General features: G+C 38.2%; 2 protein-coding genes across 7 annotated transcripts; one reads left to right on the plus strand and one right to left on the minus strand.

The window, feature by feature from the left end:
- Positions 1-16,281: 16,281 nt before the first annotated feature.
- TMEM243 (transmembrane protein 243) lies at positions 16,282-46,600 on the plus strand. Its single transcript, XM_012440420.3, has 4 exons — positions 16,282-16,576; positions 38,901-38,951; positions 39,981-40,085; positions 41,265-46,600. The coding sequence occupies exons 1-4, from the start codon at positions 16,499-16,501 to the stop codon at positions 41,385-41,387; spliced, it is 357 nt and encodes a 118-aa protein (XP_012295843.1). The 5' UTR covers positions 16,282-16,498; the 3' UTR covers positions 41,388-46,600.
- On the minus strand, positions 41,695-86,252 carry DMTF1 (cyclin D binding myb like transcription factor 1). Of its 6 annotated transcripts, none has more exons than XM_012440415.3 (19): positions 85,655-85,736; positions 84,100-84,236; positions 74,817-74,939; positions 73,388-73,504; positions 71,855-71,977; positions 67,438-67,532; positions 64,339-64,453; positions 63,329-63,405; positions 58,332-58,489; positions 56,644-56,676; positions 55,647-55,756; positions 53,410-53,638; positions 52,058-52,209; positions 49,740-49,949; positions 47,022-47,107; positions 44,673-44,828; positions 43,930-44,310; positions 43,187-43,331; positions 41,695-42,976 (listed from the first exon to the last, which is right to left on the minus strand). In XM_012440415.3, the coding sequence occupies exons 4-19, from the start codon at positions 73,494-73,496 to the stop codon at positions 42,867-42,869; spliced, it is 2,289 nt and encodes a 762-aa protein (XP_012295838.2). In that variant the 5' UTR covers positions 73,497-73,504; positions 74,817-74,939; positions 84,100-84,236; positions 85,655-85,736; the 3' UTR covers positions 41,695-42,866. The 6 variants fall into 6 exon arrangements, with proteins under 6 accessions (XP_012295838.2, XP_012295836.2, XP_012295835.2 ...); XM_012440413.2 differs by lacking the exon at positions 85,655-85,736 and adding an exon at positions 85,286-85,637; XM_012440412.2 differs by lacking the exons at positions 84,100-84,236; positions 85,655-85,736 and adding an exon at positions 86,138-86,252.
- Positions 86,253-144,179: the final 57,927 nt, after the last annotated feature.

Raw genomic sequence — 144,179 nt, forward strand, 5'->3', positions numbered from 1 at the left:
CTCCACATCCTCTTCAGCATCTCTTGTCTCCAGATTTTTTAATGATCGCCATTCTGACTGGCATGAGATGGTATCTCAGTGTGGTTTTGATTTGCATTCCTCTAATGACCAGTGATGATGAGCATTTTTTCCTATGTTTCTTTGTCACATAAATGTTGCCTTTTGAAAAGTGTCTGTTCATATCCTTTGCCCACTTTTTGATGTGGTTGTTTGTTTTTTTTCTTGGAAATTTCTTTTTGTTCTTTGTAGATTCTGGATCTTAGCCGTTTGTCAGATGGATAGCTTGTAAAGAGAGTTCCCATTCTGTTGGTTGCCAGTTCACTCTAATGCTTGTTTCTTTTGCTGTGCGGAAGCTCTTTAGTTTAATTACATCCCATTTGTCTATTTTGGCTTTTGTTGCCATTGCTTTTGGTGTTTTAGTCATGAAGTCCTTGCCTATGCCTATGTCCTGAATGGTTTTGCCTAGGCTTTCTTCTAGGGTTTTTATGGTGCTGGGTCTTATGCTTAAATCTTTAATCCATCTGGAGTTAATTTTTGTATAAGATGTAAGGAAGAGGTCCAGTTTCAGCTTTCTGCACATGGCTAGCCAGCTTTGCCAACACCATTTATTAAACAGGTAATCCTTTTTCTGTTGCTTCTTTTTGTCAGGCTTGTCAAAGATCAGGTGGTTATAGATGTGTGGCGTTACTTCTGAGGCCTCTGTTCTGTTCCATTGGTCTGTATCTCTGTTTTGGTACCAGAACCATGTTGTTTTGATTACTGTAGTATAGTTTGAAGTCAGGTAGCGTGATGCATTTGGCTTTGTTCTTTTTGCTTAGGATTGTATTGGCTATGTGGGCTGTTTTTCGGTTCCATATGAGGTTTAAGGTGGTTTTTTCCAGTCCTGTGAACAAGGTCGATGGTAGTTTGATGGGGATAGCATTGAATCTATAAATTACTTTGGGCAGTATAGCCATTTTCACAGTACTGATTCTTCCTAACAATGAGCATGGAATGTTTTTCCATCTGTTTTGTGTCCTGTCTTATTTCCTTGAGAAGTGGTTTGTAGTTCTCCTTGAAGAAGTCCTTCATATCCTTTGTTAGTTGTATTCCTAGGTATTTTATTCTCTTTGTGGCAATTGTGAATGGCAGTTTGTTCTTGATTTGGCTCTCTTTAAGTCTGTTATTGGTGTATAGAAATGCTTGTGATTTTTGCACATTGATTTTGTGTACTGAGACTTTGCCAAAGTTGCTTATCATCTTAAGGAGATTTTGGGCTGAGACGATGGGGTCTTCTAAATATACGATCATGTCATCTGCAAATAGAGACAATTTGATTTCCTCTTTTCCTAATTGAATATGCCTTATTTCTTTTTCTTGCCTGATTGCTCTGGCTAAAACTTCCAATACTATGTTGAATAGGAATGGTGAGAGAGGGCACCCTTGTCTAGTGCCAGTTTTCACAGGGAATGCTTCCAGTTTTTGCCCATTCAGTATGATATTGGCTGTGGGTTTGTCATAAATAGCTTTTATTATTTTGAGATACATTCCATTGATACCTAGTTTATTGAGAGGTTTTTTTTTTTTTTTTTTTTTTTTTTTTAGCATAAAAGGCTACTGAATTTTGTCAAAGGCCTTCTCTGCATTGATTGAAATAATCATGTGGTTTCTGTCTTTGGTTCTGTTTATGTGATGGATTATGTTTATAGACTTGCGAATGTTGAATCAGCCTTGCATCCCTGGGATGAAGCCTACTTGATTGTGATGGATAAGCTTTTTGATGTGCTGTTGCATTTGGTTTGCCAGTATTTTATTGAAGATTTTTGCATCGATGTTCATCATGGATATTGGCCTGAAGTTTTCTTTTTTGGTTGTTTCTCTGCCAGGTTTTGGTATCAGGATAATGTTGGTCTCATAAAATGAGTTAGGGAGGATTCCCTCTTTTTGTATTGTTTGGAATAGTTTTAGAAGGAATGGTACCAGCTCCTCTTTGTACATCTGGTAGAATTCAGCTATGAACCTGTCTGGCCCTAGATTTTTTTTGGTTGGTAGGCTATTAATTGCTGCCTCAACTGCAGACCTTGTTATTGGTCTACTCAGGTATTCAACTTCTTCCTGGTTTAGTCTTGGGAGGATGTAAGTGTTTATTTTAAAAGAAGTAATTTATATGTAAATTATGAAACATAATAAAACAATAAAAATACATCCATTGCCCAAGTTTAAAACATAGAACACAATTAATACTTTTGAGACCCTCCCTGAACCTATTATTCTCCCTCCCTTCCATAATTAACCACAATTCCAAATTTTGTGTTAACCTTTATGGTTTTATTGAAAATGTATGTGTCTTTAATGAAATTAACAATTAATGTTCTTTGAGTGCTTGCTTTTTGTTAGACACTATTCTAAGTCCTTTACCTATGCACATGATTTGGATGTTTGTCACCTCGAAATCTCATGTTGAAATGTGACTCCCAGTGTTGGAGGTGGGACCTGGTGGGAGGTGATTGCATCATGGGGGTGGATCCCTCACAAATGGTTTAGCACTATCTGCTTAGTGATGAGGCATTCTCACTCAGTTCACAGGAGATTTGGTTATTTAAAAGAGTCCAAGACCTCCCACTTTTCTCTCTCTTGCTCCCACTCTTGCCATGTGATACTCCAGCTCCCCTGTTGCTTTCCACCATGATTGGAAGCTTCCTGAGGCCTCACCAGAAGCAGATGCTGGCATCATGTTTTGTGTATAGCCTGCAGAACCATGAGCCAATTAAACCTCTTTTCTTTATAAAATTACCCAGTCTCTGCTATTCCTTTATAGAAATGCAAAAATAGACTAATACACCTGTGTTAACTCTAATCCTCACAACAACCATATGAGGTAAATACTGTTATTAGCACTCCCTATTCAGTACATAGGTAAACTGAGGCACGAGAAGTTAAGTGACTTGCTCAGAATCACATAGTTCATAAGTGGCAGACCCTGGTTTCAAACCCAGGCAGTCCAGCTTAAGCTTCTGTACTCTTAACCACTAGCTATCTACCTCCTCTAAACAATATTTGGGCATACTTCTTTGCACTTTACAGATGCATTTTTTACAAATTGAAGGTTTGTAGTCACTTTCCATCGAGAAAATCTATGCATACAATTTTTCCAACAGTGTGTGCTCACTTCATTTCTCTGTACCACATTTTGGTATTTCTCACAATATTTTAAATTTTTTCACTTTTATTGTATTTATTTTGGTGATCTGTGATCAGTGATTTTGGTGTTACTATTTTAATTGCTTTCAGGTGCCACAAACAGCACTCGTATAAGACAGTGAACTTAATCTATAAATGTTTGTGTTCTGACCATTCCATCGACCAGCACTTTGTCCATTTCTCTCCATCTCCTTAGAGTCCCTGAGACACAACAATGTTGAAATTAGGCCGGTTACTCCCCCTACAATGGCCTCTAAGTGTTCAAGTAGAAAGGAAGAGTCACCTGTCTCTTACTTTAGGGAAAAATCTAGAAATGTTTAAACTTAGTGTGGAAGGCATGTCAAAAGTTGAGACTGGCTGAATGCTGTACTTCTTGGATCAAGTATCCAAGTTGTGAATGCAAAGGAAGAGTTCTTGAAGGAGATTAAAAGAGCTACTCCAGTGAAGACATGAATGATAAGAAAGCAAGATAGACTTATTGCAGATATGGAGAAAGTTTTAGTGGTCTGGACAGAAGATCCAACCAGCCACAACATTCCCTTAAGCCACAGCCTCATGCAGAGCCAGCTCCAGTTCTCTTCAATACTATGAATGATGAGAGAGGTGAGGAAGCTGCAGAAGAAACGTTAGAAGCTATCAGAGGTTGAGTCATCAGACTGATGTTCTCTGTGCCATAAAAGTGCAAGGAAAAGGAGCAAGTGCTGATGTAGAAGTTGCAAGTTATCCAGAAGATCTAGCTAAGATCATTGGTAGCTACACTAAAAAGCAGATTTTCAGTGTAGATGAAACAATTTTCTATTTGAAGAAGATGTCATCTAGAACTTCCATAGCCAGAGAGGAGAAACAAATGCCTGGCTTTAAAGCTTAAGTCTGTAAAGGACAGGTTGACTCTCTTGATTTTGTAATAAGTTCACTTCTATGTTCATTTACCATTCTGAAAACTCCAGGGCCCTCAAGAAGTATGCAAAATCTACTTTGCCTATGCTTTATAAATGGAACAACAAAGCCTGGGTGACAGTACATCTGTTTACAGCATGGTTTCCTGAATATTTTAAGCCTACTGTTGAGACTTACTACATAGAAAAAAAGATACCTGTCCAAATATTACTGTTCATTGACAGTGTGCCTGCTAACACAACATCCATTCTGCAGCCCATGGATTAAGGGACATTTTTGACTTTCAAGTCATATTATTTAAGAAATACATTTTATAAGGCTACAGCTGCCATAAATAGTGATTCCTCTGGTGGATCTGGGCAAAGTCAATGAAACCCCTTCTGGAAAGGACTCATCATTTTATTATACTATATTATTTTTGCTCACACAGAAAGACAACATGGATTCGTCATTTTAAATGCCATTAAGAATATTTGTGATTCATTGGGAGGACATCCAAAAATTGACATTAGCATGAGTTTGGAAGAAGTTGATTCCAACCTTTACGAATGATTTGGAGGGGTTCAAGACTTTGGTGGAGGAAATAACTGCAGATATGATGGAAATACCAAGAGAACTAGAACTAGAAGGGCATCTGAAGATGTGACTGAATTGCTGCAGTATCATGATCAATAAATGAGGTTTCTTCTTATGGATGAGCAAAGTGATTTCTTGAGATAGAATCTACTTCTGGTGAAGATGCTATGAACATTGTTGAAATGATAATAAAGGATTTAAAATATTACACAAACTTAGTTGATAAAGTATTGGCAGAGTTTGAGAGGTTTGACTTCAGTTTAGAAAGTCATTCTACTGTGGGTAAAATGCTATCAGATAGCATTGCATGCTTCAGAGAAATCTTTTGTAAAAGGGAGGGTCAATTGATGTAGCAAACTTCATTATTGTTTTAGTTTTAGAAAGTGCTGCAGCCACCCCAACCTTTAGCACCACCACCCTGATCGGTCAGGAGCCATCAACACTGAAGCATGACAAGCAAAAAGATAACTGAAGATCACTACAGGCTTAAATGAGTGTTGGCGTATTTTAGCAACACAGTCATTTAAAATCAAAGCGTGGGCATTGTATCCATAGATATATTGCTATTGCACATTTAATAGACTACTGTAGAGTGTAACATAGTTTTTATATGCATTAGCAAAACCAAAACGTTTGTGTGACTCATTTTATTGCGATATTCATGAACTGAATCTTTAGTATCTCTGAAGTATGCCTTCAATGCCATTCTACTTATTTTCTAATCACATACAAATGGAATCATAGTGTCTGAATTTTGTTTGCCAGAACCACACCCTCCGGTATGGACTATAATGCAAGTGGTTGATTTGGAAATTGTGCCACAAAAACCCAGTAGGGGAGCTGGGAACTGAGATGGGGGCGGAAAGGAGGCCAGCTCAGGGTTGTTACTAAAGAGGTTACCACTGTGGGCAACTATATCCTACTCACACGGAGGAGCTCTGAGAGCCAGAGTAGAGTTGGTTGCCCAGGTTGGTTTCAAGCACTTAGGCTCAAGAAGGGAGTCTCCCTATGTTGTCCAGGCTGGTTTCAAGTGCTTGGGCTCAAGTAATCGTCCTGCCTTGGTCTTCCAAAGCACTGGGATTATAGGGATGTGCCACCACACCAGGCCTATCCTTTTATACTTGAAAGGTTAAATTGATATATTGCCCATTATTAGAAAAAGATGTCATAGATATATTAAGCAATATCATTAACTTCTTCAGATATTTATTTTTCACTGTGAAGCTGGATGTTTAAGCAATAAGATTGTATTCCTGTCTAGTCTTCCTTAAAAAATTAGAGTGGCATTATTCTAAGAAAAGAAGTGTTATTACCCTACTGTTGTGTCTTTTTAGAGAACTTAAATAGTATGGGAAAGTCACCTACAGCAAGACTGGCAGGTTTAAGCTTGAGTGTGTGCAGTGTTTGTGTCGTGCTGTGCTTAAAATTATCACAGAGAAAATACCTTTGTGAAAAAGACTTTAAACCACCACTCCCTCCAAAACAAAAAGGCCAATAATATCATTATGTGAAAAATGGCTATAACTTCCCTGCATCTGTGAACTGCATTTACATTTACTTTGTTTTTTCTTTCTTTCTCCCCTTTAATGTTAGGCCTCGCTCTTATGGTGAAACAGTCACATGATGTCAGTCTCAGGGAGGTTTGAAAAACTATTCCATTGCGCCCATTTTACAATGAAGTAATGGACACTCCTAAGACTAAACGAATAACTTTTTTAAAAAGCCTGGGTCTGGTACACACATCTCCTAAACGTATGGCTGAATTATAAATAATTTACTAAAAATTATTATCAGTAATATTCTAGATTTTGAATGAAATAACAAAATAACAACTGCTGTTAGTCCCATTACTTTTTCCCAAGCTTTCTTAAAAAATGTAGTTCAAAACCTGAAAAATTATTACCTGTTCTTAAATATTTTCAAATTCCTGACTCATGAAATTAATTAGTTAAAAACAATACATATATGAAGAATCCAAAAGTTATTGTAGGAACTTTAGGAAATTATCTGCTCAAAAATCTATTTGTTCATGTTTGAGTCAATATTTAAGTCAATGGAATATATTCATTGACTTAATGAATATATTTCTCTAATTTGTCTGTGTAAATTTTGCACTTCCAGATTGAGAACAGCAAATTTCAAATTGAGAAGAGCAAATTTCAGCAATGCATGACAGACCAGTGCTGCAGACTTTATCTGCTTCAGTAGCACTGCCAAGTGAATTATTAAAACATCTAAAAATTGCCTCTTATCCACTGTGGCTTATTCCAGTGAACAGAATTTAGAGTAAAAATCTATTTCACCTAGTACATCTCATTTAATTCCCATGACAACTCTGTGAGAGAAGAGATTTTGATTATTTATTAGTGGACATAAGAGACAGCCTCTGAGATTTGCTCAAAGACACAGGTCTCACTACACAGCAGCCTTATTTAAAAGTAGAGAACTCTCAATAATACCTGCAGTTTAGATTAAGTTTGTCCAACCTGTGGCCCATGGGCCACATGCGGTCCAGGATGGCTTTGAGTGCAAATTCATAAACTTTCTTAAAACATTATTAGATTTTTTTTGTGTGTGATTTTTTAAAGCTAATCAGCTATCATTAGTGTTAGTGTATTTTATGTGTGGCCAAAGATAATTCTCCTTCTTCCAATGTGGCCCATGGAAGCCAAAAGACTGGGCACCCCTGGTTAGATAATATTATTATACCAATGCTAATTTTCTTAGTTTTGTTAAATGTACCATGGTTTCATATTAATAGGATGTTGGTGTTAGGGAAGCTAACATTAACTAGGAAGGGTATACCCTGTACTATCTCTCTCTTCAACTTTTATATAAATCTAAAAATATTTCCTTCCTTCCTTCCTTCCTTCCTTCCTTTCGACAAGCTGCTGCTCTATCACCCAGGCTGGAGTGCAGTGGTGTGATCACAGTACACCAAAACCTTGAACTCCTGGTCTCAAGCAATCCTCCTGCCTCAGCCTCCCCAGTACTGTGACTACAAGCATGTGCAAATCCCGAGCTAGCTGTGTTGCCAGGGCTGGTCTTGAACTCCTGGCCTCAAGCAATCCTCCTGCCTCAGCCTCCCAAAGTGCTGGGATTACAGGCCGGACCCACTATGCCTGGTGCAAAAGTATAAAAATTTAAAAATAGATCTTCTAAGTATTTCACAGTGTATTAGCATTTTATTTTATTATGTTATTTTGGCGGGGGCAGGGTCTCACTCTGTCACCCAAGCTGGAGTGTATGGTGCAATCATGGCTCACTGTAGCCTTGATGTCCCAGGCTCAAGTGATCCCCTCACCTCAGGCTACCAAATAGCTGGGACTACATGCACGTGCCACCATGCCCAGCTGATGTATTAGCATTTTAGATCAGTCAGGGTAGAATATAATCTTTCCTCTTACAGATGGGGAAATTGGTACCAACACTGACTTTCCCCAGCTCAGTCCAGGCTCAAGTCTCCCAGTTATGGAGGTGGTTATTCCGTAGCACCTACCTGACATGTAAGGGATGTGTAGAAATCTCCTCCTTTTATTCAAAAAGTATATCAGTAGGCCCACAGATCCTACTTACACTTAGGAGCACACACAGATTGATGTGTGCAATTTGTTGCAATTCCTAAGTTCATCATATCTGTGAATCAATTTTCCCATTACATGGCTATTCAGACTATGTGCAACCCCAGCAATCGCTCCCATCTGGTTCCTGTGCTGCTGAAAGTCACTTTCTCCCTTACTCTACTTCTGCTACTTTTCTTTGCAACTGCAGCCTTCCTCCCATTTTAATTTGGTTTATCCCCTTGCCTTTTTTCTTGAAGTCCATTGAGTGAGGTTGTGAGGGTCACACTCAAAGCAGAAGTTTGAAGACGTGCGTTTCTCCCCACTTCCTGCCCTTTAAGAGACATCTCAGTTCAGCAAGATTCAAGCACAGCTTACCTGGTATACTCTCCTCTCATTCATGGGCCCTAGGAAGAGAGAGAAAGCACATGTCTTCCAACTTCTGCTTACCTGATACACTCTCCTCTCATTCGTAAGTGAAAGCACATGTCTTCCAACTTCTCCACTGACTGTGACCCTCCCTACATCCAGCTATTTGACATAATTCTGTACACCAGCAAGGAATGCATGTAGATAATTACATTGCTCCCATTTAGACCCTGACAGGAATTGGGTTCTGATTTTTTCCTTTAACTCAGTTGCTTCCTCCCTCACCTTCTCTTGACTTTCAGCTTCTGAATACTCCTGCACTTGGCTACTGGAAAAATCCTGCAATACCTGTTGTTACTTAGCATATTTTAAGGGGGAGAAAAGATAAAGGTGCACAAATGCATCATTACCAGTTTTCTTGTCTTTTCACAAAGTTATAGAACTTCAAAAGAGAAAGAATAGTAAAAGTAATACCCATTTTTGGATTTTTCATGCTCCCTTTCAGTTTTGTTTCATACAGTAAAAGAATAAACACACTATTTTTTTCCTACTCATTCTCATCTCAACTTTTGACACTAATTAAAGAGGAAAAACATTTTTTCTCTATTCAGTACTTTGCTTTTCACACTACCAGGGTTAGCACAGACCCCACAGGTTAAGGGCTCAGTCTCAAAAGACCGCCCTCACTTCAGGCACCAATTTCAAGTAGTGCATCCCCACTGACTCAAACTTCTGCCTGCCTTAGCTACAAATCAGGGATTCCTACAAGCCCTTCCTCAAGTTTGATGATTTGCTATGATGACTTACAGAACTCAGGGAAACACTTACTTACGTTTACTGGTTTATCATTGAGGATAAGAGATACAGGTGAATGCGCAGATGAAGTGGTACGTAGGGCAAAGTCTGAAAGGGTCCTGAGTACAGGAGCTTCTGTTTCTGGGATTGGGGTGTGCCACTCACCGGTATGTGGATGTGTTCACCAACCTGGAAACTCTCTGAACCCCATCTTTTAGGGATTTTTTAATGGAGGTTTCGTCACATAGGCATGATCAATTATTAATTCAATCTCTGGCCCCTCTTCCTCCCTGGAAGATATGGGAATGGGGCTGAAAGTTCTAAGCTTTGAATCATGGTTTGGTCTTTCTGGTGATCAATCCCCATCCTGAAGCTATTTAGGGACCCACCAAGAGCTGCCTCATTAAAACAAAAGGTGCTTCTATTGCCCAGGACATTCTAAGGAGTTTGGGAGCTCTATGCTATGATCTGGGGGTGGAGATCAAACACATATTTCTTGTTATGTCACAATATGCACAGGTATCTTACACAATTATACTATATAAATTCTACTTTATATTTACTTTTGTCCTTTAACATAATATCATATGCATTTTTCCATTTTGCTGCAACTGTTGTAATGCTCATTTTAGTAGATGCATAATGTGCACAATTTACACTGTTAACTTGTCAGATGTTTAAAATACATCATTTGATTTAATTCTCATAAAACCCTATAGGACAAGTATTGTTTTATTCATTTCACAGAAGTAAAAACTGAGGCTGATAGGAGTTAAGTAACTTGCTTAAATGTATGCATCTAGTGAGGGTTAGGACAGGATTCAAACTAAGGTCTGTTGACTCCAAAGTCTACATTATTCCTCGTCAGATAATAGAGTGAGGATCCACAGAAGAACTTCAGGCTCAACCAGAGGTTCAGTACCCCAGAGATTCTGGTGGCCTCACACCACAGCCATCTAGAGAATTGAAAAAAAGTACTTACACTGGAGTCTCATCTCCAGAGACTCTGATTTCATTGGTCTGGGTATAATCTGCGACTATTAAATAATCCCCAAGTATTTTAATGCCCAGCCAGAATTCAGAACCACTTCTCTCCACTGTGATACCTTTACTATGGAGATACTAAAAGCAGAGAAACACAGTTAAATTGCACCTGAAATGAATAGAGCTATTTAAGTTAACTTTAAAAGTGTTTTATAAGTTACACACCTCCTGCCAAATTGTGGAAGTCTATTCACATAGGTTTGAAAAGTTAGCATAGAGGTGTATTAATTGTTGCCATGGATGTAGATAATTAACTCTTGCAAAGCATGTCATGAGAAGAGAAAAAGGCCAAGAACAAGGCCCTGGGAGATAATATTTAAGAGATGTGGAGAGGAAGAGCAGAAGAGCTATAGTGAAGATTATTTCCAGGATTTTTCAACGCTAAATGCTGCAGAAAGGCCATGTGGGAGAAGGCCTGAAAAGTACCCGTTAGATTCGGCAATAAGTCCTCACTGGAACTTTCATAGGAGAATACTCATGGAGTAGTACAGGTGAACCAGACTTTCAGTGAGTTGAGGCAAATGTGGGAGGTAAGGAAGTGGATATGATCTGTATGGACTTTCCTACAGAAATTTGGACTTTAAAAATGTTATCAATATGTTTTCAGCTGTAAGCATGAGAATATCCAAATTAAAAGTGGCTTATACAATAGAGACCTTCACTCAACACACACACACACACACACACACACACACACACACACACAGCGTAATAAGAAGCTAGAGGTGGGTGGTTCATAGTTTTAGACTCCGGTTGGCTTCTTTGGGATACTTTTGGCTATCCTTAATGTCGTAAGTGTAGGGGATAGGTCAGAGTGGTAAAAGAAGCTATAGGGAAAGAAGCAGACCTTTTGAAAGGTCAGAAGGCTTTGCAAAGTGTCCAGGGAGAATAAGCTGAAGGCAGCTGTTCTCTTACGCTGAAGCAGAGGGCGAGAAGTAGGTGCAAGGAAATGTAGGGGAGTTTCTCTAAATAGGCTTGTTTATGTTGTCTGGAAACTGACCTTTGATCATCCACATGAGAGACTGCTCCCTGAAAGTGGGAACAACAAGGTTACTTACCCACAGATTGTGTTGGCTCCAGGCTTTCGGCATTATGTCTGTACTGAATAAAAGCGAGCAGTGCCAGCTTATCAAGATGGTTCACTTTGTGGGCAATGCCCTAGCGCTGTATCCCTGCATACCTGTCTGAGTTCTCCTTTCATTCATCGCTCGGCCAGAGTCTGCGGGACAGACTCAGCACATAAGATGTTGGAAACATCTCCAAATACCATGTCCTCAACATGAAAATGTCTAGGAAGGTAACTCTCCTCATAGGTCTCTCTCTTACCAGGGAGAAAACCTTCCTGAAAGCCTCCAGTGGACTTGCCCTAATGACTCATTGGCCTAAACACTCATATCCCTTCCCACAGCTGCAAGGGAGTCTCAGAAAGTGACTATACTGTGTGTTTTTCCTTTACATTTGGAGGGAGCCTCTGCTTTTGGGGAAGAGGGAGGAGAAGAATGACTGTATAGCCAACCAAGAGTTCTACAAAGGGTGTGATGAGGGTGTGGTAGCCAGAAAGAGACATGGGCTCAGTGCAAGTTTTTTTGTTTTGTTTTGTTTTTTGCTTGTTTGTTTTTAACATGGTTGGAACTGATCATGTTTAAATGCCTTTCAAAGAAAATATATAATCAGAATAGTGAGACTTCTGTGATCATGGAATGCAATGGGACATAAAATATGAGAGATGGGCAAGCATTTCTTCCATTCTAATGGAGAGGAGGAGTAATGGAATAGGTTGGATATAGGTGAATTTACGGGTTTGTTGGGGAGTTGAGGAAATTCCCATCTGATAGCTTCTCTTTCTTCCCTGTGAAGTAGGCAGCTGAGTTATCTGCTGAGAGTAAAGGAGGAGCAGAGAGAGGCCAGGAGTCTGAATAAAGTAGACAACAGAAGGAGAGTTGCCCAGTCAGCGCAGGATTTCCAGATGATTTTAAGGGCACAGTTGAGGTTTGCTGCTCTCAATTTAAGATTACTGCAATCAGGGGCATTTATGATTTTTCTTCCCTCCAGCCTCACTAGACCTAATTAGTTACAGGTGTTAAGAACACAGAAGGATTAACATATCAGGGGACTTCCTGCACAGGGGTGATAAAATAAATAAGGCAAAAGAAGATATTATCAAAAGAGCAATCAGAGTGATAAAACACAGAATCTACATGGGAAGAAAGTGAAAACAGAGGAGTAGGTATACCAGGAGAAAGTCAAAGGACCAAAGGGTCAGAGGCACTAAGGTGGCCAAATAAATGACATATTGACCATGAGTGAGAGAATTGGAAGATAAGGCTCACCAAACGGTCTGGATTTATTTCTGACTTGGCACAGTTCTGAATGTTAACAAAGTTCAGAATGTGAAATGGGAATGAGTGGCTGAGGCAGAATGAAGAAGAAGAATTGAAAAGTCATGGTATTAGAAGAGTAAACTATACAGCCTTGGTCCAATTTGTAAAAATAGAAGTGGATGAAATAAGGACTTTTCAAGTTTCAATGTGCATGTGAATCCCCTGGGTATTTATTAAAATGTAGATTGACATTCAGTAGCTTTGGGGTGAGCCTTGAAATTCTGCATTCCTGGCCGGGAAAGGTGGCTCATGTGTAATCCCAGCACTTTGGGAGGCTGAGGCAGGCAGATCATGAGGTCAGGAGATAGAGACCATCCTGGCTATCACAGTGAAATGCCGTCTCTAAAAAACACAACAATTAGCTGGGCATGGTGGCACACATCTGTAGTCCCAGCTACTTGGGAAAGTGAGGCAGGAGAATCGCTTGAACCCGGGAGGCGGAGGTTGCAGTGAACTGAGATCGTGCCACTGCACTCCAGCCTGGGCCAGAGCAAGGCTCTGTATCAAAAAAAAAAAAAAAAAAAAAAAAAGGAAGAAAGAAATTTTGCATTGCTAGCAAGGTGATGACCATGCTGTTGGTCTGGAGATCCACACTTTGAGCACAACTCACTGGAGAATCTTAACACTGACTTCTGCATATACTGTCATCTTTTAAATATTCTTCTATCCCACTTGGCTGAGGGAGACCTTCAGACCTTAGAGGCTAGGTGCTACTTGGTCCTTCCTACTGGCTGAGGGTGAAGAGCTTGATGCAACTATAAATCCATCCATAATCCAGACTGAGCCAATCAAAACTCCTTGTGAGAATCTGAACTGAGAAATAGAGACTGGGCCTGCCAAGAAGTGGTGGACACTGGAGCTGTAAGGTCCATTTTCCTTGAGTTTAGCACCAAAACAAACTAAAGGCATATGCAAGTTGAAGTTTTGGGAAAGTAGTGATCATAAGGAAGCAGAGGAAGCTGGTTTTTAGGAAAACAATTGGAGCTGAGGCATAGAATATTGATGAGACAAGAATAAGCAGCTCTAGAGTGCAAAGGTCATGATACCTTACTTAACCATCCACCTCCAACATACCTTCCACAGATATCTGGACTCTCTAGACTGGCTCTTTGCCTCTCCTTCTCGTCTTGGCTAACTCACACTCTCCTTTTGGGTCTTTATTTAGAAGACTTCCTGGGGAAAACTTTTCCTGCCACCTGAAACTACTGGGTATCCTCCCATGTATCCCCACAGCATCCCATCGTGTCCAGTTCACAGCCCTTGTCATCATTTGTGACAGCCACCATTTGGATACTATTTGTTGGTGTCTTATATATTCTTTATTAAATACATTTTTAAAATAACAGTCGAATATAGATACTATAGTTCCACTTATTATGATCTTCACTTTTTACATTTGAAGGAGCTCAAGAGGGGTTAGATAATTTGTCTAAGATCACATAGCTTGTAGCTGGTGGCATCAGGGTTTTAGGGCAGAAACGATTAACCTCAAAGCTTGTGCTCATAGCCACCATATCTCTTTTCTCTAGATTGTAATTATGCATCTCTGTTTTCCACTCTAGTTTCAAGACTATGACTATGCCTGTGTCTTCATCACTATATTATCATGTCTGGTAGTTGTCTGGTACATAGCAGATTCTCAAAAGTATTTTGTTGAACGTGGCTGAATGTGAGTGAATAAAGTTATTTGTACAACCAGTCAATCTTCTAAGATAACTGGGTGCAGGATTATGTAGCATTGCTGTTTAATCAGGATGTCCTGAACAAACAAACATGATTCGTAAAAAACGTAACTTGTAGATCAGATATGCACCATACTAATTCTACTCCGTGTTGCAAATTCCAGATCTATGTATCGACATGGTTTTTAGGCCATCCCTTGTCGTAAACTGCTGGGTGGTCGCCTGGAATCATGGCTTGGATTCTAAATGTTGTGTGGGTACAACTTCCAACCCAGACCCTCCCTGCACACAAACGTTTTCAGAGCTCTCTTCAATCTAGGTACTATATAGTGTCCTGAGAATCCACGGTAGCTGTATTTTTTTCCTAATATTTATACATGATTCGAAATGTAGAGTGACGTTGTTACTTTTCATGACCTGTTCACTTGCAGTTGTCTATGCCCTAAAGCCTGGAAGAGGAGATTGGTACGGGAAGCACTGGCTCCATTGCTGCAAACTTGCTTAGTCAGCACCATCACTGGCGGCATGAGTGGACAAGTCAAATAAGTATCTAGCACTACTGCCTCCTGACTGTTTCTGTAAACAACATAAGATCCCTGTCACACAACAAATCAAGGCAAACATGCAAACAACCCTAAATCTAAATTACCAGTGAGTGCCATTCTGTCCTCGTTAAGCGAAGACTGAGGGAGTTAAAGCAGGTCGATTGTTTTTAAAGTGCTTTCAGCCAGGTGTAAGGCTATCTGCAGAAATGTGCTTTGCCCACGTGGATCGCATGGACACTAATTACTAAGCAGCTGAGAAACGTGTAGCCGCGGAGATTGGCCGCCCCGCGGGGAATAAGCTGGCACCTCTAGAAATAAAGCTCCGCAGCCAGTGTGGCGCCTCGGCCCGCGGGATTGGTGGCTTCGGTTATGACGCGACCTGGGCTGGGCGGGCCGGGCCGGCTGTGGACGGAGGCCGCGGGTCCGGGTCGGGGGAGCTGAGAAGCAGCGGAGAAGGGATCTGCAGCGCTGCGCCGGGACCGCGCGCCCGCCCTCGGCCAGCGAGGAGGGTCTATTCCCACTCATCTGGCCCGCGTCCCCCGGCCGTGGCATCGGATCCCGGCGCGGGTGTGGACCCAGGGCGCGCGCTCCCTGGCGCGGCCAGGGCTCTCCGGTGTGCGGGCTCCAAGGGGTTGTCCAGGTTAGGCGGGCGCGGGGCCGATCTGGGCAGGGCCGAGGCGGGATTCTCCCTCTGGCTGTGCCCAGGCCATACTCCTGCCGCGGTTCCGGCAGAGAGCGCGGGGAGAGCGGCGGCGGGAGGCGCGGCGAGCACGCCGGCCCCGGGTAGCTGCAACACCGGAGACGGATCCAAGCTGCTCGGCTCGGCCCCGGCCGCGACCTGAACCCGCTGCGCCGCGGGAGGGTGTGCGGAGCGCGGGCTGTGCTCCGGCAGTTTCACTTCTCCCGCCGCTGGGGAGCGGAGCGGGGGTTGGCGCAGAGGGCTAGGGGAGGGATTCGCAACGCGTTCTTCCGAGAAAACTTTTTCTCCCTCGAACGTGGAGGAATACGTGCTCACTGTAGAAAACTGGGAAAACATGGGAAATTACTGTGTAAAAAATGGCGGGGGGGGCGAGACGTGGGAGTCACTCCGGGGCGGGGGGACGGCGATTGGCGGCGCTAACCTCGGCCCGGCGCGAGCGCAGGGGCCCGGGGGCGGGGAGCCGCGCGGCGCCCAAGGCTGAGAGTTGAGGAAGCGGGAGCCGCCCGGGCGGGGCGTCCCGCCGAGTCCGCCACGCAGCGTTTGTTTCCTTCCACTTCCTGCGGCAGCTGCTCTGGATGAGGAGGTGCGCGCGGCCGGGGTAGAGCCGCCGGGTTCTCCGGGCGTGAGCGCCCACCCGCCGCCGTCCTTGCCCACTCGGGTTCGGCTGTGCGGGAGCCGTGAGGAGGAGGCTTGCGGTGTGAACCTGAGAGCTCGCGACGTCATGCTGGCTGGCTTTTAAGTGGCTTGGGGAGAGTGAAGAAACCCCAAAATGGAGGACTTCGCTACCAGGACCTACGGCACCAGTGGCCTGGACAACAGACCGCTGTTCGGGGAGACGTCTGCCAAGGTGAGTGCGGACCGTGGCGCCGGGAGCGGACGGGGGTGTGTCTGCCGCCCGCCCTCCCGCCGAGTCCCGGCCGGGTCCTTCTGCGGCTCCTAAAAGCACTTTTAGGGAGGAAGCTGGTTCTGCAATCCCGCTTCCCTCTCGGGGTGTTTACCCGGCCACTTGTCGCCTGCTCTGGCACATGGCTGGCCAAGAGTCTTGAAGGCTGGAGAAGAGTTCAGAAAGTTCTGAGTGGTTGGAAGCCCTTCTGGGGAAGCCTCTCTGGAGGGGAGGTGGATTTAGTGGTTGCACAGCTGCACCTTCAGCAGGAGCACTGACTCTTGAAAGGCTTCAGGTGTGCGCCCACGGCTTCCTAAGAGAGCCGAAAAGGGGTGCTTCTTATTCCTGTTTACAGAGCTTCCTAAGAGAGCCGAAAAGGGGTGCTTCTGATTCCTGTTTACAGAGCTTCCTAAGAGAGCCGAAAAGGGGTGCTTCTGATTCCTGTTTACAGAGCTTTCTAAGAGAGCCGAAAAGGGGTGCTTCTGATTCCTGTTTACAGAGCTTCCTAAGAGAGCCGAAAAGGGTTGCTTCTGATTCCTGTTTACAGAGCTTTCTAAGAGAGCCGAAAAGGGGTGCTTCTGATTCCTGTTTACAGAGCTCTTAAGGGTTCGCTGCTGAGCAGTGAAGCAGCAAGCAGGGTGAGAGGGGAGAGACTTGAGGTGAGGGGTTCTAGAATGACAGCTTCCATTCCAGGAAGTGATCAAAGGGTCCCTGAACCCAAACAAGCTATCGTACATTATTCTAGACTTTAAAAAGCATAACATCTTTTAAAAAGGATTAATTATGTGATGTGCTGGGCCAACAATTGAGGAGAGATCTTTTTCTATCGTCAGCATTAACTTTCTGAGTACTTTGGGCAAGATACGCCTAATTCATTTTTTCACCTAGAAAGTGGCATTGGTTGGCTGTCAACTGATCACAGCCAGTTACAGATTTCTTTGTTCCTTCTCCAATCCCCCTGCTTCACTTGACTGGCCTAAAAGAAAAAAAAAGTGGCATTGGTGATCTTGGACTTCTGATAAACTGCTTTCAGCTCTCGAAAGGTAATGCACATGTAGAGTCCAGAGCTTCCGGGATTTCTTAGTTTTCGCAGGAGCCCTCCAGCAGACAGGATAGGGAACTGGTACACCTAGCAGTCTGGAGGATAGCCCTGAATTTGGAAGCTGTGAGGCTGCCACAGGACTACTTTATTTTTTAAACTCCACGTGGATTTTACTTTCTCTTTTCAATCAAAATGTTTTAATATGGAAAGCATTTTAAATTCTATCTCCAGGAAGATGCACCTTATTCATCTTGTGGCTTTGTGTAATCCCAGCCCACAGTGCTCCTGGTTTGAGACGCATACCTCCTCCAGTAGATTTTCCATCTTATGCAAACGTTATTGAGCATTATATATTTAGCCCTGGGGAGCCAATGAACCCTGTCAGGTGGGAAAAAAAATGTAGACAAATGTGATGTGGTTGGATCTGTGCTATGACAGGGACATGTTGGGGTAGAGAAGAGAACTGGTTGCTTTTGTATGGGAAATTTGTCCATCTGTCCCAAGAGCTAAGAGAGGGCCTCCTCACTGTATTTCAGCACATAGATTGGGGGTCTGGGTGATCCAGACCCCTGACCTCTTTTAACCCATTGCTCTTGTAATTATAGAGGTAGATAACTTTGGAAATGGACTCATCCATTTATGCAGACACTTAGAAATATTGATGTTTTTCTAATTAGCTTGGGACAAAACGTCCAATGACTTAAGTTTCCTATTGCCCATGATCTATTTGAAACCCATCCAAGAACTTTACTATTCCAAATGAATCTTTTGTTGCATATTTACTTACTATAAGAATGTGTCACACTGCGATTATTTAGGAAACTTTAGGGCATTGTAATCATAGCTTCAGCTATTCAGAGAAAAAAGTTAATATATAATAATTCCTGATGTCTCAATATTTCTCCCTTTAGCTCCCTCTATGAAGTGAACAGGGTGATTGGACATAGAGAAATTCCACGGAATGGAGAAGGGAGAGAGACCCGTAGTCTGAGGGTGGGAGAAGACATGTATACAAATGGAGATGCTACATTGGAGAGAAGAGAGGCATCCGTATGTGTTCACAGCAAATGAAGATTTGAGGGCCTGAGAGGGTGAGGCCCAGGAATGGCCTCAATAGTGAAAGGATAGGACATGTTACAGTGGAGCCATTTCTACAGAGGACAGCAACTGCTAGAGCAGGGTCCTGGGGACACTGAGAAACCTATCACTTGCCGTTGTGTGTGGATGTCTCCAGCTTGCTGTTTTACATGCCAGGAAACACCACAATAGCCACTTGACAGTGGAAACTTGCTGTTAGTGAACTACCAGTTCCGAGAAAATCGAGAAAGCGTAAAGCCCAGTTCCTGTCCTAGTCTGACAGGTGGTTTCCTGTGCATTTTGTAATCTTACTTGCTTTATGAGAACTGATATAAATAGCCTCTCAACTTTAGGTGCAAACTCTAACTTTAAGACGAAGAGAACTGAAGCTCAAAGAGCGGAGAAGAGTGCATTTGTGTTTCCCCGGTGCCAGGCAACATGGTGGGCATTCAGCTTTCCCTTGTTTGATCATCAACTTCCTTTGTGAGATGGGTGTTCTTATTTCTGTTATACAACAAAGGAAGTGGAAGAACCCTCAGAGAGGGTTCAGTCATAAAAGTAGTTTCCTCTGGTAATGTTTCACCAACTTCCTTTCATGAGTTGAATAGTGAGGTCAGTAGTAACTTAGACAGTTTTTACTTCTCAAAGCACTCCAGACATCTGCATAACCTGTTGCCTTTCACAGAACATAGGAGTTAAAGTGGTTTGCCTCAGGTTGTGAGGTGACTGAGAGATAATGAAATCTATTATAGAACAATAATATTAATATATAACCAAGTTGGCCTTGAGCAGCATCCTCTTGGGGAAATCCCTCAAGGAACGTTTGTCTTTATCTGTGCTGGGTGCACATAGTAATTTCAGTTACTGAAATCCCAGATTCAATCTTCAGCATGAAAATTGTTCATTCCAAGTGTATTCCTATCTAGGAATAGCTTTACAGGTGTAGTCATAGAAAGGCAAAGTGAAACAGTTTTCTATTGCTCCATAAATATCTAAAAGATTTTTTTTTTTTGAGACAGGGACTGACTTTGTCACTCAGATTGGAGTGCAGTGGCACGACCACCGCTAGCTGCAGTCTCCACCTCCTAGGCTCAAGTGATCCTCCCACTTCAGCCTCCTGAGTAGCTGAGACTATAGATGCTTTCTACCAAGCCCGGCTAACTTTTTAATTTGTTGTCGAGATGGGGCTTTCTATATTGCTCAGGCTGGTCTCAAACTCATGCTTTCAAGCTGGTCTCAAACCTCGGCCTCTCAGAGTGCTGGGATTATAGGCGTGAACCATTGTGCCCGTCCTAGGGATTATTGACAAAAAGGAAAGGTGTTCATTTTTGTAGGAAACATGGACCTCATTCCTTGAAACCTATGGAATTTTTATGTTGTTAGGTTGGCTGTCTTATGAATCCTAGTTTGAATGCCCAGATAATTTTTACATCTTTTTTAAACTATTCCCCAGTATTGTGCTATAGTACTTCTCTTTCAGGTTAGAAATACAGCACAGATACCAAGATGGTAAGAAATATCTGAAGTTTCCAAGTCTGTGTTGTGGCTCAGCATTTTCTGAAAGAGTGCTATCCAGTAGAAATATGATGTGAGCAGCCGTATATGTAATTTATATTCCTTAGTAGCCATATAAAAAAGTATAAAGAAACAAGTGAAGTACTAATTACTTTAACCCCATATTTCCAAACTATTAATACTATCATTTCAACATATAATCAATACTAAAAAAATTTTTAGCTGGGCACGGTGGCTCATGCCTGTAATCACAGCACTTTGAGAGGCTGAGGTGGGAGAATCACTTGAGCCCAGGATTTTGAAACCAACTTGGGCAACATAGAAGATCCTGTCAGTACGAGGGAAAAAAAAATAGCTGGGCATGGTGGAACCTACTTGTGGTCCCAGCTACAGACTCGCTCCACTGTGCTTCAGCCTGGGTGGCAGAACAAGACTGTCTCAAAAAACAAATGGAGATATTTCTACAATTGTTTTGTACTAAGCCTTTGGAATCCAATATGTATTTTACACTAACAGCCCATCTGAATTCTCAGCAACTACGTATGGCTAACACAGGCTGATGTCCCAAATCCAAAGTATGAAATGCTCTAAAATCCAAAACTTTTTGAGCACTGACTTGATGTTACAAGTGGGAATTGGCACGCAAAAATACTTAACACAAACTTTGTTTCATGCACAGAAATTTTTGAAATACTGTATAAAATTTGCCTTTCAGGCTGTGTACACAAGATACATGTGTCCCACCCCGAGGTCTCAAGTATATAGAAATATTCCAAAGCCCGAAGACAGCCTGAAATCAAACACTTCTGGGCCCAAGCATTTTAGATAAAGGATGCCCAGCCGTTTCAGACAGCTTATGTGTTAGTCATGGTGGTTCCATAGCCGCATTTATGAAACATTTTTCTTTACTGTGGGACTCCTGGAAGGTTTAATATGCCAGTTTTCATTGTGACTCTAGTTGGTGAGGGTGGGTAGGTAGCACTTTCTAAACTGTTTAGGTGGTGTGGCCTTTTTAGCCCTAGCACAGTGCCTCACCCAGTTCTTACCTCCGGCTCCCTAAGAGCATTCACTAAACAAGTTTCTACAGAAACTTTGGGAAACATGGTTCAATGAGTTTCCTTCCTCTGTTTTTCCCTCCCCTCGTGTGAAGTAAAACCTGGAGATAGCCTCCCCTCTTCTGCCCACAACTACCTTTAAAAGTTTGCTTTAGTATAACACACGGCTTGGGCAGTCTTTCCCACTGTCTATGTTAGAAGGGCACTAAATTACTCTCTGGGCTCCTGAGTCAGTCTTGATCTCGACTTGTTAGCTGGCTGTGGAATCATCTGAAATCAGCTTCAGTTCATCTAGACTGGTAAACCTAGAAGCGGAGGGAGAGAATGGTTTTCTCAGTGGAGAAAGCAAAGCAGCATCCCATAGCTAGGGCAAATGGTTTTGAAAAGGATGAATGAATTCTCCACGTGGTACGATGTAGTGCAAACCAGTTTCTAGATTAGCCTACTCTGTGGATGGTCACTGATCACAAAATAAGTGACTCATCCTTTGAGAAGGGTGGTGACCAAGTTCTTGCCCCTTTATTCTTTCTTGGATGTGATATATGAAGTCAGTGACTTGAAGAGAAGGCACATACACTGAATTCTCCAGTAGATACCATAGTGGGAGGGAGAACCTCTGTGAAGGAGGCAAGTTAGTGGCCTCTGAGACTCAGATCTTTAGTTCCTCAAAGACAAAAGTATCTTCGTTTATCCCCCTTCCTCCAATAAAAAAAGCAAACAAAGATGGTGAAAAGCAAGGGCTTTTTATGATTAATGTTAGGCAATTCAAACTTGAGGCATTTGGCTTCTGCAAATAATCATTTAAGATTAGAGTTGCTACTTCATGCCATTTTTGTTGTTGTTGCTTAAATACAAGGGTCAGTAGGGGTGGTGATAAAATAATGTCTAAAAATGCAAAGAAGAAAGTAAAAAAGAAAGCTATTGTAATATTGGGGTTCAGGGTGCCCTCAGCTCCCCTGAGAGGACGTTTCTCCAGGTTCTTGGTCTCCTGCCCTCTCAAGAATGAGGAGGGGACCACAGCTCAGTGTGCAGTAAATGCTGGACTCAAAAGTGTTTGTAGAAAAGTGATTTTATTTAAAGAGAGAGAAACAGGAGAAGGAGAGAGAAGGAAACAGCTAACTCTCACATTGAGTGAGAGAATCCAGAAAGATGGAATCCAGGAGAGAAAAAGAGCTTCCACACTGAGTGGAAGGGAATAGAGAGAGATGGAGTTTAGGAGGGAAGACGGGCTTCCACGAGAGAGAGTGGAAGGGGACCCCAGAGGGGAAATCCAGGAGAGAGAAAGACGGCGTCCATGAAGACATTGTTTGCGGAAGGGGACCCAAACATGCGGTCTGAAGAGGAGTAAAAGAAGGGGACTTTCAACCTGGGAGGAACCCCCACCTTCTCTAAGACCCCTGGCCGATGAAAGGAGTTCCTTAGAACTTCCGCTGAGTTTCTTCTCACGCCTGTGAAATTCAAACATAAACAGTTAAATTTCCTGGATGGAGAGAGATGGGAGGGGGACATGGCACTGGGAAGTTCTTGCCCTTCAAACTACTCCCCCCCTGTGGACCCAGAAAGAGAACACATTCCCTCACTGTGATTAAGATAGCTGGGTCTGTGCTGACAGCCCCTCTCACTCCTGTCTTAGAGCTACCAGTGTGCTTTTCTCTGAGGAGTGCAGGCTTTAGTGTATTTCCTCTAGACAGAGCTTCTAGGTGATCATCCAAGCACAGCTATATCTCTCAAAGGAGGGCTAGTCACCCAAAGGGGAAACAGTTATTTCCTACCCTCTCATTCAGCTTGCCAGAACAACTTTGCCTTTTTTTGTGCTGAAAAAGTAATTAGGAAAAATAAATATCATAACTTTTTTTTTTTAGTACTCTAAGTTTTCTCTCTCTCACCCCTAGACCAGTAGACTGGAATCTCTGGGGGTGAGTCCCAGGCACTGGTATTTCTGGAAGGTCCTCAGGGGATGCTGGTGCATAGGAAGGGTTGAGATGCACTGGCCTTAGTCTTGTTCTGTGTAAGCCCAGTCCAGGCTAATACCTCTCCAGGGACCCCTTTCCTTTAGCTGCCTCCTTGCTCTTCACAAATGCTGCTCTCCTTTCTGTTGTGTCCTCTCTTTTCTAAATATTTGAATTCTGCTCGGTCTGATTCTTCACTTTAGAACCTTCCTTGCAATCCAGCGTCTTCTCGCTTTCCTTCTGTGAGCTTGGCTGTCAAAGATGCCCCCTGGCACTTAGTCCTTGTGCTGTGAGGGACTCATGCAGATCTTGCCTCCTAACTAGAAAATAAGCTCTTCTTAAATGGCAGGTGCCAGTTTTCTCATTTTTGTAGCCTTTTTAGCCTAGGGACAATGGCTTACCAAGTTCTTGATTTCGTGTATATTAAGTTTAAAGCAAAGTGAGAATTTAGCGTTATCAAAAAGTAACCTGCATTCTTCGGACATTCTGAACCCACAGTAGAAGGCAGGGACTGTTGTTTAGATACCTGGATATGCTAGATCTCAAAACAGGAAGTGGTGCGTCAAGCTCTCATGCAATTACAGTCATTTTTCTCTCTCTCTTTTTCTTTCTGCTGAGCTATATATAGCAGAGGCCAGTAGTAAATATAATATTGTATTTAAGAAAAAAAAAAAACTTAAACTGAGGCCTGGCCTCAAGCTGATGGTCTACTGAATTTTCTTCTATATGTGATTTTTGCTGGTCTTTGCTTATATCCTGGACTTACTGAATTGAGTCACTTTTTTCTTATGGTTGGCTCATAGGCTACGTATGGGTATAGTGACCATATTTTCTGAGCTCCTGAAGGAATGTGTGGTTGGATAAACCTTCATGTCCCTGTGAGAACGGTGGGATGCATTTGAAATTGGGGCTGCTGTATAAATTGAGGCCAAGGTGTGGGGCCAGCTCAGCTCTCTGTCAGCTCTGAGGAGCTTGATCTCTCATTGGTGAGATTCCCCCTTAGACATGGCATAAACAGTGCAAATACCATATTACCTGCCATTTACTGACCCTCTACTGAATGTCAGGTACTCTGTTTTAGCGGCTTTATGTGTATTCTCTTCTAATCCTCGATCACAACCCCCCCATGTTAGACTGTTGTACAAATATGAAAACTAAGGCTTAAAAGTTGTAACTTGAATACAGGTCCACATATAGCAGTGGAAGTCATGTGTTTGGGAGAGAATTGAGTGTGAAAGTTGTAAAGGGTGGGTAGGCCTGAATTCTCATAAATGCTTTCTTGTGCACCACCTCTGCTCTTGGCACTGTTCAAAGTCCGGCATTGCTCTGGAAAGTCTCAGAACAGTAGTACCTGTGGGTCGTAATTTACTGTGTCCTAGAGTTAGCCAGTGAGACAAAAATGTCACCTTGCTTTCCACGCGTGTGGCTGCTATCCCTCTGGTTGTCTCTGGTGACGGTGCGAGGGGAAGCTCCTGTACAGGGAGAGCCATGCTGTTCTCAGGGACCCATATGAAATCCCTGGATACAGGGCCTGAGGTTTCTTGATTCGACTGGGCTCAAAATAAACCTTCTTCCACATTTTGCATCCTCTCAGTATGGTTTTTTTTTTTTTTGACCTCTTAGGCTTCTGGCTAGGCCACTTCCACAGGTTTTATGGTGAGAAGTTTTCCACTGTGATTTGGAAGAAGAGAAGCAAAGTCATTTCTAAGAATCAAACTTTATTTATGGTATTAGAACCCTTAAGTTTTCTCGAGAAATGCAGAACTTTGGAGGCAGAATTGCAGGATGTGGCTCAAGGGTCTGAATCACTAGTTCAGGTAAACAGTGGTAGGAAGTAGCGCCCTCTGGGCATTTCATTTAATAGATGCGGAATTTGCTGCCTTGCCCTCTGCCCCTCCCAGGAGAAGACAATCACTGTCTTCAGTGACCTGAAGAATGCGTGGGTAGGGAGGGTAAGTAGTGAGTATAAAATGGGAATGAGCTTTTTATAAAAGGAAGAACAAAGTGCCAGGAGGTTTTGTTCCCAGACCAAACCACGAGGGTTGGCCTGCTATTTCTCGTGACCCAGTAATGAGATGCAGATGAACTGGGGAGGAGGAGAGTTTTTATTTCTGCAACTGGTTATAGGGAGAAGGCCTGGAAATTATCACCAGACCAACTCAAAATTGAAAAGTTTTCCATAGCTTATATACCTTCTAAGCTATATGTCTACATGTAAGTGTGCGTTCATCTAAACACATAAGTGATTAACTTCTTTTAATCTATCACTAAGGTCTGAGTCCTGAAGACCTTCTTCTGGAGCCTTTGTAAGTTTACTTAATCTAAATGGGTCTAGGTGCTGGGGTGATTACCCTTATCGTATCTCCTGCTAAATCATAAAGATCTGGGGAGTTCCTTTTGACCCCAATAAACTTGGTTGTGGAGGCCTGGGGAGTTGCCTTAATCCTAAAAACATCCTGTTAAGAATTATTTCTTTATCTTGTCATGCTTCAAGGCCCGGGAAAAGCCTAGGCAAAACTCTTGGTGGGCTCTTTGTTACAATCCAGACTTTTGTATAAGGGCACTGGCTCAATCAGCTTTTAATGTTTGACCTAGCTACTCAGTCAGTGAGACAGTTGAAATGGAGGCCTGCATTAGTGAGACCTGGCTTGCCACAGTATGGAGGAAGGGGTAATGCTGTTGGGGCATCAATCTGGAGGGCTTCTGAGTCTTGGACCTGGAAGGAGGAGTAGGATTTTTTGGCAGTTGGAAGTGACAGGGAGTCCCACGCAGTGGGTTCTGCTTGAGTTCTAAGGGGTGGGAGCAGGAAATGGTGAGGGAACTCAGTGTTCCCTTGTGATTGGACACCCAGGACATGGAAGGAATGGTTAGAGAAGAGGCTGGGCTGGATAAGGAGCCTGTAGTGATGTGCTGAGGATTTGAATTTTCTTCTGGAAGCTTGTTGAGTGTGCATGTACATATTATTCTATTCAGTTTTTTTTTTTTAACACCAACTCTTTATTAACAAAATGAATTACGTTTTTTAATACCAAAAAAGAGTAGTTTTGCCACATGAATAAAAGGTAGAATATATAAATAATGGGTGAGGATATCTATATCCTTCTATATAAGGCCAGTAAGAAAATCCCAACAATTAATGAAGACTGATTTTTCAATGGTCCATTAATCACAGAACAATTAAACTACTACATAAAAATTAAGACTAACTGCAAATGTACTGCAAAGTACGTTTCAGTTCACCCATGCATTCAACACACTTTAAAGTGGATAGAAAAAAATTTTATTAACTGGCTGAGGGGAAAAAAAACCCTACATATTAAACTTGCATATTCTTACTTAAGGAGTACTTATATTCTTTCTTAAAGAGTACTCACCTCAGTGTTTCTTTGCAGAAGCAGTGGAAATCCTCGATTCAATTATTAACAAAGTGCATTCTGCATCCCGGAAAATGTGCTAGGTGCTGTATAACATGTCTTTTCTGGGTCATAGGCACTGCAGGGAAGGTAGAAAAGCATTCAACAAATGCTTGTTCCTCTGTGCCAGCTTTAGTCACGCTGGCCTCCTCTTCGTTCTTCCAACTCGTCTTAGTCTGTGCTGCTATAACAAAATACCACAGATTGGGTAATTTATAAAGAAGAGAAATTTATTTTCTCACAGCTTCGAAGGCTGGAAGTCCAAGATCAAGGCATCAGCAGGTTTGGCATCTGGTGAGGGCTGCTGTGCTTCCAAGATAGTGTCTTGTTGCTGTGTCCTCTGGAGGTGAGGAACGATGTGTCCTCACATGGTTGAAGGGGATGAAATGACAGGAGAGCACTCCCTTCACCCCCAAGCTCTTTTATAAGGGTGTTAATTCTATCTATGAGGGCAGAACCCTGATGACTTAATTCCCTCCCAAAGTCCACACTTTTAATACTTTGCTTTGGGGATTAAATTTCAACGTGAATTTTGGAGGGCCACCATTATTCAAAGCATAGCACGATTCGCTAAGGTCATTCCTGCTTCAGGGCATTTGCACTTGCTGCACTGACCTGTCGACAGTACCTTTCTCTCCCAGATCCGTGCATGTCTCATTCCTTTTTCTTACAAAGGCCCTTGCTCAGAAGTTACATTCTCAGGGGATTCCTTGACCTTGCTTTTTTAAAACAGCCTCTTCTACCCCCTATCTTCACCCTGGCCACTCTTAATCTACCCAGTTTTATTTTTTTCCTACCACTTAGCATGCAGAAAGAGTAGAGAATGAATGTTTATGCTGAAGTGTGACCAGGATGGGAGGAAGGCTTTTCTCATGTTGAAAGAATGAGAATCTCATGATTCCTTCATGAGGGAGAGATTCAACATAGGGGTAAGAATACAGATAATAAATGGAGCGAGGGCATGGGCACAGGATTGGCAGAGAATTAGGTCACTTTTTTGTCCTTTGCAGGCTGAAAGGGAGATTAGAGAAGAGGAACTTTCCTCTCCTTCTTAGAGTCTTGTTTTGTAAGGATATTGATAATGGTTTGGCTCTGTGTCCCTACACAAATCTCATGTTGAATTGTAATCCCCATGTATTGAAGGGGAGGGGCTTGGTGAGAGGTGATTGGATCATGGGGGCAGTTAGGACCATAGTTCTCATGGTCTCTGATGGGTTAAACATGTGGCAGCTCACCACTCGCTTGCTCTCTCCTGCCGCCATGTGCCTTGTGTCCCCTTCACCTTCCACCATGTTTTTAAGTTTCCTCAGGCCTCCCTAGACATGTGAAACTGAAAGTCAATTAAACCTCTTTTCTTTATAAATTATCCAGTCTCAGGTAGTTCTTTATAGCAGAGAGAGGACTAATATAGAAAATTGGTTCCAGGAGTAGGGTACTGCTTTAAGGATACCTGAAAATGTGGAAGCAGCTTTGGAACTGGGTAACAGGCAGAGGTTAGAACATTTTGGAGGGCTTAGAAGAAGACGGGAAGATGTGGGAAGATTTGGAACTTCTAGAGACTTGCTGAATGGTTTTGACCAAAATGCTGATAGTGATGTGGATAGTGAAGTCCAGGCTGAGGTGGTCTCAGATAGAGATAAGGAACTTATTGAGAACTGGAGTAAAGGTCACTCTTGCTATGCTTTAGCAAAGAGACTGGTGGCATTTTCCCCCTTCCCTAGAGATCTATGGAACTTTGAAATTGAGATAGATGATTTAGGGTATTGTGCGGAAGAAATTTCTAAGCAGCAAAACATTCAAGATGGGGCTTGGCTACTCCTTACAGTGTGCACTCATATGTGTTCATAGATAGGTGATCAGAAATTGGAACTTGTGTTTAAAAGGGAAGCAGAGCATAAATGTTTGGAAAATTTGCAGCCTGGCCATGCAATAGAAAAGAAAAACCCATTTTCTGGGGAGAAATTCCAGCCAGCTACAGAAATTTGCTTGAGAGGAGCTGAATGTTGATATCCAAGACAATGGGGAAAATGTCTCCAGGAGGAATATCGGAGATCTTCACAGCAGCCCCCACATTACAGGGCCAGAGGTCTACAAGGGAAAAATGGTTTTGTGGGTCAGGTCTTGGGCTGTGGTGCCCTGTGTCCCAGCCACTCCAGCTCCTGCTGTGGCTAAAAGGGCCAAGATATAGCTTGAGCTGTTGCTTCAGAGGGTGCAAGCCCCAAACCATAGTGGCTTCCACATGGTGTTGGGTCTGTGGGTGTGCAGAAGGCAAGAGTTTGGGAGCCTCTGCCAAGATTTCAGAGGATGTATGGAAATGCCTGGACGTCCAGGCAGAAGTCTGCTGCAAGGGAGAGCCCTCACGAATTGCATTGTATGCCTGGAAAAGCATCAGACACTCAACGCCAGCCTGTAAAAGCAGCTGTGGGGGCTGTACCCTGCAGAACCACAGGGGAAGAGCTGCTCAAGCCTTAGGAGCCCACTCCTTGCATTAGTGTGGCCTGGATGTGAGACACAGAGCCAAAGGAAATTATTTTGGACCTTTAAGATTTAATGACTGCCCTGCTGAGTTTCAAACTTGCATGGGGCCTACAGCCCCTTTGTTTTGGCTGATTTCTCCCTTTCGGAATGGGTCTGTTTACCCAATGGCTCTACCGCTGTTGTATCTTGCAAATAACTAGTTTTTGATTTTACAGGCTCATAGGCAGAAGGGACTTGCCTTGTCTCAGATGAGACTTTGGACTTGGACTTTTGAGTTACTGTTGGAATGAGTTTAAGACTTTGGGGAACTGTTTGGAAGGCATGATTGGTTTTGAAATGTGATAAGTACATGAGGTTTTGGAGGGGCTAGGGGCAGAATGATATGGTTTGGCTGTTTCCCTACTGAAATGTCATGTCAAATTGTAATCCCCACATGTTGAGGGTCCTGGAAGGAGATGATTGGGCCGTGGGGGCAGTTTGTAATGGTTTAGCACCAATCCCCCAGTGCTGTCTCATGAGCGAGTTCTCATGAGATCAGGTGATTTAAATGTGTGTGGCAGTTCTCACGCTCGTTCTCTCTCTCTCTCTCTCTCTCTCTGTCTCTTTCCTTCTCTCTTTTCCTCTGTCCCCTTTCTCTTTCCCTGTCTCTTCCACACTCTCCCACCTACTCCTGCTGCCATGTAATACCTGGTTTGCTTCCCCTTCAACTTCCACTGTGACTGTAAGTTTCCTGAGGCCTCCCCAGCCATGTGGAACTGTCATTCAATTAAACCTCTCTTCTTTAAAAATTACCTGGACTTAGATAATTCTTTCTCAGAGTGTGAGAATGGATTAATACAGATCTCTACTGATGTAAAAGTCTTCAAGAATGGGACTGGGAACCTGAGGAGAGCTGAAGCTTCAAACTGCTTTCCAGAGGGAAGTAGGGGCAGTCCACCTAAAGTAAGAGGTCATGGAAATACAATGAAGGCCCAGCTGAGCATAGAAAACATCAATTTGTATTAAGCCCAGTTATTGTGTTATTTCAACCAATATTGATCATCTCTTCTGCTAGGCATTGTGGTTGGCAGAGTGATATGGCCAGTGCCATCACCCACCCATACAGTGACACCTTTGTACAATCGGAAGGTTATTTACACCCTGTGTAGTGGTAGCCCTCACAAACATGTGGCTTGACTTTGTCTGAATTAGAAAAAAGTGCAGTTGCCTCTGGTTGGATGCAGGTTGATCAGGGTGCACAACTTGGACTGAAATTCAGCCATATAGCTGTACATGGTGAGCCAAAATTCAACAGTGAATGAGGAAGACATGGACCTTGCCTTCCCAGACCTTCCAAGGTAGAGGAAGAAACAGAGGAGTAAACTGACATTTGTAGTTAGGAAAGCTTAAAGACTTTAGAGCAAGGATTATTGCTGGTGTTTAGAAGTGGTTGGGGGTCTGGGGGTGACCTGGGGCTAGGTTTCCAAAGAAAGCATCAGAACAGATGAACACATCCACTAGGGAATCTTCCATGCATTGCTGGAACTGCTGACTTCATGGTCACGTATTGGTAGGGAGGCTCTTAAGTGGATGTGGGTAAAGACCATAGTTAGGGGCCATTGAGGATGGGGAGGGAGGAGGATAGGAGGAAAAGGGATTTGGCATGGCAGGTGCTGAAATACTTGCTGTAACTGAGAAAAGGAAGGGAAAATGTTGGCATGAGACTGCACAGGGACATACACTTTAAAAAGAAGATATTACTGAAATTGCCATCCCAGCGTGGTCTGAGGGGCAGGGAATACCCTGGCTTCCCACTCTTTCCCAGCCCAGTGAGACCCAGCCGAGTACACAGGGGCATGAGCTTTGTTAGGCTGCAGTTTGCTCATGTGAAACAGCTTCCAAAGGTAGCATGGCTGACAGAGGAGGACACTTGCAGGTGTAAAGTCTGACCTGGAAATAGGATTGAGCACCTGGTGAGGGATGTGGGTCTATAGGACTCCATGTGATGCTGTCTGAGGAGAAAGACTTTTGTGTAATCACATAGAAAATTTAGAAGTAACACCAAAAAGTCTTTTCCCACTTTTTGCCCTGCCTTCTCCCTAAGAATGTAGAAGGGAATGTTTTCATGGCATTGTCCATCCAGACTTTTGCTTTTCTGCAAAGAGCTTTCTCTGTTTTGCCTTGCCCCTCTCTGGGAATGTTGGGAGCATTGCCAAAGGATGAATTTGTCAGCTGGAGTTCAGAGCTGTGATGCCTTAGAAATCAGTCCTTGGTTCTGCTCTAGCAGAAAGTAACTGGGCTTGTGCTCAAGAAAACCTGGACCTCAGAGAGCCCCATGATTTACCATTGATACTTCTTTGGGAACAACAGAGCCTAGCCTGGGAGGCATCTGTTAGGGTGTTACTTACACCTTTGTGGCTGGAAAATAATGACCTCCTGGTCTGCAGGACCAGGCCACAGCTTCTGTGGTGCTGTTGCATGCCTGTCCTGCAGCAGTGAGGCACATTCTGTTCCAATAGGCCAGGCCCCAGATGAGTGGTGTGATGAGATGAATAGTCTCTACTGGTGAGAGACACGCTAAAGAAAAAGCTGTTGGCCACTTCTGCTGTGAGTCTTTCGTTTACTCAACATTCATTGAGTGCCTACAGCATGCCACACTGTAGGGAAGGAAAACAAGTGTAGTAGTTTCCACTAATCCACATTTTGACTTTTCTAGGTTTCTGTTGCCTGTAGTCAGCCATAGTCCAATAATACTAAATGGAAAATTTTGGAAACAATTTGTAAGTTTTAAATTGTATGCTGTTTTATGTAATATGATTAACCTTCACTCCATCCTGCTCCTGCTGGGGACATGTATCATCCCTTTATCTAGTGTATCCACATAGTAGATGCTACCTGCTCATTAGTCACTTAGTAGTCATCTTGGTTATCTGATTGACAAAACAGAATATGTATAGACTTTGGTACTATCTAGGGTTTCAGGCATCCACTGGTGGTCTTGTAATGTATCCTGCACAGGTAAGGGGGGGACTACTGTAGACTGTCTTTCTCACTGTTAACTAACTGCCAGTATTAGTGTGGAACACAAGCAATACATTTTATTTTGATGTAGTTAAGTGTAAAGACTGAGCAAAGTGATCTGGGTGCTCTGAGACAAGAACGGCTTGCCTCCTGAGGGGAGGTGCCCAGAGTGGTGCCCAGAAAGGATTTACAGTGAAGTTGATGTTTGTGTTGAGCTGTGAAGGATGATCATATAGTTTGGCTTTGTCCTCACCCAAATCTCATCTTGAATTATAGCTCCCATAATCACACATGTTATGGGAGGGACCCAGTGGGAGATAATTGAATCATGGGAGCAGTTTCCCCCATATTGTTCTTGTGGTAGTGAATAAGTCTCACGAGATCTGATGGTTTTATACAAGGTTTCCCCTTTCACTTGGCTCTCGTTTTCTCTCTTGCCTGCCACCATGTAAGATCTGCCTATCACCACATGCTGTGATTGTGAGGCTGCCCCAGCTATGTGGAACTGTGAGTCCATTAAACCCCTTTTTCTTTCCAAACTACCCAGTTTGGGGTATGTCTTTATCTGCAGCATGAAAACTAATACAGATGAGTAGTCAAAATTGGGAGCAGTATTTTAACCACCCAAGAGTTTTTTTTGGGACTGTGAGTTGATATTATGCCTTTGGGATTTTTATTTATTTTATTGCATTTTAGGTTTTGGGGTACATGTGAAGAACATGCAAGATTGTTGCATAGGTACACACATGGCAGTGTGATTTGCTGCCTTCCTCCCCTTCACCTATATCTGGCATTTCTCCCCATGCCCTCTCTCCCCAACTCCCCACCCCCAGCTGTCCCTCTCCTATTTCCCTGACAGACCCCAGTGTGTGATGCTCCCCTCCCTGTGTCCATGTGTTCTCATTGTTCAACACCTGCCTATGAGTGAAAACATGCGGTGTTTGATTTTCTGTTCTTGTGTCAGTTTGCTGAGAATGATGGTTTCCAGGTTCATCCATGCCCCTACAAAGGACATGAACTCATCGTTTTTGATGGCTGCATAATATTCCATGGTGTATATGTGCCACATTTTCCCTGTCTAGTATATCATTGATGGGCATTTGGGTTGGTTCCAAGTCTTTGCTATTTAAACAGTGCTGCAGTGAACATTTGTGTGCATGTGTCCTTATAGCAGAACGATTTATAATCCTTTGGATATATACCCAGTAATGGGATTGCTGGGTCAAATGGAATTTCTATTTCTAGGTCCTTGAGGAATCGCCACACTGTCTTCCACAATGTTTGAACTAATTTACACTCCCACCAACAGTGTAAAAGTGTTCCTATTTCTCCACATCCTCTCCAGCATGTGTTGTCTCCAGATTTTTTAATGATCGCCAGTTAGAGATGGTATCTCAGTATTGTTTTGATTTGCATTTCTCTAATGACCTCTGATGATGAGCATTTTTTCGTATGTTTGTTGGCCTCATATATGTCTTCTTTTGTAAAGTGTCTGTTCATATCCTTTGCCCACTTTTGAATGGGCTTGTTTTTTTCTTGTAAATTTGTTTTAGTTCTTTGTCAGATGGGTAGATTGCAAAAATTTTTTCGCCTTTGGGATTTTTTTATGGACCAATATAAGAAATGACTGTGTATGAATTATCGGCATTTTTTGTGTCCCTAGATTTGTCCCAACTCATGGGACAAATTCTTTTTTAAAGCCAGGAGAATTTTGACTCTTCTAATTATCCAGTATGCCTACTTTTATTAGTGAGAACTTAAAATTGTGTTGTACTTTATACTAACATTTGAGTTTAAATGAGAAATGTTTTCTTTTTCTTTCTTTTTTTTTTTTTGAGATAGTCTCACTCTGTCTAGGCTGGAGTGCAGTGGTAGGATCATTGCTCACTGCAGCTTTGACCTCCTGGGCTCAAGTGATCCTCCCACCTCAGCTTCACAAGTAGTTGGGACTACAGGCACATGCCATCAAGCCCAGATAATTTTCATATTTTTTGTAGATACAAGGTCTCAGTATTTTTTCCAGGTTGGTCTTGAATCTCTGAGCTCAAGTGATCCTCTCACTTTGGCCTCCCAAAGTGCTGGGATTACGGGAGTGAGCCACCACACCTGGCATTTGTAAATTCTTTAACTCTTTTCCCCTCCCCCCTCCCCCCACCCCACCCCCTTCTCCAAACCCTTTTAGAAATTTTGTCTTTGCCTTTTTATCATTGGTTAATGAGGATAGGGTTTTATTATAGTAGCACATGCCCTTCAAATTCATTTTGGAAGTAGGCAAAACATTGCCATGGAAATGGAAGGCTGAATAAAATGTTGCTTGCTATGTTAGCATTCCAAAATGTTTAGAACCAGGATATTTCCAGGGAGCTGAGCAGCTGAGGGCAGAGCTAGCTTTTGGTTATTTTGGATGTTTTTGCCAGTTTCCTCCCAGGACTGTCATTACCACCTGATCATTTGAAATGAGTTTGAGGTTCTCTAGTAGGCTAATGACTGACCAGGCAAGTATAGGGGTTCTCTGGTTTTTAATCACTAGGAGATTAGTCCTTCGTCTCTGGCCCAAGTGCAGTCTGGTGATTCAGAACCATGAAGTGTAAGAACTGGAAGCAATCAGGTATCATTTAGCCCAGTCTTCTCATTTGACAGTCAAATGGATTAAGGAATTCTTTTGAGGTCACAAAGCTAGCTCATGGTAGAATGAGATGAGAACCTTGGTTTCTTGACTGTCTGGAGGTCCCTATTTATTAGTTTAAGGACTGTTAGACCTTTTGAACTGCTCATTAGGCTTGTGTTTTGCAAAGAGCATTGGATAGGAGGCTTTTTGCCATTACCTAGATGTGTGACCTTTGGCAAGTCAGTCTTACGGAACCTAGTTACCCATTGGTAAATGGAGATAACATATTCCTTACTTGCTTTAGAGTTTCTTTGCACCATTCCAGATACAAACCATTATACCTCCATCTTTTTCTTCTTCCTCATTTCAAAGGAAGACAAAGATATGAATCCTTCGGGCTCAGGCTGATCTCTTCACTCTACATTGCAACCTAGCTCTCCTTTCAGCTGTCGTGAAACTTGGTCAACAATCTCCACATGTCCCATTGCTTTTCTGTAACAGCAATGCTTTTGCTCTCCCATGGGAGTTTCTTTCATGAACCATCCTTCCTTTCCTTTCCATCTGCTAGACCTTCAGAGTTTTGACTTCTCTAGTATTCTCTCCCTGACTGCCCAAGATAGCTCACTTTCTCTCTTCTTAGTGTCCTCCTGAACTCTGGATAGTGTAAACTTCTGGAAGGTAGAGATGGTTTTATTCACTTTTGTATTTGCATCTGAATTATAGTAATGTTTAAATGCATAAATAAATGGCTTATGAGGTGATATATGTGAAATCTCTATATATACACATGTGTATGTGCACACAATGTTTATTTTTATGTTCATGTGTATATGAATTCAGACTATCTCTTAACCTGTTGCAGAGTATTTGGTCTTTGGGAAGGATATCCTAAATCTGTATCCTGTCCTCTCAGCAGGCAAGGATCCACGCTAATTGCCATCTGGTCTCCTGTCAAGCTTCCTTATGGAGTGAAAATAAGCAATCGTACAAGGTTTAAAATTCTGGTAGGAGAGATGAGTTATGGTAGGTAGAACTGGAGTGAAAATAAAACTAGGGAGGAGACAGAGCTAGTTTCTGTGAGAAATAATTGACTTAATAGAGACTAGCTATAGAAGTAGAAATCTGAGTTTGTTTATTCCATTAACAGCAAAGGTTAAATGTAATATTCACTTTTCTTCATGCACTCTAGTTCTGATTTGGAGCATATTCCCCAAACTGTCCTTTGAAGTGTTAATTAACTAGCCATTTAATTATTCTCTATTATCCTCTTTGGAGATTGGGAGCTAGAAGAGCTAGCTGCTAAAGCCCTGAAAAATAATCTCTAGCCCCAGGAAAGGAGCTCCACCCTGTGATTTGAACTTAATATTTAAGAATGGCTTATTTTAGACTAAACTTTAGAGCACTGCATCTCCATTTTAAATGCATACACAAATTACCAGATCTTGTTAAAATGCAGATTCAGATTTTGCTGGTTTCAGTGAGGCCTAAGATTCTGCATTTCTAACAGGCTCTCAGGTGAGGCTGATGTGCTGGTTCACAGACTACATTTTGAGTAGCAAGTTTAAAAGAGAGAGCATTAGAAGAGGGCTTTTGAAGTTAACTCTGCATACCTGGATTCTTGGTTATGTTGATGGCAGAAGGCCTTGTCTTGGAGAAAGAAAATACTCTGAGAAACACTTCTGCCATGTCCTAAATAGTTCATCCCCTTGGGAATCCCTGAAGGGGTCACTGCATTATAACAATAACTGATATTCATGAAGATCAGTTGGAATTCCGTTCAGTGACTGTCTAAAAGGCAGGCAGGAAAGTATTGATTAAAGTTCAGGTATATTTTCATCAGGATGATCAAAATCAGTTATGTGGAGAAATTCAACTACATGGAACAAAGTCACCTATGAGGAAATATTCATTCTTGAAAGATAAGCATTTATTGTAGTACTTTGCTAATAGGCTTCTTGAGGTGTCATCTGCCACTTGCCATCTTTGTCTAGACCAGCACTAGCATTCTAGGTTTTCTTTGGGTGAGAAGTATAAATGGGGAAAAGAGGCCTGGCATTGAATCCTGTCTTTATTAGTTAGTGGTATTGAGACCTTGGGCAAGTTCTGTTTCCCTGAGCCTGTTTTGCTGCCTGTGAAATAGTCATATTGCCATTTCATCCCAGAATGTTTAAGTGGAGTATTGGTGAATGCTCTTGGCATAGTTACTATCGTTTTACCATTATTTTCCTCCTACTTTGATCCTGGTAGGCAACCTGCTGTATGCCATTTGGCAGTTAGTGATTTATTGACTTGGCTTCTGTTGGTGGGAGGGCTGTTGTGAGGTGTACAGTTTTTTGTTTTGGAAATTCCTAGAGCTCAGAGAGAGAAGCCAGATATTCTTTCTTCTCACAAACAGTGGGGCTTCCATACATTTTGTCTCTATATACATTTTATGTTAAACACACATTTATTCGCCCCGTGTGGGAAACAGTTAACGTGATTGGTGACTTGTCCCTGGGTCCCTTTCCTAACAAGTGGTCCTAATTTCAGGCTCCCGTGTGCTGTGTACGCTTCTCTAGCTGAGGTGGTGGTAAGATCTGTTCTGAGTCCTCTGGAGTTAGGAGTTCAGTTTCTTTTGTTCTGTGACCTTTCAGTTGCAGTGGCCTTGGTTTGGAGAGTTGTGGTTTGTCCTTGGTTAGATCATGCACACCCAATACGTGGCTTTCTTACACACTTTCCCTCCCAATTGTGCCTGACTCGTTAACTTCTTTGGATTCTTATCTCTAAAAGCGGACAACTTGGAAAAGAGAATTCAGTTGCTCCTCTGTGATTGTTCCTGTGTCCGGCCCATCCTTGAGGCTTTGTTTATTGGCAGCCTACCTTCCATATCCTGCTGTTCTTTGCTCAGACCTTGTCAAAACAATGTAGCAGATGACCGATTCGTTAAAGACTCAGCTTTGACTTCTCAGAAATAAGACTGCGTACCATTCTTATTGGTCATAAAGTAGTGTTTCCTAATTAGGTCTTAAACCCTAACTTTAATCTGTACTTCTGCAACCTATTATACTTTACCTTTTTAATAGTACCTGAAACTACTTCTAACCAGTGACCTGGATTTAGGAATCTCTAGTTTCAGAATTGCTTCTAACTTGCTATGTGTCTTTTCACAAATAATTTAACCACACTGGGCCTAAATTTACTTTAACCTGTAAAATTAGGATTGGATCAGGTTTTCAAATACTTCTTTATTGTTGGTTGCGGTGGGGATGGGAATGACAAGAAAGCTCAGTGGGTGGGTTCTTCATTCAGTCAAGATATACTGAAGGCTTTCACTATTAAATAACTTGGAAAAACTACTGGACTGGATGATCTTTTAAGATTGCAAGGGCCAAGTCTTGGCACTGTAGGATCCATCCCTTTTAACCATAGCATCTACTTTTAGATTAGACAAGGATACCTAAGCTATATTACAAATATAGTTCCAAATGCTACTCTACATCTAGTCTGGTTCCTGATACTTGTCAGAGTCAGAGTCTTGCTCTGTCGCCAGGCTGGAGTGCAGTGGCGCAATCTTGACTCACTGCAACCTCTGCTTCCTGGGTTCAAGCGATTCTTCTGCCTCAGCCTCCCGAGTAGCTGGGACTACAGGCTTGCGTTACCATGTCCAGCTAATTTTTGTATTTTTAGTAGAGATGGGGTTTCACCATGTTAGCCAGGATGGTCTCAATCTTCTGACCTCATGATCTGCCCGCCTTGGCCTCCCAAAGCGCTAGGATTACAGGTGCGAGCCACTGCCCCTGGCATGGCTCCTGATGCTTATAACCGATGCTCTGGCCTGGCCATTCCTGCGGTGCCCTCCTTCTGCTTTGGCTCTTACCATTTTCAGCAGCACATGCATTATTTGTAAGCCTGCCTTCCGCATTCCATACTAACCCAATCAAGACTCTAGTGTAAACGTCCTCTCATTTTTCCCTAGTTGGCCTTTTCCCAAAGTATGTTTTCCACTCTTATGACTTGGTACACTTTGCTTTGGTAGTTTTATATGTAAAGCTCAGAGAAGGGCTGGACCTTGGGTTTCTTTATTGTAAACCACTCCAGTGCCTTGCCTTGTACTATACTGAAGGTAACATGGATTCAAGCACATATGGCTTAAAAATTCTTTTCTCTTTCAGGATCGAATCATCAATATAGTCGTTGGCAGTTTAACATCCTTACTGATTCTAGTAAGTATCTTTATTTTGTGCCTCACCCAGGCTCTTAGCCAAAGTTTTAAAAACTTGAGTATTAATTATGGTTCAGTTAAATTCCCCCCACAAAAAAATACTTAAAAGGGGCTAGGACATGAGCATGAGCATTCCAGTCATAGTTAAATAAGTGCTTTTAATTTTATTACCACAAAATTGCAACTGCTAACTGGAGTAGCTAATTTTCACACCCTCTCCCCACTGGTTGAATATGTGAAATAGTGCAAGTCTGGTTTTCAGATAATTGAGTTTACTATGTTTTGCCTAGTAAATTTGTAAAAATATCAGTGGCTAGTAGCCACTTTCTTCTGTCATAATATACCGTAATTCCCCATTTCTATTAATGCTTTATTTTGTTCCTAAAGAACATAACATCCATTACCCTTTGGTCAAGTTTAAAAAGACTTGGTCACAGTATATAGTAATTTTACTGTATACATCCTGTAAAATACAGCTGGAGCTATCACAATGAAATTCTTAAAAGCTGTATTTTCCATAATTTGACATTTTTCTGGCACATTTTCATTAAATTTAAGAGAATTTGTTTTTTCCATGGCTGCTTAATGAAAAGATTGCCTGTAATGTGGCATCTGTGATAGAAACAGAACCACATATTAGAAGTCTTTCAGTGTGTTTCATGTTGTAGCAAAACCAGCTTTGATTATATTCATTTTTGGTAGGAATATTTAAACAAAATGGCTAGAACTTTTTCCAGTAAAAATCATTAATCCTAGGAGTGAGGTTTAATGAGGTTATTTTGGGATCAGCTTAGTTTAACTAATGTTTTCTCTCCTTTCATAAGGGAAAGGTAAGAAAAGGAGGAAGTACTAAGATAACTCAAACATATTTATAATTACTTATTACTGTACTAACATTCTAGAAAGCAAATTGGTGGCAGATGAAATTTTACGACGTGAAGTATTTTGTCGTACTGTGTTGCTTAGACTCATCAGTAATTACAGGTCTTGGAATAACTACGAAGGCCTTACAGAATTTCTCTTCATGCAGGTAACGCTCATCAGTGCTTTTGTTTTCCCTCAACTACCTCCGAAACCGCTGAATATATTTTTTGCTGTCTGCATCTCTTTGAGTAGCATTACCGCCTGCGTACTTGTAAGTATCGTTGAGAATTTAAACAGAATGTTCTTGAGGGTTTAATGTTGCAATGCTTGGGACAGAAATTTTCAGAGCTTTGGGTCTACACAAAAAGGTCTCTAATTATATCCCCATTCTCCCCCTAAAAGTATGTTGCATTCTCAATAAAATTAGTTTCTTCTTTTCTCCTGAATCCCAAAGTTGTAACCCCAAAGAGAAACTCTATTCTCATGATAGCTAAAGGAAAAAAAAAATAATGGAAAGACTAATTTAGGTGACCAAAGATTTAATTCATCTTTACTCAAGGACTATATAGGGGCCAACAGTCTTTGGGAAATGCCAGTTACTGCTAAGGGAAGACATAGAGCACCCTGGATTTAATTCTAATGATTACAAAATTAGTCTTAATCTACATGTTTGTCCTCCACAGTGGAAGTATTTTAAACACCAAAACCTCCTGGGAAATCTAAAGCTGCAGTTATATTGTTGTGATATTTGATTTACTTCAAATGTTTCTTTTCTGGTAAAGAAACAAGGATGGTGGTGGCACCTCAGTGTTCAATCATTCATTAGTTGGCTGTTGTTTTATGTCCCTTGAGAGGCAGAATCAAAGAGTAAACCCTTAAAAACAATTGTTTTGATCTCTTAAATCATAATAGTAATTTGCTTAATCTGAGTTAAAAGTAAACCAGGAGACATCTCCAAGTGTTCTAATTCACTGATCCTGTTGTTTACTCCCATGACCCGAAAGAACTGGTCCACCCCACTAACTTCAAGCCTAAAGTGACTAACAATGAACTAGTTTAATCCAAATATATACATTATGGAAGCCCTATTTTGTATAGCAGTCTGAATCAACTGTATGAATCATATGAATCTAAATGTCGCCTTCCTTTACTGTTAACTAATATGTCTAGGTATATGTTCTTGAATAGCTTGCCAAATGACTGGTGGACCAATACAGGTTTGAAAACAGGAAAGTAAACTGAGAAAGTAGGAATAAGTATGATCTTGGATGTAAAAAACTCAGAGTAAGAATGAAATTCTAGCTGCATTGGTCTGAGCAATGTAGAGACCTCAGAATATGGAGAATGTCTCATTTAGGGGAATAAACACGCACTAATGAAATTTGAAATTGGTAGAGAAAATGTTACATTTAAAATTTTAATTGCTAATAAACTTTAATTCTTCTTTTAGATCTACTGGTATCGACAAGGAGACTTAGAACCGAAGTTTAGAAAGCTAATTTACTATATCATATTTTCTATTATCATGTTGTGTATATGTGCAAACCTGTACTTCCATGATGTGGGAAGGTGAAGCTGCCAAGGAGAAGCACTTACCAGGACTCCTCAAAATGATACAATAGGACAGTGAGTAATTTTTGGATAAGGTATGCTGAAGCATCTCCTGCAGAAGTCTGATACATGATTTTCATGTTAATTGTAAATGTAAATTCCCTCTTGCAAGGGAGATATATCTTAGATCACTTTGCTTTTTAAAGAGCTGACGTTGCACCTAAACATTCCAACCCTTAAAGCTCAAACAGCACAAGAAATTTTCACTTTAGAAATGAACATTTTTATAACGTGATTGCATGGCAAAAGGCTATGTAACAAACAAAATCTTGCGTTTTAAGACAAATATTCTTTTATTTTGTTAAACTGAATATACAATTGTTCCCTAGGCAACCAACTTTTGCTTTATAACTACAATTTAACTTCACGTTAACAAAACAGACAGTCAAAAGACAACTTTGTGAAGATCTAATTACAATAATAAATAAAATAATTTATACAAGGTTTTTTTCTTGACTTTTCTATAGGGGTCATATTCATTAAAAACCCAAGAGGCTATCTTATCTTTGCCTTTAACCCTTCTGCAGTATAGGAATGACTTAGATTTGTTTACTTTTGTTATAGAAGCAAATATTGTTTTGTTTTTTCAAACTGCCTGAGATGAGAGGTTATGTTGTACCCCGCCAGCTAACACACTAAATGAATGACAAACTATTTTCTGGGTAATTTATATAGCAAAATGTAATAAATAATGGTCATGGTATCAAGGATAGACAACATTACTTCCTTCCCCACTTAGTTTTACTTAAAAGTGTTAACTTTGTAAATTAATGACAGTGGTTTCTGAGGGGGTGAAAACTGCTTAGCTTCTGGTGGGTTTTGTTACAATGCTTATCATATTCCCTTTAAAAGTAACAAAAAGCCCTGTAGTGAATTTTAACTCTTTTTAATGCTTTCCTCTTTACCCTGCCTAAATCAGCCCCCACTGCCAGCAATGGGTTAATCAAATGTGACCACCTCCTAGGTCTCTGTACTTGTATGCTGGTCAAGTCTCAAACTTAATCTTCTTGAAGAACAGAAGATCACTGGTAAGCTCTAGACCATGTTGAAATGAACTAGAACCAGGCTTACTTGAGAGAGTGTCATGTCTGATCTTTAGTGAAACTGTACTTTTTAAAACCACAGCAGTTAAGCTTTTGTGATTTTAAACTTTTCTCAGTGGCTGAAGTGAATGAAATTCCCTACTGCCATGTAAATACTAAACATAGGGATTTATTCTTAAAACTCCCAGCCTCCACTCAACTACACACTGTCATAAAACTCAACATCAGATGATGTGTTTAAAGGAGGTAAAAAGTCATAGCAGCAACAATGTGTGTGGCTTAAGCACTGCAGCTATTTAAATTGGTAAATTAAGCCTCTTGGGGGTTGCTCCTATTTCTTTGAAGATGTTGTAATTAACAGTGTGGCTTGCTTGAGCTGCTTATTTTTAGGAATTATTCTAATGACAGTTTACCAAATCTTCGACATCCTTTGAATCTTCGGAAACAGGACTGCCCAATGATGATCCAATGATATTTGATTCTTCCTGATGATGTTGGAGTATGGGATCTGTAATGAGTTTCAAGTTAGTCTTAAATGTATATATTTATTCTCTAGTCCATGTTAAGAATTTAAGGTATTCTATCACAGTGTAGAACTTTAACAAGACTAGTATCTTTCTTACTGGATCAAGAAAGACTGAAACAACTGAATTAAATGTCTGTCTGATTTTTCTACCTAAAATTTATCAGGCACATAGTAAGTATTATATTACAGTACCTGTTAGTGTTGTCAAAGGCAAGACAGATTCAGTATCTATAACATCAGATGTCTGGATAAAGCCATGTGGTGAAGGAACGATAAGTATTGTTTCATCATCAATTGTTTGATCAACTTGCTCTTCTATAGTGGGAGACTCTAAACCCTAAATAACATTTAAAAGAAAAGAGAGATTGACTCATATTCCTTACTAGTCTTCCTTAAAATCCCAGGCATGTATAGGTTAGAGAGACTTAAACATAACCCATTTGAAAATTAGAACATAAAGAAATAAAAAGGTCTTACAGGGACAAAAGATGACCTCACGACCTAACATACCTTTAACAAAAAAGAACTTAAAAGGACTGATTCAGTTATAGGTCAGCTGAATATAACAGAAGAAACAACACTGTTACTGTAGGATGATGTTCCTAGGCTGAACCACAAAGATCGATTACTAACCACTCTCAGGAAAATGCTTCTATGGGTTCTAACAAACATTTCTCAATGTATTGCAGGTAAAGAGGGAAAAGTTTTAGTGAGCAAGTCTGGTAAGAAAGAACATGATTTTCTTATTCTTCCTGACTTCCACAGGATCTCTGCCTGCCCGTTTCTGCCAGCAACACTGTTTGTGAGGTCTGAGGTAGGGGTTTGAACTTAATTTAGTGAGTCTAAAGATAAAAGGAAGGAAGCTTTTCCCAAACTGCAGGTTTTTGAGGCTCAAGGCAAGAACCCATTCAGTTCTTTAAGTACAACTTACTTACCTCAGTAACATAAGTGCTGGCTAAATCAGAGTGTGATTCCTCCTCTTGTTTAAGGTCGGTGTCAGAGATTTCTTCTTCTGTTCTGACCATAACACTATTCATCAGTTCTGTGCTATTTTGGTCACTGAATTTGGATACATGAGCATCATTAAATGATGGCTCCACAGTCATCTTAGGGTGATGAATTTCATCTGGGAAAGTGTCTGCTTCTAGGGCATCTGGAGGCTCAGGAAAATCAGATGACTGAATATCACTATCTACTGTCAGTTCTGCTTGGGATATGGAAGAAGTGATGTCCTCTGTGGCAACAGTTTGAATGATGACTCTTGGTGTGTGACACTGCACTGTAACATTATCACTTGTGTTCAACAAATGTTCTGGCTATAAAACATTAAAGAACGTGTTAATCAAGTGACATTTACGGGGATACCCCACTGTCTCCTCCCACATCTCTTACCTCTGGAACTGTAATACTTCTATCACTATTTTTCTAGAACCCTTGTACTTTACTTGCTAGGCCCTTTGTTCTCCTAATGTCCCTATTCTAATGTATATCCATCTTGAATAAAGAGAGGGGATGAGAGATACACCCCTGTGAAGGCCAGAGTGATGGTGTAATACACCGTGCCTGAAACAGCAGCAGTAGGAAGAATTGTTTAGAAAACTACCTTTTATTTTGGTCCTTAGCAACTAATCCCGGTCTATGAGAGGTACTCAAAAATCAAGTAATTTATGTAACATACGGATAAAGCATGAACAATGATCTGTTCGGGAGAAGCAGGAGCAGCAGCTGTCAGAGTTACTGTGGGACTAGCGGTCAGAGTTAGGGGAAGGCCTTGGCTTGAGCTTGTTTGAAGTAGGTAGGTGCCTGGAGTGCCAGTGGGCTGTAGATGAAAAGACTAAAGGAAAAAGAAAAATAAGATGATAGTTTGACAATGATTAAGTCTACTTTTATATCCAAAAACAGGGACTGAGTTTAGTTTACTAGACACAGATGTACTTACCCATTATGAAGGTACAAACAAGTAATACAATGTAGGGCATGATTGTCTCAAGTCATTACCTAGCCTGGAGGTTTAAGAGGCTACTCTTTGCTCCTGTGTATGTCTCTGGTCTGGTCTCAGCTATTTGTTTCAGGGTACCAAGACAGTTGTATGAACCACTGTTTCCAGTGCAGTAACTCACAACGCCCCATCACCCCTCTTTTTCCTTTCTTTGTGGCTCATAAAAACTGGCAGTCCCCCAGTTTAAAAAAAAAAAAAAAAAGAAGTATAACAGCAGTGTTTACTTACTTGAACACATTTTTTTTCAGTGTAATTTTAGGAATATCTTTTACAGAAAGGGACAAATAGTAATTAGCAATGTTCGGCTTAAGGAAAAAGATCTTTTAACTATTAAATACATTTTCTTTTGAAATTTTTAAAAGAGGCAAAAGAGACATAATAAAATTATTGACCAATAAATCTTTAACCTTTCAGTTTTTATGTAGAAACTATAAGCTTCTATATAAAAAATGAGTTAGGTTTATCTTGATATTCTAAAGTATTTGCACTTAAAAATTTTTTTTTTTTTTTTTTTTTTTTTTAACCAATATACTCTTGTGGACTTAGCTAAAACAAATCTTCTGGGTACTAAATCCCCAAATATAGGTTTCCTTATTGCTAAAGTGGAGACAGTAACTATTTCTCATAGTTTAGGATTAGAAATGATTATGAAAGTGCCTGGTACTCTGTGAGAACTCAATTTGTTTTCTTTCTTCCTATAAAAGTGAAAGCTAATCATTTTCCTAAAGGTGGCATATATTAATCACATAGGGTGAGGCATTATTATAAATACTTTATATGGACATGTATATATATATATATGTATGTTTTATTTAATATACTGGAATACATTTAATTTTCACAATTTTTGAAGCTGCAGTACTATTATTATCCCATTAATAAATTAAGGAAAAGCCTAAATATTGTGACCCCATAAGTGAAAACCTGAACACATACCTCAACTCAAATATGTAGGGTGTGTGTGTATAGTTTACCAGGGGAGTAGGCTTTAAATAAAAAGTAAAATGAAGTTTTCTACTTGTGTCAAATGGTTCTTATATATCCCTATTTCACAGACCACTAGATTAGGAAACTGACTTAGGTTAAGCAAGCTGCCAGTGAAGGTTTCAGAGGTGGCCATCCTCTGGGAGAGGAAGAATAAACTCTTACACTATTACCCCTGTAAATCTTGATTTAATTTCATAAAATTTGTATTTTCTTAATGAAATATGAATATAGGTTTAATTGTTTTGGAAAGCAGGGCATTCAGTCATGTGCCACGTTTATCCTATACTTTCTGTTGCAGGAAACCACTTTTTCATCTATAGATTTGCTTATTTTGGACATTTCAAATAAATGGGAGCCAAGTACTATGTGATATTTTGTGTTACCTGGTTTCGTTCATTTAGCCTGTTTTTTAAGGTTCATCCCTGTTGTGCCATGTGTCAGTATATTTTATCCCTTTTCATTTCTGAGTAATATTTGCATGACAACAGCATATTTTATCAATTTGTCTGTCGCTAGACATTTTGGTTATTTAATGCCATGAACATTCATGTACAAGTTTTTATTGGACAGATATTTTCATTTCTCTTAGATGTACCTGGGATTAGAATAGATGGAGCCTTTGGTAACTGTACTTAGCCTCTTCAGGAGCTACAAGACATTTCCAAAGCAGCTAAACCCCTTAGCACTCAGACTTTTAAATAATTTTGTATCCCCCGTAGCTACTACAGTGTTTACTGAATGTCATTAAAGAGCTCATGATTAGTTTGTCCACAAACTTATTCTCACATAACCAATATGAACTCTTTGGTTATTAATTATAACAATATCCATACAATGTGTATGCTCGTTAGCATTATCATTTTCATATATATAAATAACATTTTGGTTTATATACAGATGAGAGAAAAGCTGATAAAAGTGGAAGTCTGCTTTAGTCTATCATTCATTTGGTCTCAGATTTTCATATTTGTTTATATGATTTATAAAAGTGACACCAACTGAGATTATGCATAAAAATGGCCAATATAAAGTATTACTCACTGGAAGAATCTCAAATGTCTGTAGTGTTCCACTGTTTAGTGTTATTGTTTCTGAGTCAACGGTAGCAGCAGGAGAGTCTGTTGAAGCTGTGTTAAGAACAAGGACGACAATAAATGTTTTGTAAATTTAAATTTCTCCAGTGTACTCCATTATCATGAAGGCAATTTAATAGTGAATAATTTGCCTGGAGACCTGAAGTCATTTATATTTCTTATGAGAGATAAGGAATCTAATGAATTTGTCTGGGGTGGCATATAGTGCAAAGGTGGGCTAACTATGGCCCACAAATCCAGCCTATTGCCAGTTTTTGTAAATAAAGTATTATTGGAATACAATCACACCTATTGCTTTATATATTTTTTGTGGTTACTTTAGCACTATAACAGAGTTGAGTACCTGTGATAGACACCAGAAGGCCCACAAAGCCTAAAGTATTACTATATCTTTTCCTTTGTAGAAGAGGTTTGCTAACCCTTGGTATATACATCATTAAGTGTTTCTAATGGTAGGAAGTAAGAGGAACACACTAAGGCCAACCTGCAAAATGACAGAAACTTGGTAGAAACTAGTTTTCTTGTACATCTGGGTAAGCAGTATGGATGTCTGGACTAGAAGTCCAAAAATGCTAGGCTTTAATCACTTCCTAGCAACATAAACCTGGGTAAATAACTTTAATTCAAACTAATGTTCAGATATTTTTACCTGTCCCACCTACCTCATACAGCTGTGAGGATCAAAAGTCCTTTTGAAAACAAATGTTAAGACAGCATTATTTCATAAGACCACATTTGGGAAACTGAATAAAGATCAGAGAGTATAATCTCTTTACATGTGTGTCAACTGAGGATCAGACTTGATCAACATCTGCTCAAGGTTAAATAGAACTAAAAAGGTCATCTTTCTTGGTGCTTGCAGTCATACCTGTATGTGGAATATGATTTGGAATTGACTTTTAATGTGTAGTGTTTATTATAGTTTATTATCTGTACAACACTTCTGAGCTGTTTAAAAGGAATCTAATCCCCTTATGAATAGAAATGCACTTGATTTGTATTATTCATCTTACTGTTTGATGGATCCTTAGGATCACAGCTATATTAATTTGATGTGATTCCAGACAAACTAAATCAAGGTTAGCAAACTACTGTCAGGGACAAATGTGGCTCAAGGCCAATAATGGTTTTTACATTTTCACAACATTGTTTAAAAGACTATCCCTCAGAATACCTATGTGGCCTGCAAAGCCTAAAATACTCATATTTACTGTCTGGCTCATTACATAAAGAAATTTGCTGATCCCTGTCCCCTAACCTAAAAAATGAAATGAGATTTTAGTTAGAATGCTACAAGTAATAGGTGGATTGTAGAATTCTTACTATATTCAGTTTTCTTGCTGGAAGAGATAAAATTCTAAATACTATTTTAAAATGATGCTATCAGTATTAAGTTATCATTTATAAAATGTCTTCCCAATGGGTATTGTCAACTCAATAGCCAAGGATTACTAACATGCCCAATCAATTTACAACCAATAGTAGCTCTCATATTCACTTGGACTAGTAATTTCAGTTGCTTTACAATCCTCAGACTGGAACAAAAACAAAAGAAATCCTTCATGCTTGATTACACTGGTAGAAAGAGAACCAAATTCAAATTAGGACTTTAAGAGGTAAGATTATAGGAGGCATGATTAGTTTAAATGTCTATAAGGTAACTTTGACAATCAATGCACATAGATATATAGGGTTAAACACCAACATGTGGTTCTGTGATTCTCAGATCAACTAGGGAATCATAATGGTATATCTGGAAATATGTAGAGTGTTTCAGTTTCTCATAATAACTTGTAAGCACTACTAATATTTTGTGGACAAGATCGAAAGACACTAAATATCCTGCAATGTGAAGGACAGTCCTACAAAAAACCTGTCACTCAAAATGTCAATAATTGCCTGCAGCGATTGGTATACTCTTGGGTATCTTTTCAAATGCAAATAGCATCACATAGACAAAAAAAAAAAAAAAAGTGAGTGAAGAATATGGTTCTGAGAATTTCACCCTCATTCCTTTTATTATCACTATAATTCAAGACTGATGGGAATGGATAAAGATCAATTTGACTTAGATCTGAAGAAAAAAATTTTCTCCTCACTCTTAAAAATGGCCGGGGTCCCATAATCTCATTAAGTACAAAACTGACAGACACTAAGGACAACAGAGGGGTCAAAAAACAGTTCCCCATAAGAAACTGGCCCTTTACTCCCTGAAGAAAATCATTCTCAACCTTGCCCAAACTCAGTTCTTTACCATTCAGCCTCAAATCCATCCCCAATTTATATGTCTTCTGGTAAAATTACTACATGTCACATACCTCTTGGTGAATTCTATTTCTTTGCTTGATTGACTGCTTTTTACGTAGTTTATCATTTTAATTTCTATTTTTAATAATTTCTATTAAGTCATTCATTTAAAAATCTAGAAATTAAGATGGTTTTAAGTGGTTTATAATGGATGGGCAACTAGTTGTATATCCTTCCTGCCATACATTCATTCTTTGTGCAAATATTAACTGAATTAAACATAAAATATCTTAGATATCCTTCAGTTCATCGACTTGGATACATTTCTATTAACATTCTAGAAGACCAAAAGATATCAGAGACATTAACCAAATCATATAAGTCAAATAGCAAGGCATCTTGAGGATCAAACACTTACAGACATGGGTGATCTGGACTGGAATCTGCAGTGCTGCCATGGGACTAGCAGAGATGGCTGTATTATCTTCCAAGCGGGCTACTCTTATCTGAACATGCTGCACACTGGAATTGGTATTACTGTTTGGAACTCCAGATCCTGATTTATTCTCCAAAAGCGCTGGGTTGTTTTTTTGGTTCTCATGTAACTGTTTAAGGCCTTTTATTAAGACTGAAGGGAGATGGGTAGACAAAAAGAACATTGATTCTCCGACAGACCACCATCTAAGCAGCATGGGAGGTGGGGGAGGTAAGGAGGGAAAGTATTTGGAATAAATAACTGCAGACTGAATGTGAGAGCTTATAAAAATAAGATACTTTAAAAAACAACATAGCCTGAGATTTTTATGAACATTATCCATCATAAGCAATTTTAATTCTTAATATTGTTATTCTTGCCATCTAAGATTAATAATGTTTTTAAAAAGTAGATATTGCAAAGAACATGGAAACAGGACATTTTCTATTCCTAGGGTCTCTTGACAGAATTATCATTTAGGAAGAACACTGGCAATGTCAAAGAGCGTATTTTCATTTTTTAAATGAATGGTGTACGTTTTTCCTCCCAGGGCTCAAGGGCCCTTGACTGTGTGTCTAGAGGTAGCAACTGATCTTTTCCAAACAGTAATATGCTGTTCTTGCACAGGGAGGCCAATTCTAGACTTTGCTCTAGTCATAATATATGCCTATCCTCTAGAACTGGATTTATTTATTTTTGAGACAAGGTCTTGCTCTGTTGCTTAGGCTGGAGTACAGTGGCATGTTCATAGCTCACTGCAGTCTGGAACCTCTGGGCTCAGGCCATCCTTCTGCCTCAGGCTCTTGCTCCCAAGTGGCTGGGACTACAAGCATGTGCCACCATGCCTGGCTAATTGGTTTGTATTTTTTTGTAGTAACAGGGTCTTGCTATGATGCCAAGGCTGGTCTCAAACTCCTAGCCTCAAATGATCCTCCTGCCTCAGCCTCCCAAAGTACTGGGATTACAGGTATGAGCCACTATACTGGCTTATAACTTGGTATTTAATTTTAAAAAATCACATTTTCATCAAGCCAAAGTTCCTCAGTGTTCAATTTTCCTTTGGAACAATGAAAGAGTGTTATAACAAGGGGAATAAATTTAATAACTTAAAGAGACTGTACAACTCAGTTAGTACCTAAATGGAAAACAGGCAACAAAAAGTATGCTATGCTTCAATTTAAGCAAACCCAATTTAAGATCTCTACATTTATATAATAAATAAAATTAGAAAATCAGCCTTTGTTCTACAAAACTGCCACAGAACTTATCTAAATAACACACCCAGTTATTTGAAATTATACTCCTCACAAAAGTTGACTTAAACTTAGGTTTTCCGAAGTACATCTTTGTACAAAATAAAAATAGTCATCAATCACTCAAGGATGGGGATACGTTCTGAGAAATGCGAGCTGTTAGGTGATTTTGTCATGGGGTCATCAGAGTATAGTTACACAATCCTAGATGGTACAAGCCTACAACATGCCTAGACTAGAGGATATAGTCTATTGCTCCTAGGCTACAAACCAAATACTGTAGGCAACTGTAATACAACGGCAAATATTTGTGTATCTAAACATAGAAAAAAATACAGTAAAAATACAGTATTTTAATCTTGTGAGACCAATACTATGACATCTGTTGTTGACTGAAAGGTTCTAAGTGGCCAGCTATGCTGGCTCATATAGGTAATCCCAGCACATTGGGAAGCTGAGCTGGGAGGATCACTTGAACCCAGGAGTTGGAAACCAGCCTGGGTAACAGCACAACCTCATCTCTACCAAAAAAAAAAAAAAAAAAATTTAGCTGGGCATGGTGGTGTGTGCCTGTAGTCCTAACTATTCAGGAGATGGAGGTGGGAAGATCACCTGAGTCCACGGGTTTAAGGTTACAATGAGCTATGATCACACCACTGCATGTTAGCCTGGATAACATAGCTAGACCCTGTCTCTAAAAACATAAAAATTAAACCGTTACGTGGCATGACTGTATATGCAGATTTTATTTCCTCCTCATAGTTTACATAGAAGAACAAGGAGGAGTGTAAGTGTGTACATTTTCATTTTAGGAGCTTTAGGAATTACAAACCACATTAATTCTTCTCTGGGGAAAAAAACAATTATTGAGAGAAACAGGGCAGAAGTCTAAGTAGAAATCTGCTATGATACCTCTTCAGCTGAGGCAAAGAACTTCTAACCTCTCACTCCTAAGGAGTAAATATAGTAAGAAAAGGGGAGGAGCTTAAAAAGCAAGTAATACATTACCAGGGAACGAAACATCCTTATGGTTTGCAATTTGCCTTTTGATAGTCCACCATTTACTTCGTAGCCATTGGGGTGAACGGACACTACTCCATCCTTCAGCTAACAGATCCCAGTTAATGTCATTTTCATCAGCTACATCAAGTTCTGCTATCCTACAGGTTACAAAATAAGCATCTGTTATACGTTAATTTTTCTGTAAGAACCCCTCCCTCTGACTACAGGTGATGGCACTGGCAAATAAAGGGAATGCCAGGTTACGCAAATGAGATGCTATTGTTAAGTTCCAGGAGTGCAGATCTGCTTTCAGAGCTACCATCTAAGAAATACCAACAGCAACATCCTTTGGTTAAAGGTACAACCAATGGGCTAAACCATAAATGGTTAGAACCAGATGAGGCACTGTGAAGGAAAAGGAGTATGTTAAAGGTTAATAAGAACAGATTTAGTTATGTAGTGTTCCTGCAATGTTTCATAGTGTGGCATTTAAGTCATTTATTTCCTGCATCTGAGTGTTTCTATTGTTAAACAAAAATATTTAGAAATTAGCTATTTAAAAAGATTACTAGTTGGAAAAAAAAAACTATATTAAATACAAAATCCAAAACAAGATGACACAAAAACAGTAGGTGCAATCAAAAAATAACACAATAGTACAACGAAATTTGAGGTTTAAAAAAATCTGTTTTCTAGCTTTGTCGTGATGATTTGATTTTCAGTAGGGAGTAGCCACGGTGACAGTCTCTATTATCTCAGGGTCTTAAATAATTTCTTGCTAGTACTTTTGCCCATTTTAGTTAATGAGTCTTAATGGTTAAACCAACTACTTTAAAAAATAAGCTGGGATTATGATATCTTAAAGCTATTTTTGAATTTGTATGAAATGGATGTGTTTGACTTGGTCGATTTTGAAGGTGTGGAGGTAACTACAGACTAGGCCCCCCTTCTTGTCAATCTTAGCACAGTAGCCAGGGATTGAAGGGCATGGAGACTGAACAGCCTTCTTATCCTAAACGTGGTCCCCCTGGGCTAGTACTGAGGCACATTGGTGGGACAGTGGAAAAGCTGCACTGCCACTGCCTGTGCCATACCTGTTCTGTGGATATAGAGAGGACTTCAGTCTCCACGCCTTCAATCTGGTACTTTGCACGAGCACTAAATGCACTAAAAAAGGAACAAACACAAAACAAAACATAGAAAGAGCTCAATATGAAATACTCAGGATCTTAAATGGTGCTCTATGCTAAGGATAGTTTTCAGACTCTAGGCATCCAGGGAAACCAAAAGGGGAAAGTCTATCAAAACGTCCACAGCAATTAAGTGGCTTTTGTCATTATAAGATTCAGGACACAAACCTGAGGATGAGATTGATTTCATCTTCCTTGGTCCATTCAGTACCCCCACTCTGTTTCCAATTCAGGTAATTGAGCCATTTAGAACGACACTGCTTTTCTGAGCGGGTACCCACTCGTTCAGCCACAGCTGCCCAAGACACACCCTGTGTGACTATGTCACCTGGCTCAGTGCTTGTTAATTCATGAACCACTTCTGCGAGTCTCTTTTCTTCTTCTTCTGTCCACTTTCCTGAAAGAAGGAAATTATCCAGACTACCACTGCTAACTTCTTTTACAAATCTGATTCAGGTCCTGTATTGACAAGGGCTGATGCGAAGTATGTAGTACCCAGCGTGTTTTCTGAATGACCCTCTGGTGGGAAACCATATATATCCACTAAGACAGTTTCATTTTACTCGCCCAGTAAAGGTCTCAGTAGAAAAGAAAATAATCCCAATGGAAAGTACTGACCAATTATGAAACTACAAAGAAGAATGTATTCTCAAGTTACACTAAGTCCTTTATCTATAAATAGTGAAATGGGAAGAGCTTCATCAGTGGCGAATAAACAAGAAACGGCATGCTGTTTTTCTTACTCTCACCTAAGATTCCCTGCTCTGCAAAAGTAGACTAAGTTCAAGAGGCCATTACTTATAGGAATGAATGATGAGGGACAAGGCAAATAACACTAACGGGCCCAACCTATTTTAGTAAAAACTCGGCTTCTACCACCTTCATTTCCCACTATCCCAACTCCAGCTACTGTGATGAAATATTAGTAAAGTCTGATACAAGTATTTATACATATTTTTATTCCTGTGTTTCCTCAACCCATAAACCGTCTGATAATCTCGAATGTTCTTCTTGGTCTTTTTCTTATGGAGCTAGAGCAGAAGAACAGAAAAAAAATTTTTTTTAAAAAAATCATCTTTACCTCTGTTTCCATTTTGTTATTACTAGCTAAAAACCTCTAGAAAATTTCAAAAAGACTGTGTTCTTGCTTCGGGAATCCATTCATCTAGTAAGTGTTTACTGAATTTTCATTATATGCTAAGCACAGTTCTGAATACTGTGGATGGATTCAAGACAAAGTCCTACCCTCCTATTCTAGCATGATGTGAAAGGATGGGAATACTTTGAGACTGTCCTGTTTTATGATGTGGCCTCATGGGAAGATGTCACAACATGAGAAGGAAGCAGGCAGATCAGTCAGTCCCTCAGGCTGGCAATCAGGGAATGGCACTGTGTCCTTCCAGTTATGTTACCAAGAGGTTCTGTACTCACAGCATCTTACATGAACCTCTGATACCCTATCCTAAATCTAAAGCATACAGCCCTGCTTCATTCATTAAGCTAGCCATGTCACAGGATGACAAAGTTGGTGGAATTTATGTTCTCACTGCCTTGCAGGTAACAACAGTGATAGTGTAGTAGTTAAGCAGGAAACAGTTCTGATTTCATTTTAGTAGAGCAGGGTTTGGTTAAGGACAAAAAAAGTATGCCTTAGAAGCTAAAGCTAACCTTGAGAACTTTTTAATTGAAAAACTGGGCATAGATTGTGGATCTTTCAGAGAACATTATGGCTTAAAGGGCACTACAAGACCATCTAATCTCTTTTACAGAGGGAAGTGAGGCTCAGAAAGGTTAAATGACAGTTAATGGCAGAGCCTAAATACTGTTGTTGGTTGCAAAGATTAGGTTTAACACTATCATCAGGACATTTGTATGCATTAAAAGGCATTCGTAGTCTTGCCCAGGGACTGAAACACTAATCATAAATTTTTTCTCTGAAAAAACATACTTTGAGTTTAAAATAAGCAAAATACGTACAAATCTTTGGAACACAGCTTCTTCCTAATTTGGGACTTACCTGTGACTAAAGTTTTTCATAAACACTCACTGATTAGCTGTTGCTAATGTAAACTCAACAGTCAGATGGACCTAAATTAAAATTACTCGATGCATATTTGTCTTCAAAATACCTTCTCACCTGGGAAAGTACTGAAATAGCTACAAAACTGAAACATGTTAGATGTGAATCATCTTGTCACTAAGGTGATGTTGTGTCCCTGAAGACAATGTTAGGTTATACAAAAAGAAAGTAAAAGAAGGTTTGATACATCTAGTAAGCTCAAGTAAAAGGAAGACTAGAAAAAGTCTGAACTAATTGCTCCCTGAAAACAAAAGGAAGGCAGTATCCTAAGGGGCAGGAGGCTTAAGTGGTAACAAGAAAACACTACCAGCAGCAGTCACAGTACCTGTGTTGCAAGTATCCTTCATCAGTCGGCACCGATCTTTGACAGAAGATGCACTTCTTCCTAGCGCCGCCCCTATTGTTGCCCAGTCATTGCCATGCTTTATCCGGAGCCTAAAACAAGAGTCTGCCAATCAGCATTTGGTTCAATTGTTTTCTCCCTTTTAATTTCATCATTTATTCTTCATTCTTCTTCTTCCCATTTGACTGGTTTGGAAGTTGTGGGCAGCAATACTTTGAGAGCCAAAGTTTGAAAGTGTGGCCTTTTTTTGGGGTCCACAGTTGTCTGTGGGTGAAAAAAAAACAGGCAGCAATTGCCCTTTTCCTGGGTCAGAGAAGAAATAAGTAACTTGGATATGTGTTCAAAAAAGACCAATTTCCCCTCAGGTTACTGACACAATCTCCCAGGCAAGCCCCAGACTTTCCCTTTTGAGCATATACTCAACAAATTCTTTAGACATCTAAAAGAGTTTCACAGGTCTTTATCATTATAAACAGAATCTATCTTCAATTTTGTTCATGAGCCATATAATTCATTAAACCATACTTTATGGCCTAACTCAATGAAGCAAAATTGTATTTCCTGAGATTCAATAGACTTTGCAAGGTTGAGTCAGCCCAGATATTCACTGAAACATTTGCCAAGTCACCATTCTAAACTAAGCCATGTAGCACAATGCTGGTTTTGATCCTGGTATATAAATTCCCCAAATTTAGTTTTCAGGCAACCAAAAATGGCCCCTTCATCTCTTCTGGAATCCCTATTAGTGGTCTGAGGAAGCATCTGGTGAATGGCAACAGGAGACTAGATTTACACATTCTGAGAATGGTTATTTTGTGCAAGTATGGATTTGATGTGATCTTTTTAAGGTCAATCATGCTTAAAAGCAGAATTAAATTATACCAGTCTGCCAAAAACCTCTTAAAATTTTCAAAGTAAAACTTTTAAGGATGTAAGACACAAAAAACAATCAGAATTAATGAAAAACTTTAAAACTTACTCCTTGAGCTTCTCAATTTCTTCAGGTGTATATCTAGAAATTCAGAGAAATTTTTAAAAAATCAATCAAAACAACGAATACTAAAAACCTTAATAAAAATCAGAATTTCATTTAGGGAGCTGAATGTTAACTTACTTAGCATATGATAATAGTTTCAAAGTAACCCATTTTAAGTGGATTAATAAAAGTTGAGAACAGGCTGGGCGCAGTGGCCCATGCCTCTAATCCCAGCACTTTAGGAGGCCAAGGCAGGCGGACCACTTGAGACAAGGAGTTCGAGATCAGCCTGGCCAACATGACGAAACCCCGTATCTACTAAAAATACAAAATTAGCTGGGCGTCGTGGCGGGTGCCTATAATCCCAGCTACTAGGGTGGCTGAAACAGCAGAATAGCTTGAACTTGGGAGGCAGAGGTTGCAGTGAGCCAAATCATGCCACTGCACTCCAGCCTAGGCAACAACTTACTCCTTCAGTTAAAAAAAAAAAAGAAAAAAGTTGAAAAATAAATGTTTCTATTTTTATTTTTTTAAAACAGTAAATATTTTTAGTTATAATAAAGACAGATTGTGTAATTTTATCTAGAAAAAAAAATCAACATTTAAAACATACATCTGTTCCCATGCTGCCTAATACTTCCTTTATTTAAATTTAGGTTTTGGCACTCTCAAATCATAACTACTCCAAAAAAACAACACAACAAAAACAAAAACAAAAAAAACACTACGGGTGACATTATAAACTAAAGCTAAGAAGAGTATCTACCGAAAATTCTCTGAAAACACTGAAAAAATTAAAATTCTCTTCCTTTACCCAGGTATGGACATCTCACATACTCTTGCTCTTTAGTTCATCAGGCAAGTACTCCATACAGCCAGTGCAATGTTCTTTTTAAAAATGTCCATTTAATAATTATGAAAGGCTGATCACTGTGTAACCATCTGTAATGCATGGAAGGTTTATGAATAGTTAACAAGTCCTTTACGCTCCATTTAAAAATTATTTCTCCTTTTCCATTGTCATAAAAACATAATTTAATCCCCTTCAGCTTTCAAATGTACTTTCATTAGCAGGCTGCTGAAGAGCTAGAGAAAAGGCTGCACCAATAGCTCAGTAGTATCTAATAAGCCATACTACTGCCACCTAAAATTTCCAAACAAATTAAAAATAATGTCAGTAACAATATATAATCATTGCATTGAAAAATCTTAATGGTGCCTTCCCATAAATACAGAAATCCATGCATTGTTTCCAGAAATGTCATTCTTTTCCATTCTGGTTTTGTTTAAAAAAAAGAAAAAAGGCCACTGACCTAGGAATGTTGTATTCTAAAAACAAATAGGAAAAATGTTACCAATAAATTTCAAGTTATTTTCAAACTTCTTAAATCTTTAACTAGTACTGTACTTTTTATGTTATTTTACTACAAAGCAGACTTTGACATATTTAGTAAGCCAAGTCTTAAATCTAACCTATATAAAGTGAATTACAACCTAATTTCTAAAAGAGGCTTTAATAATAAAGTTTTACCATATTCACAACATGGACCTGGAGGATAAAAATATTAACAATAATTCATGGCTGTCTTCAATTAATACCTTGACCATAATTCTACTTTTTAAAAAATGGACAGTTCCTCAAGTATCTCCCCTAATTACATGAAAACATGCAGCATTACAAGTTTTCATACTTTCCCACATGGTTTCTGTCATCATACATGCGAAGCACTCTTCTATAAACTGCAAACAAAGGCCGGTTCAGACCCCATGCTATAGTCCTGTAGAAATCTTTTCTTTCGTCTTTTGACATCTCAAAGATGATTTCTGTAGCATCTTTTATTCCGCGTGCCTAAATGGGTTACATTTCTTTGATTTAGGGATTTCTGAGAAAATGCATATAGATATACTATGCTTTTAAAATTTGTTCTTATGTTAAAGGTCATCAATGGCATTTAGAAAAAGAATATATCATTAATTCATTAATAAATCAAATATAAACTTTTAAGATGTTGCAAGAGATAACTGACACTTAAATGTTCCAAGAATAAACTATCGAATTCAATAAATTCAATTTCCGTCAAGTCCTTTTGAAATTGTAAAAAATTAAAAATAGATCTAAAGAAAGTATAAGGAAGAAAATCACAAGAGCAAAATCAATGGAATCCGGAATCAAAGCATAGAAAGGATAAACAAATCTAGAAATTGGTTCTTTGAAAATATCCATTAAGATTACTAAAATCTGAAATGATTAAAGTTCTGCCAAAATAAAAAAAAAAAAGACAGAAACAATACTAGAAATGGAAAAATGGGGCCTAAGTAGAGATGCTGAAGCGATTAGACCATTAAGAAAATAATAATATGAACAATTTTATGGTAATAAATTTGAATTTTTGCAAAATGAATAAATTCCTAGAAGACCTAAACTTACCAAAAATGACTCTAGAAGAGACAGAAAATCAAATAGCCACAGACCATCAAGAAAATCTAATCAGTTATTAAATAATCTTCCCACAATAAAAACACTAGGCCCACATGACATGGATGACATTATAGGTAAATACTACCGAATAGACACATAATCTTGTTCTTAAACTATTCAAAAGTTTGCAAAAAAAATGAAAAAAGTGGGCACATTTCTTTGCTTATTTTATCAGGCTAAGATAATCTTAATAGTGAAACCAGAAAAGGACAGGTTCAGAAAAGAATTTTCAGGTCAAACTCATTCATTAACATAGATTTCCTAATAATATTTTAGCACACTGAACCCAGCAATGTATAAAAACATTAATATGTCTAGGTAAAAAAGTTCATCCTGGGAATACAAGTTTGTGTTAATTTCAGGAAAATTATTAATGTAATTAATCACATCAGCAGATTTATGGAAAAAATGTAAAATCTCAACAGACGTGGGAAAACCATCCATAAAATTCAATATTCATGTATGTATGATAAAGTCTTAACAATTAGAATTCACTGATAATCAGATTTTAAAAAGCAAAAATGTAAAGATTGGAAAAAAGAATCATTTGTAATATATACATAGAAACCCAAAAATCTATGAAGAAAAATTATGTGATTTAAAAAATAACTAATTTTAGCAAGGTTGCTAGATACAAAATCAATATGCAGTTATTTGCATTTCTATACAAAGTTTAAATATATTTTTAAAACTTCCCACACAGCATCAAAATTTAGAGCATCAGAACTGAGGCAAGTTATCAATGTCCTTTATGAAGGAAAATATAAAACTTGACATTGAAGAGGAACTAAAATGAAGAGTTATACCATGTTCCTCAACAGAAAGATGACATACTATGAAGATATTAATTCCCCCCAAATTGATGTACAAATTCAACACCATCCAATAAAAACTCCATTTGAGTGTTTCATTCTCTGCAAGCTGATTCTAAATTCGTAACAGAAGAACAAAGGGCCAAGAACAGTCAAGACATTTATAAAGAGGCTGGGCCCATCGGATACTGGGACTTCTCAAAACAGTGCTGTACTAGTACAGGTAATCAACAAACAGAACCTGAACACAAATTAGGAAACCTAGAAACACATTTGTGGCAGCTTGATTTAGGACAGAATGAACACTGTAAATTAGGAATTAGACATCTATACAGAAAGAAACACAATTCAAATTATATCTCACACCTACAGCAATGAAATGCAGAATTATAAAACTTTTACAAAGTAATGTGAGAAAGTCTTCATGCCCTTGAGGCAGGGAAGGATTTCTTAAACAAGGAAGCATGCAAAACAAACAGACAAAAAAGATAATACATTTGATATTGCAATTAACAATCTTTTCTCATTAAATGACACCTAAAGAGAAAGAAAAGACAGGCCACTAAATTGGGACAAGGTATCTATAATACAAATGACCAGTAAACCATTAACACCCAGCATACATTAAGAAAGTCTAAGTTAAACAAATAAAACAGGTAACCACAGAAAAACTGGTGAAAGACACAAACAGGAATTTCAAAGAAGAACACAAGTAGCTAATAAGCATATCAAAATGTTATCAGAGAAACAAATTAAAACCATAATTAATACCCACTAAATTTGTACAAATGAATAGCAAAAAACTAAAAAAACACTCTAATGACCATTAACTGAGAAATGGATAACTTGTACATTTGCACAATGAAATACATCTAAATAAAAGGGTACGGATATTAAAATCATAATATTGAGCCAAAGAAGTTACAGAATATCCAGAGAATAGAATCTCTTTATATAAATTTCAAAAACAGGTGAAATCAGTGTATGCATTTCATACACTTTTGAATGTATGAAACTTCACAGCAAAAAAATTCTAAATTTTAGAATGTTTTCTAAAATTATTTCACTTATGCAGTTCCAGTTTTGCAAATGATTAAATTTAAATATTTCCTGAGCTACTAATGCAAGGAGCACCGCGTTGCAGGACGACCACAGAGTGAGAGAAAAGATTCTACCACCTCCACACTCCTTGCCCTTTTTCTTGTAGAAGTTACTCTCATTTATCTTTTTAACCCAAATATGAAACTTGTGACATCAAACTAATTGGAATTCTCTGAAGTTTAAAACTGGCTCTACAGAATTCTCTTAGAAGAGCACCACATAATAAAAGCTATGGTCAAAAATAAAAATTGAACAAATTATCTTTTTCCAAGATAATCTTTTGGACATTTCCTATTTCTGCCAATCTAATCATCATTCTCCCAGTCACCTAAAATAAAAACTCTTAAGTTGCTCCAACCCCTTTTCCTTCTTTCCCAACATTTAGTCACCAGGCATCCTTACAGACTACTTGGTTATCTGCCTTTTCCCTACCAATTCTATTTCTACCACTGTAGTTTAAGTCCTTTGCCACTCTCAGTTGGTCTACTTCAGTCCTCTAAAAGGTCTCCTACTCACTTCTGCTCATTAATCACTAAATTGGAAGGGTCCTTGGAGATTATCTACTTCAATCCCCTATATAAGAAAAACGCAGTTTAATTCCCGAAGTTCACTATTCCTTGGCACTGGTTACCGCTTTATCTAAACTAACAGCATTTTCCAGGTATAACTAAACCATATGTGACTAGTGGACAACTTAAACACACTTCTGGATTCATTTTCAAAGGCCACTGTATTTGTTTCTCTTAAAACAACAAACATGGTGGAAGGATCTCATTTATTAGTGAAGAATTAAAGTTTTAAAATTCTGCATTTCACAAAGGTTAGCTTGGGAAGGTTGCAGTTAAAATTAAACTTCAAAATGTGCACCTTCTAGGCAGCACCGTATTTCTACATTAGTGTAGCGTGGAAAATAGTAAGCAATCGATATATCAAATGACAGGAGAAGGTATACCATCCTTCCCTAAATGTGCTAATGGTCTACATTTCAGACAAAACACTATTTGAATCTAACTCCATTACAGAGATAATCAGCAAGCCCCTGGAAAGATTACAGACCTACCCCACCAATTTCTTACTCAACTAAGTTACTAGCTTTTCTTAAACCCTTTAATAACTTCTCATTTCCTATAGGAAAAGTTCTAATTCTTCGGCATGGACTTCAAAGCCTAGTTTTCCAGAGGCTACTTATCTCAGTTCAAAGTAAAGGGGTTAATGTGTGTTGGTTTTGATCTTTGATTTCTTGCTACTTCAGCATGCATTCATGTGGTTCCCTCCGGTTCTACTCTAGCCCAAGTTCTACCCTTTTAACACAGCTCAAATCCTTGCTCTTCCAAAATTTCCATAACTGCTCTAAAAACTCTTTCTGTAAACTTGTACAGAACTCACGTGTACCACTCACATGATACAAAGCTTTGTATCATTCTTCACCTGTTTCCAGCCTGCCCAAATGGATCACTGACTTCAAAGGCAAACACTGTGTGTTAAAGCAATCCATGCCTTAACACAATCCAATACTTAAAAACTATTGTGTTCAAAGGATGTTTAATGAAGTGTACTAAGCTAACAAGAAATAAACCTGAATAAGAAAATAAACTAAATTTTTATTTTTTTAAAAGGGAAGGGCTGGTATGACATCAAAAATTCATTCAAAGATGCATACTTTAGCCAGTCATGGTGGCTTATGGCTGTAATCCCAACACTTTGGGAGGCCGAGATGGGCGGATCACCTGAGGTCAGGAGTTTGAGACCAGCCTGGTCAACATGGTGAAACCCCCGTCTCTACTAAAAATATAAAAATTAGCTGGGCATGGTGGTGTATGCCTGTAATCCCAGCTACTCGGGAGGCTGACACAGGAGAATAGCTGGAACCCGAGAGACAGAGTTGTACTAAGCCAAAGATTGTGCCACTGTACTCCAGCCTGGGAAACAGAACAAGACTCCATCTCAAAAGCAAAAACAAAACAAAAAAAAACAAAGATACATACCTTAAGCTTTAAACAACATGAATTAAACTCTATAGGCTTCTTGAAAAGATAAGGCTTTAAAATGTTGAGAGGCTATTAGGATTTTATCTAAACTTAAGGGTGGTAATTTAAGTAGCAAAGGTATTTTAAACTGAGAATTCAAAATATTATTATACTATAATAACATGTTTTAGAATTATTCAGCTATGTTAGTCAATCATCCATTACAAAATAAGTAAAAAGCTCCTAGTAAGTACATACAATATGCTGTGTCAATTTCTGCAATTGGCAATAAACAAATTATTGAAACATAAAAATTTGCCGTAAGATACCTTTAGATAGCGTTCAATATTGTTCATCAAAATATCAATTTCTTCTTTGGACCACATCCCCTGCTTCCATTTATGTCCTTTAAAAGAAAACAAGTAATGTTATAAAAAATGTTACTCCTTGAAAGAAAACAACAAATTTCCTTTGTGATTAAATTATATTTGGGGATAAAATGTAGCTAATTTAATTTCTCATTCCTCTGAAATCTAAAAGGTAGCTCTAGGTAAACTTGCTTTTGTAACCTCCGGTTTTTAAGCTACAATACATTTATTTGACCCTACTAAAAAAAAGACAATGGTAATTAAAGATTTTAAAACTATTACCTCTCAGCCTTTCAGCAGTACAAAACTGCTAAAAAGAGATGTATAAAAATAAGAAAGGCCAAATCATGCTCAAAACTTTTTGAAAAATTTCTCCAATGAAAATTTTATGAGCAGAATATATACAAAAGACTCTAGGGCAAGGTAAATATTGAATACCAAGTGAATACTGTATTCTTAATGAATATTCACTATACAGTGGTTGAAAATGATTTACGTTTTTCTGCTTCCTTTTTGTACTTCAGAGTGGCAGAGACACAACCCTCCCTTTTTTTGTAGCAGCTTTCTGAGCTATGTTTGAGCATAGCCAGCACTATGAACACTATGTTACCTTGAGCCTCTAAGCCACTTATCAGACCAAAGTTGGTAGACCCTTGAAAAGGCTTGACTTCCTACTCCCATAAGCAATAACTGTATTGTCTTAGATGACACCACTATGCATTTGTTCAAAAATTAACAGGACAAAATTCACTTCAAATCAGAAGGAAAAATATAATTACTGAAAAACAAATGGTGGTTTCATAACCTTAATTCAAAGTTATTCGGGGTCAAATTTATTTCAGTTAGAAAAGCTCAATTAGTTTAATTGCTCAATCCCGATGATAAAGGTCCAATTCAGAATCTTGTTGACTATAAGCCCTCTCTATCTCCATTTTTTTCCACTGGGAACTAAAATTCACAGTATATCTTACCTTTATTAGTCAGAGAATCCTTATCTTCTTTAGTTGTAAACCATGCTTGGCTAACTGCTGAAACTTCCTCATTACCCAAAGGAGATATTTCATCTAGTTGCTCATTCTGCAAAATCTTGAAAAGGTAAAAGTGAAAAAAAAAAAAAAGGGGGGGCAGCTTGATTTAATGCCCAACCTGATTCATCTTAATAATGCTAAGCATTATAAAATTTTAATACAGTAATATGGAATTCACTTGGTTTAGATATAGTAAAAATATATTCAATTTACAAAAAAATTGCTTGTTTTTATTATAGCAGTATGAAAACAAAATTATATGCATTAACATAATACAATCTTCATTTAAGCAAGTAAATGTACTATGTATAAAATGGGCCAAGAGTCCACTAAGTATTTAAATCAACATAGAATATTCAGGAAAACATAAATATTTACATATATAAATAAGCTCAATAATATACAGCTATCTGTTCTAGACAGGAAAATGTAAGTGCTAGGGTTGGGTGTTATGATTTGTTAACACCCTCAGAGATAAGCTTGCTGCCTAAATCACCAATGATATAATCTTTTGCTTAACTTAAAAGATTAAGTTAAATCATAAGTCATTATTGCAAAATCATGGTCTGCGTATTGTTTTCTGACAACTTTGTTTTTGCCAACTTCTAGAGCCTTATTAACGTAACTTCCTCTCAAAGAACTGTATGGTGTTACTTATTCTTAAAGCAGCTGAGTTTTCTGTGCAACTACCACCAGCTACATTTTCAGCTACAAAATCTGCTGGTCAGTGGGGAGCTGCCTTTGACAGAATTGACCCTGGCCTGAATGGCCTGAAGAGAACAATAAAGTATATGAGGAAGACCTGGCAAAAACGGTGCTACCATATCAGGTAATAGCCTATCATGGGCAGAATAAAGGAAGAGTCACATGTTTAGTGACCACTCAACCCAATTCAGTCTCTAGGCTAAAAAAAACTAAGCAATGTCACTGACTGAAGGTAAATCCCAAGAAGGATTGGACTAATACTACTTGAATAAGCAGAAACTGAACTTCTAATATGAAGAGAAATTGAAACTCATCTCTCTTGGAAAGAGATAAGCTATCAGTGGACAACCAACGTATAATTAAGAGAAAAGCCACATCTCTAATGTTGCCTACTTTATTTTTATATCTGGTGGTAATACATATAGTGTGTTTATGAAAGTGTTTTTGAGACCATGGGCAAAAAGTTGGAAATCACTGGAACAAGTGTGAAAAGTTTTATAGCCCTCTATGTGTCATACTTATTGTTACTATTTTTTTAATCAAGAGAGACCTTTATAAAGCTAAGAACTGAGACAGACTAGATGTGTCTAAGGCTTCTTATATTCTGAAGATTACAATTTTATAAGATTTGTTGGGGTCGCCTCATGTTTGGGCACCACTGTCGGGGGACTGTCCTGCAGACCTTGACTCAGTGACAGATGAATAAAATACACTTGACACACAGATATCATGCTTTACCAGTTCGGCTGAGGGTCCACAGCCGCTTTACAGATACTTTGCTGCCAGCCTTCCTCAGCCAATGAGACTTGCATTTATTTAGTAAAGTTTAATTGACAAAGCCCAAGTCAACACCACTAGAATGAAGATTAAAGCACAGGTTATGATGCTTAAAGCAAAAACCATTAGAGGGTGATTTCCTTGGTCAACCTTCTCCTGAGAGGGCCATCTGGCTCAAAAGTTAGTTTTAAGACCACACAAGTAAACAAGTTATTTAGGTAAACTCCACATACTTTAGCTATTTGCTTTACTTATTAACTAAATGTAAAGGGGATTTAGGCTGCCTTCAGCTAAAACTTCTACTGAAACTATGAAAAAGCTTTTAGGCTTTCTAAAAGGGTTCGAGACTATATTCTGTAACTTTCTCTACTGTTTTTCCTTTAATATTTTTTCCACCACCTTGAGTGAATTCCTACAAGATTTGATCCTGGAGTTATACATCAGTAAACAGTGTAACAGAGAGCTATCAAAAGACCTTGATACATACTCACTTTTAAGAACTATAATGTAGAAAATTCTCTTAAATGATCATCTCTTAAATTAACCAGTTGGATATGAGAATCAAATCACCATTCCTCAAAGTATGTCTACATAGCAGAGCCCATTCCATAAACCTTAGGAATAAGTCTGTCATGCTAATTAACCACTATTTTGGGGTAAACACTTAATGACTCATGGCTCAAATTTTCCCTATGAAGAGTTACAATGATCATGTAAGTCATGTAGTGTCAAACATTTAACTAGCCATCAAATGAGCAAATAATTATTTAGCAGTAGTATTTAACACTGTCAATAACAAATGAGTTCGGTGAGTACAGCAGGAGACTTAAGTACCTTGAAGGATATTTATATACCTATCTATACTTGGTATAATAAATATTAATAAGCTTTACAGTATTCCTATTTTTTTTTACTACTTTATGCATCTATTAAGTTTACTCAACTTTATGTAGTATGCTATTGCTTTTAAAATGAAGCTTTTATGAGTTGGTTGCAGGATTTCATGTCTACAATATATATAAGGCTTATAAATCTTAAATATTCAGCTGACTGAAGACCTCTTGCAACCACAAAGTACTATATATATAGGGACTTACAATAGTTTCTAATTATTTTTCAAGCTAGTCTCATTAGTGGAATGAGACACAGTACATTAACTGCCAAACTACGTCAAATAGCTGCAACTGGTTTACAGCAAAGATACAGTAAGAAACAGACTATTTCTGAACTTTTAAACCATGCTTTCAACTCACATCTTGTCCATTTTGTGTCTAAAGTTAATCTGATTAAACAAATTAGAAATTATGAAAAGTTTTTTGTTCACTAAAATTGTGATAACAAACCAAGAGGCTAAATATTAAATTATAACTCATTAACTCTTTGGCAGTAATCAAAACAAAACAACTTTATAATTTGTTTTGTAGTAAGGGCTAAAGCTGGGCACAGTGGCATGTTCCTGTAGTCCTTGCTACTTGGGAGGCTGAGGTTTCTCATCATTTTATCACCTAAGCAATGTGTAAAGGATCACCTTCCCGGGGTCAGTTAAAAGATTTACTATACCTGGATCTGTGTCACAGTCCCCTCAGTAACCTCATCATCTGCCACCTCTGTGGTTGCGGTCATGGTCACCTCAAAGCTCTGATCATTTTCTGAAACTTCAAGAAAAGGAACAGTTCATCTCCAAAATAATAATGGCAAATTCTAATTATTCTAAAAATATTCATGGGAATAAAACACAATCATCTAATTTCCTAACACACTCCTTCTTAATACATCTTCACATGTATATATTCATTTGCTTAATAATACTTAATGTGCACCTAATTCATAGTAGGTATTGCTCTAGGTGCTGGGGAAACAAAAATCCTTTCTTCATGGAGCCTATATTCTAGTGGGGAAAGACACAAAATGGACAAGATACTATGTTGGATGGTGATAAGCAGTGAGAAAAAATAGAACAGGAAAGAGAATGTGTTGGTATGGAGACAGTATTTGAAATTATATTCAGGAGCTAGGATGGAAGCTGGTTTTGCAGGTGTCTTAAGGAAGACCTTTTCAAGGAGAGCCAAGTGCAAAGGCTCTGAGATGGGGCATCTTGAAGTATTCATGGGAATAGCAAGGAGCCAGTGTAGCTAAAACAGACTAAACAAGAACACGCGGGAGACTGTGTAGGGCCTTCTAAGCCAAAAGGTTTTGGCTTTAACTCTTAGGTGGGAAATGACTAGAAGATTTTGAATAAAGTAATCTTATATTGTAACAGGCTCACTCTGGCTGCTAAGAAAAACAGTCTGAAGGGCAGCAAGAGCTGGAGTAAGATCAGTTAAGAGGCAAATGCAATCAAGATGTATCAGTGGCTTGGACTAGGGTGAAGGCAACTGAGAGTTCAAATCGTGAATGTATTTTGGATGGCAGAGCCAATATGATTTGTAGACAAACAAGAGATAGGAGAGACTGAAGAGTCAAGGATAACATTAAATATTTTTTTTAAATCAAAACTACTGGAATACACTTTTTACTAATTAGTTGGAGAAGATTGTAAAAGAAGCAAATTTAAGGATTTAGGAAGTTATAGAATCTCTACTTTAAACACATTAGTTTGAGACAACTACTATATATTTAGAAAGTGAGAAGTCTGGTCTGGAATAAATCTGGTAGTTAACACCAGATAGTATTTAAAATCTCAAGTTGAGATCACCTAAAAAGTGAGTAAAGAAAACAAAGAAGCAGTCTAAGGACTTAGTCCTGGGGTGCTCCACATTTAGAGGTTCTGGTGACATGGAAAAGTCAGCATTAGAGACTAAGAAGAAATGGACATAAAAATAGAAAACCAGAGGAATGTTTCCTACAAGTCAAGTGAAAATGTTTCAGGGAGGAGGAATAATAAATACTGTCAAAAGTTTCTGACAGATCAAGAAAGGCAAACACTAAAAAAGTGGCCACTGAATTTGGCAACAAGAAGGTCTTTGGAGAGCAGAGAAAAACAGTTTAGTTAAGGGGTGAAAGCTTGACTGGATTAAGTTTAAGGAAAAATGGGGGAAAGGAAGGCAAATATAGGTAATTTTCAAGGTATTCTGCTCTAAAGACAAGGAGAAAAATTGAATAAGGACCAAAGGTGAGCTAAAGGGGCTTTTTATTTATTTTTTTTAGACAGGATCTTGTTCTGTTGCCCAGGCTGGAATACCATGGCATACTAACAGCTCACTGCAGCCTCAACCTCCCAGGCTCCAGAGATTCTCCCACCTTAGCGTCCCTAGTAGCTGAGAATACAGGCGTGCACCACCACATCAGCTAATTTGTATTTATCGTAGAGATAGAATTTTGCCATGTTGCCCAGGCTGGTTTCAAACTCCTGGGCTCAAGCAAAGTGCCTGCCTTGGCCTCCCAAAGTGCTGGGATTGACCAGGGACATTTTATTTTAAAGAAAAAATAACAGTACGTTTCCAATACTGATAAGAATGATTCAGTACACGAAAAACTGGTGATACAGAAGAGACAAAATAATTATTGGAATAATGTCCTTGAGTAGGTAAAGGGGATGAAACCTAGTAAATGGAAGGCTAGGTCTAAGATAGGATAACAAATATATGGACATAGATGCAGGTGGGTATATATTTGTGGTAGTGGGAATGTGTAGAAATTATTTTCTGGTTACTTCAATTTTCTTAGTGAAGAGGAAGTCGGGTTATCAGCTCAGAGTAAAAAGGTGGAAGAGGTATTCAAAAGTTTCAGGAGCTATGAAATAGTCATCTCAGAGTGGGAAAAAAAACACTAGAAAACTGGTGTTACTAGCATTAGGAGCCCACTTGAGGTTAATGATCAGGAATTAAAGTGAGAATAGCCTGCTTGTGCCATTTTTCTCTAATCCTTTTCAATTAGCTGCACTGTTACAGACATAAATAGGCAAAGATAGATTTAGACAGTTATGATTTCACCGAACAGTGAAGTAAGAGAAGAACAAAGGACTTGGTGAATGCAAGACAGTGATTATAGTGATTATAATGATTAACCATAAAAGTGAAACAGGGTAAAAAGCAAAGAAAGGATACAAACAGAGAAGGAACAATGAAAAAGTAATAGGATCAACAGGTCCCAGTGAGGCAAAAGACTTCAGGAGTTCAAGAATACTACAAGAAGTGAGCTGGAAAGATAGATGTACTGGTAGGAAAGTAGCAAGTCTGAAATAGATCACAAATGAACTCCAGAAATAGATAAGAGTGGTAAAGGCCGTAAAAAATGGAGAACAAAAGGAATAAGGGGGTAAGGTACTGAAAGAATCATCTAGATGAATACTGTAATCACCACATAGTAATAACTACAAATAGGGATTGAGATAAATGTAGTGGCAGATGACCACAAAAAGAAGTGGTTAGTGAGTTAGAATGATTAATATGAGTTAGGCTGATGCTGTGAGGATTTTTACAATCCAGACAGATAAACTGTATCAGTCTTATTGCTAAATATTAGGCTCCAGTGTGTCTTCCATATGTGATGATGCTATGACCCATCATAAAGCAGCTCATGTGCTTTCATGTCAACATATCTCTATTATCTGAAGCTAAGTGAACAGTGCCCTGAAGGATTTGGTTACACCATAAAATAAAACAAAATACCAAATATAGTTTGAATGTACAATCATGAACAAGGCATTCCACTTTAACCAAATGAATTGGTTAAAGTCAATTTCTATCAAAATAGCCACTCAAAAATTCTAGTTTAGAAAATACTTAGGATTATGGCTGTACAGAAAGGCCAGTTAAGTTTTAGAATTGAATTACAACATAATAATAGTCAAATTAGGAAAGATTTAAGAAAATATAGGAAGCATCATTAGGAAGAAAGTATCTAATTATAAATACGTTATGCTTGTTTATGCCACAATTGGAAGCAATATTAAGAGTTTTTCAATAAAGTCTAATAGTAAACTAAAAGTTTCTTTTCTGTTCAATTTAGCAAGCAAATTAACTCTAAATTCAGAGTACATATCTACCTGTTAAGATACGATTTTCCATGCTGAAAACCTAGTCTTCCTTTTTCAAAAGATGAAGATGTGATTTTGTCTGATGATGAGTGTAAAATCAAAGTTCTCAGATATGGCAAAACCCTCCTTTGTGCTAAGAGTGCCACCGACAGCCATGTGCTCCATGCCCACTGCCATGGATTAAGGCATCTACTCTGGAATCTTCCTGAACACTCCATACTCTTTGCTAAGCAAATCAGAAATACAATCTAATGTTGCAGTTGGTATGCTGTCTTGTGCCAACAGTATTACACTTGAGATATTATACCTCCTAAAGAATCCAGTCTACTTTAAATGATCTTGGAATAGAAACACATTAAAAACTTTCTGGGCAAGAATAAACTAATTAGGGTTCTATCTAACTTTCATGTTATCATATAGCATACTGAAGAGGCAATATGGCATTGGGGTTAAGAGTACGTACTACAGGAACCAGAATGCCTAGAATGGCTCTTAGCCAAGTTATTATAATTTTCTGTGTCTCAGTTTCCTGACTTATAAAATATAAATAATAATGTTAGTATCTCTTATAAAGCATGCTTTCTCTATGAGGGCAAATACGATTCTTGGGTTGGGGAGAAAGGCATGTGACAACAAATTTTATTATCTTTATGAACAAAAGCAAGGACATACAGACAGTACATTAGGAAACACGGGATATTTTTGAGGATATATTGTACTTTTCATGAAGGAAGAGTACAATCAGGGAAAAAAAAGGCTAAAAAGGCTCCTTGTGGGGCAATTGAAAAAAAAGGTTGGGAAGATTAAAGGAGGCAATATATGTAAAAGCATTTAACGATATGCCTGGCACATTGTATTGTTAGTTAAAAAGAGGTGTTTTGACTAAATGAAGAAAAAAGCAATGATTCTAAGTCTATCTAGAAATGCCAATTGGATGTCTTACAAGCTAAATTTAGATTTCAAAAGGGAATTCTGTGTTCTTAATACATAGTGACTTACGTGGAAGTGCAACAACTGATATGCAAGGAGTAGAATCATCAATACTCTGATCATCCTCAGAGGACAAACAAAGCCTTTTATGTGGAGGTTCAATACTATCTTCTGAGTCTATTTCATCCGCTTCTAATGGAAGAAAACAAACAAAAATCTCAAAAAATTCAAACCAATGAGGCAAAACAAAATCTCTAATAATGACTCTGTAACAATTTTCTTACCCATTAAAACAATCTTCTTACCAATTTGCTCATTTAAATAAACCTAGTTGTGCCAACAGGATTCAAAAGGACCCTGCCTTTCTATGCCTATTGGAGTATTCAACTTCTGAAGGTTTCCTGTAAGAGGTGTTTTAAACTTAAAAGAGAAGGGAAGCCCAGGAAAAACTGCTGTCTCTCGGCAGTAGAAGCAATATGTGCAGTGGCTTGGAGGTATGAGAAGCTTAAGGTATGTTCGGAAAATGTGATCTGCTGGTACACAAGTATATGAAATACGGCAGGAGGTGAGACTATGAGGAAAGCAGAAATGACTGGAGACCTATGGGCCAAATTAAAGAACCTGTACTATATTCTAAAAACCTTGGGAAGCTTTATGCTATTAAACATATCATGAATAATTTCATCAGCAGCTTGAAAGATGAATTATAGGTAGGAGAATGGTTAAAAGGCTATTGGATCTACCTGGATGAGAAATGAGAATCTAAACTAACAATGGAGGGCTTGAAACAGAGAGGATGCAATAGATTTTAAAAACATAATACTATCAGCAAGTCTTCAAATGGCGACGAGAGAAATAATTTATTCCCAACCACATTCATGGCCTGCATACTAAGTAATGAAATTCACAGAGAAAGAAAAAAGAGAACTAGGTTTAGGAAGTAAGTACAAGTAAGGACTGTTTGGGACATATGAAACTTAAGGTGCCTGTGAGAAGCACAGAGAAAGCTGAATAAAGACAGAATCTGAGTCATCTTTATAGCTAGGTGCTAGTTAAAATAATAAGTCTGAATTAAATAACCTATGAATTATGAGTAGAGTGAAAAGAGAAGACAGAACCAAGGTTGAGTAAAGATGAACCTAAAAGCACAATAAATGGCATAAATAAACAGCAAGTAGAGGAGTAACAACAAAGTTATCAGCTGGAAGGCTATTGAATCTTAATTCATTGCAGATCATCATATTAAGTCATATTCAAATGATTGTGTACAATTCTTTAACACAGGTTCTAACAAAAGAATCTATTTGCATTGAGGACTAACTCTACATTTTCTAATGTATTAAATATACTGCTGGCACCAATTAGTATTAAAAAAAGAGGTATACATTATAGTTATTCCCTCATTATCTCTGGGGGCTCAACAGATCTTATTTACAATATAGCAACAAGATTGACAAAGGCTAACACTTATGTTCAACTGAAAGAGATAATCTTGTTTTCTACTGTGTAGCCCATACTCATTTGGGCAATAGGGGTCAAAAGTGACATCAAATTCAGAAATTTTGCAAAGAGTCAGAATTATATATCTGCAAGTTCTCCTACCATTCTGAGGGCAGTGAAGAATGAGGTTCCCTTCTGTGTCCTGAGTCAAAGTCACAGAGTTCACAGTTTCTACTGTTACTGTGTCAGAATCCTCTTCCACTGTGCTCATACTCAAATCTATACAAGAACAGACTCCAGATTAGGATTTCAAAAATTATTCACAGATGTGAATATGAAGTATTCCCCTTAATATCCCCTGAAATACCACACACATTTATTTGGGCATCTGCCTATAGTGTTCTTCATGTAAAATTGCAATGAGAGTTCAGATTTCAAAAACTGCCTCCTTTCATAAATTTATACCCATCATTTAGAATAAGATAATCTGCAAGAATCTGATGGCTCTGATGAATTTTGAAAACCTACAACATTTATAATACTTTAAGAAAGATTTTTGCAACATCCAAAAAAAGACTGTCATATCGACAAAACTCTCACCACTTTTTGATTGTGTCATTATGGACACCTTTCCAGGTGCTTAACTTGGATTCATCAAAAATTTTATCTTGATTTAATAATTATTTTTCCAAAACATTTTTACAGGTATTTAAGCTCTATTATCTGAAAAATAGGAACACTAAATAACTCTTGCTATGTTCTTAATATTGAACAAGTGCATATATCCATCATTGACCAAACTGCAATTTTAAGAGATGAGTTAGGCCTTCTTTTGAAACAGGTACTTTCATTGTTCAAAGTATCCTTACCTGCTATTTTACACAAATATTATTTTCCTCTTGTTCAGACAGACAGAATAATTAGTCTCAGAATATAATACCTCATGGCTGGTGGGCAGGCAGGGGGAGGTATGAAACTGTAATCAATGGCCTGGTTGAAGTTTTCAGAAACACTCATAAGGTTTAAGGACGTTCCTGCCTCAATACTCACTTTTGGTTTTATCCACATGTCTTACCAACTAAATAATGCAGAAGACATAAACCCTGATATAATTTCTCAATGTTTATTAAACTTTTTTTTTTTTTTTTTAAGAGAAGGGGTCTTGCATTGTTGCCCAGGCTGGAGTGCAGAACTATTCAGAGGCACTACCTTAAGTGCACTAGAGCCTTGAACTCCTGAGCTTAAGTGATATTCCTGTCTTAGCCACCCAAGTAGCTGGGTACAGGTGTGTGCCAACATGCCTGGCTCTCTCTGGCTCCTATACACAAGATATTAGTCCATTCATATATTTTCCATTGAAGTGAATGTATTTTCCTTGGCACAAAAAAAATATTAACCTAAATATATTAACAATTACATGGGGAAGATCCAATAATTCATTAAAATTTTACTATACAAATTACTATTTGAAAAGGACATTATTCATTTTACGATGGTAATTATGCCATTCACAAAATAAAGGTAAATGGAAATCATGATCTAGTTTTGACAAATTTGCAAATCATGTGAGGTCTTTGCAACAAAGACTTACCTAGACAACAGATGGATCAGCTACAGCCCTTCCCACAGAATCAAGTTGCCTTCCCTTAGCCAGCAGCATCACTTTCATGTTATCCAGACTGTTTCTCCTCCATGTTCCGATCTCTGCAACACTCTGAAAAAGTAACAGCATTACACACAATAAAGCTTAGTAAGAAAAAATGGGTAGGACAGCAGTATGCTGATGACAGTCTAGACTTAAGCCTGTGTTATCTCAACTAGAAGAGTAAGACAAAACTAGAATTCTTTTTTAAGTAGAACTTTTGGAAATTGGCCACTAAAAGCGTTTCCCAATGAAGAAAGGACAGAAATGATGAATAAATATTAACAGGTAGTTTCTTAACCCACGTGGCTCTCATCAGGCAAACATTCTCTGGAAAAACAAAACAAAACAAACGAAACCAAAAAAGTTCAGCTATGCTAGTGGTTCTATGAACTACAGACCGTGGTACCATTATGTAACATGATGTGTATATCAACCAATATAGTATGATAAATATTACTAGTAACTATAGTTTTTCTTTATAATTATTAATCCCTCTGTTTTATCTTAAAGCATTAAAAATCATATAATACCCTATTCATTCAGAAAACACTTTTAAGATGACAAGTGAACAACCCTATCTAGTAATCTGTGGGAAAAAAAAAAGAAACCTTAAACAATCAGGCCAGAAAAGGCAAATTACAAGTAAGCTCTTGAAAGCAATGTGAAACTTTATGAAATATGAAATGGTTTTCAAAAGTTTCTTTCAGTAAGTTTCTCATCTTTATCCTCAAAGGCCAACAAAGGACAAAAAAAAAACAAAACAGTATTTGAGGTTCAAGGGGATGTTTTAGCAAAACTAGGGATTAAAATTTTAATTTTTGCAGCATTCTAATTAGATCCTCTTTGCATTTTCAGTGGAAAAGGCACAGATCCTGCTGGAGAAACTTCATAATCTATTAGATTTCATGTTTCATGTCATCATTTCTGAATCCATTAGTTTTTAAAAGGCTGGCCTGTTAGTAATACCTGTTGCAAAAGATGGGGAAAAGAAATGTAAAAAAGTCAAAAAAAAAAAAAAAAAAAAAAAGGTCAAAATCATCCATAAACTTTCCAAAAAATGATTTTTCACACTCTTTGGTGTAGTTCTTTCCAATCTCATCCCCCAATGCATGTGTCTGTGACTATAGTGTATCTTGCAATTTTATATCCTGTTTTTTAGAATTTGCTCAGATTGAAAAGTGTGAAGGAAACCAAGGGAGGCATCTAACACAAGTTTTTATTACTTGCAACTTATGCTGTACCAGGTGTGGTGGCTCACGCTTGTAATCCCAGCACTTTGGAAGGATGATCGTTTGAGCTCAGGAGTTTGAGAACGGCGTGAGAGTGAGATCTAGTCTCCACAAAGAAAACTAAAAAATTAGCCTTGTGTGGTGGTTTATGCCTGTAATCTCAGCTACTCAGAAGGCTACAGTAGGAGGATGGCTGCAGCCCAGGAAATCAAGATTGCAGTCTGAGTGACAGCAACAACCTGTCTCAAAAAATAAAACAACAAAAAATAAAATTTATGCTGCAATAAAAAGTGTGACATCATTTAACAGTTCTCCTATTACTGGACATTTATGTTGTTCCCAATTTTTAATTTCCTTAAAAATTAATAAATAAAAATCATTAGATCAAAGGAAATGACAAAATTTAGAATTCTTCAATCATACTGCAATTTATTTTCCCAAAACGTTGCACAAATTTAATCCCAATCATTGAAATCTAAACTCTACTCTTGGTAATCTTGCCAATAGTTGTGTTTTTTTAAAACTTCAAAGCAAAAAGCAGAATGCTTATTTGATAGGTGCAAAATGGTCACAGGTTTAGCATTTGAATGAAAATTGTTTAAAGACTCAAGTTAATCCAAAACTTTGGGAAAAAGAACCAGAATCCTGGCTCCTTTTTAATGTTCTGCAACTCCTTTTAGAGACTAGTGAATGATTCTATGCTACTCTGTAAATTAACAAGCTTATTTGTTCAATCAACAAATATATCCAAATACATTACACCTCTACTATATGCAGGTATTGGGAATACAGTCACTTTTTTTTTTGCTTTTGAGACAGAGTCTCACTCTTGTCACCCATGCTGGAGTGCAGTGCCGCTATCTTGGCTTACTGCACTCTGCCTCCGGGGTTCAAGCAATTCTTCTGCCTCAGCCTCCCAAGTAGCTGTGACTACAGTTGCACGCCACCCACCCAGCTTTTTGTTATTTTTTAGTAGAGACGGGGTTTCACCATGTTTGCCAGGCTGGTCTCGAACTCCTGACCTCAGGTGATCCACCTGCCTTGGCCTCCCAAAGTGCTGGGATTACAGGCATGAGCCATTGAGCCCATTCCCCTGTCATCTTAAACATGTTCTTGACTCACTATTTTTCCCCTATAGTCCGAGCTATATGGCTAGTACATTTATTAATATTTAGGCAACTCACCTAGTTTCACTTTTAATATGTAACACATTTACATGGTTAAAAATTCAAAGGTAATTTTTATTAATATTAATACTAATAAATATAAGATATAAGGTATCTATATGAAGATGTCAAGCTGATAAAAATATAAAACTAGAGTTCAACATGCCAGCGTTAGACCTACAAATGTTGAGTTAGTGGCATGCACACTGTTTTCAAAGATTTCTTAAAGGGTTAGAGAAGACAGCCTAGATTCCAGTTCTAGAACACTCCACTACATTTGGGAAGTCAAGCAAAGAAGAATGAGAAAGACCAGCTAGAGATGCAAGAGAAAAACTAAGAGGTGTTAACTAAGAAGCACAAGTGTTTTTTCAGTGAGCATTAAGTACCAACTGTGTTGAAAACTGCTGAGGATAAGATGATTGCAAAATGACTATGTAATCTGGCAATATGGAGAACAATTGGTGCCTTTAACAAAAGTAGTGTGGTGGTAGTAGTAGGGGCAGAAGCCTTATGGAAATATGTACAGACTTAGAAGTAGGAAAGAAAAGACAAGGCTGGGCGCCGTGGCTCACGTCTATAATCCCAGCACTTTGGGAGGCTGAGGTGGGTGGATCACGAGGTCAAGAGATCGAGACCATCCTGGTCAACATGGTGAAACCCCGTCTCTACTAAAAATACAAAAATTAGCTGGGCATGGTGGCGCGTGCCTGTAATCCCAGCTACTCAGGAGGCTGAGGCAGGAGAATTGCTTGAACCCAGGAGGCAGAGGTTGCGGTGAGCCGAGATTGCGCCATTGCACTCCAGCCTGGGTAACAAGAGCGAAACTCCGTATCAACAAAAAAAAAAAAAAAAAGGAAAAGACAAACTACAGATCCCTTTTTCAGTAGGTTTAGCTTTCAAATTGGAACAAAAGGATCAAGTGCAGTTAAGACAGTTGTTACACAGAATACATATGTATTCTGATGTTGGACAGAAATATTGGTGAATAAATCAAATTGTGATAGTAGGGTAAAAAGCTTAGTAATGCTTAACAACTTCTGGAATCCCTCCCCATTTGGTTTATCAGGAAAATTGCCAACTCTACTATCACCTTTTTGGTCCTTTTTGGAGTAAGAGAGTCATGTACCATATAATATTTTGGTCAACCATGAAGTGCATATATACTAAGTCTGTAAGAGTATACCACCATATTTTTTACTGCAACGTTTCTATATTTAGATATGTTTAGATACACAAATACTTGCCATTGTGTTAAAATCGTATTCAGTACAGTAACATGCTGTACATGTTTATTTTCTATGATGCCCACAAGAAATAACACAAAATGCATTTCTGAGAACTGTCATTAAGCAACACATGACTGCACATCATCAGCTCTTTTCCATTTTCCTTTGTAATGGGTTATACCATATGTACTATTTTTACACTAAAAATAAGATAGCATGGAAGAAAAATAAACACAATTTTAACAGCCATTTTAACTAAAGTGGCCTTTTGGCATGTTTCCATCATTTGCTGAGTATCTTTAAATAGGATACCTTAGTAAATTCAAGAAAAAAATATCTGAGGGTAACAGCAAATCCAAATGCAGTTAGGAAGACCATGGACGATCTGCTTGAGATTTCAAGAATTTTGAATACTTAGATATGGACGTTTTGTCTATTGGTATACAGTTTTATAAAAAAGGAATTAACTCAGCTTTATCATAGTTATTAGAAAGCTGTGCAAGAATTAGTTTTATCCATAGCTTTATCAGTGGAGAGTAGCTTATAGAAAGAACTATCAGGAATAGTTTTATCCACAGCTTTATCAGTGGCGAGTGGCTTACAGAAAGAACTATCAGATGTGTGTATATAGTTTTAACAGCCCTAATGCTTTGGCATTGCTGTTATTTATGCACACTGTATTTACAGCTTTGATAGCTTTAATTTTCTATATAGTCTATCATGTGTCTATCTGACAAACGTTGTTATATGCCTTGTTGGCATTTTCATTATAAATTTCAATAATTTTCAATTATTTATGCATAACTATGGAATTTGTTACACTGGGCTGAAAGTTGACAAGATTTTGGCCACCATTTGTAAATTTTCATTTAGATTCATCATGCATCTCAGAATCTTAAAAAAACAGTGGAAACATTTCTTAAAATCTGCTGTTTAACGTAGTTTTTAAAAGGCTGTCAGGCAGTTAACAGTGTGAACCAGATACTTTTTATAGATTGGTGAAGCATGTTTTCCGAGACCTAAAAAATAATGTATAAAATGAAATAGTGAATATGCAAAATTCCAGCTGACTTTTATTATATGAAAGTAATTTAAATGTGTACCTAATAAATTTTGAGTGGTTATTTGATAAATCACTAGAGAGGCGGTATGTTTCAACAGTTATTTAATGCTTTATGAAGAAATAATTATTTCTGGTTATTAAAACCTAATCATATGTTCTATATCAAGAATTATGGCTTTCTAAAATTATTTTAACTCTTAAAGCTTTAACTCATTGATGACTCAGAAACAAATTTTAGATAACTTAGGATAGTATTGTTCCTGTAACAATCTCAATGTGTTTTTTTGCAAGACTAAAATGTATTTGATTTTTCCTTAAATTTCAGATTTTGTTAGATGCCATTTAAAATAATGGTACAACATTCACTCCTTAGCAGCATTTTGTTTTTCAGACAAGCTAAAGTGGTTTTAATAAGACTGAGCAATATTTATATTACTTTTTAGAATTCTTTTTTTTTTTTTTTTGGAGACGGAGTCCTGCTCGTCACCCAGGCTTAAGTGCAGTGGCATGCACTTAAGCTCACTGCAACCTCTGCCTCCCAGGTTCAAGCGATTCTCCTATCTGGGCCTCCTGAGTAGCAGAGATTACAGGCACCTGCCACCACGCTCATCTGATTTTTGTACTTTTAGTAGAGATGGGGTTTCACCACGTTGGCCAGGCTAGTCTCGAACTCCTGACCTTAGGTGATCTGCCTGCCTCGGCCTCCAAAAATGCTGGGATTACAAGCGTGAGCCACCACATCTGGTCACTCTTTATTATTCTTTTAATCATTTTGAGTTTTTAAACATGTGGCATCTTTACCAAGTACACTGTAAGGTTTACTATTGATAGAACTGGTTGGGCTACAGTAAGGACTTGGGATAAGTAATTTCATTAATAATCACTACAAATGCTGCATGTTTTAGTTTATACAAACATAGAGAACACCTTCTGCCAAACACCAAAATTTATATATTACTTCTGGGCCATGAAAGTTGATAGCTTTATTTATGACTATTTACATTGTTATTTAGGTATGAAACAAAGCAGGAAAATATACACTAAGAATTATGTTTACAGAGGACTTCTTTAATGCATCATATTTCTTAAACATAAACATACTTTTATCATACTTGGTATTTTAAAAACCAAACAAAACAATTATACAATTGCAGGTTTGTACATGTTGTCAACTGCAAAAAACCATTCCAATGGCTTAAAAAAAACCACAAACCACACAACCTTAAGTGTGGTACAAAACTCCTATAATGGAGTTACTGTATCTTTATTACCATACAATCTTACATTACAGCTCCCAATGAAAAAGATAATCTAATATACTATAACCTGGAAGGACGAAAAGGGATAAGCATAAAGAAATAACTCTTGGATCTGTTATTTAAAACAGAATTCAATTAAAGACATGAGTCTTTTATTCTTCCTTTAGTATTGATGTAAAGTTCCTTTTTTTCTTTTTTTAAATTTTATTATTTTTTTTTATGTAAAGTTCTTATCCAATGGATTATCTTGGAGTGGTATTTCCATCAATTGAGTCTACCTATCATCCTGATTTTTCTGGGCATTTAAGTGTTGAATATCTTCAAAAACCAGAATCAAGGAATGAAGTGACCTTTGTTCCCAGTTTTGGGGCTCATTCTATAAACAGATGTACACCCATTTCCAAGTACAGTACACCTGTACAAGTATGAAAGAGTTTAGATGCTATTAGTGGCAATCATGAGAAGCACAGGAACCAACATTTGCTGACCCTAGATACTTGGAGCTGTGATTCTAAAATGGAACATGAGATGAGACTGCATGATAATAAAAACATTCTCTATTTTCATATACTCACTTTATACTGTGAAATCTTTGCAAGCTACACAACATATAGCACCACAATTTTATTAGGTGGGTTAAAGACTGAGAAACAACTGGGTGAGAAACAGTCTCTGGCATAATTCAACTAATAAGGCAGTAAGGACACAGTTTTCAGAGGTCTTTTTTCCCTGACCCATTCATATTCTTTTTGTGTGATTGCACGGCTTCTACCCATGTATCAGCATGCCTATCTTTACTGTTTTCACAATATTAAGATCATACTGTCACATCTTATTTGTACTTACTGCATCTGGAGCATTTTCCAATACTACTACTCTACATTTTGAATGGGTACATAGATCTAAATTTATCTAATCTGTACCTATTACTCAACATTTGTTTTTGAGGCTATGTTATTATAAAACTCCAAATGAACCATTGTATAACTTATTGTATAACTAATGCTTTAAAAAATACTTAAAAGAGTATTTGCATAGTAATATATAAGGAATTTGGAAGATATTTTTGTTCTGAAATAATGAAACTTTGCTAAGTAGAAAACCCAAGTGGAAGATAATAGGTAACAAATTCATACATCCTAAACATGGGTACCCACAGGGCTGTGAGACAACAGGTAAGGTCACAGAATAAGCGTAACATCTTCCTAAGTACCAATTCTATTCAAGATACGAATGGGAACACTACACACTTGAGGAAGATTGTTTTGTACTGCAGTGCCAGGCCCCTTGGGATTTGTTCCTCTACGTACTTTACGGAAAAGTTTGAGAAGCAGAGCCATAAATGAACATATGGCATATTCAATTAAGGTACCTAATTAATGTTTACTATGGCTTGGTTTTAAGATAGAAAAATATGACTACATATCATAAAAATGTCAATAGAGCTGTTAGTGGAATCTATTCTATTCTAGCAAGCTTTAATGCTTAAAATGTTGATTTCAATTACCAACTATTGAAAACAATGTCATTATTACTTGAACAAGGAGAATTACTTGATAGCATGGATCATTTTAAGGTGCAGCATTTCCTATCTGGTTTGACGATAAAATTGTATTGTTAATTAAAAAAGCAAAAATATTATCTTTCACCCTATGTATGGTTTAAGAGCTAATAATGTGTTATTGGTTACACTTTAAAGATTTCATCCATTCAAAACTGAGTACTTTCATACAAGGCACCATCAGAAGCTTACACAGTATCATCAGACACCTGTGATTTACAGTGAAGTTAATTTTTTTTTATTTTTAAAGCACATTTCCTCATTAGATACTAAAATATACACAGGCAGTTAAATAAACCTAATGAGCATTTCTGTTACATAACACCTGATAAGAAGTGAATGAATTAGCTTTGACCACTGGTGACTGGAAGAATGACCTAACAGTGTACATTTAATGATATTAAAAATGACATTTAAATATATGGGATGATAGAAAATTAAACTGTTCAAAATGAGCTCTCCAGTGTGCTTTTTCCTGACAACTTATTTCTAGTATTCAGTCATGGAATGGACGATCTTTCTACAAACTTGGCGGGGAGGAGGAAACGTGATACACAGGTTCCTCCTTTAAACTTACCTTTATAGAATCAAAGCAAACACAAAATGTTTGTGATTTCTATTACAGAAATTTTCTTCACAAAATGAAAGCATCAGCAAGATAAAGGGAGAAATGACATGAAAGCAAATAAATGCCACATACATTTGGTAACTATCTGTATTTTATCCTTAACACTTGGCAATTACTTTAATAAAAATCACTTAGTTTACAACTTTATTGTATCACCTTGTATCATTTAGAGGTATAAAAATCTTTTGGAGCTGAAACTGCAAAGGATTTAAAAGTATATCAATTCTTGGGAAATCCTTTCATATAGGAAATATATGATGGTAGTGAGCATAAAATGGACTATGAAAATGGAAACTCCATTTTGGAAAGGCATAATAACACCTCGGTGTTAAATACGCAGTCTCTACAAATGACATAAAAAAAGCAGAATGAACCCTTCCTAAACTTTGTTCCTTACTAAACTTTTGATGTCTTTGCAACAGACAGATATGCGTTTAATACAAGTGATGCAAGACGTCAATACACTTCTAAGCTCCCTCAATATTTTAACATCTATGTGCCAGGCAGTAAATCCTTAGGGAACACTTGTTCACATTAGCTCATTCATCCTCACAGGTGTTAATTTAAGCCAATACAGTTAATGAAGCATGGCAAAAGCAACTGTTTAAAATAATGAGATGTTATTTTCAGGACAGGTAAGTTTATTACACCATTAATAAAAATTAGGGTCTGTAGGTGTTGGAGAGATAAATGAGGCTAATAGGTAAGATTTTTTTGCAGAGAAGGTGAAGACAAGCTTTTTGTTGTTATTTAAATACTAAGTAGTGATATCAAACGAACCTTATAAGATACATACACTATCTCTTCACCTTTAAAGCACCCCTTGGGTGTAATGAGATAAGCACTGAAAAAAGAGATCTTTAAAAAAAGGACTACAGGACAGCTACCTACTTTTGATATGATTCTCTACTAGTAAACATTTCCCAGCCATGCTCTGTTTTCAAAGCTTAAGTCATACCCCCAAACTCTTGATTTCTTCCCCTCAAAATACTTCTAACACCTGAACACTCAGAGAAAAATGTTTATATCATGTATTCATATATAACTGCAAAGTATGAACTTAAAGTTCTAAGAAAGATGCAATGCCCAGTACTTACTGATTAAACGTTGATGAAGACAGGGCAATAGCATTTTGGCTCCACCATTAGCTCAACTGCAATCAATAAAGAGATTCACGCAGAATATGCAGGTGCTAAATCAGTCCCAAAAAGCGTATTTGGGGTGAGCCTATCAACTAAAATAGCAGGAAAAAAATTAGCTTGTTTGGTGGCATACAGAAGCACCTACTATTGGGAGTTAAAATGAGACAAAAATCACCACAAATCATGAAACGTATTTTTCACACCTATAACATAATGGTTTTTTCCAGACAGAATGAGGCTGGCTTTTGTGCTTTGTGTATGGAAGTAAAAAAAACTATTCCCACACCAAACTGGATTCTCTCAGCAAGACAACTTTTGTATGTTAAGAAATGTAGTTTTAACTAAATCTTAACAAGATTTGTAAATCCTAACCAAATACATGGAATCTTGTCTCTACTACAACATAAGAGCAAAAAGATTTTGTTGGATCGTCATAATCATTCTTTAAATGTAAAAAATGATAGTAAATTACCTAATTTGTTAAAATACAGTAATCCTCCAGAAAGTTACTCGAAATACAAATTTAAAACCAGCCTAAAAAAATTTGAAGTAATGAAAAAATATGAAAACCCTTACGAAATACCAGTAAGACTGCCTGTAAAACAAACAAACAAGCAACAACAAAAAGAAAACCCTTAACTGAAAAAGAAAGACGGATTTTGTAAAACTTTCAACGTAGGGAAAGAATATTTTCGTATTTGGACTGAAGCTTAAAAGCTACAAATGGTTTTCTCCCACGATTTAAAAACGCTGGTATAACTAATTTAAAATATTCCAAATGGCACAACTTTAAGCTCAAGACATGTAATATTAAAAAATTCTACAAAATATGCATTTTGTAGGACGTCCCAACAATCAGCCTCGCCTGTCAGAAAGGAGGCACACAAACAAAAATCAAATCTATGTACATTAAAAAGAGGTACACAAAAATGAATCGAGTTGCGAAAAAAGCTACTACACAAATTCAATGAGAGAAAGGGAGGAGTCCTGACTCATACTGTATACGATTATCCTTTTTCTTATCTACGCCGAATATTTTTATATAAAAACATATGCTCTATCATTCAACTGCACAGAAGGGCACTTGGCCACTTCTACTCTCAAATCTACTCTGGAGATTGTGGTAAAACACTTTACATACCTCCCTGAAGAAATTCTCAAAGCGAAGTCCATTTTAGAGGACAAAGTGGATTTAACAATTTTAAGAACTTTCTGGGATCTCGGCACAATAAGCCAACTACTCTTTACAGACGCATTTTCCGCGCTCCACCAGGACTCTGTCCCCGCGCCCCAGCTCACATCCCTTCTTTAAAGAGACTCAGACTGACAGAGGCGGTTCGGCCAGCTATCCCGATTCTCTCTGCCTGGGCCGTGAATCGCCAAGCAAGGATGAATCCCCGCAAAATTACAGAAGAATCTAAAGCGCAAACGAGGTAAAAGAACAACAAAAAAGCAAAGCGGGGAAGTTGGGTCGAGACCCGCCCCCACTCTCAACCCCACCCAAGCCTACCTCCTACGCTGCACCATACAACAAAACCGAAAAACGTAATAAAAATAAAAATTAAAAAAGGAACACCACGAGAAAGCAAAAAAGGCTTCCTTACTGTCCCCACTCCCTGTGGCCCAGTTCTCTACCCAACCTCCCGGCCCACCCCACCCCCCAGGGGTCCCGGCGCCATTTAGCTCCTCCGAAGCCGCCGCCATTTTCCGCCCCCGTCGGATCGCTGCTCTGCCTCTGCGGCCGCTCGCTTCCCTACTCTGCAGCCTGAGCCACGGGCGCCGCCCGTCCCTGAGAGGGAGGCCCTGGCCGGAACGTGCGGGGACGGCAGCTGCAACGTCAGGAAGGCCAGGCTCCGACCCCGCCCGCGGTGCCAGGGCGCCGGCAGCTAGCGCCAGCCGGCGGGAGCTAGCGGGCAGAAAGGGGGCCGGACAGGCTCCACTGGGCGGAGCGGCCCTGGCGGCGGTTGGGACCTGAAGGTTCCATCGCACTTACTTCCTGTTTTGGGTCCGGGCACTTTGGAAGAACCAGGATGGAGGCTCCAAAAAATACCAGGATGGAGGAAGCAGCCACGGGCGAGAGTGGCTGCAGCTGGAGTGAGCGAGCGCGACAAGCCACCGGAAACGGAGCTGCGGCCGCGCCCCACCCCCAGCTCCCCGCATGCTGCCCCTCCCGTTCGTGTGTCCCGCGGGTGGCGCCGTGCGCTGGCTGAACGCGTCACTTCCGGTTGTGTCGGCGCGCGAAAAAAGGTCTTGAAAGGTTTGGAACGTCGGTCCCACTCAGTGGGGATGATTGCTGTCTTCTTTCTGCTAGAATATCTCTGTAAAAAAGGTCCTTCTGCTTTGACGCAACTGTCGTTCCTCTGGTTCTGGGGATTTAGGCCCCGCGGGCCGATTTTATAGTTCCCTGTGGCTCCGAGCCGACGGAACCGCGGTGTGGAATGGAAGGAACCGGTGATCTCAGTGCTGAAGAAAGGGAGAGTGTGTTTTCGTACTTGATTTGCCTTGCCGCAGGGGCTTAAAATGAGATGTTATCTGGGCGTGTAAAGCAGTTCTGGATGAAATGTGCCCTCTGAGTGTGATCTCACTGTTATACTAGAAAGATGCTATTCTCTTGTGCCCAGTTCTTCTTAAAAGTACAGATGCTCCTTAGGTTGCAGCTGTATAAACCCATCCTAAATCGAAAATGCGTTTTAATACCTTTATTAACGAAAAGGATAAATAAGCTTTTGGATTCAGCAGTATGAGTCAGCATTTTTTTGAGTTCATATGTGTCGTGAATGTTTTACGTGTATTAAACTCATTTGGTGTTCATAAGTGCATCGCTACAGTTACTACAAATGAATCCCATTTGACACAGAAACCAAAGGGAAGTGAAGGAATGTGTCCAAGTCTGATTTCACCAAGTCGGTGGTGAAATCAGAATTGAAGCCTCAGCTCTAGAGACTGTGTTCTGAACTACCGGGTGGCAGCTCACAAAATACACTTTCGTTACATTCATATGAAAACAAATGATTACAGCCAGTTTACAAATGCTTTACTTTACTGGAGGATTGAGATGTTTGGCCAATGTTAAAAAATAAATGTCAGAAGCAGCATTTTCTTGTGTTGATAATTTTACTACTAATTTGTGGCATTCTGCCTTCTATTGGAGTTAAGCCGTATATCATTCCATTTTTTAATAAGTACATAATAACATTTATGTAAGCCAAACTATGAGACAGAATAGTATTGTGGTGTGGTCTCAGGCAGTCAAACCTGAATGTGAATATTGGCTCCATTTCTTAGTAGTGAATATAGCACTTCATTTTAGCTTCATTTACTTTAGAAAAGTAGGAGTAATAAGATCTACCTTCCAAAATATTGTTGACAACATATTTTATATAGAACCTGACATGTATTAAGCATTAAAAATGGAAACTAATAAACTCTAAAGCCAGAGAAGCAATACAACTACTGAAAGAGCAGTTATAATAAAATAAGTTACATATGAAAATTGTTGACATTAACATTGATAAGGTGGTTCCTAATTAGCCACATTTTTCATAAAACATTACCATATAGGATTCTTTTCGTTAAGGCACAAAATAGTGATATGTAAATTATGGTCCGGCTGTGCATTCTCTTCTGCAAAATTTTAGGTCAGCCTTCATGCTGCTGTTAATTCCCTAAATAAAGTCAAGTGCATCCTCATAACTAAATTCTCCCTTTCTGGTTGAGTTTCTTTTATAACTACATTTTTCTAAGTCAGCTGGTATGTATTTGGGGATGACAAGTGTATTTTAGTATTAGCTTAATACATAACCTAAAAAATATGTTAATCATAGTAATATCTCTCTCCCTTTAACCTGAATAGTCAATGTAAAGACTATCCGTAATACAACTTGATTCCTAGAGCAATTTTCTGCAGTTATACTTCTACGTTATCTGTACCTCACTACTTCATCAGTGTGTACTTAGGGAATGCATAAAGTTTTAAATGTTCTGTAGAAAAATCATGAGAAGTATTTCTATCCTAAACAATAATTATGAAAGTATTTACAGCATAGCTTGGTATTTACTGCATTTGCTAGTTATAATTGACTTTGTTGGACTCCACAGGTTTTATAACACTTTCATGAACTTCATCACTGATTGAATGCTGATGAAATTGCCTTTTTAATGGCAGATTGATATATTAATATGAAATATTTCAAATACTGAGAAGCAGGTTCTGTTGTTTCATGATTATCGTGCTAATTTATTTAAAAAAAGATGTTTATAAGCTTTTGTTTAAAGTAAAAGAAAAATATAATTGCTAAGTAATTTACTTTCTACACGGTCTCTGAGTCCTGTTCGTACAGCTGATGAGTATATACCGTAGGGCCTTCCATCTGGTGGGGATTGCTGTGCTAACAGAGGAATGAACAAACTGTTCCAGTTAAGCCTACACATCAGGCTTTACCAAACGGTCTCCTGACTCAGATTCTTACCGTAGGCTTTCCTCTGGGCCTTACAACACTCCATCTTACAATCCTTTCCCCACCCTGCATTTTTCTATGTGTGTCATCTCTGCAATCCTTTTAATTGTAAAAGGATGACCAGCCTGGTGACCACCTCTGTATATCCACTTCACTTTTTTCTTCTTTTATGGTCAGTCTTTGTTGAGGCCCATTGATGGAATATTAGCAAAAAAAAAGTGGTTCCTAACCAAGTTATGGGACTGGAGAGCTAAGGCTTCCAGTACTCCTGGCCAATAAGGCTAAAAATTTTTGTTCTTTTTTTGTAATTTTGGTGTGCAAAACAAAACAGTTCAGATACTTCACTAAAATGGGAGAATATCTGGACCCAGACTCAAAGACCTGTTCCTTTATAATCTAACATGGAAGAGAGAGGGACAATACATTAGTTAACTAAGCAATAATTGCCGTGTTTTGTAAGTTCTGAGAAAGGTACCACTTGGGTGCTCTGAAAGTCAACTTTTACATAGAGACTTCAGAGTAGGCCTTTCTAGGGAGATACTTAAGCAGAAAGGTGAAAATAAACAAGCATAGGAGGGGGTGCAACATGGCAAGGCATTTGTCCAACTAGTGCCTGAAAGCATATTTAGAGAAAGCAACTGGCTTGTGAAATGTTTATAAAATGGTGAAAGCACAGCACTACCAGGTGGTAGGCTATCCCTTGCAAAAGTTAGCTAAATTTCTCAAAAAACTTTATTGTGGTAAGAACACAACGTGACATCTGCCCTCTTAATAAAATTTTAAGTGTACAAAGCATTATAATTAACTATGGGTACAATGTTGTACAGCAGATCTCTAGAGCTTATTCATCTTGCTTGAAACTTTATGCCCACTGATTACTAACTCCCCATCCCCTCTCCCCACCCCAGGTAAACCACCATTCCACTCTTTGATTCTATGAATTTGACTATTTTAGATACTTAATATAAGTTAAATCATGTAGTATTTGTATTTCTGTGAAGTCCTCAAGGTTCATCCATTTTGTTGCATATTGCAGAATTTTCTTCTTTTTGAAGACTGAGTAGTATTCCTGTTTCTCCAAGACTAGAGCTCAGCGCATGTCCAGACATTGCTGAAATGGGCCATCTTCCCCCTTTGCCATGAACTTTGATTTGCCAGTATATGGCACAATACCTTAACTTAGCAGACATTTAAATGTTTGTTGATATTAAAGATAATTGTCTTAAGCCAGAAGACCTGGAGGCTAGCCATTTCTATTCTTTGGCAAGAACAGCTGACTACCAGAGATCACACAGTATTATTCCAGATAGTGTTGCTACTTGGAAAATTCTGGAATAAAACAAACAAATGTTACCTATTTTTCAAGTGGAAAGAGTTTATTTTAACACATCACAGGTTTGGTGTTACTCTAAACCTTATTGCGCAAGTCTTGTGCATCTAGGTGCAATATTTTAAGAATAGAAGCATGTCATTTTAGCCAGCAGATGTCCCTATTGTTCAGCAGGATTTTTTGTTCTTTCCCAAGTAGTAACTTCAACAGTAGACAGAAATTTTGGGGCCTTAATTGCTAATGATACGCTTTGGCAGACCAAGGGCAAGCCTGAACAGTAATAAAGCCAAAGGGATAAGGATTATACTTTGAAATCAAAATATGAGAACGCTCTCTAGCATTAAAAGACTTGTAGATTAATCCCCTTCCCCTTCTATTCACTGTATATTAATTCCTTTGGACAAAATACGCAGTGAAAGAGAAACAAGGAACTCCTATAATGTTTATAACTTTCAGGAATTTGCACATAGGTGATACGCTCATTCATTTCATTCAGCAGATCTTCCTGAGCACCTGCTTTGGGTTGAGCACTATTTTAGGCACATGAAATATGGAGAACAAGATAGACAAGATCCCTGCTCTCAAGGAGCACATATTCTAATGGAGGAGCTTAATTATAGTAGTATAGTGTATCTTTGTGCCAATCTTTTTTGGGTAAATTACTCACTAAATTACTGGCAACTGCCTATAAAACATGCTCATAATTAACAACTTAATGAGGGATGAAGGCAAAATATGAATCAAATTGATAGCAGGAGACAGACAAATTCCTAGGCAGATGAGACAGGTCCCGGTGAAACCTGACCTTCAAGCCAAAGACAGCCTGAAGCCTTAAAACCAGGCCACCAGTTCCAAGTAGAATCCAGTACCCAGAGTGAGAACTTCCTTGAAGCCTTTCAACAAATCAAATGATGCTTTTTCCAGGCCCACGGATGGACCAATCAGCACATACTTCCTCCCACCCATGGACCAGTTAACACACACATCCTCCATTCTGAGCCCATAAAATCCCTGGACTCATCCACAAGTCAGACTACCTCCCTGCAGATAGGAGCCATCCACTTTGGGTCTCCTCTCTGCCTAGAGCTGTTCTGTTACTCAGTGCAACTCTTCTCCACCTTGCTCACTCTCTGATTATCCACATAACCTCATGTTTCCTGGACACAGGACAAGAACTCAGGACCTCTGAATGGAGGGCATGAAAAGGGATGTAACACTTCCCTGGCTGGCCCACTGAGCATTGGATGATGACACGCTCCCATTTGCTAAACTGTGGTAGTGAGGAGTAGTGACCCTTTTGGGGGCCCAGACCTTGGGATTCCCTGAGCTAGAGTTGTAATATTATAGCCCTCTCACCTTCTGCCAGTGTTGGGCAGCTGCCCCATGTGACAGGAAGCGGTGGTGGGACTGAGCCATCCGAGAGTGATGGGCTGGAGTGAGTTAGTGGGACTGAATGAGCTGAAACAGGTACCCACCGTGGTTCACTGAGCTGCAGGCAGTGGGAAAAAGCTGTAACATGACTCCCACCCCCTACCCTTGAGGGCTCTGCGGTTGCTGGTGACTCCCAAGTTTTTGGGTGTCACCATGTTCCCTTCGTCCAGACACCAGTGCCCACGCTGGATGCTACTTGCAGTATGCCTGGTCCAGCTGCAGTCCTGCATGGAGCAGGTGCCTGTGCTGGTGCCTGGAGTTGCCTGCCCTGCTGTAGCAGCCAGTGTGCCTATCTGTGTGCAGTGGCCAGACCCCGCACTTGCTTGTTTACATACCCCTCACCGCTTCACACCTGGCCCCCCCTCAGCAGGCATGGGATCCAGGCTGGTAGTGCGAGCCGAGAGCAGCCTGCCAGGCCTAGTGGGTGGAATGGGCCCAGAGGGTGTGAGTGAACTTAAGCAGAGGTGCTGCCGGCCACAGAGGCTTCTGGCTGGCAGAGTGACCCCCAAAGGATCCTGTGACAAAATCACTTGGTGTCAGATTAAGCTAAATTACAAATGTTAGGAAAGATGGGTCAATGTGTTTCTTCTTGGAAATTTCTGTTTTCATGGTTTTAGGCAAAGTGTTTTATGCACAAGAGAAACACATATATCCCCTTGTGTGAAAAATCCCCTTTGGCTGGTGTTCTCTGAATCCCTTTAACAGACATACAACATATGTATATAAACATGGACAATGTAGAGATCTTTCTTGACCTGAAATTGTTAAGAGTTAGAATCTGGAGCAACAGAAAACAGTTTGCCAAGCATGTTAATTTTCCTCTAAAATTACCTGAAATATCAACCCAGTCTTTTAATATCTAATTGAAGAATTACATTGTAGTAAGTTGTAGTAAATATAACTATACCAAATTAAATTTCATAGCATAATACTTTTGTTATAATGACTGCGTCTTAAGTGGGCAGACCTGGTGAAGTCATATAATTTATAATTTGTAATTTAATAAAATTGGGGCTAATAGGATATAGAAAGGAGTGTTTCTATGGGCTGTTTAGACTTGAGAATAACATTATTATATATAATCATGTTTTGTAATTTCAGCAGTATATCTATTTTAGCAAACCTAGGATAAGGAAGATATGTGACTTTCAGCTGTCACAGTATCTCTAATGTCTTTTTTTCTGTGTCTATTTACATTTCTTAACCAGAAATTTACATTTATGTAGAACTTTTGGCCTGTGTTAATTCAATCTGGTGTAGCAAGTCAAGGCTATCAGTCATTTTCTGAAATAAGGTGAAACTCCTTTCTCTATTGGATAAGCTCTGTTTTTGTTGAGCAGAAGTCCATTTTCATCTGATGCTTCAATCTTTTTTTTCTATTCTTTTGGCAAAGAACTGTCTGCCATGGAATCATTCTCTAAGAATACTCTTGATCTTGAACCTGTAATAAACTTTTACAACCATCTCCTCTGAGAAGGAATCCATGGTACTTTACCATTGTAGACCAGTTGCTGGAGAAATATGTGATACAACAATGTCTCATACATAATGTTATAAATAACTATGTTACTTGAAAAGGCCATGGTGAATATAGCACTGTATAAGAAATCTGTCTCCTGCAATGGGTAAAACTGAAAACAAATCTGAAGCCTTTTACTTTTAAGGCTTTCCTACCTGTCTTTACCACAATATTTTTGATAAAGTAATAAGTCAAATGAAGGATTTTATATTTCTGTAGGGTAAATGGCTTACAACTGATGGTAACATGCAACAGGTGACCAGGGTTTTCCTACCATTCTCATATTCACTTGGTGTTAAAATCTGATATTCTTAATTATTTATTTATTTGAGATTTTAAATAGCAAAATGGTTGATTCTTTTTATTGTTTAAACAAGTAAAAGATAAAATTCAATTCAAATGAAATCTTAGAAGTCATGGATCATTCACTGTAGGTTTGCAAGGAACGTATCTGTTTTTCACTCTGTAACAAGCTTTCAGAGTGCTTCTCACAACCTGATTGCTATTCCTGTTAATTCTTTCTAAACAAATGATCTTTACACAGACTTTTAGGCATAAACTCCCTCAATAGCCTGCCTCCATCCCCATGCGTTCATCTGTGCTCATTCTAAATTCCTTCCCTCCAACTCTAGAGATGTTCCTTCTCTTATTCAAGGCTAATTCTTCCTTTTGTGCTTTTGATCTCATCTCCACACAGAACTATGCTTACTTCCTTTTATATGTTTTTAACCACTATAGTCTGATTTCGGTTCATAACATGCCATGAAGATCATTAGTGACCTCCACATTGCTTAATCCAATTTTCTATTATCATTTTACTTAATTTGTCAGCAATATTTGCTCCTGAAATAACCACCTCTTCCTTCTTTGAATATGCATTTTCTAGACTTTCTGATACAGTACACTCGAATTCCTCCTACCTCTTTAAATACTTTTTTGCTGGCCTGATTTTTAAATTTTAGTGTTGCTTAAGGTGACTCCCTAAGCCTATGCCTCTTTCTTATTCTATCCTCCTTCCCTAAGTAATGTCATCCACTCCAATGGCTTCAATTGCCCTCTATACACTGATGACTCCTAAATTTATAACTCTGCTAATCTACTACTCAAATGCCCTGTTCTTTATGGGACTTCCCTCTAAAGCTTGCAATGTAGCAGGTCGTATTTTTTCAAAGATGGCTACAACAGTATCTCCCATCCAACAAGCTTTTTACATAATGTGACTTTGATGCTCCTCCCAGTGAGAGGTGGTGGTATATGACTACTTCTTCTTGAAACTGGACAGTTTTTGTGGCAATTTTAACTGATTTAATATGCAGGAAGTAGTGCTATGTGACTTCTGAAAATAGGTCATAAAAGACCTATCAGCCACCATGTAAAATAGTCCAGTGCTGTACTAGGAGGAAGCCCAAACCAGCCCATGCAGAAAAACCACAGAGAGGCCTGAGACTACATAAAAAGAGGTGAATGACTGGAGAGTCCTTATCTGCTCCAGCTTCTCCTCCATATTAACTACCCGTTTCCCCATAGTAATATCAACTTGCCCCAAAATGTAGTGGCTTACCACAGAAAGAGTTTATTAACCTCAATTTTTGTGGATCAGGAATTCAGAAGTGGTGTGACTGATTTGGTTAGGGACTTTCATGACGTTATAATCAAGATGTCAGCTGAAGCTGCAGTCATCTGAAGGCTTGACTGAGACGAGAAGATCCAGTTCCAAAATGGCTCCTTCACACAGCTGTTGACAGGAGGCATCATCCCTGGCAACTGGCTGAAGGCCTTAATTCCTCACCACATGGGCCTTTCTATAGGGCTGCTTGAGAGTCCTCACAACATGGCAGCCGGCTTTCCTGAGAGAGCAAGTGATCCAAGAATGAGAACAAAGAGGAAGCTGCAATGCCTTTTGTGGTTTCAGAAGTTCATATTGTCACTTCTGCTTTATTCTGTCCATTAGAAGTGAGTCACTTGCCAGGCATGTGCCTCATGCCTCTAGTCCCAGCACTTTAGGAGGCCAAGGTGGTGTGATCATTTGAGGTCAGGAGTTGGAGACAAGTCGGGCCAACATGGCAAAACCCCCATCTCTACTAAAAATAAAACATTAGCCCTGTGTGGTGGCAGGTGCCTATAATCTCAGCTACTTGGGAGATTGACGTAGGAGAATCGCTTGAAGCCAGGAGGCGGAGGTTGCAGTGAGTTGAGATCGCACCACTTCACTCCAGCCTGGGCAACAAAGTGAGACTCTGTCTCAAAGAAAAAAAAGAAAACGAAGTGAGTCACTAAGGCCAGCTGACACCTAAGGGAATAGAGATTAGACTCCACCTTGCAAAGGCATTTGTGGACACACTCCATCCACTGTTACAGATCCAGCCATCATCTCACTGCAAAAGCATGAGACACCCATAAGTTCATCTTAGCCTTTCCCAAAATCCTGGTCTGTAGAAACTATGAACAATAATAAAATGATTATTGTTGTTTTAAGCCATTATGTTTCAAGATAATTTTTTTCCTAGCACTAGCTAACCAGAATATAAAATCTTCTTGACTAACCTCTGAAAAAACCAGAAAGTAATTCCTTCTTCCCTGAGATTCCCCCCAGATATATGGTTTCTATTATTTTCTCTCCATCTGCCCTAGGATTTTGACTCCAAGAAGGGAGTATCATATGGGGGGCTTTTCTCAGGTACCTACTAGTACTTGTTAGTTTGTCAAAAGTTTGACTTTGTTTTGGTTGGAAAAACTATTTTTTTGTCATCAGCAGTCTCCCTGTGCTCTGGTTCATGATATAAACTCTGATCTAGGTAATCTATGCCCTTCTTTTAGTTTTCAAGTGAAACATTTTAGACTCTCCAAGTCCATTTTTCTCCGTAATTCCTAGCTCTTAAAGATCAAAATCTCTGGATTTCAATATTATTGGCTCATATAAATTTATAAAAATCTATTAAACATTTAATTTATTTATTTGTTCTAGTTTGTATATATGTTCTCTCTCAGTATAGAAAGCATCAAAGCTGCCTTTATAGTGGGAGAAACATAATAGACACAAAAATGTGCAGGAAGGAGTAGCAACCAATTAATAGCTCAAAGATATTAATAGCTCAAAGAAATATTTGACACATAGCATTTATATTAAGTGGTATTTGGTTTTGCATAGTTATAAGTTTGCACAACATATGCATCTATGTCATAATTCATTATCTTTTTTTCTTTACAACAGATTTTGGGATTTGGGAGAAACAGAATAAATAACCAGGACTAGAGTTCCGGTTTACAACACTGTGACATAGGAAATGGAGATTGGCAGAAACATGTACTTGGAAATAACCATTATTCTTGGGAGACAAGCAGCACAGCTGAGGATATTCCAAAGACTATAGAGATGCCCCTGAGTCTCAAAAGGACTGGAAATAGAGCATCTACCTGAGTCCTTTCCAGTGATAGAGACAAGATCAGAAGTGGTTACAGGGCACAATTCTGAGATGTTGAGCCTGCTCACAAGAGATAAAAGGATTAAAAAGATGAGGATTTTGTAAACGTTACATGTTAGAAGCTGAATTTGTTGCTTATTACTTTCAGCATATTTTGATATATAATGGACACAAGCACTTGCAAGCCATAGGGTGTGCAGAAAAGGAATGTGTTTGTCAGTGTAACAGATATTCTCTTATTTATTATATTGCAATAAAGTAAAATAGTCATGGAAATTACCTGAATTCTATATATCAGTAATTAGTAACATAGAGGTTACCTGAGTATCTGGGCAGAAAACTGAAGTTCTCAAATAGGACACAGTGATGTTCTGCATAGGCTAGTTGACCAGATATTTTCAACTTCTGTTCTTCCACAGCTTATATAGGAAGGAGTGGACTAATGATCAACAAGCAGTTTCTTCTAAGAGGGCTACCTGTGTTATATCTGGTTAACATCTGAAAGTTCACTTTCTGTGAATAATGAAACATCAAAGCTTACCTAAGTTTTCCTGATGACTGTTAGTGTTTATTTGTTTCTGACTAAACTTTCTCCATGAGAGCTTCTAATGGTAATGAGGCCTATTCAGCAATGAATTATTTTGTAATCAGGCATGTCTTAATCTGTCAGAAGTGCACAGTTATCCATCTGTTGTGTAGTTTGCACTAACATTATAAACTATAATCCATTTGGCCTCTTTTTGGAAGACTGGAAATTGGCCAGTTCATCCTGTTTCCTTTACTGATATCTTAGTGTCAGTACACAAAATGTGGCTGAGAAGAAATTTAGGTGGTATTCTTAAAATCTGTGATAGTTACATTTAGCCTACATTTCAGTTAGGAAAGTGATTCATACTTCATGTCTATTTCCAGTAGCTAAAACTAACACTATGTTAAGTCTAACTAAAGCGCGCTCAAATTGCTAACTTTATGGTTGCTATATGTAGCATGATTAGGAACTCTACACTGATTATTTTTAAAGAAACTGTGTTTTTTTCATTTATGCTTAATTCTGCTTTTAGCACCCTTGTTTGTTTAAATGTTCCAGATTTTAAAAGAAACTGGAATTACGCAGATGTCAGCTAGGCCTTCTATCTATTTCTTGAAATCAATGTAAGGTTTTCTTTTTTAATGTTCCTTTTTCTTTCTTTTTTTTTTTTTTGACAGTCTCACTGTGTTACCAAGTTGGAGTGCAGTGGCATGATCTTGGCTCACTGCAATCTCCGTCTTCCGGGTTCAAGCAATTCTCCTGCCTCAGCCTCCCAAGTATGTGGGACTACAGGCATGTACCACCACACTCAGCTAATTTTTGTATTTTTTAGTAGAGATGGGGTTTCAACATATTGGCCAGGATGGTTTCAGTCTCTTGACCTCATGATCTGCCCTCCTTGGCCTCCCAAAGTGCTGGGATTACAGGCGTGAGCCACCACGCCCAGTAGTAAGTTTTTCTTAATGGCCAATTCCAAAGTCCAGTTACACTCAAAGCTTTCCATAGTCTTCTGTATGTTATCAGGGTTTCATTCTATCATGGCTCTCTCTTCCTCTAATTTTTGCATTCAGGAATATAATACTTTATTTTACCTTAAAAAATTGAGTTTCTTTAGCAATTACCATCAGGGTTCTCATTCTAATATTTTAGAGAAGAAATTCATAATAGAGTTAAAAGTTTCAGAGAGGAATCATAGCCTTCCATCATTCCTATGGCTTCTTTTTTGTCTTTCCTACTTTCTACATGTCAGGAACAAAGCCAGTTTGTTTTCTTGCTGTTTATATAGCATTTTAGTAGGCTATGATATACTTGAGCTTACTTGTGCTAGTGACTATATTAAGCCTCATTTTCATTCTTCCTTTCTTCCATAGTAATAGTAGAATATTTGAGTGCCAAGATAACAATATATTTCCCCGCCTTCTGTGCAACCAGATATAATTATATGACCATGGCCAATGTGATGCAAGCAGAACTGAAGTACAATGTCCGTTTTTTCCCTAAAGGAATTAGCCTGCCCTCCTTTCCACCTTGACCCTTTCTTTCTGGCTTGAATGTGGATGTGGTGGTAATAAGTCATTTGGAACTGTGCAGATAAGGGCAACAGGAATAGTGGAGCAACAAGATGGATTGACACTGTTGAATCATCTTGCCTATCTTTGGTTGACTATGCCCTGTCACACAAGAGAGAAGTAAACTTATATTCTGTTTAATCAATTTATAGTTTGGGTTTCTGTTTCTGGAGCTGAGTCTACATCCTAATCAATACCATTTCCTTCAGGCTCTCACCCTTACCACCAAGGCATTTCTTAGGAACACAGTGCTCTTTCTAAGAGGAAATCTGATGAACCAAGTTTTCTCCTGTTCCTTATATTTATATATCAGACTTTCTGTAGAAGGGGAAGATGAGTGGCATTTCCTTTAGTAGAGATTTGAGAATAAAGTCACTTCAGGCAGAGGGAAGTTTCATGAGTAAATATTCAGGAAAGTGCAAAGCATTTCTAGGGAATAAAAACATCATGCAGTTTGGGTAGGGCATAGGAGAATTCTGGAAAACAATCTTGGAAATATTACTTGGGTGGGATAAAGTAATGGAAAGGTATATTAGTCAACCTTTGCTGCTTTGCTGTGTAACAAAACACCTCAACTTCTAGTGTATTAAAACAATTATTAGTTCATTACCAAATGGATGAGCAATTGGGGCTGTCAGCAGTTGGTCAGTTCTTGTGCTGTTTTTCCTGGGTTTACCCATGCAGTTGGAGTTAGCTAGAGGACCAACTGGGATTTTGGATGGCCTCATTCACATGTCTAGCTGACAGGTTGATGGCTAGTATGCCTCAGTTTCCCTCCATGTCATCATTTCAGTTGTCTAGCTTGGGCTTGTTCATATAGCAACATATGCATAAGAAGGCATAACTGAATGTTCAAGCACTTTTCAAGCCACTAGTTGTTTTATGCTAGCAAGTCGTTGACCAAGCCCACATAAACAAGTTGGAAGAAAAGCCTTCACTACTTGATAAGGAGAGCTGCAAATGATCAAGGGACAATATTTTGCAATCTCCTAGGTCCTTGGATACTAAGGTAAGAAATTTGGACTTTTAATTGGTATTCAGTGAAGAAGGAAGGGCACAAACTTAGAGACCAATCTTTGATGTAACCAAAAAGATCTTTCAAAAAATAGACTTGATTTGCAGAACAGTTTTAGAGTTACACAAAATTGGAGAAGATAGCACAAAGAGTCTCTATATCCCTCATACAAGGTATTCCTTATTATTAACATCTTATATTAGTATGGTATGTTTGTTACAATTAATTAACCAATGTTGACACAGTATTATTAACTGAAGTCTATACTTTATTCATATTTCTTTAGTTTTTACCTAATATTCTTTTTTTGTTCAAGGAGCCTATGAAGATGGCATGTTACATTTAATTGTCACATTTACAGGTTTTCTTGGCTGTGACAGTTTCTCAGACTTTGTTTTTGGTGACCTTGTCTGTTTTGAGGAGTACTTGTTGGATATTTTCTAGGATGCATCTCAATTGGAATTTGTCTGATGTTTTCCTATGACTAGACTTGGATTATGGGTTTTTGGGAGAAAGACCACAGAGCTAAGTTGCCATTTTCATTACATCATATCAAAGGTACACACTATCCACATGACTTCCCACAGTTAATGTGAATCTTGATCACCTGCTGAGATAATTTTGTCAGGTTTCTCTACTGTAAAGTTACGTATTTATACTTATTTTGTGTACTTTTTGGAAGGAAGTCTCTATTCTTAGCCCACACTTACAGATTAGGGAGTTATTTTACACCCTCCATCTTGAGGCTAGAGTATCTACATAAATTATTAGGAATTATTCTACATGGTAGATTTAGTTATTCTTTCCCATTTATTAATGTATTCAATCATTTATATCAGTATAAGTTCATAGATATTTATCATACACATTGTGTTATAATCCAATACAACTTTATATTTTTTCTTGCTCAATTTTGTCCAGCTTTGTAATATATTAACATGGCTGCAAAAAAAAAAAAAAAAAATCCTATAATATTCTACCTTCGACATTGTGTTGTCTTTTTCTCCCCAGGATCTCACTGACATCTATCCTTTCTCTTGAATTTACTGACTTACCTAATTTTATTTCCACCAACTAATCCTTTTCTCTACTCTGAATTCCCTCTTTGGTTAATACTGATCATGCAATAGTTTACACATAAGATATTCAGGTACTAAGGCTCTAGATTTGTTTAATAATATAAATAAATATCATGGAGGAAGGGCAAAGAGGGAGCATTTTTGTGGAAAGAATTTGGTTATTGTCCTTCCTTTGCTTCCTCCTCTCCCAGTTCTGTTTGTTATCAAAGATATCTGCAAGCCTGACAATAATGTTCAATATTTAATAATCAGGAGTGACCATTCGCTCATCAAACATTTATGAGTTTCTATATGTGCTAATCATTTTTCAGAGAATGAAGGGTAGATATAATGATGAATAATAAAATGTATGGTTTCTGTCCTTGAAGATCTCAGTCTAATAAAAACATTAAGCAAGGGAAAAATAATTTGGTTTCAAACATGGGACTTTTTTATCTGTAAATAAATGTTCTACTTGAACATAAAGTCTCTTGACCATTCACTCATCAGACATTTCTGAGTTTCTATATGTGCTAATTGTTTTTCAAAGAACGAAGGGTAGATTAATGGTGAATAATAAAATGTATGGTTTCTGTCCTTGAAGATCTCAGTTTAATAAAAACATTAGACAAGGGAAATATAATTTGGTTTCAAACTCAGGACCTTTTAATCTGTAATTAAATGTTCTACTTGAACATAAAGTCTCTTGGGGAGTGGCACATGAGGATGGAATAGAGTTGAAGAGAAAGGGCAGTGAGAAGAAACTCAGAATTTGAGATTTTAGCAATGGAGAAAGTATACTCTAGAGGGAAGGTTTTATGATATGACTGTTTTGGTTGATAGAAGTTAAGTAGAGTTGGCTGGGTGCGGTGGCTCACACCTGTAATCCTAGAACTTTGGGAGGCCAAAGCAGGCGGATCACAAGGTCAAGAGATCGAGACCATCCTGGCCAACGTGGTGAAACCCCGTCTCTACTAAAAATACAAAAATTAGCTGGGCATGGTGGTGCGTGCCTGTAATCCCAGCTACTTGGGAGGCTGAGGCAGGAGGATCACTTGAACCCAAGTGGCAGAGGTTGTAGTGAGCTGCTTGGCAACAGAGTGAGATTCCATCTCAAACAAACAAAAATGAATAAATACTATCAAGAAATAAGTAGAGTTGAGTTTTGGTGGTTAAGATATGAGTCCATAATATTAACTGAATTAGGATACATGTTGAAGTCAAAGGATAACAATGTCCAAAGTGAGAGAGAAGAATCTAAACCTAATCATTGAAGGTAGGACAGTGTTGGAATCTAGTAGGTTATAAATGTATTGAAGTGTTCCCTGACTGCATCTCTTAGGCCCTACAATTTTTCTCCTAGAAACTTCATACTAACAGCCATTCTGATTAGTGTGAGATGGTATCTCATTGTGGTTTTGAGTTGCATTTATTTGGTGATTAGTGATGTTGAGCATTTTTTCATGTTTATTGGCTGCTTATATGTCTTCTTTTAAAAAGTGTCTGTCCATGTATCTTGCCCAGTTCTTAATGGGGTTATTTGGTTTTTGTTTGTTGAATTGTTTAAGTTCCTTTTGGATTCTGGATATTCAATCTTTGCTGGATGCATAGTTTGCAGATATTTTCCCCCATTCAGTAGCTTGTCTTTTTACTTTGTTGGTACTTTTTTTTTTGGCTGTACAAAGCTCTTTAGTTAGGTCTCACTGGTTAATTTTTGTTTTTGTTGCAATTGCTTTTGAGGACTTAGTCACAAATTCTTTCCCAAGACCAATGTCCAGAATGGTGTTTCCTAGGTTTTCTTCTAGAATTGTTACAGTTTGAGGTCTTACATTTAAATCTTTAATCTATCTTGAGTTAATTTTAGTGTATGGTGAAAGGTAGAGCTCCAGTTTTATTCTTCTGCATGTGGCTTGCCAGCTATCCCAGAATGACTGTTATTATAAAGTCAAAAAATAACAGATGCTGGTGAGGCTGCAGAGAAAACAGAACACTTATCCACTGTTGGTGGTAATGTAAATTAGTTTAGCTACTGTGGAAAGCATTTCAGAAATTTCTCCAAGAATTTAAAACAGAACTACCATTAACCCAGCAATCCCATTACTGGATATATATCTAAAAGAAAATAAATTGTTCTACCAAAAAGACACATGAGCTCATATGTATATTGCAGCACTATTCATAATAGTAAAGACATGGAATCAACCTAGGTGCCTATCAATGGTGGACCAGATAAAAAGAATATGGAACATATAAACCATGAAATAGTATGCAGTCATAAAAAAGAATGAAATAATGTCCTTTGAGGCAACATGGATGTAGCTGGAGGCCATTATCCTAAGTGAATTACACAGGAAAAGAAAACCAAATGCCGCACGTTCTCACTCATAAGTGAGAACTAAATATTGGGTACTTATGGACATAAAGATGGCAATAATAGACACTGGGGACTACTTGGGGAGGAGACAAGGTTGAAAAAAACAAAATAAATTAATTAGCAGAAAAAGGAACTTAATAGGTAGAATTGAAAAATAGTGTAACTTTAGGCAGCTTCAAGGGCAGTCTATATCACCTGTAGAGAACTAGAGAAGGAAAAATTGGAAGAATATGAAAGACAATATGAAAGACAGTGCAATAACTGTACCGGCAGGGTAAATGGTAGGCATGTATGAAATGACTGTTGGAACACTTTACAAAGGAAAAATGAAATCCAGAATCAAGCAGTGGTATACCACACTAATATAATTTGGGCATATTCAGAGTTATCATGACATTGTGTTATAATCACAGACCTTGATATAGCCTGGATCATATAGATCTAGTTAGTATATAGACCATGTGACCTAGAGAGCGGGGCCACACACGTTTAAGAAGCAGGCAGCATTAAGGCATGCATGGCAAAAAGAGGAAATGGCATGAGGCCAACTAAAGGGCATTGGGAAGCAGGGAAAAGCTTATTCCTCTTTTTGTGTGAATCGGATAAAATAATAATTAACTCATTATAGCAAGTTTCAAAGCTAAAGATATCGGGGAAGATAGATTTTGATAGTGTTATTTTAACTGAAAGAACACTTTTGGAAAAGTGTTTGAGAGTGCAAGGAGTTTCACAATTGGTTAGAGATGCAATAGAATGTAACAGGAGCTAGTGAATGTTAGGCCAAGGTAGAGGACTATGGAAGAGGGAGGGAGAGAGATGGAATTGATCTTCATGAAGCAAAATGTACTTATAAGAAATTACACGATCTCAGTGTAAGCCCCAGAGTAGGGATTTGATAGTTAAATAAAGGAATAAAAATAACTTCTAACAAATGGCAAATTCATAACTAATAATTGCTTAAATGAGAACAGAATGAATGAAGAGCATATGCTGCTTATTTGAGCTGTCAGCACTTAGATGAACTGTTGACAAAAATGGAAGGATGTTAAATTAGAATGACGATCTTGCAGAATGTAGCTGGAGAATATGGTGGAAACACTGGCACTTTAATAAAGTGGAAAAGTCATAATGTGAATTACTTTTTACAATGTGTGAAAAAAGTATAGAATTATACATGGGCCATATAATTATACTTTTTTAGGTTGGGGAGAAGGAAATGTAATGGCTCTCTTTTTGTCCCGCAATACTCTTTACTTTCCCCAGATATTTTGATGCCTATCTCTGATGTGGGGTTTTCATTTGGGGAGAATGATAGAAAATGGAAAATGGGAAGAATGCTGACAAGGGCACAGGTAGAGTTAAACTGGAGAAAACGAATATCTTTCCTAACTTCTTGTTTCTCATTACCTAGCATCTCCCCTCCACTACTGGAGAACTGAATTTGGATGTCTTTAACCCAGAGAGATCAAAGATCTCTGTGTGTGCCTGCTTTGAACAACACAGTGAAAATAGAAACTAGATTTAAACTTGATGTTGAAGACAGAAACATTTGAAATATTTGAGGTGAAAAACTGGACAACTTAAAATGACCCAAAATAATGTAATAGAATTCTCTCCTGCAGGGAAAAATCTTTATAAATCTGGTCCAGAAGTTTGCATCTGTTATTTACTGTTACTTTTTGTCATTTACTAGTTACCTGCCCTTGGACAAATTAATTCACACTTGAAAATCAGTTTACTTATACACAGAGTTCTGAAGACTTGAGTTTGGTACTCCCCACCAACCCAGCTTTGGTTTATTTTTTATTCAAAATAATACTAATATCAAACTTATAGAAAAGTTGTAAATAAAGAATAAGGAACATTTTTCTAAGCCCATTTGAGAATAAATTGCTAATATCATGCACCATCATCCATGAATAAAGTGTTATTTCCTACAGTGTTATTTTCTTACATACCTGTAATCAACACATTACTACCATCTGATCTTTAGATCTCATGCAAATTTCACCAGATGTCCCACTATATCTTTTATAAAAAGGGAATCCACTTCAGAATCGTGTTGCATTTAGTTGTCATGTCTCTTTAGTTTCCTTCAATATGGAAGAGCCTCTCCTTGACTTTTGTGAACTTGACACTTATGAAAATTACAATTATTTTATAAAGTATCCCTCCATTTGGGTTTGTCTAGTGTGTCCTAATGACAAAATTTAGGTTCTGTGGCTTTGTCAGAAATAACATAGAGAAAAATGCCTTATTTCATGCGTTGCATCCTATCAGGTGGCAAAAGATTTTTATTTATCCTGTCTTCTAAAAAATTTCTCATTGCAGCTGTAATAAATTAACATGAATTTAGTGGACAAAATAACACAAACTCATTATATTCCACTTCTGGAGATGAGATACCTGAAATGGGTTAATGGGGTCAAAATGAAAGTATCAGTATAGGTGCATCCCTTCTAGAGGCTCCAGAGCAGAATCTGTTTCCTTCCTTTTTTCAGCTTCTATAAGCTTCCTGCTTTCTTCGACTCATGGTCCTCTTCCATCGTCAACACCAACAATCACATCACATCAAACTCTGTCCATTTCATCTCCTTGTGTGACTCCTGCTGCCTTCCTTATCTACTTTTAAGGATCCTTGTGATTACAGTGAGCCAGCCCTGGTAATCCAGGATAGTCTTTTCATCTCAAAATCCTTAATTTATCACATCTGCAAAATTCCTTTTGCTATTTAAAGTAACATCTTTACAAGTTCTGGGAATTAGGATGTGACATCTTCAGGGTGGGCATTGTTCTCCCTACCACACCCACTTTTAGTAATGTTCACAATACTGCTGTGACAAAAATGGAGGTGCAGATATCTCTGCCAGTTTCCTTCACTTTGTTTTCTCACTGTAATTAATATCTTTTATGGGTGAAATTTTTTGGTGTTATGCAAATATCCCATTCCCTGTGGAATTATTTAGTTAGTTAGTTAGTTAGTTTGCTATGGGTTTTGGTGGATTATGAAATAAAATTATATAAATTGTTATTTAAATAAGTAAACGAACAACCCTCTTGTTCCAGGCTTGTTGGAACTTTCTTTGACTCACACCTTAAGTCAGTCATTATTCCAAGAAGCCCCGGTTTTCTTTTTGTAGAGAATGGTGTTTACCAGTAAAGAAGTGGACACTAGGTGTGGCCATTACCATTGGAACGTGGCTATTCTCAGGTCCTCTCAGTGGATAGAACTTTAGATATATCTATAAAGAGACTTGGATAAGAATAGGTGTAGCTTTATCCACAAAAACTCAAAGTCAAAAGCACAAATGTCTTCAACAGGAGAATGCATAAAAATTGTGATATATTTGTACAATGAAATACTGCTTAGAAAATTGAATTTATTTTAATTTTTAATTTTTGTGGGTACATAGTAGGCATATATATATTTAAGAGGTACATGAGAAGGCCGGGCGTGGTGGCTCAAGCCTGTAATCCCAGCACTTTGGGAGGCCGAGGCGGGTGGATCATGAGGTCAAGAGATCAAGACCATCCTGGTCAACATGGTGAAACCCCGTCTCTACTAAAATACAAAAAATTAGCTGGGCATGGTGGCGCGTGCCTGTAATCCCAGCTACTCGGGAGGCTGAGGCAGGAGAATTGCCTGAACCTAGGAGGCGGAGGTTGCGGTGAGCCGAGATCGCACCACTGCACTCCAGCCTGGATAACAAGAGTAAAACTCCATCTCAAAAAAAAAGAAGAGGTACATGAGATAGTTTGGTACAGATATGCATTGTGTAATAATCACATCATGGAAAATTGGATATCTATCCTCTCAAGCATTTATCTTTTGTGTTGCAAACAATCCAATTATATACTCTTTCAGTCACTTTAAAATGTACAATTAAGTTATTATTGACTATAGTCCCCTGTTGTGCTATCAAATACTAGGTCTTATTCATTTTTTTCTAACTATATTTTTGTGCTCATTAGCCATCCCCATTTCCCCCTCTTTGTCACTACATTTCCTAGCCTCTGGTAACTATCCTTATACTCTCTTATGTCCATGAGTTCAATTGTTTTGATTTTTAGGTCACACAAATAAGTGAGAACATGTGATGTTAGTCTTTCTGTGCCTGGCTTATTTCACTAACATAATGACCTCCAGTTCCGAGTTGTTGCAAATGATAGAATCTCATTCTTTTTTATGGCTGAATAGTACTCTATTTAATGTGTAAGTGCCACATTTTCTTTATCTATTCATCTGTTGATGGACATGTATGTTACTTCCAAATCTTGGCTATTGTGAATACTGCTGCAACAAACATGAAAGTGCAGATATCTCTTGCATATATGGATTTCCTTTCTTTTGGGTATGTACCTAACAGTGGGATTGCTGAATCATATGGCAGCTCTATTTTTAGTTATTTGAAAAACCTCCAGACTGTTCTCCATAGTGGTTGTACTAATTTACATTCCCATCAACAGTGTAGCAGAGTTTTCTTTTCTCCACATTCTCAGTTGCATTTGTTACTGACTGTCTTTTGGATATAAGCCATTTTAGCTGGGATAATATATCTCATCGTAGTTTTCACTTGCATTTGCCTTGATGATGTGGCACACTTTTTCATACACCTATATGCCATTTGCATTTCTTCTTTTGAGAAATGTATTCAAATCTTTTGTCTATTTTTTGATCAGATTATTAGATTTTTTCCTATAGAGTTATTTGAGCTCCTTGCATATTCTAATTATTAATCTCTTCTCAGAAGGATAGTTTACAAATATATTCTCTCATTTTGTGGAGTGTGTCTTCACTCTCTGGATTGTTTCCTTTGCAGTATGCAAAAGCTTTTTAACTTGATGTGATCCCATTTGTCCATTTTTGCTTTGGTTGCCAGGAAGTTTTTATTTTAAAGATAAAAGAATGAACAAATGACATAAGCTATTACCTGAGTAAGTTTCAAAATCATTATGTTAAATGAAAGAATCCAGATGCAGTACAACCTGCATGAATCCATTTATATGAAACTCAAGAATAGGCAAAACTAAACTATAGTAATAGATAGAACAGTGGCTGTCGATAAATATTGGAATCGAGTAGAAGGAGACAGTAATTTGATGCCATTGTGGAATATTTTATCTCTTAATTGGGGTGTTGGTTACACAGTATACCCATTAAATTGTACATGTAAAATTTGTACAGTTTAGTGTATGTGAATTTTAACTCAGTTTTTTTTTAAAAAATAAGTGATTATCTGATAGGTTGGAGGAGAAGTTTTGTGCCTTGTCTTGCTTTTCTTCCTGGCAATTGTCTTGTAACTTTGAGGATGTGTATTAGGGTTCTCCAGAGAAGAGAAACAATAGAAGGTATTTATTTATTTATTTATTTATTATTTATAATGAGTAATTAACTCATGCTATTATGGAAGCTGAGAAATTCCACAATTTGCTGTTCGCAGGCTAGAGATCCAGGAAAGCCAGTAGTATAACACAATCTGAGACCAAAGGCCTGAGAACCAGGAAATCAGATGGCATAAATCCCAGTTCTATTCAGACCCACAATAGACTAGATGATGCCTGCTTACATTGGGGAGGGCAATGTTCTTTACTAAGCCCACTGGTTCAAATGCTAATCTCACCCCAAAATACCCTCACAGAGGCACCCAAAAATAATGTTTAATCTGGGCACCCCATGGTTTATTCAGGTTGACACATCATAAAATTAACCATCACAGGATGGCAGCCATAAATAAGAATGGTGAAAGAAAGACAAAGTTTTAAGTTCCTCGTAGCATTGTGGCATTACATAGCATTCCTGAACTGCATACCTCTAGAATGCATGTGTGTGTGTGTATGTGCTTGTGTGTGTGCATAAAAAAGAGAGAGACACAGAAAGAAAGAGATTGAGATCCTAATGGGAATCAAGCCATTGTAGTTCACACTCAGTTACCAGTCCAAACCATTTCTGCACTTATCTCCTTTTCTTTCATCTTGTCTGCTTATGAATACAGTATTTTTAAACCTAAATGTACTATAAACTCTATGAGGAAGAATTAAGTAGTTATCTCACATGACAGTAAGTTCCTATTCCTAAACTATATTCCATGGAATATTAATGTTACCAAAAAGGATATCCCATATTTGAATAAGCTACATTCACCTTTACATGTGAACAGTAGTAAATAATTGGGCATAGTAAATTCCCTCTAGGGGAATACATTCTATTCGTGGATCAAATACCTCTTGGCCACGGAAGCTTTTTTCAACGGTGTATCAGGCTGGATCGGAATATATGTTTGGATCTAGTTTAAGGATGAACCTTGGAATGAAATCCTAACTGTGAACAACTCTTCCTTTTGGGATTTGCCATCTTTCTCACCCAACCTCTCCTCACTATAGCAGGATATGTAGCCTGCCTCAATTTGCTGTCATAGACCAATCGTACTTAGGGAATTTCTTTCCCACCTTGGCAGAACTGTAGTAAAGCTTTCTAAGACAAAGTGTTTGAATGCTTAAAGGCGCTTACGTAATGACCTCACATCTTCTGACCTGCCTGTTTTGCCCTTCTTCCTTGGTTCATTCATTCCTGACTATCTAAGCCTCTGATCTAACTCTTCTGTCCAGGGCCTCTGTAAATACTGTGGTTATGCAGGCAAAACTCCAGCAGGCACCAATTATATAGATGGTGAGCTGAAAGGTGCCCCCTGGAACTGTCCAGGGGCACAGCTGTAATCTTTCTCTGACTTTTTTCCTTCCTGCCTGCACCAGTTTTCTGATCAACTCCATGTTCTGGGTTTCGCTATTTATGGATCATGACTTCTGTTTTCTAGTTTCTGACTCTTGGTTTCCTTGTCTTTACTTTCACCTTGTGTATGCTTTTGAGCTTCTGATCTACTGGTCTCGGGACTGATTATGGCTAAAGTAAACTGGTATCCCACATCTAAGTACTAACTAACACATCCCAATGATTTATCTTTCCTTTTTAAATGTAATTTTGCTTAAAACAGAATTCTACCCAAATGATACTTTGGAGACATGTAAGGGAGGCTAAAGAAGGAGGATTTTTAAAAATTCAACATTACTATATGCTATAAATATTTGGGGGTGAAGGTGAACTCCCTTCCTCCTCAGAAAGACTTTAGATTGCCTGTTGAAAATTAATGTTTTAAAAGAATCACAGCATTGATTAGCAAAATCTTCTCTAAATAGAAAGAATGGCTTCCCAGCAGGTAACATTGAACTGTATCCTGATTGAATGTATTTAGTAGTTAAAGAAAGAACGTGTCAGCCAGATGGTGTGAGAGCTTGGTTAGCCCTGAAATTTCAGAAAGAGAAAGACCACAGGGGCAAAAGTTGAATGTATTTTGAGACAAGAGACCTTGATGTGGAGACTGTAAAATGATAGCACTCACTCCAATGTTATGGTTACCAAAAACCTTTTGATTATAATTTAGTTTTTCATGTACTCCTATAGGTAAAGCAGGTGTAGGCCATGAGATTGAGGAGCAGTAAATGCTTTCCTTTGCAAATTAACAAACTTGAGTTTGTGTTTATGTGTCAGTCTTCATGAGCTAGTCTAATGAGATACTGCCTGGTGTACTGACAGACCAGGTTTATGAGCTTTCCAGGCTGAGAGCTGACCCTGTGGGGAATTCACTAGGGTTAATGCTATCCTGAGGGGAGCTAAATGAGTAGCTAGGCACTCTTCCCTAGTCATCTTCCTCCAGATTGTGGCCGTATTGTGAGCACATTTTCTTCAGATTTATCATCCATGTAACTCTCTATTAAAGTGTATCAGCATTAGTGGCAGGCACACTGGTATTCATACACATTCACAGTCTCCTTCCTGCCTTCATTTTGGGGTGGAATTATCAGCAGGAAACATAGGGATATGATGAACACACGAGCAAAATTAGATAAAAGAAAGGATTTCCTGACAGGTGTCCTTTGAAAGTTTTGTTTCTTTTTTACTATTTATCTTAATGTAATTAAATTGATTGATTAATCAATGAATTAATTGAGTTTGTTTGTTTTAGCAAAAGAATTCAGCACCATTTTGCCAGAAATAGTTCCTTTGTTTTCTTTTTCTGGGAAAAGGGAGCTGGGTCTGATGACAGCCTCTGTCTCTTCTATTCCGCAGATCCTAAAGTTTATTTGTTCCTCTTGATATTAAAAGTACTGTTCTGAGCAAGGACCTCTGTCAGTTATTATTTAAATTTAACTTGGGGCTTGGGTTTTCTCTCACAAATTTACATGAGAAAGTGGGAAATTAATGTGTTTATTTACTTAATTTAGGCAACCTCCCCTGAGTTTTGCTAAATTCCGGATTCCATAGTGGTAAGAGAAACTTAGGTGGTTTCTTTTCATTCAGACTTTCTCTACAGAAACATCTGAATCAAAATACAACTATTCTAGTCACTGTGACTGTCTTGTTTTATGTAGACACCCACCCAGTTTCTTCAGTGTCATAATCTATACTGTTTGTAGATTGCCACAATATTGAGCTTGGTTTTGCTGACATGCTATTCAGTGACATTTTTTGACCATAATTAAATTGATTAGGCTTCAGTTTCCCAAAACAGTGCAAAATAGAGTATTTGATGGATTAACTTGCTGAAGATTATAGTATTCTTTGGATTTTTGAAATAATCACATTCCAAGTCACATGGGAGAACACACTTAGGTTTGCTGTCAGAAATGAGTTAAATGGAACTCTTAAACATGAACACAAAAGAAGTCAATGTGAGATGGCTGCAAGAACAAATGTAATTTTGTTCATGTTGAAAAAGTTAAGCTCTCCATGCTGAACAGCAATCATTCTGTGGTAACAAATTGTCAGAAATCATTTTTGTTTTACTAGGATCAGAAAAGCTCACTAAGGCAAAATCTAGACAGTATCAGAAAAGTTCGCCAGGGCAAAATCTAGACTAGGATTTGTTCCCTGTGTTCCTTTTTATTTATTTATTTTTCCTTCCAATGCATGCCCCTGGAGCCATGCAATTTTCATTGAAGAGCTGTTTTAGCTCAGGCTCCAAGCTGACCCTATTCTGATTCAGAGAAAATTTAAGAAGACTGGGCCAGTCATTCAAGTACTAATGTTTCATAGTGTTTTCTCAAACCCCAGTAATTTATAAATAAATCTCTTTCAAAGAAACCAGTTTTCATATATTCCTAGTGATGACAAATGTTGCTGTATAAATATAACCATAAAACTAGGTTGAAGTTCCTTATGCATATAGATGATGCACATTCACAAACTCGAGAAAGTAAATTTACAAATTAAATTTAATATAAAAAATCTAACAAAACCAAATAAGTTCACATTAACAAGACGTAGTGAGAAGGATGCTGCTCTTTTACTGAAAGTAAGTTGTTATTTGCAACATAAATATGGCACTGACCCATCTAGTATAGGTTTTTTGAATTTAGTATTCCTGTCACTTGATGACTCAGTGCTTTCACTACTTTTCTCTATTACAATCATTTTGCAACCTCAGATAGCATTTCTGCTGCTCTTGGTGAGCTACCTGGTGGTAGCCTCTCATTCCTGAGGGTTCAGAGCTCCTGGTAATCATATTCCTCTCAGGCTACTGTTACTGCACTTCTCCCTTCATAGTCATAATTGGAGAAGAGAGAAACTAAGTTGGAACCCCTGAGTTTCACATTTATTCCTCCCTGATGTGAATGTGTCACAGAACTCTGCATCTCCTACAGATTATGATCATTTACCTGTGATGCTACGGTAACTCCTCTTCAAGCCTGCTGCTCCCTAGACACCAACAGCCACAAGAGCCCAGGTGGTGTCTGCGGCTTTTAGTTCAAGAGGATCCTTGCTGTGTCCCTGGCAAGCGTGTGCTACCTACAGAGCCCAGGGTGGAGAGGATGGAAAAACCTCAAAGTCCCCCAGTAGGTCATTGGGAATAATGGAAAGTGAGGCCATTTCTTTTTCCACACTTGGTTTCTGAACCCTTGTTTTCTTTTTTATTCAAGACATAGAACTATGTAAAGATCTCTGACTCAAAGCATATATCATATCCTAGAAAAATGATGCCTCATTCTAACAGGACATTGCCTACAAGCTGATGCTTCAGCTGTGCCTTGAGATGGCCATTTAATTATGTCAGCTGGCTGACAGCTTCTGGGTGGCAAGATATGTGATATTGCCAGTATATTCCATGCTTATTGTCCCATCCTTATACTTCCTTTGCTATAAAGTGGGTTTCCTGGTCAGATGCTATGCTGTATGAGATTCTGTGCCTGTAGATCAGGCACAGTGGTTCTGGTTGAGTCTTTGAGGATGGTAAAAGCAAATTCACAGGTATCAATTTATTCTTATGAGAAAGAATGCTTGCCTTTCTGGATGGAAGGGGTGCAATATACTCAACTTGCTACCAAGTAGCCAGTTGACCTCCTCAAAGACTAGTACTGTATTAGGGACTCAGCTTTGCTGTCTGTTGCTGGCAAGTAAGACATTCAGAGGTAGCTGTGGGAATCCATGCTGTAGGATCCATGCATAGCCTCCATCTCGACTGCCCTGACTACTTTGTTGTTAGAGCTATTAGCCAGCATTGAAGTGGCTGTGAGAAAGTCTGGCTACCACCAACCAGTCAATTCATTTTGCTTAAATTATGTAGTCCCTCTTCCACCTGGGTGCTTTCCTGTGGTGGTTAATGTGCTACAAAGATCTTGACTCTTTGTACCCACTCCCATATGTTTATCCATATAGGCTTTCATGGATGATTCCTAGTACAAATTATTGGGTTTTCCAGGAAGCAGATGCTGAAATGGAGTTAGAAGTTTAAAGGTTTATTGGAAAAGGTTTCTGAATAAGCCTTTCAGAAAGGTTTCTACATTTCTGAATGAAAAGTGGAAGAAGCAGGATTGGGCAGGGGAGCCGTCAGTTGATGATGCAGAGCTGATAAGTCTCTTGTCAGTCCAGTGCGTAGTTTGGAGCAAAGACTATCTTTTAGAGGAGACCTGGATTGTGTGGCCATGGTTAGGCCTTTGTACCTTGCTCTGTCATCACTGCCTTCTTGAGGAGTTTGACTTTGTTTTTAAACCTGAGGTGGACCTTGATGAAACCAATAGTCAAGCACTGTCTGCTCGCCACATTATTTGCAGCTGGATGATGGGTCATTTGCTGAAAGGTGTGAGGTCTAAGCAGTGCCTCTCAGTGTCTGCAACAATTAGACATTGGATAACTGGGTCTGGGGCTCAGATGATTTGTCCAGGCCAAAGATAAAAATTTGAAATCTATTCGTGTGTAAGGGTAAAGGCAATAGGCTGTGTCAAACAATTGTGTGAATGTGAAATTTCCTAGAAACAAAGTGAGGTGTGAGATGAAGAGATAGCCTAGGACTGATATTGAGGAGACTTCAACATTTAATGGCCAGGTAGAAGAGAATATGCCTGCAAAGAAGACACAGATAGAGTGGTTAGAAAGGTAGAGGATCACAGGAGAATGTGGAGTCAAAAAATCCAAGGAAAGAGAGTGTAATTGGTCCAAATGTTGAAGACTTTGAGAAATCTGAGGAGTGAAAAATAGCAGTTGAGTTTAGTGACATACATACAGCTCATTGGTAATGACAGTGATGAGACAGAAGCCAGATTCTAGGAGTTTGAAAAATGTGTGTGAGAGGTATAAACGTGGAAATGGGAAGCATAAATTTTAAAGATAAATTTTATTGATATATTTTTAAAAGTTCAAATATATTTGTAACTCTAGATAACCAGTAAAAATTGTGAACAGGAATATAAATTATACTATTATCTTTAAAGGAGTGGCCTTTTCTTATTCTATTCTGTATTATCTTAGTTACTTTGAAAATTATATATCTCAGAAGTTAAAATTTTAACTCAAGTATTTAATTTATTTAAATCAGTTGGAAAAAACATACATAAAATAGATGACAAAAACAAAAAAGGAAAAGCATTCTGTTTTAGCAATGTGTACATCGTAGTAACTGTTACTATCTATATGTACCCTTACGTTTCAGGGTAAAAATTAATTAAATGAGACCTTTTTGGAAATATGGACAAACCAATGTGTGGCTGTTTCATAGTTCAATATTAAGTCAGACAATTACATTGAGATTATTACATTTAGTATATTGGAACAATTAGTACACTAGAAAGAATCTTTCCAGGTAAAACCAATGCCAAAAAACAAGACTGGGGCCGGGCGCGATGGCTCAAGCCTGTAATCCCAGCACTTTGGGAGGCTGAGGCGGGTGGATCACGAGGTCAAGAGATCGAGACCATCCTGGTCAACAACGTGAAACCCCGTCTCTACTAAAAATACAAAAAATTAGCTGGGCATGGTGGCACGTGCCTGTAATCCCAGCTACTCAGGAGGCTGAGGCAGGAGAATTGCCTGAACCCAGGAGGCGGAGGTTGCAGTGAGCCGAGATCGCGCCATTGCACTCCAGCCTGGGTAACGAGCGAAACTCCGTCTCAAAAAAAAAAAAAAAAAAAAAAACAACAAGGCTGAATATAATTAAAAGTAAATGTGTAGGAGACATTTTTGTTGACTTTTTCTCCTACTTTAGTTTTTTGAAACAGTGGTAAGAAAAAAAAATCTCAGAACCCTTAGGGTAAAATATAAAGAATGATTTAAAAGTTCAATGATTTACTGATGCCCAGCAGCTTAAATGGCAGTCTTTAATAAAAATAGCATACTTCTAGACAAAATATTTATTTGAAAAGAAATTTTTTATCACCTACTGTGAAAGAGATATTATTCCAGTTCTTAGACATATAATAAAAGACAGCATGACTCTGTAAGTCATCATTGTTTTCAATATAAGCTTGGATTTATTTGTAATAATCCATACTTTGTTGCTGCATCTCATTTTGGGCCTAAGATACTTGCTGGGGACAATAAAGGGTACGCTGTACAACCTTACCTGTTTTTGAACAATGGTGGAAACGTACTTACCTGATACAACTAGAACCTGGTGCTACTTGGCTAAGTAAACGTACTTAACTGACACAACTAGGACCTGGTGCTACTTGGCTAAGTCGGCAATGTGACTAAAAACCTAGAATCTTTTCTGAATATTTTTTCTTTTTATTTATAGAAAATTCTTAAATTTAATATATTAGATATCTAATTCAAACTTAAAAAGGTATATTTAAGGCAAAAGCAGGAGGATTGCTTGAGACCAGGAGTTCAAGACCAGCCTGGGCAACATAGCAAAATTCCATGTCTAAAATAATTTTTAAAAACTAGTCCCAGCTACTCAGGAAGCTGAGGTAGGAGGATCAAACTTCTTGATCCCAAGAGTTTGAGACTTCAGCAAGCCGTGATCATGTCACTACATTACAGTATAGGTGACCGGGCAAGACCCCCAATTAAAAAAAAAAAAGGCATATTTACATGCCAAATTTATAAAGTAGAGTCATAATTTTTTTTTGCACATGGTTCTCATGATTGGAGTTTTATAAACTTTAACATATTATATATAATGTGTATATATAAATATATATAATGTGTATATATATAATATATACACATTATATATAATGTATAGATACAATAGTTATCAGCTATGGTTTTTGACTTTGTTTCTTTAAAATGGAATGGAAAATTTAAAATACTTGTATAGTAAACTGAGAGAAAACGCCTATGTTATGGTCATATTTTTTTCACTTATCTTTAGGAATGCCTGGCTAACACTTAATTCAATGACAGTAATTACTAAAATGATTAAGAGATAGTAGGATTCTATTACTTATCCCCTCTAAAACATTTAACTTAGTTTTTATTAAAACAGCTTTAAAATTATATTTCATTGATTTTTGAGATGTTTATTTGAATTACATATTTATAATAATATGCTCAAATAGAATAAACAGATTTGAGCAAACTCAACTGACTTGGTGACAACATAATTTAACTGATGGGAATATATAAGTGTGGGGGTATAAATCAGGGGAGTATTAGACATGACTGTTCAGCGTGACAAGGACCTTAGTAAGTATGTTTTACAGAAGAAATAGAGAGTATCACTTTTCCGTCAAGGCAGTTAAGTGGATGATGGTTGACAGATATTACTGGAAGTGGCTATTGTAGATTCATCGTATAGTGCTGGTATTGTAATTTTGAAACTTTATGTAATATTTTAAATTGAAAGGTTGGGAAGGGGACTTCAGGAATGGTTTTATCAGGGCTCTTCATTCAGAGTGATTATCTTAGCTTTTCCTTCCTCCATGTCTTGGCTTCATCTTTAGGCTGACTTTCCCTTTGGTAGCAAAACAGCTGCAATTCTAGGTCTCATATTCAAATATCCCACTGATCAGAAGGATCAAAATTATCTCTTCAATGAAACTTCAGTAGGAGAGTAGTGAAGCTATCTTCCCAAAAGCCTCCAACGAACATCTCTTGTTTTATTGACCTGAATTGGATTATATGCCCTCTCTGTATTAATTCCTGTGACCAGGTGATGGGGTATGTTGTTTGGCTTAAACCCATCAGTATATGCCCAAACTCATGAACTGAATGGAAGCAGGAAGATAATTGAAGTGAGAATTGTGGTATGCTGAGAGGAGGAAGAAAGAGGAAATGTCCACTATAGGATAAAAAACCAAGTCTATAAGTTCTTTAATAAGTTGATTGATTTAATCAAACATCATCTTTGAAATTACATGCATTATTTTTACAGCAGTGGAAACTCATCTAGTACAGTTTTTCTTTTATTTTTATTACTGATGTGAAGTAGCATCTGTAGTGTAGCAGAGATAAGTTTGTACTTTGCATTGACTAGTGGGAAAGTGTTATGTCACTTAGTGTCTCAGAGAAGAGCACGGCTTTTTGGCAAAGAACATGGGCTCCAGAGACTCTTTCTGGATTTGTATCCAAGCTGTATCATGTAATAGCTCTATGGCCTTAGATAAATATGATATCCTCTCTAAGCTTCAATTTCTTCAGTCTGTAAAACATCAAACATCATAGAGTTGTAAGGATTAAATAAAATAATCCATGTAAAGCACTTACTACAGTTTCTGGCACACTTAATAAATGTTAATTATCATCATCTGCTTTGAACAGAGTGGCTTGCACTCATTATCATCTTACTACCTAGCAGCCTGTGGAGCTCTAGAATCAGGCTTAGTGCTACATCTTTGGAGGAAGTTTATATTACTTGGAGGCCCTCCAGTGTATTTCTCTAAGTGAACTCATGTATTCATCAGTTATTTTTCTTTCTCACCCAAGAATGAAAGAAACTATAATGGTATAAAATAATATAATGTTGAATACAGAAATTGGGCAGAGATTAATAGATAGTATGCGTAATTCCATCTATATAAAGTTAGTCTAGGCAAAACCAGTCTACGGTATTAGAAGATGGGATATTGATTAGTCTTGGTGGACAGATTTGAGTAACTTGGAGGGCATATGAGGGGAGACTACTGGCCAGTTGTCATGTTCTGTATCTTTATTTCAGTGCTGGTTCCAAAGTATATTCACTTTGTGAAAATTTATCTAGTTGTACAGTAATGACTTGTCCACTTTTCTCTTTCCCTATTTTTTTATATTTATACAAAGGTTAAAAGTGAACATGACTAATTTCCTTTAAGAGATAGGCCATTAGCTTGTGTTCAGAGTAAAGGTTCTACAAAGAAAAGCCAATAGCTACCAATTTCTCTGGAGGAAATGTGGCATTACAAGAACAATCTCTCCCATGACCCTTTGGTATTGCAGAGCTGATCACTGAGGTGAGTAATTTATATAGAAGAGACACATCCTGGGAGAGTAGAAAATGAAATAGCAAGCACTTTTCTTTTGAGGTCCAGTGTTCCTAGCATCTCTTTAATGGATTATGTTAGTTCTGATGGAGAACAAATGACAGAATGTTCTCAAAGTCCCCGAAAGAGGAGTTAAACATTAGGGAAGAAGGATATGGTCTGATAATGAAGGCGTGGAGGTACAGAAGTGCAGAGCTGAGTCCATCACACATCTGTTGTAGGATATGTGGTTCACGCTGGTTAGAGACAATCTGTGTATCTTGTCCTTCTGACCACAGTGATTGTTGCAGACATAGGTGTGTAACTGGGTGAGAACAATGATATTGAAGGTGACATTATTGAGCTGTCTTGTGACAAGAAAGATTTAAAAAAGTTAGATTCTGTGAGAAATGCCGGGGGAGATATCTCTTTTCTTCAAGATGTTGAGGTTAAGCTTGAAAGTTGGTTTTATTGTGGCCACCATCAAGGAAACCCTAAAGCTTCCCAGGAAGGTCACCACAGACACTCTGAGGATAAAGCCTATATTATGCAAGGCAAAATGGAGAGATAGAGAGAAACTGAGTCTTTGATGACATAGATAACTTTATTGTTAAAGCCAGTTTGAGCTGGTTTTTCTTTCACATGTAATGATTATTAATGGATTCAACAATTAAATTATTTTAAAGGATTTATGTAACGTAGTTTTACCTGATTTCACCTGTATATTAGTTTGGGAATGAGAAGGAGCCACTTAAACGAATAGCTTCAATGCCTTAACTGTCTCAAATAGTTCTGTTCTCATTGCTCCCTAACTTCCACCTCTTCCTCCTATTTAATTTTGAAGGACTGCCTGAGATTATCATGTTCTTACATCTATTTTTTCTTATGTGAAATCTACTATACTTCCTTCACATAAGGACTGAGGCAAAAATTTGGTCAATAAAGTGTGTTTTTGATAATAATGATCTTTTTTTTTTTTTTTTTTGAGAGGGAATCATGCTCTTGTCACCCAGGCTGGAGTGCAGTGGTGTGATCTTGGCTCACTGAACCTCCACTTCCCGAGTTCAAGTGATTCTCCTGCCTCAGGCTCCTGTAGCTGGGACTACAGGCTCATGCCACCATGCCTGGCTAATGTCTTGTAATTTTAGTGCAAGTGGGGTTTCACCACATTAGCCAGGATGGTCTCCATCTCCCAACCGCGGATCTGCCTGCTTCGGCCTCCCAAAGTGCTGGGATTACAGGCGTGAGCCACCATGCCTGGCCCAATAGTGATCTATTTTAAAGTAGATCTTAGATTTTTTTTTTTAATGACAGGAAGAGATGACTTCCTGTAATTACTTCTTAAGTAACCATATTTTGGAAACTGTCATCTCTGGATTCAAACTCTATCAATGGAGACCATGGAAGATGATTTCTGCTGAGCAGCATGGAAATCATTAACACTCTGGCTTGTTTCCATTTTTAGGTCAACACTCTCATATCCAACCCCATTCTATTTCCAGTATGTTCATGTTTTCCCAGAATAGCTATAAAAATCACATAATTAGCCTCCAAATCAGCCATGCTGACACAGCCATTGGCATAAAGTACAGAAAAATTGATCAACTTATTTCTAAGAAAACATTCCAAAAGAGTCAGATCTGCTTCCAAACATCAGGGAGAGTTTGATCTGCTCATTATGACTGTGTTTCTGTTGTTAATACATGATGAGATGACTGAAAGCTGTTCCCGCACTGACTTCAAGAATGCCTACTCCTAGGTGTAACTAAACACCCTCCTGGCTCAGGTTTCTGTACCTGTACCATGGTATGCCATTGCTGGGACAGGGTAGCTACAACCAGAGGTGCTTCCACTCTTGAAACAAGTTATAAAATAACATACTTAAAGTAAAAAGTAGTCAATAGGCAGGTGGTATGTGAACGAAACAGTGTTTTGCCACCTGTAATGAAATGAGGTTTTTTCTCTGAGATTTAAACTATAAAATTAATATATATTGGATGAACCAGACATAAAAGATTACCCAAGAAAACAGAAAGACTCATAAATAAAAGACATGATAATAACCTAAATAGGGATTTGTGCATATGTTTGTATTTGTGTGTATGTCTCTATATAAAGTGAATCACTCCAATATTCTCATTTGAAAAATGCAAATGATAACTGTGCTTATTTTACAGGGGTATTGGGAGGATTAAATAGAATAATGAATGTCGATCTTTTAGTGTAGCACTTGCTGCATTGTAAGAGCTCGGTAAATGTTCACTATGATTAGAGGGAGTGGAAAAGGAAGGAGCAGGCCCAAGAGTAAACGAGCAATGCTATCTATTTGCCTTGTTTTCTGCAGAGTTCAAGGCCTCTCCAGCAGCTGCTCTAAGGGTTTTGTATGTTTTAACTCCCTTAATCCTCACAACAGTCTTCTAAGTTAGGCACTAGTGTTATCTCCATTTTGTAAATTAAGAAACAGGCACTAGGCCAGGCATTGTGGCTTATGCCTGTAATCCCAGCATTCTGGGAGGTGAAGGCAGGTGGATCACTGGAGGTCAGATCGAGACCAGCCTGACCACCATGGCAAAACCCCATCTCATCTAAAAATACAAAAGAAAGAAAGAAAAAAGAAAGAAGGAAAGAAGGAAAGAAGGAAGGAAGGAAAGAAAGAAAGAAAACAGGCACCAAAAAGTTACTTGAGTGTACCCAAGATTATAAAGTTGGCAAATGGACAGATATTGGAGCCAGGGTGGACTTCAGTTAGCCAGGCATCAGAGTCTGTGTTCCTAACCATTGTCCTGTGCCGTCAGTGTCCGTGGAATGTGAGTGTATTCAGAGCAAATTTCAAGGTTTTGATGGTTTCTAAGCGTTCCTACTTTTTGCCCAGAGGCTTTCTTATCTAAAATAGTCATCACATGGCTCTTGGTCTGTGAAAGTGTTTATATAATCAAATAAATCTGCATAATTATCTGTTAACAAGAGATCTTATATTCTTTAATATTTTCATCTGCTTTAAGACAAACTTTTACTGTTCTAGATGGATGAAAGTCTTTCATAACATTTTGTAGAATACTTTTCCTTCATCTACTGAAAGGATCATATATATTTTCTTCTTTATTTTGTTAATATGGTGAATTACACTGATGGATTTTCAAATTTTATAACAGTCTTGCATTTCTCAAACCACATTTGGGTAGGTGTACTGTCCTTTGTATATAGTGCTGAATACTCTTTGTGTGAAAGACACAAGAATTAGTCCATTTCACGTTTGTCGTCGAATTAATGGACATGTAATTTTTTGTAGTATTCTTTTGTTATTTTTAAAATGTCTTTAGGATCTGTGGTGCTATTCCCTCTTTCATTCTCAATGTTTGTTAAACTCTCATGTCAGGAATTGTGAAGGATCTGAGATTTTACTCTACTTGTAAACTAACAAGTTTGTCTGTCACAATTTCATAGACAGCAGCAGAAAAAACATGAGGCCTCCAGGTCAAATATAAAAGACAGTTTATTACAACAATCACATTAGTAAGAGTAGATGACTATACTTGAAGCTGATTATGATGACTGAATTAAAATACTTGTCTGATCATTCCAACCTCTGGCATCTTGGGATTGGAATTTCGTGATTCCTTTTTTTCTTATGAGCTCTTTAGATTTTCTTGATTCTTTGTATGCAAGTAATTTTGGATTTTATCCTGAATATTTTGAGTATTATGTTAGAGCCTTTGGGTCCTGTAAAAATCTCCTGAAAATTGTTGGTTTTGTTGTTCTGGTTGTCTTAGCAGATAATCAACCTAGAGAAGCTTAGACTGCATGTTCTGACTGCCTTCTGTAGGAAATGGTTCAGTTTTTCGAGCCTTTACAGCTGTTTGTATCTAGCCCATGTATGCACCACTGGATGCCAGTCTGGGACTTCTGTGGAGTCCACACTGTAGGTCAGTTCTAAAGCCTTCATGTTGCTCTTTTGGGCCTGTCTTGAGCATGCTCATCTTGAGGGTGAGCCTAAGACTTCTGTCAGTTCATATAGAGGTACGCAGATTTAGAGAATCTTCTTCTTCAGCTCCCTTTTCTGTGATTTCCCGAGCTTTTTGAGATCTTTTATCTCAGTTCTCTGGCTAGAAAGCTGCAGTTTCTCTCAGAATTTTAGCCTTCTCACACCGTTGTACATTTTCTGTAATGGAGTCTTCAATTGCCACACAGTGGCAAGAGAAGAGAGGAATAACCTGGCTTTTTGCCTTGCCCTTCAGGGATGGTGAGTGGGCTCTTTCCTGGGTCTTCTGGTTATAGATAAGTGATTTTTCTGAGGTTTTAAAGAATCTGTATAACCACTATTGTCACTGCCTTCACACTGGGGCTCACTTTGGGGTAGGGCTGGAATTTTCCTGCCCACACTTGCTGCACAGCTCTAGGATTTGGGTTTCCCTGATGTCTAAGCTGGTAAACTGCTGTGCAATAGGAGAGTTAAGGTGTAATGGGCTTAATACCATCTTAAATGGAATGAAGAACTTCTTAAGTTATCTCTTAAGTTGAGATAGTTCATTCTGTGTGATCTGATACATTCAATATGACACCATAATAAGGAACCCTAACCATTGGAGTTCTTCATATTTACTAGAGTTATGATATATTTATTCACTAAATACATAAATGCCTACTATGTTCTACCCTGAAATATGTGTTAGAATGCATATCTCAATAAGGCCCAATTTCTACCTAAGTTTCTCTTTGCATGGTAGATATGCAAAGATATGACAGATAAACCAATAATTGTAGTACAAAAAAGTGCTAAAGTGAGTCTTAGATTTTGTTTTTTGTTTTTTTTTAAAAAGCCCAAGTAGGAAACTTTCTCTCTCAAAGGCTAAACTCATAGGGTCAAATGTCTCTCTAGTCTTTTTTTCTTCCTCTTATAGTTCCTGTGTTAGTCTGTTTACACACTGCTGATAAAGACATACCCGAGACTGGGGAGAAAAAGAGGTTTAATGGACTTTACAGTTCCACATGACTGGGGAGGCCTCACAATCATGTTGGAAGACAAGGAGGAACAAGTCATGTCTCATAAGGATGGCAGCTGGCAGAGAGAGAGCTTGTGCAGAGAAACTCCCCTTTTTAAAACCATCAGATTTCATGAGACTTATTCACTATTGTGAGAACAGCATGGGAGAGACCTGTCCCAATGATTAAATTACCTACCACTGGGTCCCTCCCACAACATGTGGGAATTGTGGGAGTTACAATTCAAGATGAGATTTGAGGGTACATAGCCAAACTATATTATTTCACCCCAGCCCCTCCCAAATTTCATGTCCTCACACTTCAAAACCAATCATGCCTTCCCATCAGTCCCCCAAAGTCTTAACTCATTTCAGCATTAACTCAAAAGTCCACAGTCCAAAGTCTCATCTCAGTCAAGGTACATCCCTTCTGCCTATAAGCCTGTAAAATCAAAAGCAAGCTAGTGACTTCCTAGATACAATGGGGCACAGGCATTGGGTAAATACAGCCATTCCAAATGGGAGAAATTGGCCAAAACAAAGGCTCTACAGGCCCCATACAAGTCCAGAATCCAGTGGGGCAGTCAAATCTTAAAGCTCCAAAATGATCTCCTTTGACTCCATGTCTCACATCTGGGTCACACAGATACAAGAGGTGAGCTCCCATGGTTTTGGGTAGCTCTGTCCCTGTGGCTTTGCAGGGTACGGTGTCACTCCTGGCTGCTTTCATGGGCTGGAGTTGAGTGTCTCTTACTTTTCCAGGTGAATGATGCAAACTGTCAGTCGATCTATCATTCTGGGGTCTGGAGGACAGTGGCCCTCTTCTCACAACTCCACTAGGTGGTGCCCCAGTAGAGACTCTGTGTGGGGGCTGTGACCCCACATTTCCCTTCACTGCCCTAGCAGAGGCTCCCCATGAGACCTGCCCCTGCAGCAAACTTCTGCCTGAGCATCCAGGCATTTCCATACATCCTCTGAAATTTAGGCGGAGGCCCCAAACCTCAATTCATGACTTCTGTTCACCTGCAGGCTCAATACCATGTGGAAGCTTCCAAGGCTCCCAAGCCTGAACCCTCTGAAGCCATAGCCCAAACTATACATTGGCCTCTTTCAGCCATGGCTGCAGTGGCTGGGACACAAGGGACCATGTCCCTATGCTACACACAGCATGGGGAGCTTGGAACCTGCCCAGGAAACCACTTTTTCTTCCTAGGCTCCAGACTTGTGATGGGAAGGGCTGCTGTGAAGACCTCTGACAAAGCCCTGGAAACATTTTCCCCATTGTCTTGGGGATTAACATTTGGCTCCTCATTACTTATGCAAATTTCTTGAATTTCTCCTCAGAAAATGGGATTTTATTTTCGATCTCATTGTCAGGCAGCAAATTTTGTGAACTTTAATGCTCTCCTTCCCTTATAAAACTGAATGCCTTTAACAACACCCAAGTCACCTCTTGAATGCTTTGCTGCTTAGAAATTTCTTCCACCAGACACCCTAAATTAGCTCTCTCAAGTTCAAAGTTCCACAAATCTCTAGGGCAGGGACAAAATGCTGCCAGTCTCTTTGCTAAAACATAACAAGAGTCGCCTTTGTTCCAGTTCCCAGTAAGTTCCTCATCTCCATCTGAGACCACCTCAGTCTTATTGCTTATATCACTATCAGCATTTTTGTCAAAGTTACTTAAGAAGTCTCTAGGAAGTTTCAAACTTTTCACATTTTCCTGTCTTCTTCTGAGCCCTTCAGACTGTTCAAAACTCTGCCTGTTACACAGTTCCAAAATCACTTCCACGTTTTCAGGTATCTTTTCAGTAGTACCCCACTCTACTGGTATCAATTTACTGAACTAGTCTATTTTCATGCTGCTGATAAAGACATAGCTGAGACTGAAGAAAAAGAAGTTTAATGGACTTACAGTTCCGCATGGCTGGGGAGGCCTCACAGTCATGGTGGAAGGCAAGGAGGAGCAAGTCACATTTTACATGGATGGCGGCAGTCAAAGAGAGAGAAAGCTTGTGTGGGGAAACTCCCCTTTTTAATATCATCAAATCTCATGAAACGTATTCACTATCATGAGAACAGCATGGGAAAGACCTGCCCCCATGATTCAATTACCTCCCACCAGTCCCTCCTATAACATGTAAGAATTGTGGGAGTTACAATTTAAGATGAGATTTGGGTGGGGACACAGGCTAACCATAACACTTCCCCATTTTCCTTTCTACCTTTTTCTTTAATATAGTCCGGAAGAGTTGGTTCTAATGCACAACTAGATGTTTATGTTTACAAAGAAATTTTAAGGCATATACTTTAAGAAAAATTTAAATTAAATTCTCAGTTTACTGGGTTACTTGAGAAGAATATAGAACCTGGATTCATCTTTCTAACCTCTTCTGCTGTCACTATTACCTGAGACTCAAGATCTTTTATCTAGGGATTGACCTTTGCATTACACACATCAAAAATACATTCCTCCTTTCAAGTTTTCAGTCAATGCTAAGCTATAGTTGTGAGTTCTATTTTAGCTTTTCTTCAGGACTCCAAATCATCCTTTTAGTTTTCTACCACTGCTTGACAAATTACTCCTAAAGCTTAATGATTTAAAAGAAGAAACATCCATTAGCTCATATTTTCTATGAGTCAGGTGCTAGATGCTTCTGACTATGGGTCTTTTGTGAGTCTGTAGATAAGTTGTTGGGTGGGGTGGCAGTCTCATCTGAGGCTTGGCTGGGGAAAGATGCATTACCAAGCTTACTTCCGTGGTTGTTGGCAGGATTCACTTCCTCTTGGAATGTTCCTTAAGCGTCTGTTCTTTACTAGCTGTTGGCCTCCCTCAGTTCCTTGCTATGTGGGCCCCTGAACATAGCAAGGTGACTTCCCTCAGAACAAGTATGTGAGAGAGTAAGAGACAGTATCTAAGATAAAGCGACAACTTATGAAAATAAATCTCAGAAGTAACATGTCATAGCTTTTTCCATATTCTGTTTGTAAAAAGCAAGTCACTAGGTCCAGCCCACACTGAAGGGAGGGAGATTATAAACCGTAACTGCCTGGATCAGTGCACTTCTTATTTGCTTTAAATAGGATTTCTCTGTCCTAAGCCATAGGCTATAATACAGCTTTTGCATGTTGGCTCAAAGCATTTTGAATTCCACAGACATTGATCTCTGCCCTTTAAATTGTATTTATCTTAGCTGTGAACTACTTCTTTTCCAGTAGTCTAGATTCAGTCGAATTAGATCCCTATTTTTAAAATGTCCTGGAGGAAGTTATGATACACACACATATATATATTAACAAAAATAGCCATCTTCCTAAAGAAGTCTGTCTATGTATGTAAGAATGTAAAAGTATGTAAGAATATTTAAGATTCCATATATATCTTTGATTAAGACATGCCTTATCTGTCTCTTATTTGCTTGTTGCTTCTCATTTCCCAATTACTTTTGGGGAAGGAACACATTTTTTCACAGTGAAAAATCTTTTATCATTCAGGCCATCTAGGGTATAATTTTTTAGGACATAGATTATTTTAGGGAGCACTCTATGAATTCAAAATTAAATAATTATTTATGTGCTAATGCATATCTAAAGAGTGCTCATCAAAATAATAGCAAGGGCATTGTTACTATGGAAAATAAAAATATTTTATTTTATTATGTGATCTGTACCAATAGAACTGTCTCTAATAGAAGAGAATTTGCAATCTTAACATTTTAGCATTGTGTGAATTAGAATGGGAATACCACTTATAATCTTCTATTTATTAGATATGGGACCACCTCAGATTTTAATGAATTAAATATATCTTAATTCTACAAAATGTATTATTTTTCTTTTCCATATGGTTTAATTTTTTCTCCTGTTCCTAAAAATTCTCAATTTAACAAGACTAAATTTGGAGTGTCTTCTTTCATCTGTTCAGGCAATAATGTATTTTGTTGTTAAAGCTAATTGACCATAATTGTCCTCATAATCTTCACAGTGTTCCAGAAGCACATGGCACTCGTGTTGAGAGCTGTATTAGATAAGGGCCTGAACACTTTGTGCTGAGGGGTTTAAGAGTTGAGAGATAAACTCTAAATATAAGAAAATGTAAATAAAATTGGCTGTATATAGATTATCCAGAAGTATAAAAATCAGTCTCACTTAAGTCCTGACATAAGATTATATTAGGTATATTTAGGTATCTTCTATCAAAATTTTATTCATTGAACAAAATGCCTTGAGTACGTATATGTATCAGTACTTAACTGAGCATTGTATTATACTTCCTTCAGTGTTCATAGTACAATAAAGACAGGAGTAAATGGTAGAAACAGTGCTACTGTTTATACCCACTTATATTCTCTCTGTCCTCTAAGGCTCGGCTTACAGCATACCTTCTTCAGGAATACTTTCAGATAATTTCTGCTCACAGAATTATTTACTTCCTTTAATATTATTATGTAAAGGTAGTGTGGTATAGAGCAGTGGTTCTCAAACTTGAGCAGGTATCAGAATCCTAGTGAGGAGGATTTGTTAAAACAGATTCCTGGACCCTACCCTCAAAGTTTTCGATTCAGTATGTTTGAGTGGGACTGTATTTGCATTTCTAAAAACTTCCTAGGTGATGCTGATGCTGCTGGTGTGAGGGCCACACTTCGAGAATCACTGCTGTATAGAAGTGAAGGAGTCTGGCCTAGGAGGCCGACAGATCTGGACTTGTAGTCCAGTTCCTCTACTTAAAACCTATATGAAACTGAAGGAGTTATTTTTGCCTCTGTAGACCTCAGTTTCCTTATCTGTAAAAAGGAGACAACGATAAGTAGCTTATAGATTAGTTTATTAGCATTTAACATCTAAATGACATGTAAGAAAAACTCTAGGAGACAATCTTGGGGAAAGAAAAACCTTAATTTAAAGAATCCTAGAAGCTATTTTAAAAAATTAATATATCTGATAATATAAATTCTAAAAATTGGGTATGGCAAAAGAAACTGTAAGCAATGCTTACTGACAATTGTTAGATTTAGAACAAATATTTGCAAAGCAGATGATGGACCTAGTAAGGGCTTATAACTATAATTAATGTACACAGAGTTCTTAGAAGTTGACCAAAAAACCCAAACAACTTGGTGGAAAAATAAACACAAGATATGAATATGCAGTTCACAAAAGAGCAAATCCAAATGACCAATAAATATATTAAAAAGAGTCTAGTAGTCATAAAAATGAAAACTAAATTAGCATTGTCATATTGCTTTGTACTTCCCAGACTGGCAAATATTAAAAAAAAAATTAAGGTATAGCAGCTATTGCAAGCAAGGATAAAGAAACTAGAGTACAGTTGTATTACACTAGTAAAGCGAATTTTCATAGTCCACCTCTTTGGCACCCAATGTCACATTTTTCTTTCTATTTATACAGTTCTCTTACTCTCTTCTTAAAGTTCAGCATCTTTGTTCATTCCTTTCCATTAGGTCTTTATGTGTTTTCCCTAGGGTCAGATGACATGTAAACTGAAATGCAAGTTACTGGTTCCCAACACAATCAGATGCAATGATTAAAAAGCAGGAAAAACTGCTGCAGAATAAGCTTCCATTTGGAAAGGGACAGAGTAAAAAGTATCCAGCTGTCACTTGTTCACAGCAAATATCAAGCCCTGATGGGCAGGAGTGGCAAGGACTCTGTTGTGTAAAAACAAGAAAGTTGCTGCCAACCTAGCAGACCCTATTTCTGTTTTCTAGGAAATCTGTCTTGTGGGCTCTGTTCCACAGCCTTTCATATTTTTTTGGAGTGCGTGGGTGTAGGGTATGCTCCTTGTCTGCTATATTTCATAAACAGTTTTAACAGTGCACTTTGGCTTGGCATGAATTTGGGAACCTGGATGATGACTTTAGAGACTGATTCACAGAACCCTCAATCGGGTGCGAAGGTGTGGCAGGGGCTGAGGATGTGGGCAGAAGAGTAGGGAATGGAACCAGAATGGCAAGGAATTTATCTGTTGTTTTTTGCTGTATCTCATCTCTCACAAGATGTAATCTCCTAACTTGTGAGTTGTATTTGCCTGGTTGCTGCACTGGGGGACCCAGATCCCATGCAACTCTACTTCTGAGCTGGAGGGAAGAGCCAGGGCCTTAGTATGGTCCTGTCAATCTGGCTGGGACACAGGAACTGTGCTGGGTTTGTCATAGTAGGCACAATGGCTGCCATCCCAGAGCCTAGCCCTTACTTTTGGGCACGCTGAGTGAGCCAGTGGTGTTGGGAGACACTGCCAACAGCGTGGGCAGGTTTGGACACCAATATGTCACTGTCCCGTGGCGTGATCTCTGTCATCTCCCTTGGCTTTGTGCTGTCTGAGGGTCTTAATCAGATAATTTCTCTGCCTGAAAGACTCTTCCCAGACTGAATCTGGCTTTCAGGTCTTAGCTCACCCTATCTATGTGACACAGTATCATACACTGCCACTTATTGAGAGGGCTGAGTCTTACTCTATTTCTCTGAGCCTCTTTGTCCTTTATTAACTTTCTGTGTGGTTTCAATATATACCTGTTTGAGAATAAGTGCATTAACTCATTACCTCTATGATAGATATTATTCTCCTTTAACGAAACCCAAGCTAGGGTGCAGGGAGTTTAAGTAATTGGTTCAAATTGGGCTGGAAGAGAGGAAAAAACTTTAAAAAATAACTTCTGCCTGAATTGATGGGGAGTTTAAAAGCTTGCAGATGTTAGTTGATGTTAATATGACACTATTCTTGCCCAGAGTCTGGTAAGGATAACATTACAGGTATGCTCAGAAAAAAAAGTATTGAATATTAAAAAACAAAGAAGCACACAGAAATTCTTAGGATTAGTTTGCCACCTTCTGTTCTTAGCTTACTTTTCATTAAACATTCAAAAATTATATGCACATAATTTTTTTTTAAATAAAGAAAAAGCTTTTTCCTCAATATTTAGATGTTTCTAATGCATCCTAAAGGACCAACATGAGAATGTTCATGCATTGTTAAAATATATGTAAGTCATTCTGGGTCACCTTCCCCTGAACCCCAGCTTCACAAGACCCTTCTTCATCTGGCTCTGCCTACTCCTTCCTTGTCTGTTATCTCCCTTGGCTTTGTGCTGTCTGAGGGTCTTAATCAGATAATTTCTCTGCCTGAAGGGCTCTTCCTGACTGAATCTGGCTTTCTGGTCTTAGTTCACCCTATCTATGTGATTTGTCTGTTAGTCTGTTCTATTTTCTTTATAGCATTGATAACTACATGAAAGTATCTTATTTATCCATTTACTTGTTACTGTCTTTCTCCTCTACTCGCAAGTAAACTCCATGAGAAAAGGGGCTTTGTCTTTTTCTCTTCTGTTTCCATACTATCTAGAAGAGAACAGTGCCTGGCACATGATAGATCATAGTACATGTCTGTTGAAGGAACGAATATACCTTTATGGGAACACACACACAAAAACACACAACAAATAGTGTTGAAAAACTGAGAAAAAAAGTTTTTCAACACTGTTGAAGAGGCTGCTATTGTATTCAACATGGTGACATAGTTAATAACACTTTATTATATACTTGAAAGCTAGGAAGAGTAGATTTTAAATATTCTCACCACAAATTAATAAGTATGTGAGGTAATACATATGTGAATTAGCTTGATTTAGCCGTTTCACAATGTATACATATTTCAAAACATCATGCTCTATATCATAAATATATATCATTTTAATTTGTAAATTTAAATAAATAAGAAGAAACATTTAAAACAAATGAAAATGGGGAGGAGGTTAAGTGATTGAAGCAGTCTGCAATGTAGAAATGTTTCTAAAACTCTCCCAGAATTACTACATGGTTTGTTTAGAATCCAAAGCATGTGTTTTCATGTCATCAGCCGCTCTTGGGGCTTGAGAATCAAGCCTGTAATCAAGATCACTGGGCTGACTGGTGGCTTCACAGGAGACAATTGACAGAAACCCAGGAAGAATAGAAGATGAACTCTTCCTGCCTTTCCATACTGAAATTATACTTCATATAATTATTTCTCATATTGTGAAAACTTTTTATAATTAATTTCAAGGGGAAAGTTTTTTGTGGAGCTGAGCACCAAAATAATGCAGAGTTAAACCACAACTATATCAACTCCATTTAAATGGACACAGTACTAACATGAATTATTATTAACATTTCGAGCACTAACCTGAATTACTATGTAACATGGCTGCTGACTGGGCTTGTTCAGGTCTTTCCTGGTTATTGCTATGTTAAAGAATATGCTCACAAAAATGCATACAGATGATAGGACATTTAATACTAAAAAGAGAAAATGTTAAGATTGAAAGAATGTAGATGAGTTAACTCAGAGTTTTCTGAAAGAAAAACCTAAGGTCAGCAGATGCCAATGTGACAGCTATGAGGATGATCCCTAGGGACTCTTCCTTGTAGTGTCAGTGGGGACGGAAGTATGCAAAATCTAGATCAGACCTTGTATCAGCAAAGAAATGCTACAGAATCTTGTTCTTATGAAAAAGAAATGCTCATAAGTTGAGTAGAGATTTAGATTAAACTCCTCAAGTTGACTTCTCTGCACAAGGACAGGAATATCTCAAGATGGACTATATCATCTAGTTTTAAATGCTGTGTTCTGGTATAAGGGCTATAGGAGTTTCAAGGTGAGTTAGGTAGCCACTAAGAACCATCTCAATAACTTTGAACCAGTTCCTTCTTGATGCCTTGGATTCCCCTCTTGGAAACTGGAGAAGAGAACGGAAGATTTCCTGGGCCTGTCCACATTCAACATTCTATCATTCTACAAGTATGCACTGGAGCAGTGGAGGTCTGTCCTGGGAACCTCATGAGATAATTGGGAGACCAGATGGTAAACAGGAGCCAGGCCTGTTTTGCAGGCTTTGCAGGAAGCATGATGCTGGCATCTGCTTGGCTGCTGGGGCGACCTCAGGAAACTTATGGCAGAAGGTGATGGGGGAGCAAGCATGTCTCACATGGTAGGAACAGGAGCAAGAGAGCCATCTTTTTTGTTTAAATAAAAAATGTTAAGTATGTATAATGAAGATATTCTGCCCAAAAATGCCACAGATTCACCAAGGTTTTTAAAACAGTTTTCTTTGTCAATATGGATATTTTGGTTGATTCCAGGTGTTTGCCATTTCTGAAACGTGGTAGTGAATATCCTGGTACTTGCACCTTAGAATACTTTTGTTTCTGTGACTTCTTCCTTGGTGTTTGCCATTTCTGAAACGTGGTAGTGAATATCCTGGTACTTGCATCTTAGAATACTTTTGTTTCTGTGACTTCTTCCTTGGTTATTGCTGGTGAGAAGGAGATATATTCTTTATTTTATTTATTTAATTAATTTATTTATTTTTAGGACCTTTTCCTATGTTACCCAGGCTAGTTTCGAACTCCTGGGCTCAAGCAATCTGCCTCCCTGCCTGGGCTTCCCAGATTGCTGGAATTACAGTCGTGAGCCACCGTGCCTGGCTGGGAGATATTACTGATACTATTAATTAAGATTAATATCTGAGGATTTTCAAAGATTAGTAGGATGAAATTTAGGGAGAAAACCTTGCTCTCCTTTCTTTAGCTTCAGACTTACTGTAATTAAGTTATATTATTACGTGTGAGGCACCAATTTTTAAATGACTTTTCTGGAAAAGAAAGTAGCAGTTTCCTTATTCCTCTGACTTTTGAAATAAAATCAAGCATTGGTTAACTTATCAAGTGTAAAGTTTAGCAGGACCCGTCCCTGCTGACCCATGAAGAATTTCAAAAGGATAGCTAATGCATTATTGATTGAAGTTTTTCTAACTAGTTATAGGAAGTGGGCAGCCTTTGGAGTGGGGTGGAGGGTGCAGGACCTGGGGCAATTTAAACCATGTGCCCCATTCTCTGCTCCACCGGTCTTGTTAATCTAGTGCTATTAGGTTATGAAAAACACAGATAGTTTTGATGAAGAAGAGTTTCTGAAATGGCTACAACCTGAGGATGGTGCAGGGAAGCGAAGGAGAAGCAATTCCTCCAGCTGAGCTTTTTGGATGAGGATAAGAATGGACTGAATGTTCATATATAAGACTGAAGTCTGATTTGCCAGCAGAATCAATTTTTGCCTCATCCCTTGGCTGCCTCCTTGAATTACAGTTCATCTTTCAAGAGGAGAGGAGAAGAGAAGGGACAGTTAGCCCAGGGCGATTTATCAGATCCACATATCCTAGATGAGTATTTCTCACTCTGGGCACTCTCTGGGCAGCCACAAGTCACGGTGGTAAGAACAATGACCAGCTTCCTAAGACCTGGAAGACCCTGCCTTTCCTTGGTGGCAATTCCAGGTCGATTTACACATTCAGCCACAAGAAAGAAGACCAAGAAAGAATGTGTGTGCAGATATTGCACTTTGAATGCATAGTGAATTCTTACACTTTTAAGTGTGGACAAAGGAGTATTTTGAGCCTTACCAATCTGGTTAGCATTTCCTCTTCCCTTGGGGAAGAGGACATTCAGTCCCTAAAAGTGCATTCTTATCCTCATCCAAAAAGCTCAACTGGAGGAAGTGGTTCTCCTTCACTTCTCTGCACTGGCTTCCCTGGCTCAGGTTATAGCTGTTTCAGAAATTCTTCTTCATCAAGGCTGCCTGTGTTCTTCACAACATAATAACACTAGAATAGCACTAGATTAACATGACTTGTGGAGCAGAGAAGGGGGCACACAGTATAAATTGCTCCAGGTCCTGCACCCTCCACCCCAGCCGAAAGATTGCTTCTTCCCTTTGGGAGAAGGGACAAAGGGCTGGCATAAGGTGGGTAGAAGGGCAGATGTGTTTTGTTTTTGTGTATCTGGATTAAGTTTTAAAACAGATTTTTAAAGGTAGAAATGCTAGAACTCAGTTTAAGCAACAGAAGTCTGAAGATAAAGGATATTTTGAATCCACCTTGGTCTGTGTTCCTCTCCCTTTTGTTCTTTCTGTATTCTTTTATATAATTTTGATATTTGTTTATAGATATTTTAATTTTTACATTTTGACTAGAGCTTGGGAAGACAACATATAGATCTAAATAATATCCCTGTTGATATGATGTCTGTAGTGTTTTGATCTATCTGGGGACCTTTTGCAGCGTTAATAGCTAAGAGTCCATGAGAGGCCAGAACACCTCAGAAAGAAGATGAAGTTGACACGCCTCAACCCAGGAATTGCAGATGAACACCACATTACTTGATTTTTTTTCCTCCCATCTTTTTATATCCCAGTGGTTACTGTGGAAGAGTTTAATGGCAATGAGGGTAGTGTAAACTTTGAGGTAATAAGGAAATGTGGGCAGATTTTTAACCTATAAATGAACCTTTTCTAGAATGTTTGCCTTCGGGCTAGATTTGAGGCATTCATTACTTATTTCCAGGATGCCAGTAGACCGGATTGTATAACAATTTCTAATATTCTACTTGGCAGATTCTTGTCTATTTTTATCTTATATTCCAGAAGACTCTGGAAGTACCTGAATACTAAGAGATAGATAGCTGGTTCTGATAGTGATTCTGATAGGCATATGTTCATTCTCTGTTTGGGAAAAGTCCTATTATTTCAGCAAGATATTTGCTGTGCTTTTTTAAGAAAAATGATGGTTAGTCATTACATAATAAGGTAGCATTTATCTTTCAGAATAGGAAGAAAGAGTACAGAATTTTGTTCCATGAAAAACCTATTATTAATGTTAATGATTTATAAGTCACTAAATATTTTGCTTGCTGCTGATGGACAGAGTATGAAGATTTCAGAACCTTTCTCCCATAATTATAGACAATTCCTTCCATTAATACCTGAACATTTGTTTGTAAATGTAATTTTGTAAGCTGAATAATAATTGAAGCTCTATGGTAAGTTCTTTTATTTCATGTAAGATTCCATTTTATTGTATCAAGTGTGTTTTTGAAAATTTTTTCAGAGCCACGTGCAATTGTACACTTATTGAGTAGTTTCCACTTTGGAAATGGAAAATCTTATCTCTTTTATCTTAGAAGGAAGGTGGTAAAGAGGTGAAAATTATAGGAAACAGGAGTAGATTGAATTACATGGCCCTTCTTGTATGAAACAAAGAGAACCTAGAGAATATAGTCTAAGGATGGAGGTACTGTTCCAAGAAAGAGGGTATTTCTTGGGTCTGATTGCAGGTATCCCATCAGCTATAATGCAGTGTAATGAGCAGAGATGAGCATAGTACATAGGGAACAAGAATACAATTCTACATCAAAGACATATTTTTATGTTTAATTTTTGGTTCTATGTTGGAGCTGTAAGCTCCAAAATGACTCAATTTATATTTGGCTAAAAGGTTTAAAAGAAAAATTGTGCATCTCTGGAATGTTAGAGTCAAAGAGTCTGACAGGAACTGGAAAGTCACTGCAGACAGTGATAAAATGAAGTCAATGTATGACATAGCATTCTCTAACTTTGACCAAAATTAGATTGGGAGACGGTAACATGAGGGAAATGGTGAGCAACCATTGTAAACCTCTTTAAGGAGGTGACACTGACCGGAAAGAAGAGTACTTTAGGGTGGGGTCAATTCATTCTCCTATCCTGAAAATACCAGAAAAATGTTTTCTAGAAAATTTGGAAATAATGATTTGAAGGATGACAATGTTGAGACTTCAGTGATGACAAAGCCCAGCAATCCAGAGCGGTACAGGTAATTGAGTAAGCACGGGATGTTCCTCATCACATGGACCAAGTTTTTCTGAGGGCTGCTGTGTCTAATTTCATGTGGTCATGAAAAGATGGCAACAAATAAATAACAAGCAGATGGCCCAGTTTTTATTTCTTCTAAATTTTGTTGCTGTTTCTTCCTGCAAGTCCCTTCAAAAAATGACCGATAATCATAACATGGTCTGACATCTCTCAGATTTCTGTCTCATTCCTCTTTTTCCCTTTTGCTCAGCCTTAGGACAACTTTATTCAATGCTCTAGTTGTTTACCCCTTGAATTAATTATCATGGGTTATAGAGATACAAGTCCTGCTACCTATTGCACATTGTAAAGTGGTTTCATTAAAGCATTAAATTATACCAGCATGAAAAGCATTTGTGACTTTTGCACATTTATATATTATCCTTGCAAACTCTTTTAGAACAACCATCTGCACAAAGATCTTGATGAGAAAAGAGAAGAGAAACCATATCTCTGGAAAAAATAATAAGCAATGAATTCTATAGTAATTCTTAACCCACAGTGAATCCTCTAGTGCTCAAATATAGTTTGGGCGAGATTATGGCCAGAGCTTTCTGGCCTTGACCTTTAAGAAAACTGTTCACACTGTCCAGGGGACACATACTGGTTTCCTATTAAGAGCATCTATGTTATAGCATGTCTGTTAGAAAGTTACTGAACTCTGCAGGAGTGTTGTACAAAGGGCTCCAAATTTATACTCTAGGTAATGGTAGAAGGAAGAGAGGTTAGCACATGGGTAATCTTTGTAAAAGGCAGAAAAGGGTGGATGTGAGGTTTGTTCAAGGGTCCTCTTCTGTGCAGTGATCAGCCTACCCTTGTGTGACAAAGCCCTAGAAATGAGTCTAAGATTTATACCCATCATGCAGCGTGGAGCTTCAAGTGTCTTCCTTGCTTCCTTCCCTTCCAGAGCCTAAGTTATGAGTCAGACTAAATAGGGGTGTAAGTCCTGGGTTTGCTACTTACTGACTGTGTGAACTCCAGGCCTCAGTTTCCACACCTATATTGCTTTCTAGAGTTGTTGTGAGGAACAAAGGAAATCATGTTGTAAAGGTAAGATTAAGGCTGGCCATCGTTATTTCAGTGATGTAAATTGAAAATGAAAATCTGAGTCATAGGTGCTTCCACTCTCCTAAAGACTGGATATGAGTAACAGAGAGTGGAAGATGAGTGTGTAACTAGGAGACAGTCTGGGGACACAGCCTAGGATTTCCCATAGTCCCAAGGTATGTTTTGCTTCCTGACGTCTCATTGACTCTTCTTTGCTTCCTTCCCTTCCAGAGACTGAGTTATAAGTCAGAAATAATGGACAGTAAGTAGGCAGTACTCAGGTGAATGACTATCCCAGTCTATAAAATACCCATTTCTGGATATAGAATTAAATGTAGTCAAAAGGAGGCCAGAGATAATAGGTCAACCCTGCTCACTACTAAGTCCATGATAGAGATTCTGGGATTAACTATGTTCAAACTTCTACTAAACATGATGTTATGGGTTGAATTGTGTCTGCCCTCTCCAAATTCATATGCTGAAATCTCAATGCCTAGTGCCCTCAAATATGACTCAATTTGAAAATAGAGTGATTACAGATTTAATGATTTAAATTAAGATGAGATCATATTGGAGTAGGGTGGGCCCCTAGTCTGGTATCGCCTGTGTCCTTAAAAGGGAAAATTTGGAGACAGATTCACATAGAGGAAGGATAGGAGAGAGGCATGGAACGTATTTTTTTTTTTTTTTTTTGAGACAGAGTCTCGGAGTCACCCAGGTTGGAGTGCAATGGCACAATCTTGGCTCACTGCAACCTCTGCCTCCCAGGTTCCAATAATTCTCCTGCTTTAGCCTCCTGAGTAGCTTGGATTACAGGCACCCACCACCATGCCCAGCTAATTTTTGTATTTTTAGTAGAGATGGGGTTTCACCATGTTGGCCAGGCTGGTGTCAAACTCCTGATCTCGTGATCCTCCCATCTCAGCCTCCCAAAGAGCTGGGATTACAGGCATGAGCCACCACACTCGCCCGCAACAGATATTTGAGCACAGCTGTCAGAAGGAAACAACCTGGCTGACACATACTTGGATCTTAAACTTCTAGCAGATAACAATGAATTTCAGTTATTTGAATAATCCCGTTTGTGGTACTTTGTTACGGCAGCCCTGGGTTAGTTAGCAAATTAGCACACCTGGGTGATGTTATCTCCATTTCTCTTAAACAGCCCTGACTCTAGAGACATTTGCTTCAGGCAAAAATTTAAGGGGCACCAAAAAACCTCCTCAGAAATCAAGAAAAATAATATTTTAATGCAATATGTTTAAAAAATTAATGTAAAAAATCCATGCCAAACAAAACATCGAAATATTAAAATTTCAAATAAAAACAGGATTAATAGTGGTTTCATGCTGAGGTTCCATTAAAGGATGGATGAAAAGTAATAAAAATTAGTAATACAGATCCTGTCCTTAGTTAAGTTTTCAATATTTTGTTTATCATGGATTTTTTGTCTTAATTTTTATTTTTTAAAATATTGCATAAAAGTATCATTTATCTTGACGACTGCGATTTTTGGCCCCCTTAAATTTTATACCTGAAGTAAACACCTAACTTGCCTCACTCTAGTCCTTACTCTGCCTCAAAACCAGCTCAGGCTAGGACCCAACACACGGAGGCTGAAACCGCTGTGATTCCAACACTCATCATTTTGTTGTTGACCCCAAAGTAAAGAAAGAGTGATTGCCAGATATTTCTTCTGGACTTTCACATCACCTCAAACACAAATACTAATATGAAACTCAGTATCTCAATTCTAAAATGATTCCCTTACTATCATTCTTTCTTCAGTTATTCTCCCATTAATTCTGGGTCAAACTTCAGTACTATTATTAACTCTGCTGTCTCTCTTGTCACCCAGACCCAGTTGTTAATCAGGCTAATTCTTTCTCTAGCTCTGAAGTAAAATGGCCTTATTGTCCTTTTGTAAAATAAATATTCAAGGGCTGGGCGCGGTGGCTCACGCCTGTAATCCCAGCACTTTGGGAGGCCGAGGCGGGTGGATCACGAGGTCAAGAGATCAAGACCATCCTGGTCAACATGGTGAAACCCCGTCTCTACTAAAAAAATACAAAAAATTAGCTGGGCACGGTGGTGCGTGCCTGTAATCCCAGCTACTCGGGAGGCTGAGGCAGGAGAATTGCCTGAACTCAGGAGGCGGAGGTTGCGGTGAGCCGAGATCGCGCCATTGCACTCCAGCCTGGGTAACAAGAGTGAAACTTCATCTCAAAAAATTATATAAATAGGGCCGGGCGCGGTGGCTCAAGCCTGTAATCCCAGCACTTTGGGAGGCCGAGGCGGGTGGATCACGAGGTCAAGAGATCGAGACCATCCTGATCAACATGGTGAAACCCCGTCTCTACTAAAAATACAAAAAAAATTAGCTGGGCATGGTGGCACGTGCCTGTAATCCCAGCTACTCAGGAGGCTGAGGCAGGAGAATTGCCTGAACCCAGGAGGCGGAGGTTGCGGTGAGCCGAGATCGCGCCATTGCACTCCAGCCTGGGTAACAAGAGCGAAACTCCGTCTCAAAAATAAATAAATAAATAAATAAATAAATAAATAAATAAATATTCAAGAATACATTGATATATAAAATTTCATGTATTTGAGAAAGTCTAAAGAAGAGAAGAAAAAATGATCAGTAATTGCACCATCCAGAGATACCTTCTTTGATATCTCAGTATATATTATAGTCTTCCAGATACTTTATATCTGTTCTTGAAAATATATTTTCAAAAAATGTTATTATGCTATATGTGTTATTTGGTAATCTTCCCTTGTTAGCATGTTGTTAGTTATCTTGTTAATTATGGAAATATTTTCATGTTAATACATCTAGCGCTATAAGATATTTTGAATGGTTTCATAGAATCCAAATAAATGTATGTGCCATAGTGCATTTAACCAATATTTTTTATATAACAGGATATTAAGCTTACATCTATTTTTTACCACTATACACAATACCACAATGAACATTTTATACTTGTACACTTGCCTGATAATTTCAAGTATTATTGGGCTGAAAACAAACACCTTTGATTTGATACTTATTGCTCAATTAACAAAGTTTAACAGAGTGGTTTACAGAGTGCCTCTTCCTTCTGATTATCATTTGATCTTTTGAATATTTCACTTATTTTTTGAATTGCCTGTCATGTCCATTTTATAGGTTCTCTTTTGGGCGTTGTTCAGCTCTTTCAGTGTTTTTTTTGTAAAGAGCTGTTTTATTAAGATTATTATCTGGATATTAACTCAGTTAATAATATATATTACAAAATATGTGTTATAGATATTATATAATATATATTATATAACATATAATAAATATATAATATATAATTAAATATATATTATATATAAAAATTATAATATACTAAATACTATAATATAGTAAAAAACTATATATATTTAAAAATACTATAATATACTAAAATTTTTAGTTGTCCTTTACTTTATTCAGGTTGTACTTAACAAACCAGAAATTTTAAGTTTTATTTAGTCAAATCTGTCTGTATTTTTCTTTATTTCTTACTTTGGAATTATGCTTAGAAAATCATTCACCTGAAGATGATGAAATAATTTACCTGGATTTTATTTTGGTATGATCACAGTTTTTGCTATTTATCCATTTAAAGTTCTTATTGGTGTAAGCGTTGTGGTGAATTCTTCTTGTCTCTTTCTTTCTAATCCTCTGTTTTGCTACTAACCTTTAGGTCTTGCTGTCTTGTTTTGTTCTCTTAAAATTTTTAAATACTATTCATGTGTTCCCTTGAAAAAAGTGTTCCAAACACTCTCCATTGTTAAAAAAAAAAAGGCTCCCAGAACCCTCTAGCCATTCCTATTCTATTCATATCACTCAGTCTTATCTGTATAGAATCTTTCTACTCAAGATCAGCTGATATTATCACTGTTTCCCAAACATGACTTCTTGCCTCTGTGCCTCCGATCATGCTGTTCTCCCCTGAAATTCTCTCTCCAAATCCAAGTCATGCTTTGCATTCCTCGAGGTACCTCCAGGAAGTCATTTCTGGAGCACACTGTCCATGGAACTTTATCCTTTTAAAAATTCCTATGTCATTGGCATACTTGGTTCTTGTATGCTGACTAGTTGTGTTATTTAACTTTCTACTTGTGTAGAAAATATTTAGCTTTCTACTTGATAAATTGAGTGGGTCTGTGGTATCTACTTGTGTATTTAAAGTTATAGACTTAAGGATTTCAGAGTTGGAAGAGACTCAAGATAGCTGTCACTTATTGTGTTATCTGACATTGAAACCTCATCTATAATATTCTTGTTAAGTAGTCATTTAGCTTTTGTCTGATTACCTCCAATAATGGAGAAAGCTACGTCCCATGACTGCGCATGCCATTCTCAGTCAAGTTCTAATGATTTTGTGTGTGTGTGTGTGTGTGTGCACGCGCGCGTGGGTGTGTGTGTATTATAAACTCTCAAAATGCCTTTTTGTGTCTTTCACTCTTGGAGGGAGTTACTGAACAAACACTAAATGTGGGGCCTGGAATAACTCGTTCTGAATCTTGATTTCTCTCCCTAATAGTTACTTAATCTTGGGCAAAATACTCTACTTCCATTGGACATTAGTTTCCTCATTTGTAAAATAGGGACAGTAAAACCTACTTCATAATATTACAGTAAGAATAACATTAAATTAGAATTATATTAATCAAATGAAGACATACATAAAAGTCCCTGGTGTAGATCTCAGCACTAAGGAAATATTCAATAAATATCCATTGAACTAGAATTTAACTTATCTTCCATAGCCATATAGACAAAATCAAATCTTACAGGTTAATATTATACACACTTTACTTAAGTCTTTTCTTTATCAAATATTGTCCATTATTTGAGTTGTTTTCTGATATCATGATTTCCTGTCTGTATTTTTTCCCAGATCTTGTTCAGATAATTTATAAGTAAAAATGATATGTTAGATAATTTATAAGTAAGAATTATTGTCATCAAGATATTATTGCAGCTGAAAACTTGTAAGTCATCTGTTTTTCCCCTGGAAAGCTTTATTATATATTTTTAATTATAACAGTAAAACATTTACTATGTAAAAAAAAATGAAGTATATAGAACCATATAATGCAGCAAAAAAAAAATCATATTTATAATCTTTCAAAGATGTTTGTTAATTTTCTGATGTTTAAGATGTCACTAATTTTTTTAATTGAAGTAGAATTTATATTTACATTTTGTGAAAAACACAGACCTTAAGTATACAATTCTATAAGTCTGTTAAATGTTTGCTATAACTCTAAGCCCATGTCCCCCAAAAAACTATGATTTTGATTTCTATTATCATTTCTTATTCTTGAATGGAATCACACAATATGCAGTCTTGTGTGAGTGTGTTTTGTTGTTGTGTATGTGTGTTTTGTTGTTGTTCAATATAATGTTAAATAATGTAGCACACACTGGGAGCGCATACTTTTTTTGCTGAGTAATAATATGTTCATTCATTCTCCTCTTGATGAACATTTGGTTTGTTTTAATATATTGGCTATTATGAATACAGTGTCCCTATACATTCTTGTAACAGTCTCTTTGTAGATATGTGCTTTCATTTCATTTGGGTAATTACCTAGGAGAGAAATTGCTGTGTCACAGCAGAGGCGTATGTTTAACTTCATAACAAACTGCTGGTTTCTTTCAATAATTGTACTATTTTATACTTCTAGCAGCCATATCTGAGAGTTCCAGTTTATATTGTCATTTTTAGGGAATATTTTAAATACAAATAATATAAGTGTTTTTCTCATGTGATAAAGTTTTATCTCAGCCTCATAATCTGAGTCTAATCATTTGGGTATGACCTAACATTTGATTTATATGTAAAATCTAGGCATTGTTGTTTACCAGGCAATGATCCAAGTCTTTGGCACACAGCCTGGGATGGAATAACTAGAAGCCTACCTTAAAAAAATCAGAGTCACAATGGGTAGAAATAATAACTTACATTTAGGTAAGAAAGTGAATTATTTTAACAATTTCTAATAACCTAGTTCTTCTGTCTTATATAATCAGGAAGAGAACTTGCTTGCCAGCCATGGGTTTTCTTTTATGACAGAAGCAGCAAGTTGCTCCCCATATTCATTTCCCCGTTCTTTGTAGAAGGACACAGGATGCCCAGAGTTTAGATAACACTCTTCATCTTTCTTAGCAGGTAGGATGTGGGCAAGTGACTTACTTCTGGCCAATGAATAAAAGGAGAAGCATCTTTTGGCAGTGGACCCGATACTTAGCTATTACCATTTCACTCCAAATCTTCTCTACTCTGCAGTGTAATGATGTAGTTTGGACTCTGCAAACTACATTTCCCAGCATTCTTTTTCTGTTAGATTCAGCCAGTAGCTGGACCCTACCGGAAAATTGGAAGTTAGGCAGAGGAGAGAAGGGATTTTCATCCTGTTTGCTTGTTATTCTCATCAGTGGATGCTAGCATGAGCATTTTGTTTCAGGTTGCTGCTTCTTTTGGTACTTGCATAATTAGCCTCATTTGTTTTTTCAGGAGTACCCTGGAGTAGCCAGGTCCCACCTTTTTAGAGCTTCTAGGTTCTGATAATCTAAACTCTTCTTTTCTCTCCTGGCCTAAGGGATGTTAGCTGTACTTATCTCTGGGTTACCTGCCTGTTTCTGTTTTGCTCTTTCAGGTCACCAATACCTGTATAACCAGTTCCTTGTATTTAATCCCTGCTGTTGAAATACTATAGTGCTTGTTTTCTTGACAGGTCCTAATGCATAGTAATGAGAGTGGTCCCAGGAAGCAAATCAACAGATGGAATTCTAGAATTGGTTCAGTTATGTTCTTAGCCTTAAATGTACTGCTTAACCCTTGGCTAATAAAAAATGAGTTAT

The sequence above is a fragment of the Aotus nancymaae genome, unplaced genomic scaffold, assembly GCF_030222135.1.
Source record: "Aotus nancymaae isolate 86718 unplaced genomic scaffold, 86718_ANA_hifiasm-v0.15.2.pri h1tg000025l, whole genome shotgun sequence".
Taxonomy (NCBI): domain Eukaryota; kingdom Metazoa; phylum Chordata; class Mammalia; order Primates; family Aotidae; genus Aotus; species Aotus nancymaae.

Coding starts and splice junctions, on each gene's coding strand:
- TMEM243 (XM_012440420.3), top strand. CDS start 16,499: ATGGAGGACTTCGCTACCAGGACCTACGGCACCAGTGGCCTGGACAAC. Junction 16,577..38,900: donor TCGGGGAGACGTCTGCCAAG/GTGAGTGCGGAC, acceptor TTTCTCTTTCAG/GATCGAATCATCAATATAGT. Junction 38,952..39,980: donor TAACATCCTTACTGATTCTA/GTAAGTATCTTT, acceptor CTCTTCATGCAG/GTAACGCTCATCAGTGCTTT.
- DMTF1 (XM_012440412.2), bottom strand. CDS start 73,496: ATGAGCACAGTGGAAGAGGATTCTGACACAGTAACAGTAGAAACTGTG. Junction 52,210..53,409: donor GAAATCAATCTCATCCTCAG/GTTTGTGTCCTG, acceptor TGTAACCTGTAG/GATAGCAGAACTTGATGTAG. Junction 44,311..44,672: donor TCATTGTTCATGCTTTATCC/GTATGTTACATA, acceptor AATGTTTTATAG/CCAGAACATTTGTTGAACAC.